This window comes from Podarcis melisellensis, assembly GCF_964234715.1.
Source record: "Podarcis melisellensis genome assembly, chromosome: 7".
NCBI lineage: Eukaryota > Metazoa > Chordata > Lepidosauria > Squamata > Lacertidae > Podarcis > Podarcis melisellensis.
In genome coordinates this window covers 86,610,956-86,755,134 of record NC_138539.1, presented here as the reverse complement: position 1 = coordinate 86,755,134, position 144,179 = coordinate 86,610,956, and the positions used below count along the sequence as shown (strand labels likewise).

Sequence of the window (144,179 nt, the reverse complement as noted above, 5' to 3'; positions counted from 1 at the left end):
CACAATTATATGGTTAGTAAAGGTAAAAATTATTTCTGTTACACAACAAAGCAATATTTTAACTGTAAGGAGTTAAACTAAGAAGGTAAACAGGAGTTTAACTATAAGCAGCTAGTAAGAAGGAAATGACATAATCAGAAGGAAATGACATAATCAGATTCTGATGCATAACTTAATAAAACCAAGGTATTTGTATTTAAACTGAAACAAACTAAAAGACTGTAGCCCAGCATATGCTTTGTGTGCAAAAGATTTCAAGTATAATCCATAGAATTTCCAGAAAAGCTTGGAAAGTCTCGTCTCTGAAGAAACCCTGGAGAAACCCACAGTATCTCAGGCAATGTTAGCTGTTTGCAGGTGAAGTGGGAATCTTTTGACTCTCATTCCCTGATCAGCCTTGAAGGGAGTTATTTTTGTCAACTTGTTCCAAATTAAGCAAGTCATTTTCTTAAGCATCTAGACCAGGGATAGTCAACCTTTTTATACCTACCGCGCACTAGTGCATCTTTCTTGATGGTAAACTTTCCTTACCTCCCACCAGTGCTCAATGGAAGGAAGATTCACCTTGTGCCGTAGAACACCCTATGGCCCACCTAGAATCCTGAAACACCCACTAGTGGGCAGTAGGGACCAGGTTGACAACCCCTGATCTAGATAATTAGATATGACCAGCAGATCCAGTGAAGGTGGAAATCAAAAACACACAAAGCATTAAGAATTGCTTATCTAACCCAGCCTTCCAGTGACTTGTGGGGACCTCAGATGAGTGGCACTCTTGGACAATATTTGGGCTCATTCACACACACCCCTCAAAAAAAACTTACAGGCAGATGGCCCTGGCGGAATCTTCCCAGCACACCTTGAATGTGCATAGGCAAGAAACAGCAAACTTCTTCAGTTGATCAGAGGTCAGGTGTGCCAACTTGAATAAAATACTGTGAGGGTTCAGGTAGGCCCTGCCCCGCATAATTGATCACATGATGCAGAACCCCCACATTTGAATGGGAATGCCCATCAACTTTGTGGGGGTCCAGCCCCCTCCAGCATTTCCCCCATAGTGGCTGGAGTTTGCCCTTCTAGGTGTGTGACATCATACTGGGTTCATAAGGAAAGGGTTAACTAATTGTAAAATGACTAACCTATAGGAACCCAAGGAGAGGAGTTAGAGTTGTTAAGAAGTCAGTCTGGAGTCAGAGAAGAGAGAGGGAGGATTAGTCTGTGGGTTGGGCTAGTCTGATGTGAGAGAGTGAGAGAAACTGTTAAGTTGAGATAATCAGTCAGAAGGTATTAGGAAGGTATAGGCCGGTAAAGAAGCTAAGGATAAGAAACTGACAAGAAAATTAACTGAAAAACCATACTTGTTAATGTTTACAAAATAAACTTGTTTATTTGATTTAATTTTAACAACTGTCTGGACTCAGTGTGTACCTGAGAGTAACGGGTTGGTGGCAGCGGGGAAGCGGGCACAGTGGTGGCACTTGGATCAATAGATCGTCAAACGTCCGGGGACCCTGTGTGATTGCCACAGCGGGGTATTATTATTATTATTATTATTATTATTATTATTATTTTATTGTGGGGGGCCAAAGGCCTGTAGGAGTTGGCTCCTGTGACCAGAGTCAAGGTAAGGTTGTCCGACCAAGGTAGGTAGCAGAAAATTCTTTTCCAGCTCCTACAGTTGCAGACTGTAAGGGAGGCTGTCAGTTAAGTAGTTAACCATGTTGCACATAAACTCTTTTACTTAGTGAAATTGTGGCCGAAATTGTGGCCCTACTTCAATCTTCATTTTGTTGTCCTCCTGGTATGCTCATTCTAGATATGGAAGCAAAATCTTTTAAATTCAAGTCCTTTAGTCTAACTGGGTAGAGGTTTTAAAGACAAGATGGCAATAAAATCAGATACATTTCTAATTTCTAGAAGTTATTTGTGGTAAGAAATGAAAAAATATATAAATATGGCTTCTAAAATGTCTAAACTAAAGTAGTGAATAGGCCAGGAATGAAATGATCAGGTAGGGTGCCTGGTTTTACTGAAATAATGTTATAAGTTACACACAATGAAATGGTATATTTGGAATGTTACTTTAATATACAGTACAATCCTATATATGGTTACTCGCAAGTAAATTTCCAATGTGATTTATTCCCAGGTAAGTTTGTGTAGGATTGCAGCCTTAATGTCCTGTTAGCTACAGTGATCCTTTACTGGAGCAAAGCAAAGAAACAAAGCAAAGAAAATCTCATTAAATACAACATTAAATATGCGTTGGTAATATTATTGGTAAAAGTTATCTACACATGCAGGAAGTAAACTGCTTAATCGTGTCAGCTAGGCTGTCTTTGCCTTTTGTATGACTTTAGCCATTGCAGTTTTTGGTTGAGACTCTGGGCGCCGCTGTTTACCAATGAGAAAGCAAACTGAAATGAAAGATGCAGGGTAAGTTCTTGCACATTGCTAGAAAGGCAGCTAAATTGGCACACGTCCTCTCTCTCAGTGAAACAGTATAGATTAACAAAAGGATTTTCTGGTTCTTTGCTACAAGATCCTCTGCCACGAGAAAGAGAAATAGGTAGATGCTCCAAAGGTAATTCTTTGAAATGGCAGCCGCCCTGAGACTCCGACAAGACAGTGGCTCCTTCTGGTTTGCTTTTATTGCCATTTGGCAGACAAATTATGGGCAGCTCCACTACTCGGTTCCTGAGGAAGTCCCAAAAGGCTCTTTCGTTGGGAATATAGCAGAGGACCTGGGACTGGGTTCCAATAAATTGTCAGACAACAGAGTTCGCATCATCTCTGAAGGTATGCTTCAATATTTTACTTTGAATTCTAAGAATGGCCAGTTATATGTCTCCGAAAGGATAGACAGAGAAGAAATATGCAGGTGGGAAGAGAAGTGTGTTTTAAGTCTTGAAGTCCTTGTTGAGGATAAAATGAAACTGTTCACCGTAGAAATTGAAATCACAGATATAAATGACAATGCTCCAACTTTCACCCAGGAACGCTTAGATCTTAAAATAAGTGAAACGGCCATTGTAGGGACTCGTATTGCCTTGCAAGAAGCTCAGGATTCTGACATTGGAGATTATTCCCTTCAGAACTACCATCTGAGCAGCAGCAGGTATTTCTCCCTGAAACTACAGAGCAGATCTGATAAGGACAAATTTCCTGAACTGGTGCTAGAGAAATCTTTGGACAGAGAAGCGGAAGCATTTTACTCACTCATCCTAACGGCCACTGATGGTGGGTATCCCGTGAGGTCTGGCACTCTGCAGATCTATGTAACGGTTCTTGATGCAAATGATAACGCACCCATTTTCAACCAACCTCTCTATAAAGTGAGTGTTTTGGAAAGTGTTTCCATAGGCTCTCTGCTGCTTACTGTAAATGCTACAGATGCCGATGAAGAAACAAATTCTGAGGTGATTTACTCATTTCTAAAAATAAAGGAGACAGCATCGCAACTCTTTCAAATAAATTCTAGAAGTGGGGAGATATCAACAACAGGGAAGTTGGACTATGAAGAAGATGCATTACATGAAATGGAAGTTCAAGCAAAGGACAATGGAGGTCTCTCCGACAGGGCTAAAGTCTTGATCATCCTTATTGACGTTAATGACAATATCCCCAAGATAACTATCACTACCTTCTTCAGTTCAATCAGTGAAGGAAGCTCTCCAGGAACTGTGGTTGCTCTACTAAACATACAAGACAGAGATAAGGGTGAGAATGGAGAAATCTTGTGCTCAGTTCCTAAAACTCTTCCTTTCCACTTAGAGAAATCCTTTGATAACTATTACCATTTGATGACTGACAGAGTTCTCGACAGAGAAGAAACATCAAATTATAGTATAACTATCATGGCTACAGACAAAGGGAACCCTCCATTATCAACCACTACGGTGTTCTTTGTAGAAATTTCAGATGTAAATGACAATGCCCCAATCTTCAATAACATACAATATACTTCTTATGTAACTGAGAATAACATCAGAGGAGCATCTGTTTACTACATGAAAGCAAGTGATCCTGACTGCATGGAAAATGCTACAGTCACTTTTTCAATTATTGATCAAAGTGTTGGTGATTCTACTCTTTCATCCTACCTTTCTATTAACTCTGAAACGGGGGTTGTTTATGCCCTGATCTCTTTTGATTATGAAGAGATTAAAGAGATTAATTTCCTGGTCAAGGCTCAAGACGGAGGCTCTCCACCACTCAGCTCCAACGTCTCAGTGACTCTCTTCATCCTGGACCAGAATGACAATGCTCCCCAAATCCTGTACCCCTCCCCTCCCACTGATGGCTCCACAGGGATAGAGCTGGCCCCTCGCTCCTCTGAGCCAGGCTACCTGGTCACTAAGGTGGTGGCTGTGGATGCGGACTCTGGCCAGAATGCCTGGCTCTCCTACCAGCTGATCAAGGCCACCGAGCCAGGGCTCTTCACTCTGGGGCTCCACACAGGAGAGATCAGGACGGCCCGCTTCTTTCTGGAGAAAGATACCCTCAAGCAAAGCCTGGTGGTTTTAGTCAAGGACAATGGGCAGCCTCCAATGTCGGCGTCAGTCACTGTCACTGTGGTCTTGGCAGACAGCATCCCTGACATGCTGACTGATCTGAGCAGCGTCCCAGTATCTGAAGACCCACAGTCAGATCTCACCTTCTACTTGGTGACTGCGGTGGCTTTTGTCTCCTGCTTGTTCCTTGCCTTCCTCCTTGTGTTACTGGCACTCAAACTTCGCAGGTGGAAAAATTCTCAGCTGTCTGATAATGCAAGTTTGAATTTCAGTGGTGCACCAGTTTCACAGTTTGTGGGGATTGACGGAGTCCGGGCATTTCTTCAGTCTTATTGTCACGAGGTTTCACTAACTTCAGGCTCTCGGAAAAGTCAGATTCTTTTTCCAATTGGAAGCTGTACCAATACTCTGACACCACAACAGGCTCCTGATAAGCCAGGCCCTGTGTTACTCATAGGTGATCCTAACACAGTTACGGAGGAGGCAGCAACCTGTCAAGTGAGTACATGAATTTCAGTACTTCCGTTTATTTTAAAGTTCAGAAAGTCAGTTCTTTTATTTGTCCTTATTCAATAGGTTTCATTTTATATAATTTAATTAACTTTCTTAAATAACAAAGCTTAATTTATTTTTGAAACAAATTTTGGTGTCATTTCCTTTTTTTAACAGATGAAGCAACTACTTCATTAATTTAAAGAAATATTGCATTTTATCAAGGTAGTGTTTTAAGGATTCCCCTGAGTGTAAAATTTTCCATTGATGGGAATAGCAAAGCCAGATCATGTATAGCATCAAAGTAATCTTACTTGCAGAATTTCCATAAGATGGTTGTAAGAAGCCTCTCGGGGTGTCATCAAGGGATTTGGAGGGCAGTGTCAATGACACTTAGATGACACTCAGGTCCATTTTTTTGCATATCATCAGAAGCAAGAGAAGCCGTTCAGGTCCTGAATCCCCATCTGCAGGTAGTATTGAGCTAGATATGGGTCATTAAGTTGAAGCTAAATTCTGAAAAGATGCAGGCATGGTAGGTTGGCAGTTTCCAGATCTGAGGACTAGGTTGATGACCTGTTCTGGAAGAGGTAACAATTCTCTTTAAAAGAACCACATTGTAGCCTGGGGCTGTTGTTGAATTCTACATTGTCACTGGAGTCTGAAGTGACATATCTGGTGAAGAATGCCTATTACCTGCTTTGACAGGTTCTTCAGCTACAGTTGTTCTGCTACTATGACCCAGGCTCAGGTAATCCCCTGAACAGATTACTATACAGTAATGAACTCTACATGGAGCTATCCCTGTAGATGGCTCAGAAGATACAGCTAAGCACAGTATGCACCTCCCAGATTGCTGAATGGTACAGCCAGTCTTGTCCAAACAGCACTGGTCCTCAAGAACTGATTCTGAGTGTCTGTACATTTCTGACCCCAATTCAAGGAAGGAATATCTGATTCTGTATGAAACTGTCCAGTTTGGTGTCTCTCTGTGTGTGCATTCTCATTGTTCGCCTATCTAATGAAGTGGAGGGGGAAGCATGCAGGAAAAAACCTTCTTTATTTGAGAACTTCACTTTCATCCCTTATCTTAGTGCGCTTTCTGTGCCACTTAAGGACAAACCTCTTTGCTCAGGCTTTTGGAGAGGGGTTGGTACTGTGGCCAGTAGCTGTTAGGGTATCACCTGCATTTTTTAGAATTATTATGTATGTTCTGAATGTTTTGAATTGTGTTTTATGTTTTATGGTATTTGACCTGCTTGGCTCATGTCTATATTTTGTTGTAACTCCCCCTGGGATCAATGATGAGGGGTGGCTTTACAAACAGAAGGAAAGACTCTCCTGTTCCAGAAGACACTACTTTTAAGTAACTTGGTTTCCTAATGGGACTGTGATCAGTAATGAAAAGACCAGTGTGTCATGGTACCAACACATATGTTTGCAATAGTGATTGGCTTCACAAGCTGTGTGCCATAATGTCAGGGTGCAGTAATAGCCATTTCACTGCATCCAATATTGAAAAATGGGTGGAGAGGAGGTTGGTTAAAGTGGAAAAGAAAGGTAAAGGCAAAATACCCCCGGACAGTTAAGTCCAGTCAATGGTGAATATGGGGTGCAGTGCTCATCTTACTTCAGGGCAAGACAGCTGGTGTTTGTCCTCTGACGGCTTTCCAGATCATGTGGCCAGCATGTCTAAACTGCTTCTGGTGCAACAGGACACCATGACGAGTGCCAGAGCACATGGAAATGCCGTTTTCATTTTCATCATATATAATTTTTGCATCGTATGTGAGACTGCTACTGAACAGATTCATTATTCAGTTCCCAAGGAAATGGCAAAAGGTTCCTTTGTGGGGAATATTGCAAAGGATCTTTGGTGGAGATGAATTGTTTCTTAGTCAAAACATGAGATCAGCTCTGTGGTTTCTGTGGCCAATCAAAAATTTGCTTAGAAGCTTGTTCCACCTTCTTAACAGCCCTGAACTTGCATATCAGAATATAACTGATCTGCAGAAAGGACTTTATGATCTGAAAATAAAGACAATGTACACACTTTCGTAGCCCGATATAATCTTTAATAATCTTTAATAAAAACAATTAAAAAGTGTGTGTGTGTGTGAGAGAGAGAGAGAGAGAGAGAAAATCAGCTAGTTCTGGCCAGTGAGAGAAATGAACCAACTTAAGGATGTATTTTCAAACTGAAACAGGGAATTGCTGTCTATTTAGGGTTCACTGTGGTGGTGTGAATTTCCAGGCACTCTAGACGGCACCTTTGAGCTACATTGGAATATAGAACTATATCACAGGTACAAATAAAAAATGTGTTGTGTGAGGGGCGCTGGCATTGTATTAGTTACCAGTTATCAATACAGACCTTTTGGAATCATTATGAATTGCCACTTGAAATGGTCAGGTAAGTGTACTGCAGTTGTCAATCAGAAATCAGAACATAGCAAGAGCATAATACAAAAGCTGTTATAAAGGTCCAACCATGCTTCGAGAAAATTGTGCTGTTCCTGATCATGCTTAAAAAGAATATAGCACAACTCAAAAGAAGTAAAGAAAAGGTCAATGAAAACTATCAAGAAAGACAAGTCTTCCATATGAGGTAAGTTTAAAAGATTAATGCTGATCCTAAGCCACACTGCATACCTGCAGGGGAGCAAAGAAGTGGAAGTGCTATGGAGAGGCTATAGGGCATTTTTTTTCCTTGTTCACACTGGGATCACCATGCTCAATAGCCATTTCCAACCATTTTACACAATGCTAAAACAAACTCAGATTCAATACACCAGCAAATAACAACAACATATGCAATAAGCTATGCAATACAGTACCAGATTCCATTCAGTTGTTTTTTTAATGTCACCTTTAATGTATGTCTCGGTGTTACATATAACAGAAATTTTGACACGGAATATTTTTTTAGAACATATGGAATACACATAAGGTTGCTGTGCTACCAGAATGACTGTGTGGAACTGTAATCCTGTTACCTGGATAACAGCTATACAAGTGGGGCTTCGTTATATTTAGGAAATATAATAATTAGCACACTGATCATTAAAAGTGTATGTGAGATGTTTGGGTAGGTGGGAATCATCCATAAAATAATCCTGTCATAATATAAAGCACCATGCAAAACACCTAGGACACAGCATACCTATATAAAAAGCTACAGTTTGCTGCAGTGTAATCCACATTTCTTTTGAATCAATAACTGAAATGTTTGGGTCATGCACCTGACTGCCCCGTGTCCATTGCTTGCTATGGGGTGGGAGGAGAGAAGAAGACAATTATAATTTGTAAATCTCAAGCAACATCACTAGCATATATGAGCATGTACCTAAACGCATTGCAATAGGAACATGCTGGACAATTTCTGCATTGTTATTGTAAATAAAGCAAGATCCTCTGAGTTGTTTTACTTTGGAGCTTCTCCCAGGAGGATCCTTTGCTTGGAATGATAGATATTCCTATATCAGAATGAAAGTACAAAAGGCATACACCCCATCTGAAAAATTCTTGTAACATGCTGGTGCAGTTTTTGGTTGAGACTCTGGGTGTCGCTGCTCCCTAATCAGGCAGAGAAATGCACTGAGAGATGCTGCCATCTCAGTGCTGCTGCTCCACCTAGATAAAGAAAGCAAGGGAACAGAAACAAAGAAGAGCTAGGAAGATCTAGATCCATTGGATTTGCTATTTTATTTTATTTTATTTTTGCTAAGATATTGGACCACCCAGGTTTAAGGGACTGAAAGTAAGAAGATAACATCTGGAAATGGCTATTGCAACACATTTCTGTCTTAGGTTCTACAAGGACACAGCTTTCATTTCCATCATATTTTTTTGCATCGCATGTGAGACTGCTACTGAACAGATTCATTATTCAGTTCCTGAGGAAATGCCAAAAGGTTCCTTTGTGGGGAATATTGCAAAGGATCTTAGACTGGATATAAAGGATTTCTCACATTATGGAGTCAGCTTTGTTTGCAGAGGTAAGATGGAATATTTTGCTTTAAACAATAAGAATGGCCATTTATACATTAAGGAAAGACTGGACAGAGAGCAGACCTGTCCCCAGATACAAAGATGTCTCTTTAATTGTGAAGTTATTATAGAAGATGCAATGAAGATTTATACAATTGAAGTAGAAATAATTGATGTCAACGACAATGCTCCAAGCTTCAAATCAGCTCAACTCCAGATAAAAATCAGTGAGGTGACTGAACGTGGGACACGATTCCGTCTGGATGATGCCCAGGATCCAGATTTAGGGATGAATTCTGTCCAGAATTATAAACTCAGTGCAAACAAACACTTTTCTCTAGATGTGCAAACTGGATTGGATAGTGCAATATATGCAGAGATTGTACTGGAAACATCACTGGACCGAGAAGAACAAAATGTGCATGATCTTATTCTCACCGCCTTTGATGGAGGGGATCCACCCAAATCTGGCACAACCCAAATCCATATTATTGTCCTTGATGCAAATGACAATGCACCCATTTTTAGCCAACCTGTATACAAAGTGACTGTTGCAGAAAATGTGCCCACAGGCTATACAGTAGTCACAGTAAAAGCCACTGACCTGGATGAAGGAATCAACAGAGAAATAACATACTCCTTCAGAAAAATATCTGACAAAGCTTCTCAGAACTTCCACATGAACTCAGAGACAGGTGAAATTATTCTTGTGGGGAAGCTGGATTATGAAGAATCTACATTGTATGAAATAGAGATTCAGGCCATTGATGGGGGAGGACTATTTAATATATCAAAAGCTGTGATTTTTGTAAGTGATGTTAATGACAACGCACCTGAAATAACTGTCAGGTCACTTGCCAATTCAGTTCCTGAGGATTCTCAAGCAGGAACTGCCATTGCCTTGATAAACGTGCACGATGAAGATTCAGGAGAGAATGGGAAAGTCATATGCTCTATTCCGAGTAATATCCCTTTCCAATTAACAAAAGCAAATGCTAACTATTACACTATGGTCATTGCTAGACCGCTGGACAGGGAGCAAGTAGCAGCCTACAACATCACCATCACAGCCTCAGATCACGGGATGCCACCTCTTTCATCCAGCACCTTAATCCTCCTTCAGGTTTTAGACAAGAATGACAATGCTCCATACTTTATGCAACCAGAATACACTTTTTACCTTGTAGAGAACAACCAGAGAGGGGACTCTATATTTTCTCTGAAAACAGAGGATCCAGACTGGGGGGAAAATGCAAAAACAACCTATTCCATCATTGAAAGTCAAATGTTTGATTCCTCACTCTCCTCCTACCTTTCCATTAATTCAGAAACAGGGGTTGGCTATGCCTTGAGAACGTTTGATTATGAAGAGTTTCGGGAGATTAGGTTCCATGTAAGGGCTCAGGATGGAGGTTCTCCACCACTCAGCTCCAACATCTCAGTGACTCTCTTCATCCTGGACCAGAATGACAATGCTCCCCAAATCCTGTACCCCTCTCCTCCCACCGACGACTCCATAGGGATAGAGCTGGCCCCTCGCTCCTCTGAGCCAGGCTACCTGGTCACTAAGGTGGTGGCCGTGGATGCGGACTTTGGCCAGAATGCCTGGCTCTCCTACCAGCTGATCAAGGCCACCGAGCCAGGGCTCTTCACTCTGGGGCTCCACACGGGAGAGATCAGGACGGCCCGCTTCTTTCTGGAGAAAGATGCCCTTAAGCAAAGCCTGGTGGTTTTAGTCAAGGACAATGGGCAGCCTCCAATGTCGGCGTCAGTCACTGTCACTGTGGTCTTGGCTGACAGCATCCCTGACATGCTGACTGATCTGAGCAGTGTTCCAGTATCTGAAGACTCACAGTCAGATCTCACCTTCTACTTGGTGACTGCAGTGGCTTTTGTCTCCTGCTTGTTCCTTGCCTTCCTCCTTGTGTTATTGGCACTCAAACTTCGCAGGTGGAAACATTCTCAGCTGTCTGATAATGCAAGTTTGAATTTCAGTGGTGCACCAGTTTCACAGTTTGTGGGGATTGATGGAGTTCGGGCATTTCTTCAGTCTTATTGCCATGAGGTTTCACTGACTTCAGGATCAAGGAAAAGTCAGATTCTTTTTCCAATCGGAAGCTGTACCAATACTCTGACACCACAACAGGCTCCTGATACGCCAGGCCCTGTGTTACTCATAGGTGATTCTAACACAGGTACGGAGGAGGCAGCAATCCATCATGTGAGTAAATAAATTTCAATACTTTGGCCCTCATTATTCAATAGGTTTTATTTTATGAAATGTAAAAGAATTTCTAAAATAACAAATCCTGGAAAAATCTTTTTATGCTTTCTGATGTAAAGAGAGATGGTGTTTCATTAAATGATGAAGCACTTACTTTATTGAATCTAATAAATAATGTATTTTGATCTATGTCATATTTTAAACAAATTTTCTAAGGATAACGGAAAGCTGGATCAGATTTTGTTTTGATAGGAAACTTGTGTACTATTCCTAAAGACCTTTATTGTGCATAACCTATATTGAAATCCACCTTCTGACCAGGTTAGAAACAGTCACAGGAAGGCCAATAGTCTTTGTTCTATCACAGAAGTGTTTAGGAGGCTGGCAGTGATCCTTGGCTTTTCCACTTGCCTGCCACAATGCAGGAGGTTGCTGGAGAGGGGAAAGGAGCAATACTAAGGTCTGGTCAGCTGCATACAATCTGAACGATATTTAAGTCAATAGAGAGGCACATACATCAGCACAGCTTTGTGATCTAGTATTTCTTTTTAACCTTTTATAATACGGTTGTCAGTGATGGATGGTCTGCAAGAACAGACATTTGTCTCTTTTCTGTGAAGCTACTCAGGTTTGTAGCCAAACCACACAGTGATCCTACAGCAGAACGCTCGCCCACAGTTATCTTTTCAGCAGATAAGAGGGTGTGCAAATGATAGAACAGCCTTCACACGACTGATAAAGTTTTGTTTAGGAATGTACAACTTTTGCTAATGAAACTCAATAAAGTTATTTTGGAGTTCCTTGAAATGGTTGGCTCATTGCAATGCAAGAAGATAATGTTGTTATAATGATGTAGCCACCAATATCATGCAGTTTGGATTACTTCCACCATAAAAAGTTATAGCATGACTGAAAAAAGTGTGGAGAAGGACAATAACGATTTTCAGTGATGAAAATGCATCCTTATGAGGAGAGTTCAAATCATTCATGCATAGCTTCAGGCAGCAGTGGACACAGCATGGTGGGCAGCCTGGCCTCCTGGCAGGTGAGTCGCTGCCCTTTACCACGTGGGGGCAATGCAGCAGTGAGGTTGGCACACTGCAGATGCAATCCAGAAAAAGAGCATGGTATTAAAATCAGTAAGTGTATAAAACAGACATAAACTTGATTGATTTAATCTTTCTCTGGATTATGGTCCTGAGCTTAGAAGTACAATTACTATAGTTCTAAAAAATCATTTTTGCTTTAATCTGTTCCTCCTTTTTAGTGGTCATGGTTCTAGGGATTTCATAAGGTGAATCAAAACTGGTACATGCCAAGCTTCTGTATTTAGATCACATAGCAGTAATTAATTTCATGATCTTAATCTATGTTGGTGTGTGACAGGTGAATCTAAGAAAGCATTCACTGAAGGATTCTCTAGTGGTCCAGGCTCCAACACTAAACAGCAATGAAGGTTCAAACACTCACTTCATCAGGTCCTATTAAATTACCCACTTGAAAAGGCTAGGTTGAAATTCAGATAAGATCCTGTACATGATGAAATAAAGAGCTGAGCTGAATGAGCTTTCAAAATGAACTTTTTACTATGGAAATCGGGACATTATGGTGCTAAGGAGGACAAATGTTGAGAAATGTTGAGGGTGGGTGTGCATATACAGCCAGTTTAGCTGGTTCTACAAGCAGTGGCAGCAATGGGACACAATGTTCCTATGTAATGCTTCAGTTATGTGACATTAAGAAGCCCTTCCAGAGGCCTTGTGTGCTCTGGTGAAGAATGTGGTGGTCCCTCACTGGCAGAGAACATGTGCTCAGCTGCTTCCACTTCCCATAGATTGGGGCCTCTAGATGCACAAAAAGCTCCAGTCATCTACTACAAGTTGGAAGGCCCTGGAACCAGCCACAGAGGGATATGTGTGGTGGTGCCAGCCTTGCATCCTTGTACTAATGTCTCAATAACGTACTTACTATTTACTATTATTGCTTGAAGCGAGCTTTGATGGCAAAGGAAACTGCATTACCTGAATTCAAATAATAATAATAATAATAATAATAATAATAATAATAATAATAATAATAATAATTTATTTATACCCCGCCCATCTGGCTGTGCTTCCCCAGCCACTCTGGGCGGCTTCCAACAAAATATTAAAAATGCTGTAATGCATCAAACATTAAAAGCTTCCCTTAACAGGGCTGCCTTCAGATGTCTTCTAAAAGTCTGGTAGTTGTTGTTCTCTTTGACATCTGGTGGGAGGGCGTTCCACAGGGCGGGCGCCACTACCAAGAAGGCCCTCTGCCTTCTGCATTCATTCAGTGTGGTATTGTCTACCACATTTAGTCTTCTAAATCTTTAGACTATCTATGGTCATATTCTCGAAAAGGTTTCCTTTAAAATGGAAAATAAACATGTGTCTTAACTGAACATTTCCCATAAATATTTTAGAACAAAATGTTAAGAGATGATTATTGAAAGCAAATGCAACTCATTTATGAAATTCCACTGTGCTTTTCTGTGCAAAAGAAATTTATTCAGAGTGTCTGGAGGGACTCACAGACCCTCCAAGTATCCCTGTTTTCCAGGGACAGCCCCGGATTTACAGAAGCCATCCTGGTTTCTGATTTGATCCTGCAATGTCCCACTTTTCCTTAGGATGTTCCTATTTTCATCAAAGAAATGTTGGAGGGTATGTCCGTATTTTCATCGGAGAAATGTTGGAGGGACATGGAATGGGATGGCCAAGGGGCTTTTTTTCAGCCAGAACTCACCAGAACTCAGTTCCAGCACCTCTCAGGTGGGCACCATTGCCATTGCAAGAGAACAAGGGAGGCATTCATGGTGAGTTTCAGAACCTCTTTTCTTGGAAAATAACATGGGACGTCCCTTTTTTCATCAGAGAAATGCTGGAGGGTATGGTCTCACAGTCACAGCAAATGCAGAGAAACATCAAATGATAAATTGACATGTACTAGGTTTTTACATAAACAGCACAATTTACATAAATGACACAAAATGAAAAAATAGTGCCACTCCTTCCTTGGTTGCCATCAGAGCCTTGGCCTGGCTACTGGCCACAGTGGGAGGAAGACTGCCTCTGTCCACTGGCTTCAGCTCCACAGCCACCTTCCCAAAAGGCTGTCAACACCAACAACTCAGGGAAATGAAAGGAACAAGTCCTTTATAAAGTTAAAGAACCAAAGCCGACAGGGAATTACACTTTTTGGAACTGTGTAGTTTGTTTTGAATGTTTAAATCAAACCTCAGTCCTGATCTGCAGTTAAGGGCTCAGGGCCTTACACAGATGGCCAAACTTCAACCTCACTGGCTGAGGTAAGTGATCTCCCTTTCTTACAAAGGAATAACTGCCTGTGATGGTGGCTGCTCCTAGCTTCCGCTCTCTTACAGGGCATGTGTATATCCTCCCTCCAGAAGTCTTAAAGGACGATTCACAAGCACAAATAAGTATAGATTTATTTGTATTGAAGCCTTATTAGAGTTCACCAATTGGGTCTGCGTTGCTCCGTGACAGGAGGAAGGAAGTCAAAATGACACCGAGTTGGTTCAAAGAAAGAGTTTATTCTGCTCTCCGGATAGCAGAAGGCACTTGCATGATCAAGTCCACAGCAAGTCCAAAGAAATGACAGGTTTCATGCAGTTTATATATCCTCCAGGCACCCTCTCACTCCTCCCCTAGGAGCCCAACCACGTTGGCCTACGTACACAGGTTGACATCATATATGTTCCTGCTCTGGTACTCTCAACCATAAAAGGATCTTCCTTCCTGTACTTCTGACCATAAAAGGATCTTCCTCTTCCTACTCTTATCTGGGACGCAGAGGTCACCATTTCCAAGAACACACTCTGGCATTATTCCCAGACGTGGGTCTGCGCATCTTTGTGGTCAGCACATAAGATAAAGTTCCGGCCTTTTTTTCGTTTTTCCCCTGGGGGAAAATGCAGTTGTGTCCTTATTATGGTTTTGCTCAACAGTTCAAGTTTTATGCATTTAAAAGTGCTCTCTTTTGAAAGAACAAAAGGGGGGGGGTTGAGTCAGTTTTTAAACTTACTACACAGAAACCCATTCCTTCAGTATAGCTTGGAACACAAACTTCTTCCTTCCACCATGGACATAACTATTTCTACACTGAAAGGGTTTAAGCATAACTACCGTAACTACATTTACATAGGCTAAGGAAGAAAAGACCCACATCTAATTCTACACATTTTAAAGTAACCTTTATTTCTTTGTACAGAAATAAATTTGCTACAGACTGGGCAAATCTGATGGAAACATCAGATCAGTGACAAAAATTCTATATGCTTTAATAGATAGTAATTCCATCTAGTGAACTATGATAGAAGGATATTCTAATGTGGAGCATCAGAATAAATAGCTCTCAAGGCTCTGATGCCTGGCTTTTGAAGATTGAAGCCAATGAATTAAGATAGGTGTTCATGCATGGAATTTAGTCCTATTTTATTAAAATAAGTGAATAATCTCTTATACACACTATTTTATGCAGAGTCGTCAATAAATGCCTAAAACACCAGTCTAGTTTTTTAAAAAAATGTAATAGCCAACAACAACCACCAGTACAAATTTATCTGAAGTCTAAATGTTTGATGTTGTGTCTTTAGGGCAATTTTTTACTTATAAAAAATTATACTCGTGTTATGCCCATTCTTAAAGCAAAATATTTGTTTTATAATGGCAAATACAGGACTACCAATGTAGGAAGAATAATCTCCAGTTTTCAGTTGAGCCTCTGAGTGTCGCTGTTCACTAATCTGGCACAGGAAGACAGATATTCAGCTAACCCAGCTGCAGTATTCTTAAACACAAGCACAAAATATCTGATGCATCAAACTTGCACAGATATTGTAGGCACTGTTAACAGAGACTTCTATTTTTTTATTTTTTAAAAACCACTAATTTAAAACCCAGAAGCTCCTGAGTCCTAGAATTGATAGTGTTGCAAGATAATGGAAGAAAATCAGAGGCTGTGGATCTGCAAAGAAAGGGTCTTACGATGCCTCATAATTGTGCTTGCTTGGAAGATAGTTTCTGGGAAGATTCATTATTCCATTCCTGAGGAGATGCAGAAAGGCTCTTTTGTGGGGAATATTGCAAAGGATCTAGGAGTGGATGGAAATCATCTTTCAGACCATGGACTACGGATTGTTACCAGGACAGGTACGAGTCAGTATTTTGCTTTGAATTACAACAGTGGCCATTTACAAACCTCTCAGAGAATAGACAGAGAGGAAGTCTGTGGAAGGGCAGAAAGGTGTGTTTTAAGTTTTGATGTTATAGTTGAGAGCAAAATAGAGATCTATGGGGTTCAAGTGGAAATTATTGATATAAATGATAATGCTCCCCAGTTCTCATCGGGGAAACAGGAACTGAAAATCAGTGAGGCATCTACTGCCGGATCCCGGTTCCCTCTGCCTGAAGCTCAGGATCCAGACCTAGGGATAAATTCTATACAGACCTACCAACTCACAGGCAGTAGCCATTTTTCTCTGGAGGTGCAAGTTGAAGAAAATGGTGCCAAATCTGCTGAGCTGGTGTTGGGGAAAAATCTGGACCGGGAAGAGCAATCTGTTTTCAATCTGATCCTCACAGCTACTGATGGAGGCGATCCAGTCAGGTCCAGCACTGCTAACATCCAAGTCATTGTTTTAGATGCAAATGACAATGCACCTGTTTTCAGCAAACCAATCTATAAAATGAGCATCAAGGAGAACATTCTGAACGGGTCCAGCATTGCTACAGTTAGTGCTACTGATCTGGATGAAGGACAAAACGGAGAGATAAAATATTCATTCAAAAAAATCACAAAGAAGGATTCCAAAATGTTTATTTTAAACTCAACAACTGGTACAATTACCTTAATGGGAAACCTTGATTATGAGGAATCATCCTCCTATGACTTTGAGGTGAAGGCTGAGGATGGAGGAGGGCTGAGTGACTGGTCAAAAGTTGTGATAATTGTTACGGATGTTAATGACAATGCACCTGAACTATCAATAACCTTTTTCATCAATACCATTTCTGAGAATTCACCAATAGGAACAGTTATTGCCCTTCTAAATGTTCAAGATGAAGATTCAGGGGTCAATGGGGAGGTCACATGTTCAATTCCCAGTAAGCTCCCTTTCCAATTAAAACAGTCTTTTGATAACTTTTATAGTTTGGTGACACACAGTAACCTTGACAGAGAGAGCACAGCGGACTACAACATCACTATCACAGCTACTGACCATGGAATTCCACCACTTTCTGTATCAACTTTTATCCTACTTCAAATCCAAGACACAAATGACAACCCTCCTGTTTTTGCAGAACCATCTTACTTGGCTTATTTTACAGAGAACAATCCAAGAGGAGCTCAAGTATTTTCCTTAAAAGCAAATGATCCAGACTGGGAGGAAAATGCCAGAATAAGTTATTCCATAATTGAAGGGAACATGGACAAATTCCTTATTAGCTCCCACCTCTCCATTAACTCTGAGACAGGGGTCATCTATACTCTGAGTTCTTTTGACTATGAAGAGATCAGGGACATGAAGTTCCTGGTCAAGGCTCAGGATGGAGGTTCTCCACCACTCAGCTCCAACGTCTCAGTGACTCTCTTCATCCTGGACCAGAATGACAATGCTCCCCAAATCCTGTACCCCTCTCCTCCCACTGACGGCTCCACGGGGATAGAGCTGGCCCCTCGCTCCTCTGAGCCAGGCTACCTGGTCACTAAGGTGGTGGCCGTGGATGCAGACTCTGGCCAGAATGCCTGGCTCTCCTACCAGCTGATCAAGGCCACTGAGCCAGGGCTCTTCACTCTGGGGCTCCACACGGGAGAGATCAGGACGGCCCGCTTCTTCCTGGAGAAAGATGCCCTCAAGCAAAGCCTGGTGGTTTTAGTCAAGGACAATGGGCAGCCTCCAATGTCAGCTTCAGTCACTGTCACTGTGGTCTTGGCTGACAGCATCCCTGACATGCTGACTGATCTGAGCAGTGTCCCAGTATCTGAAGACCCTCAGTCAGATCTCACCTTCTACTTGGTGACTGCAGTGGCTTTTGTCTCCTGCTTGTTCCTCGCCTTCCTCCTTGTGTTGTTGGCACTCAAACTTCGCAGGTGGAAAAATTCTCAGTTGTGTGACAATGGAAGTGTGCATTTTGATGGTGCTCCCATCTCCCAGTTTGTGGGGATTGACGGAGTCCGGGCATTTCTTCAGTCTTATTGCCATGAGGTTTCACTGACTTCAGGCTCTCGGAAAAGTCAGATTCTTTTTCCAATTGGAAGCTGTACCAATACTCTGACACCACAGCAGGCTTCTGATAAGCCAGGCCCTGTGTTACTCATAGGTGAGTCTAACACAGTTACGGAGGAGGCAGCAACCCATCAGGTGAGCACATAAATGTCAAGACTTCCTATTTGATCTCCCAGTATTCTAAAATGCATAGGAAACTTTCCTGAGTATAAAGATTTCCTGACTGCTGCTACTGCCATTGTTTAACAATGTATAATGATCCTAGAACAAATAGGTTGTCTTTCTTACTCTATGTCTTGGTGGTAGGTCTTGTAGTGCTGATGGCAGGTGAAGTCATCTTGCATATTCTGTAGTGCGTTTCTACTATGTGCACAATGAACTTTGCCTTTTGAAAACGTTCCGTTGTTGACCTTCTGAATGCCTGTAGGTGCAATGCTCCCTTTTTGTCAACAATTTTATGTGGGATTATAAATTTATGCTCCCCTTTTCATCAAATACATTCAGGCTTCAGTTCTTTGCACCATGGTGCTGGTCAATGTAAATGCTATATTTATCTTGTTTTTGTTTTTTATTTGAAGAAGTTTGTATTATCTATCTATCTATCTATTTATCATCTATCTATCTATCATCTATCATCTATCTATCTATCTCTATCTATCTATCATCTATCTATCTATCATCTATCTATCTATCTATCTATCTATCTATCTATCTATCTATCTATCTATCTATCATCTATCTATCTATCATCTATCTATCTATCTATCATCTATCTATCATCTATCTATCTATCTATCTATCTATCTATCTATCTATCTATCATCTATCTATCATCTATCTATGAGAAAGAACACACATATATATGAAATAACATTAGTAAAACAAATCAGCAATAGCTCTATATCCAAAAATTGTTGTAACAGGGAAAATAAAATGTGTAGTTTTTACTTTCATTAATTGTTAATGATATCCAGTGCTTTTTTTCAGCTGGAGTGCGCTGTAGTGAAGTTCTGGCACCTCTCAGGTGGGCGCCATTGTGGGTTGGAGCTCTCCCCCCCCCACTTCATGCCTTTACATATTTCTGAGAAGCACCCAAACTAACATTTCAAGTCAAAATGGAAGCTGCCCAGTGGGTCTACACTTTTTAAAGATCTATGATTCCAACCAGCTCCTAGCTGCTCTTAGCCATGATTGGTCAAGGTTAGGACTTGACTACACGACTAATTCGTACTTCCTTTTCTTCAATCCGTCTGCTGTGTAGCGGCAGTGGGCTTTAAGCTGTCCCGCCAGCCTTCTACCATTGCATGAGTGTGCATTTGTGCAAGGGCCCTTCTGAGCTGCCCTAGCCATCCTCCTGTATCTAAGAGAGCAAGGGAGGCAGGGGCACATTTATCTTTAATCCTATCAATATTCTGTGCCTAACACTAAGGCTAAATTCTGGGACATTTGGTACTAGATTTGGGAATATGGAGCATAAATACTATTATAGACTAATGGCATTGTTATCTCATTGTCTAAACTAATACTATCCTTCAGGCAAATAAAGGTATAGTGAAAAAATCTAGATATAATACTACTACTGCTGCTGCTGCTGCTACTACTACTACTACTACTACTACTATATTATTTATACCCTGCCCATCTGACTGGCTTTCCCCAGCCACTCTGGGTGGCTCCCAACTGAATATTAAAAACACAATACAACATCAAACATTAAAAACTTCCCTAAAAAGAGCTGCCTTCAGATGTCTTTTAAAAGTAAGATAGTCGCTTATTGCCTTGACATCCGATGGGAGGGCGTTCCACAGGGCAGGGGCCACTACCAAGAAGGCCCTCTGCCTGGTTCCCTGTAACCTCACTTCTCGCAGTGAGGGAACCGCCAGAAGGCCCTTGGCGCTGGACCTCAGTGTTCAGGCAGAATGATGGAGGTGGGGACGAAGTTCCAAAATTATGGGTCAGACTACACATCTAGTAAAGAAAATGAAATGATAACAAAATCCTATGTCCTGGAAACAAAGGAGAATTAATTATATATATTTTAAAATACTTCTAATTTCAGTGAGTTACTAAAGGCAGTTACCAACCCTTACACACACACAAAATTAATAAGAATTCAGAAACCTGGTCCTAATGAACTCCATGTTGATTTGGTAAAGTTGCATTATTAAAGGAATGTGTAACCAGGGTTCTCTTTCCCTTCTCTCCTAACAATTCTAATTCAATACTTAAATAATATACAAATTTAATTAATTTTGGGGCAGGGAAGAGAAGCAGGAATTAAAAGTAATACAATGGAAGAGATTCAGGCCAAAGGTATCAAGAATACTAAAATATTATAGATAGCATGCATCACAACTTCTAGTCTTGACTAATTGGCTAAACTAATTGGGGAAATGCTGTAAAACACAACATTTTCAGTGACAATGGTTGCTGAAAACAAGCCTCCCTGGTTGCATTCTCATTCATGGAAAGATAGGGGGAGAAAATCAGTTTGGAAATTTTTGAATGAACAAATGGTAGGAATGAAAAAACAATAGCAAACACTAATCTTCCCTTTATTAAAGCCCATATACACAATGAGCTGCTCCTGCTCTTGATGATGATGATTCCCAACAAGATTAAAAGTTATCTCTCTACCTACTTAATTGCACCATGTGGTGCTGCACTTGCAGGATGTGACAACACAACCAACCCTTCCTCAGAACACCATTGTGTGGGTGGGTGCTGTGAAGTGACATGAGCAGAAAGATATGAATTGCTATGTGGCTCCAAGCCAAGGACGGCCACCTGAGAAAAGGTGAAAAGTGGGTGTAGAATGACAATCTCTCCTTTTAGAAATTGCCATTCTCAATTTCAGGCAAATCTCAAGTATTGGAATGTGCCGTTCAGGTAGGAATGAGTGTCAAGACTGAGTTCATTGTTCACTTCCTCCTTCTGCCTTGAAGAGATGATAGTTGCTCATCACTTCTTCCCATAAAGTATCATCTGATTTCCTGATTTCCTCCCCATCGTGCCTTTAGAGTTGTGAATGGTAGCAGCATTCGAGAGTTTAATATTCTGTAGATTTGTGAAAGAAGTATTTTACCGAATGGATTATAAGAGGACATAGTGTGGGAGTAACGCATGTATTTGGATCATTTGTAGTGTCAGTTTTTTGCTGACTCTCAGGTGTTGTAAGGGGTTGCTGACCTGTATAAAAATCTTTGAGCCAAAAAAGCCACACCTGTTCCCACTGTCCAAATATTGTTATTCTATCTTCATTAAAAAAATAATGGATGGTAGATTAAAAGCATCATAACTGATATCGGAGTGGCAAATTTTGAGAACCATTATTTCCAGATCCTATGGTTAGAGAACAAGAAAAGATTAGGTAAGTCATCTAGGACTTGTTAAGTGGAAAGATAACCAACACATAGACTCTTGACTCGGTGTATGTTCCATAGTGGTCCACGACACCCTTTCCAAGCCCTGAATCAGCAGCAAAACATTGTGACTTTATAAGAACATAATATGATTTCATAAGAAGAACCTGCTGGATGAGGCCAATGGCCCATGCAGTTCAGCATCCTGGCTGAGTGGTCAACCAGATACCCGTGGGAAGCCTACAAATAGGACCTGAGCTCAAAAGCACCATCCCACCCCGTGGATTCCAGCAACTGGTATTCAAAAGCATTACTATATCCAACTGTGGAGGCAGAGCATAACCATGATGGGCAATAGCCTTCAATAGCCTTTTCCTCCATGAATTTGTCTAATCCTCTTTTAAAGCCATCCGATTTATCATCACTGCGTCCTGTAGGCTTGCGTTCCTTCATTTAACTATGCACTGCTTGAAGACTTAGTTCCTTTTATCTGTTCTGAATCTCCCAACGTTCAGCTTCACTGGATGTCCCTGCATTCTAGTGTTTTGCATAATTGTATACACTTCTGTCATGTTACCTCTTACCCACCTATTCTCTAAACTACAAATTCCCAAGAGCTGCAAGTTTTCTTCATAGAAGGGGTTACTTGTACTGCTTGATAATTTTGCTTATTCTTTTTTGAACAGATCTCAGTGATCCACCAGGTGTATATAGGGACAGGAGTTCTTTCAGAAAACAAGGTCCTGAGTTGTTCAGGGCTTTGTTTCCTATATATTTAAATAATTTACCATGAAGTTCTCAAACCTCTTAAATGCTCTTGAGATACTGAGGGAGACTGAAACCGCTGTGCCTTCTGATGTCTTCCTTTACCAACACACACACACATACATTATTTTATTTGTATGCCTCCTTTCCACAGTTCAAACCATGCTCAAGGTAAAAAACATAAAAAATAACTACAACATAACAAAAGTAGTCATAAACAATAAATAAAACATGGAACTGATAATAAAACATGAAACACAACCAAACTGAACAGTTTCTACATAAATCACAAGATCTAAAATAAAGATACAAAAAACCAACAGCAACAATAGCAGCAAACCCTCTTCACCCCCCAAAAGCTACACCCCAGCCCCAATCGTCTCACCCACCATCCTTTCCACTTTAAAATTCACTCACCAGAGCATAGAACGGGGCTGCTGGGTGCCTGAGGCCACGGTCCTACACAGTGCAGTTATCTTATGAATAAGCACATGCACTGTTCAAACATTTAAAGCAGTCTGTCTGAGTGAGCACCTTGCTACCCTAAGAGCAGATAAGCCTGGGATGTTTTATAAAACATGCAATAAAACCCTACTTACATGACTATATTCATAATGAATGCAAACCTCCTAATGCAATTAACACCCCATATATTAATACACATTACAAGGACAGGAAAAAAGCATCAGCTTTTTAAAGTACTCCAGATGAAGACAATGAGATTGCCTCGCCATATCACTTGGGTCTATTAAACAGGATGTGGAACTTTCAGTCCATCACATCCCTGACTCAGATAGTTTAGGCAAATATGAAAGTAAGATTATGTTAAAATGAGCTATAGTTTTCAGTTGAGCCTCTGGGTGTCGCTGTTCACCAACTTGCCTACAGAACACACTGGGAGTTCCCTAAATTCTCTAATGTATAAACAGAAAATATCTGCATGACCATACTTGCACAGACATTGCAGGGAGTGTAATAGGAGCAACTTTAAATAAAAAACAACAGCATTTATTTCATACTCAAAAACGTCTGAGCCAGAATAAGTGGCATTTATCCTGTTGCAAGAAAATGGGAGAAAATCAGAAGCAATGGAGCTGTAAAGAGACAATCTTGTTGCAATGCCTCATATTGGTGTTCATTTTGAAGACAGTTTCTGCACAACTTCATTATTCCATTCCAGAGGAGATGCAGAAAGGCTCTTTTGTGGGAAATATTGCAAAGGATCTAGGAATGGATGGAAATAATCTTTCAAACCGTGAGCTCCGGATTCTTACCAGAACAGGTATGATTCAGTATTTTGCTTTGAACTACAACAGTGGTCATTTACAAACCACTGAGAGAATTGACAGAGAAGAAATTTGTGCATGGGCAGAGAAGTGCAAATTAAATTTTCAGGTTATTGTTGAGAGTAAAAGAAAACTTTATGGAGTTGAAGTGGAAATTACTGATATAAACGATAATGCTCCCCACTTTCCTCCAGGACAACTGGAGGTGAAAATTAATGAAATATCTATAAAAGGTTCTCGGTTTCCTCTGCCTGATGCTACTGATCCAGATCTGGGGATAAATTCTGTTCAGAATTACCAACTCACAGGTAGCGTGCATTTTTCTCTGGATGTTCAAACAGGAGAAAATGGTCCCAAGCATGCTGAGCTGGTGCTGGAAAAATCTTTGGACAGAGAGGAACAGCCAGTTTATGATCTAATTCTTATGGCTATGGATGGGGGTGATCCTGTCAGGACTGGCACTGCTCAAATTCAAGTCATTGTTTTAGATGTAAATGACAACGCACCAATTTTTAGCCAACCAGTCTATGAAATCAGCATTGAGGAGAACATTCCCAAAGGGTCCATAGTCTGTGCAGTCAAAGCCACTGATCTGGATGAAGGAATCAACGGAGAGGTGAAATACTCCTTCAAAAAAACCACAAAAAAGGATTCACAAATGTTTCTTTTAAATTCAACAACTGGCATAATAACCCTCATGGGAAACTTGGACTTTGAGACGTCATCCTTCTATGAATTTGAGGTGCAAGCTGAAGACTTTGGAGGACTGTTTGACAGAGCAAAGGTTGAGATCATGGTCACAGATCTGAATGACAATGCGCCAGAATTAACTGTGACCTTTCTGACCAACTCCATTCATGAGAACTCATCAACCGGAACAGTTATTGCTATTATAAATGTAGAAGATCAAGATTCTGGAATCAATAGTGAGGTCACATGCACAATTCCCAGAAACCTCCCGTTTCAGCTAAAACAATCCATAGACAACTTTTATAGTTTGGTGACAGATGGCCCCCTGGACAGAGAACAAGTGGCAAACTATAACATCACCATCACAGTAACTGATCATGGAATGCCTTCTCTTTCTACAGCCACCAACATAGCTGTGCACATTTTAGACACAAATGATAACCCACCTCAGTTTGCAAGATCAGATTACAAGTCATTTTTCATGGAAAATAATCAGAGAGGAGCATCCATCTTTTCTTTAAATGCAAATGATCCAGACTGGGAAGAGAATTCCAGAATAACTTATTCCATCATAGAAAGTCAAGTGACTGGCTCCCCTCTCTCCTCCTACCTCTCCATTAACTCTGAAACAGGGGTCATTTATGCTCTGTGTTCTTTTGACTATGAAGAGATCAGAGAGATGAGGTTCCTGGTCAAGGCCCAGGATGGAGGTTCTCCACCACTCAGCTCCAACGTCTCAGTGACTCTATTCATCTTCGACCAGAATGACAACGCTCCCCAAATCCTTTACCCTTCCCCTCCTACTGATGGCTCCACGGGGATAGAGCTGGCCCCTCGCTCCTCTGAGCCAGGCTACCTGGTCACTAAGGTGGTGGCTGTGGATGCAGACTCTGGCCAGAATGCCTGGCTCTCCTACCAGCTGATCAAGGCCACTGAGCCAGGGCTCTTCACTCTGGGGCTCCACACGGGAGAGATCAGGACGGCCCGCTTCTTTCTAGAGAAAGATACCCTCAAGCAAAGCCTGGTGGTTTTAGTCAAGGACAATGGGCAGCCTCCAATGTCGGCATCAGTCACTGTCACTGTGGTCTTGGCTGACAGCATCCCTGACATGCTGACTGATCTGAGCAGCGTCCCAGTATCTGAAGACCCACAGTCAGATCTCACCTTCTACTTGGTGACTGCAGTGGCTTTTGTCTCCTGCTTGTTCCTTGCCTTCCTCCTTGTGTTACTGGCACTCAAACTTCGCAGGTGGAAAAATTCTCAGCTGTGTGATAATGCAAGTTTGAATTTCAGTGGTGCACCAGTTTCACAGTTTGTGGGGATTGACGGAGTCCGGGCATTTCTTCAGTCTTATTGCCATGAGGTTTCACTGACTTCAGGCTCTCGGAAAAGTCAGATTCTTTTTCCAATCGGAAGCTGTACCAATACTCTGACACCACAGCAGGCTTCTGATAAGCCAGGCCCTGTGTTACTCATAGGTGATTCTAACACGGTTACGGAGGAGGCAGCAATCCATCAGGTGAGCACATAAATTTCAGTACTTTCCGTTTGATCTCCCAGTATTCTAAAATGCATAGGAAACTTTCCTGAGTACAAACGGTTTCCTGGCTCAGGCAATCACCATCCAGGAATGGGAGACTAAGAAGAACCACAGCATGGTGTAGATTGCACATCTCTTCCCGAGGCCTCTCCTTTGCATGTTTAGTTAAAGCTAAGGATGCATTCCTGAAGGCTGCTAGTGCCATTGTTTAATAATGATTAACAAGGTCTCTAGAACGGGTAGGTTTACCAGAACATTTGGTATAAGGGCTCTCTCTCCATGGCTGTAGGACAGAGGTGGATAACCACTGGGCTGCATGCACCTTCCACTTCTGTCAGTGCAGTCCCCCAAACTGCCTATACCTTCCTGATCCTGCCAAAGAGAAACACCACTACCAGAGACAGGGTGGGGTGGGGAATCAGCCATATCTCATCTACCTGGTGACTGCAGTGGCTCTTGTTTCCTGCTTGTTCATCACTTTCCTCATGTTAGTGGTCATCAGGTTGCACAGATGGAGAAAACTGCAGCTGTTGGAGTCAAGGAGTGTGAATTTCAGTGGTGCTCCTATCTCACAGTTTGTGGCTATTGATGGAATCCAAACATTTGTTTACTCTTATGGTGATGATCTTTCTCTTAACACTGCCTTTAGGAAAAACAAGTTTAACACTTCCAAGGCAAATTATTTCCATACTACAACCAATGATCAGGGCTAGGAGGTAAAGGATCCTATTTTTGCTAATGGGGATTTAGACTGGAACAATGGAAATGAAATCAGAGACCAGGTGTGCTAACTTTTTCTTCTAATTGTAAATGTAGTTACAAATCTTGACAGATAAATTTCCCATTTATCTCTTTTCTTGACCCTCTTCAAAGCAATGAGACATGTTGGTAATTATTTTATTTCACTCATAGCTAGTATCTTATTTTACTAGTGGGGAAATCTTTATTGGTTTCAATCTGTTTTTTTCTTAAACCACTGGGGTTACGTGACAGTAAGGATTTTATATTTGAAATTTATTGTGGTTTGGCTCTGTGCAGGATATTTGACAAACTACCTACACAAACCAGCCTGCCCACTGTATTTATTTATCATCATAGGCCTTGCTCTGTGTTCTTTCGGGTTGCCATATGTCCAGAATTTCCCAGACATATCCAGAATTTGTCAGCATCATCTGGGCAGAAATCAGGAAAATGTTGTGGGAAATCCGGACATATGGCAGCCCATGTTGGCAGTTGCGATCTTGCCCAACAACTTTTCTGTCCGGATTTTCACTGTTTGAAACATGGCAATTGAAGGTCTGATTGCCTGAGACACAAGCCAGAAGGCACAGTGGGTGGTCTTCTTACTTTGGTGAGTGGCAAGGATGGAAAAAGAGGGGGAAAGAAGGTAGCAGAAAGAGGAGAAAAAGGGGTGGCCTATTTTTTTGTCTTGGCCCTTCCCCCCAACTGTGCCCACATTTGGCTTCAGCCCTGTACATCACTGGCTTTTGTCTTGCCCAGCATCTGCATACGGCCCCTGGCAGATTACCTCTGGCCCCCTGTTCTTTCTGTTCTGTTGTGGAATGTCTCCCCCCTGGGAAGTCCGATTGCTCCCCTCATTAAATGACAGACTGTGAATACCTCTATGTTCAATTACACTGTCAATTACTTATTCTACCTCCCGGTTGGTTGGTTGGTTGGTTGGTTGGTTGGTTGGTTGGTTGGTTGATTGTTTTCATTCAAGTTGTGATTTGCTTTGGAAGTCCCTGGACTAAAAGCTGAGATTAACCTATTTTGAACAAATAAATACATTTTCCTGTGGTAACATGATCTTCTGGTTCTCTTTGCCGACCACTATTCTTAAATAGGTGTAACTTGTGCCTAGTTATGTGCAAATAATAATTGCTGACAGTAGGCATAAAGTACCTCTAAGCCTGGAAGGAAAGGTGGTGTTGCTATATGCACTTTGAGTGCTGGTGGGAATTGCATGCTGAAATACCTGCCCTATCCTGCCTGCATTACAGTTCCCAATACCATACCAGGAGCCATGTGCTAGAACAAGCCCTCCAAATGTTTTTGGGACTAAAATTCCCATCATCCCTGACCACTGGTCCTGCTAGCTAGGGATGATGGGAGTTGTAGTCCCAAAACATCTGGAGGGCCGAGTTTGGGGATGCCTGTGCTAGAAGGAGGCACCCATCCTCTAATCTACCTTGCTGGACTGGTCAAATAATCCTTGCTGGATTAGTCAAATATAGATTCATTTTGCTATGTGTATGCATTGTGTTTTAGTCTATGCATTTGGCTAATCTTTCTTCACTGAACAATGGTGTTACTATTCACTGATAACTCCACGTTTTCAGGTAATAAGAATTTAACCTATCAAATTAATATCAACAATAAGACCGATAAAATGATAGAAAATCATTCCGAATCTATGATTGCATTCAAGTCAAGAGAGGATACAAGCAGTTCTGGATATATCTTAGACCCCTTAAAGAAAGTTTCTTATCACTCAAATCCTCTCCGCTGAATGGCTCTGCACTGATACAATAATGGCAGAAAGAAAGTTCTCAGTTCAAAACAACTACTGTTACTACTACTACTACGATTAATTATTACATTTCAGTTTACAGTCTGACAAACTGAAATTCTGGCAGAGTAGTGCACACTTTGAGTGCACTTGTGTAAAGCTTTTTCTTCATGTCATAAACATTCCTGATTAATTACAATAAACTTCCACATGTGCCAAAGCAATCAAAAAATGAAATACATCTAACAAATCTTTTATCTTCAGATATAAGTCTCATTGAGTTTATACTCAGGTAAGTTGGTATAGGATTGCAATGTAAAAACTGTAATAAAATCTTACTAGCAAAGGTTGAATAGAATTAAGTACCAATACTATGAAAACAGAAATGAAAAACCAATTATTCAAAAGGATCATATGGGTCTTCTTGGGAAATACCATTGAAAAGCATCCAAAAAAGTCAAAGGGAGAATATTGAATAATTCACCACCTAAGGAATTAGGAATCATCACACAGAATCGTAAGGAAAGATGTATCACCCAAAACTTCCTCTAGTGCAGCAGTGGCCAGCAAGATGCCACAGGGAAGATTGCAAACAGATGCGAAAAATGTCAAATGAATATGCATAAGACTAAAGAATGAAAGAGTTATCCTGTGCTAAAGTGAATTTTCAGCATTTTATTATGGCCAATAGAACAGAAATAAAGCACACAATGCACCAAAATCTTTAAGACAGAACAAAATACAAAATTTAAATTTTCTAAACAAGTTCATAATTAAATAAAGGCCAAATCAACAGAATTCTGGCAGGGATAGGGTTGCCAGGGCATCCCACAATTGTTTTTAGGAAAACCTGAAACTTGTTGAGCTTTTTCTAGACCAAAACACCCCTAAAACCATGATTGGAAGCGCCAACTCTTGGAAATTCCCCCAAGATGTCAATTCCGCCTTTGAAATCCTAGTAACATCCAGGGAAATCCGAACGTATGGCAGCCCTAGGCAGGGATGTAGGCTTCCTGAATTATTGCATGGTTTTCTTCTGCTGGCAACTGCTTGTGTTTATGCTCCATCAAAAAAACCCTAAAGTGTCATTATCATCTACCAGGAAAAGCAATAAAAATATTAAAATAACAGTTTGTATGCAATGAAAAACAAATCTGAATTAAGCTTATGTGACTTCTAATCAAGTGATACTAAAGTACATTTGGACAACCAGTGAAAGAATTTTTAGTCATTCACAATTTTCCATAGATATCAGGGGGAAATAGGAATATAGAATTATAAACATGAATATAAGCAAATTCAGTTCCCCATGTGGACTCTGAGTGTCACTGTTGGACAACATGGGAGCAGCCATGGCTCAGCATTTCTGAGACTCTTGGAGTAGTCTCGCTCTCTTAACATTTCAGCCGAGCAGAAAGGAAAAGCTTTTATTTTAAAAGCTGCTCAAGAAAGGGAGGCTCTCAGTTTCTGTTATCTCAAATAAGTATACTGGGAGTCTTGAAAACTGTACTGAAAGCAGGAAGAAATCAGGAAAGGCAATGGATGTGATGGAAGTAAAGCAGGCAGAGAGAACAAGGAAGATCATCAGGAGGCAAGTACTGTTTCTATTCATATTTTGGTCTGTGTTCTTCTGCCAGGTGGGGTCTGAGCAGGTTCAGTATTCAGTTCCAGAGGAAGCAGAGCAGGGCTCCTTTGTGGGGAACCTTGCTAAAGATCTGGGGTTAGATCTCAGAGAGCTGTCAAAGCGCAAGCTTGGTATTTCTTCAGAAAAGCAATTCTTTGATCTGAATGAACAAAATGGCAACCTGTATGTGAATGAGAGGATAGACCGGGAAGAGATTTGTGGGGAATCATCCACTTGTATCCTCGAACTGGAAGTTGTGGCACACAATCCTTTGAATATTTTCCACATAAATATTTTTATCCAGGACATTAATGACAATGCCCCACATTTCCGGAATGAAAATATTGAGCTTAAATTGAGTGAGTCTACTCTGCCAGGAACTCGATTTGCTCTAGGAAATGCTGAAGATAAGGATATTGGAACAAATTCCCTGCAGAATTATCGATTGAGCTCAACTCCATATTTCAAGTTGGAAATTCAAAATAGCAATGATGGCGGCAAATATGCAGAATTAGTATTGCAGAAACAACTGGACAGGGAAAAGGAACACACGCACCACATGGTCCTTACAGCCATGGATGGTGGAGAACCTCCAAAAACCGGAACAGCCAACATATTGGTAACAGTTATTGATATTAATGACAATGCCCCTGTTTTCACCCAGACAACATATAAAGTAAGCCTGAAGGAGAGTGCACCCAAAGGAACCTCTGTGCTTCAAGTCAAAGCATCTGACAGTGATGAAGGGTCAAATGCTGAGATCACTTATACTTTCAGTGACATCGCAGAAACAGCTGAGCAGAGGTTTCATCTGGATCCCAGAGAAGGAACAATTACACTTATAGAAAGTGTTGATTTTGAGGACAGACAAAAATATGTGATGATAATTCAGGCAAGTGATGGAGGAGGATTGGTGGCACATTGCAATGTGGAGATTGAGGTTCTTGATGAGAATGACAATGCTCCAGATGTGATCCTTACATCCGTGTCCAGCCCAGTTCCAGAAGATGTCACATCTGGAGCTGTGATTGCTCTCATTAAAGTTCAGGACAGGGATTCTGGGGAGAATGGAGAAGTCACCTGTCACCTGAAAGAACTTGTACCTTTTCTGATAGTCTCATCTTCGAGTAATTACTTCAAGCTCCTCATAGATGGTGCCCTTGACAGAGAAAGGACTCCCGAGTATAATATTACAATCACAGCCACAGACAAAGGCACACCTCCACTCTCCACACACAAAACCATATCAATACAGATCTCAGATATCAATGATAACCCACCAGCCTTTGACAAATCTTCCTACACTGCCTACGTTCCAGAGAACAACCCATCTGGAGCTTCAATTTTCCACATCAAGGCCTCTGACCCAGATCTGGATCGCAATGCCAGAATCACTTACTCCATCCTTAACAGCAACATCAAGGACCTGCCTCTCTCCTCCTATGTCTCCATTAACTCTGAGACCGGGATCATCTATGCCCAGCGCTCCTTTGACTATGAGCAATTCAGGGAGTTTCAGATTCAAGTGAAGGCCCAAGATGGAGGTTCTCCACCACTCAATAGCAGTGCCACAGTGACAGTATGTGTTTTGGATCGAAATGATAACGCTCCGCAGATCCTGTACCCCTCACAATCAACAGAGGGCTCACCTTTCTTTGAGATGGTGCCTCGGTCAGCTGAGTCGGGTTATCTGGTGACAAAGGTGGTGGCCGTGGACTCTGATTCGGGACACAATGCCTGGCTCTCCTTCCATCTCCTGCAGGCCACAGAGCCCTCACTCTTCAGCATTGGCTCCCACACAGGAGAGGTGCAAACAGTCCGAGCATTACTTGAGAGAGATGCTGTGAAGCAGAGGCTGGTCATCCTGGTGAAGGACAATGGGCATCCTCCTCTCTCAGCCACCACAACTTTGAGCCTGGTGTTTGCTGAGAACTTCCAGGAGGCTCTTCCAGAAATGAACTCCCAACCAAATGACTCAGAATATCAGTCTGATCTACAGTTTTATTTGGTATTGGCCTTGACCTTGGTGTCCTTCCTGTTCCTGGTGACGGTGATTCTGACCATTCTGATGAAGCTTCGAAGCTCAAGGAACCCCACTTTCCTTCAGTGCTTTGTTCCTGACCCTCATTCAAAGGCTGGTGCCATATTCCCACCCAATTATGAGGACGGAACTTTGCCTTATTCCTACCAGGTCTGTCTGTCCTCTGAATCCCGGAGAAATGAGCTGACATTCCTGCAGCCGACTGTCCAAATAGCAGAGAACATCCTTTGCAATGGCAACTCTGACATTTCTTTGATGGTCAGTGGAGGTAATTTAATTTCTGAAAAGGAAAATGACAGCACGGTGAGTTATATTGCATGTTCCTTATAGGGAATTTGGTGTTATCACTTGTTTGAGAGTTTAATTGTAAACAGTGGATGTTATCAAACTGGCACCCCAGAGAATTCAGACCATGTCATCAGGGAAGTAGGTAGTGAGTAGTATTGAGCTGCTACTGCTGTAGAACAAACTAATTGGACCTTCCAGCAGCTATTGAGGGGCAGCATAGCAGGGTGGCGGAGGCTCTGTCAGAATTGTCCAGGTACACATCTGCATGGTAACTCGGTGTCGTGCTAAGATCACAGAGTGGTGCAGCATGGCTGAGTGGAGAGAATGATATTTTCTTATTATTATTATCTTTGCAGTACAAATGCAATTGAATATGTAGCTATTTTCACATTCTGTCCTTTAAAAAATTTACAAGAAGAAATACCAAAAAGTCTTTCATAGAATATTCTTTAAATAAGTTGGTAAATTTCTTAGTAATTGGTAAAGTTTTCAACTGAATTTTAGGAAGTGTTTGTGGAGCTTTTTATGGGTTGGATTATTTAATGAGAGTGAAGGATTAATTAATCATTAAACGTTTTAGAATAACTTGATTTGGTTCTCATATATACAAATAATCTTACATAGCATTTGGATATTGTGTTCCTGTCACAGAGACAGCTTGGGATCTGGGTCTGATGAGAATAGCACAACATATTAAGTGGTGGAGCTCTGATGGAAGCTATCAGTTGTACAAGCATTTCTTAGGTCCTGTGACTGCATGCTGTTTGTAGAATGAAAAATGCTCATGTACAACCTGTGTAAAAGAGTGACATCAAAAGGGAGTTTCTCTTGGCATGATTTCTAGAGATGTTGTATACCACTCTTTGTGCGGGGGGTAGTGGTGGTGGGGACTATAGAATTATTTTAAATAAAAAATTAAATAATATGCACATATCCCCCCGCTTCCAAGATATGTATATACTGGAAATGGTCCCTGAATTGACAAATACCCTAAACCAAACATGACCGTATCATGAACCCGAAACTATCCCCTGCCCCCCCCCCCGGCTCTGGCCAGGTCCTGTATTCTCTTATACAGTAATACCTCGGGTTACATACGCTTCAGGTTACATACGCTTCAGGTTACACACTCCGCTAACCCAGAAACAGTGCTTCAGGTTTAGAACTTTGCTTCAGGATAAGAACAGAAATCGGGCTCCAGTGGCGTGGCAGCAGCAGGAGGCCCCATTAGCTAAAGTGGTGCTTCAGGTTAAGAACGGACCTCCGGAACGAATTAAGTACTTAACCTGAGGTACCACTGTATATTACTGATGTCCAGTGTGGATGCAATCCCAAAGTACTGGCATTCCTTTCCTTGGCATTTGCATTAGAGATTATGACAAATTGTAACAGTTGTAGTGAACACTTTGTATGTAAGGATGTGTGGATGTGGAGCGTGTGGTTAGTATTTCTACTTATACCATCTCCAGTCATGCTTCCATACTCTAGAAATATAGGGGACAAATGACTATTGACTGACAGCTACCAATGGTAGATGCCCTTTTAACTCTTTGGCATGGAATGTTTTCTTATGGAGAGTCAATCTGGCCAAGACATACATCTGCACATCCTGTAATTGCTGTACTTTAAAGCTGGGTCATGTTCACCACCAGTGTATATTCCATTAAGAAAGATGAAGACTAATGTTAAAATAACATTTGTTGGCATTATCTAGTGGATAATTCAGTGTCTTGTCCCTCCTGCTAATGGCCAAATTGAGTTTTAGCAGTTTAATCTTGTAGAACAAGAAGCACAACAACTCTATGATTCTATGATTCTATAAGCTCTCCAACGAAGATGGCTGAAAACCACCTACCTCTGCTGTTTAACAAGCCCTTTTAATAAAGCTCTCTTCTGAGTTTGACATCCAGTTTTCACATGTGTGCTTCTAAGCTACCATTGAATGTTATCCATCCACAGTAGTGATGTTTGTGATAAGCTGGAGCTGTGGATGAGGCAGCGGTGTGGCTGGGTCTGTATGCTTCTGTCAGCAACCAATCTAGCATTCCTGCTGGTGCACCTGCATGGCCCTAACCTTGCCGTGGCTGAAGCCCAGCCCTTTCCAGATAAGCAGTGGCAATAAATTACAGAGAATGTGGCCATTTTACTTCTTTGCTCTGTGCAGTAATACCTAGTGTTAGAGTGTTCAAGGCGCTTCACATATAGTGCTGTGTGACTCTTACAATAATCCAGAAAAGTAGATCAATGTTGTGATATTGGGGTAGGGGGAGAGGCTGCATTCAAATTTGTGGGGAATATTGTATTAGTTATTTTCTCTCCATTTAATGGCAGCATTTCTGTCCAGTTCTTTTCACTGTGGTACCTGCTCTGCTAAGGAACTGTGGTTTTTGACTGATATACCAGCAAGTTCTGCTGAATTTCATGCACACCAGTGTATTTGGTATCACACAACAATGAATGTCATTGGCTAATACCGCAACTCTGTCAGCCTTTCTGCACATGGATGCTTCTGTTTCCCCATGAAAACAGCAGGAAAGAACTGTGTGTCAGCATATCAGTTTCCTCACTTTACAACTACAAACATTACACTGACACCAAGAAAATAAGAAGTACCAGAGGCTTACTATTCTTTTTTCTGCATCCAAAATGAATCTTTTGAATATCCAGCAAAGAACATTGCTGAGAAAGTTCCATATTTCAGAATTCAATTCATTCCAGAATTTCCAGTAATGGGGTAGGGCAAGAACCCTAAACACACTTGTCTTTCCTGCTCCATTTCAGTTTGTTTACAACAACAAACGTTGTCACTCTTCTTTATCCTTAGTGGGTAAATTTGAAGGAAAAACATAAAGAATATAGAAAAATATACATAGTTATCCTAGCTATATCTTCATTTATAATATTTATAATATTATAATATAATAGTACAGTGAAATGGTGTTTATTTAATTTTCAAAAGTGAAGTTTTTGCAGTTTGGGCTTGAGCCTCTGGGTGTCACTGTTCACCAGAACGGTGCAGAAATGTGAAATCCTGCCCATTTGAAGTTGCCTTTCCGTTAAACACAAACGCAAAATATCTGAAGGAACAAGCTGCTTCTCAGTGCAAAGAAGAAATGGAAGTGCATTTTCCTTAGAAAAAAATTGGATACAGCATCTTTTGAACCAGAATCTAAGGGCCTTTAACCTGCTGCAAGGATGGAAGGAATTCAGAGGCTGTGGAATTGCAGAAAGGGAATCTTCCAGTGCCTTTTCATGATGTTTTCTTGGAAGGCAGTTTCTGGGCAGATCCACTACTCCATTCCAGAAGAGATGCACAAAGGCTCTTCCGTGGGGAATGTTGCAAAGGACCTGGGAATGGATGGCAAGCTGCTCCCAAACCATGGACTGCGCATTGTTTACCCTGTAGGTATGATTCAATACTTTTCTTTGAATGCCAACAATGGCCATTTGCAGATATCTGAGAGAATAGATAGAGAGGAAATCTGCAGAGAGGCAGAGAAATGTTTGTTGAAGTTTCAGGTTCTTGTTGAAAGCAAACTGAAGCTTTATGGAATTGAAGTGGAAATTACAGATATAAATGATAATGCTCCCCACTTCCCTCTATGGGAACAGGAGCTGGAAATCAGTGAGGCATCTACACCTGGATTCCAGGTTCCTCTTCCCGAAGCTCAAGATCCAGATTGGGGGATAAATTCGGTGCAGACCTACCAACTCTCAGGCAGTAGCCATTTTGCTTTGCATGTGCAAACAGAAGAAAATGGTGCCAGACTTGCTGAACTTGTGTTGGAAAAGTCACTGGACAGAGAGGAACAATCAGCTTACGATTTGCTTCTCACAGCTACTGATGGAGGTGATCCTATCAGGTCTGGCACATTACAAATCCACATTGTTGTCCTTGATGCAAATGACAATGCACCAGTTTTCAGCCAACCTCTCTATGAAGTGAGTATCAATGAGAATATTCCCAAGGGGTCCATACTTTTGACAGCGAGAGCGACTGATCTGGATGAAGGAATCAACGGAGACATTAAATACTTTTTCCAAAAAATCACAAAGAGAGACTCCCAAATGTTTGTCTTAAATTCCACAACAGGTGAAATCATCCTTATTGGGAATCTTGATTATGAGGAATCATCTTTATATGCATTTGAGATACAAGCCAAAGATGGAGGAGGCCTGAGTGACAGATCAAAAGTTGTGATATCTGTTACAGATCTGAATGACAATGCACCTGAATTATCAGTTAACTTTGCCACCAACACCATACTTGAAAGTTCACCATCCCAAACGGTAATTGCCATTTTAAATGTCCAAGACCGAGATTCAGGAATCAATGGGGAAATCACATGTTCAATCCCTAGCAACCTCCCTTTTCAGCTAAAGAAGTCCATGGATAACTTTTACAGTTTGGTGACTGATGGTGCCCTTGACAGGGAACAGGTGTCGGTCTTCAATATTACTGTCACTGTTACTGACCATGGAGTCCCCCATCTTTCTGCAGTCACAGTTATCACACTTCATGTTTTAGACACAAATGACAACCCACCCCTCTTTGAAAAAACAGACTATACTTTCTATTTTGTTGAGAATAACCAAAGAGGAGCCATGGTCTCTTCCTTAAGAGCAAGTGATCCAGACTGGGAAGAGAATTCCAGAATAACATATTCCATCACTGATGACCAAAGAGGTGACTCCCGCCTCTCCTCCTACCTCTCCATTAACTCTGAGACGGGGGTTATATATGCTCTGACCTCCTTTGATTATGAAGAGTTTCGAGACATTCGGTTCCATGTAAAGGCCCAGGACGGAGGCTCTCCATCACTCAGCTCCAACGTCTCGGTGACTCTCTTCATCCTGGACCAGAATGACAATGCTCCCCAAATCCTTTACCCTTCCCCTCCCACTGACGGCTCCACAGGGATAGAGCTGGCCCCTCGCTCCTCTGAGCCAGGCTACCTGGTCACTAAGGTGGTGGCCGTGGATGCGGACTCTGGCCAGAATGCCTGGCTCTCCTACCAGCTGATCAAGGCCACCGAGCCAGGGCTCTTCACTCTGGGGCTCCACACGGGAGAGATCAGGACGGCCCGCTTCTTTCTGGAGAAAGATGCCCTCAAGCAAAGCCTGGTGGTTTTAGTGAAGGACAATGGGCAGCCACCTCTCTCTGCTTCAGCCACTCTGACTGTGGTGCTGGCTGACACCATCCCTGCAATCCTCTCAGACCTGAGCAGCATCTCAGCTCCTGTAGAGCCTCCGTCTGACCTCACCTTCTACCTGGTCCTTGCAGTGGCTTTTGTCTCCTGCTTGTTCTTTATCTTCCTCTTCGTGTTACTGGCCATCAAGTTGCACAGATGGAGAAATCCTCAGCTGCTTGAGACGGGGAGTGTGAATTTCAGTGGCGCTCCCATCTCACAGTTTGTGGGGATTGATGGAGTCCGAGCATTTCTGCACTCCTACTGCCAGGAGGTTTCTCTCACTACAGACTCTAGGAAGGCAAATTATTCCAATACTCTGAACAATAAAGAAGCTTGTGAGGCAAAGGATCCTATCCTACCTGGTGAAGATTTAAACTTGAACAATGAAGGCTTAATCATAGTCCAGGTGAGCAAACAATACTGGAGGTTATTATTATACATACCATTTTATTTGATATTTATTAGTAACACCACAGTTGTTTTTTCAGTATTTGTGTTTCATGCTATAACACAGACAAATTATTTTACTCAATTACATTTCTTATCTTTGCTGTTATATTGCCCAGCAGTAAAATGACTCTCTGATCCTCATTGCCAAGTATATACTGTATTAACGTGTGCATAGTAAGAATAATCATGCGTTATACTTATACACTTGTTTGACTGATATTCTAGCATCTGCTGAATCGAGAAAAATGAAAATAACATACTAACTGAATATTAACTAAGATAGATTATTTAGTGCATTTGTGCAATTAGTTTTAGGCTGAATCTTCTGGCTTTTCCATTAGTAAATGTCATGTGGATTCTCATGTTCTCTGCCGGGATGGGTAGGGCAGAAGGAAAATCAAAGATGTAAACTGGCAGAAGAAAACACTCCCATATGCAAGGATTAAAGTGAATCATCTGTATTATGGACCATGAGTGCCTCTACCACTTTCCAAACCTCTAAAAGGATAAGATCAAAGACAGGGAGGTGTGTGGATAGGAAAGACTCTCACATAAGACTTGGCAGAGACAGAGCTGTTTCTTGTAATGGCTTTGAAAGGCCAAGCACCAGGGCCGGCCCACCCATGAGGGAAGGTGTGGTGACCACCTTAGGCGGCAGAGTCCTTCAGGGCAGCAGATCCTGATGTCAGTTCCTGACGTAGATCTTCACTCACCCCATCTTCCCTGGTGGGGAGGGGGTGCCATTCTGGGGTCTGTCTCAGGTGCCAAAATGTACTGGGCCGGCCTTGCCAAGCACTGCTTGGCTTTTTGCTACATACAAAACTATTCCTGGAGAAAATATACCAGAACTTTCTTGTCACTAAATATGGTAATTAATTATCTTCTGACAGATAAACCTTAATCTCTGCTGTTGAGCCTCTTCCAGAAAATGCACATTCACTCTTTTTGATCTCCTGTGTTTATCTGTGGCAGCTTTATGTTTTAGAAGTGCTGGCAGCGCTCCTCCCCCATTCTTCTGAGGAAAATTTTATCTTTTCTGAATACCGGTACTTTTTCTACTGCACTCACAATTAAGCAAGCACCTTCAATCCCTTACTAGGCCTCATATTAAACCTTGCTAAAAAAAATTAAAAACTCCAGTATATATGCAATGCTGGAGGGCACAGTCCTGATTATATGATTTTTAAAAAGTTCTTAAATGCCATGAATATGAGCTGTTTGTTCCTAAAAACTGGGATGCGTCGTTCCTGTGGTGTGTTTGTCTGAGATGAAGTAATCCCTAGAAGTTATTTTCTCTAGATATTACTACACAGTAAATGTGGATGGATGTTAAAAACTCACCCAAAGGCAAATGTGAACACTTTGCAAAGAGGCTTAGACATATCTTATGCTGTGAAAGAGCTAAAGACCTGCCAATCATTAAGAATTCACTGTATAGTTAACTTACAGTATAATGGTATACATACCTACTCAGACGTGCTTAATGGAAACAGGATGGCAGATGAGGCTTTGGTTTAGGGTTGGCATTGGGGGAAAACAGGTTCTTGTGCCTTTAACAGATGTATGGCAGACAAAAATTCAAGAGGTTGAGCCTTTCCTAGTATGGAAATACAATTATGGGAAAAGTTTCACCATGACTGTGCTCACTCTAATTTTGTGGTATGCCGTGCTCCCCACAGCAGCCATTTTGTATTATGCCATGCACCCATGGCAGCCATTTTGTGACTTGCACCCACAGCACTCTCTCAGAATTAAAAATGTGCCCACTGGTCCAGAAAGACCGATGGCGCCTGGTGTAATTGCATAGCAGGCAAACTGTCAGGTTTCTGAGGTGGCAGCAACTAGAGTGAGGAAAGGTGAAGAGCAGGCCTTCAGCCTGGCAGAACCACCTCCCCCACTTCCTTGCTGAGGAGAAATGAGCAGGCCTTGGGAATGAGGCTTTATAAAATGGCGTGAAGCTGTACTGGTTCCCTGACCACCTGAATTTATATTTTTGCCTAGATGGGGAAACTACAATACTTCTGGTGGACATGCTGCCATGTGCCTCCCTGCCACAGGGGACATATATCTGAGATATATTTGGCAGGTATTCATGGAAGGGACGTGGAACTCCCTGCCCTGGAAAGTCCTCTGGGCCTCCTTCCTGATGGAATTTCACTGCCTGTTGCAGGACTTTTTATTCCAATAGGCATTAATCCTTCCTTGAAGCTGGATATTCTTGACTGTATCCCAAATATAGACTTTTTTTTTAAAAAAAAATCCATACTGACTCCATGGCAGGATTGTTGAAGTGACTATTATTTTATCTGCAAAGTCTGAGGTAAATTACCATAGTGTACAGAATCCAGATTTATTCTTCCAAAAGAACTCTGCCAAATTCTTCTTTATATATTTGGGGGCAAATGATAAAAAAGAAGACAATTTATTTACTGCTGCTGCAATACTATCACTCCAAATTCTAGGGTGGTTTGAGGGGAGCACCACATGTTCGAAACAAAGGGAAACAGAGGTGTGAGTGACATTTATTCCTTCCTGTATAATATGCAAAGCAGGGCTAGGCACAAGGATCATGGAATGATGGGTGATTCTAGCAGGTGAAATTCTTGCATTTTATCATAGTGGAGACACGTGTTCTCACTTCAAATATTAGAATTATAGAGTTGAAAGTGACCTCAGTAATCATCTAGTCCAACCATCTGCCAATGCAGGAAATTCACCATTGCTGATAATCTCTGTTTAGAACTTCTAATGAAGAAGAGTACACAACTTAATGGATGCAGTCTGATCCACTTTCAAGCAGCTCATGCCTGCAAAAGGTTCTTCCTAATAGTCTAAATACTTTTTCTTGCAATTTGAATTCTTTTTTTGTTTCCCCTTTTTGGACACATTAGTTTGACAATATTCTTCTTAAACTGTGGTGCATGGAAATGGGCACAGTACTCTGGGTGAGGTTGTCTGACCAAAGCAGGATATAAATATACCATTACTTCTCACAAACTGGACACAGTATTTATGTTGATGTGAACTAGAACTGCATTAGCCTTTTTAGCTGTTGTGTCGCACTGCTGGCTCATATTTACCTTGTGGTCTACTAAAGCCCTAGTTCCTTTTCACATGTACAACTGTCAAGCCAGGTATCACCCATCCTAGATTTGTGCACCTGATTCTTCCTACCTAACACAGAGATTTAAATTTATCTCTATTGAAAATTGTTTTGTTAAAAATGTCCCCTTTCTGCATCCAGTCATGATCCAAGTATTATTAGCTATTATTAGCCATGAGGGAACTGCTTTCTATGAGTAGACCCTATGCAGTTGGGATCTAAGTGAGAAGCCATGTAGGTTGAGTTTATGCAAGAGGAGCGTGTTCAGTTTATGTGGGTAGGACCTGCGTGATCAGCTCACTCATTACGCCCCAGCTGCATAGAGACTGTTTGGAGGAAAGCAGCTCCTAAGCAAGAGGCATGCTATTTAGAAGACTTCTGAGTCACTCGGTTTTCTTGTGCTTCGCCAGCTTTCACCACAACTCAAATGGCATCCATCTAGGCTTCTGTTTCTGATGTTTCAGGTCTCCACTTCAGCAGGAAGCAGAAGAGACACTGGTGTTTATTATCTTACCTTCTACATGGTGCCTACTTAAAAGCATACCTCATAGAGGCCATCTGAATACATGTAGCCACATTTCTAGATATGGGTTACCACATTTCTAGATATGGGTGCTTATGGAATCACGGGTGGGATTTCAGATAGTTGTAGTCACACCTCCCAGTGGCCATGATGTGAGATATGTTCATTTGAGAATATTGTTGGTTAGCTATAAATCAAAGAAGTGACTGAGTTGATGGCCAAAGTCAAATTGAGTTGACTTCAGAGAACAACCAAGCCTCCAAAAGAAGAGCTGTCAGTGATAAAGTCATAAGAAGATAATGTAATACAACAGCAAACTGGAAGTATCTGGGATAGATTATTGAAATTGTTTCCCCACTTCAATGGAGACTTAAAAAATTCAAATCTGCTACCTCAGAATGTAATGGTGTGAAAACAAAAGCGCCTTCTTGATACCCTCGATACAGCTCTTGTTTCAAAACACCAGTTTCAGATTATTATGGTACTAGAATGAATAGCTATCCTCATGATGGGAAGGGTGCAAGTCTTAGTTCTTGGACATTTTAGTTCCATTAATCTTGTTCTGATTATTGGCTTTCACTGAAAAAAGCTCTGCAGTTCTACTTACTGGATTTAATGGAAACTTCTCATCTTAAAGTTAGTCAGCCTAAGAGCCTGAGGAATTATCAAATGGGAACTGAAGAAAGAGAAGCTGGACACATGGGATTACTGAAGGCAGAGAAAGATGGAGAGGAAAGAGGGTGCATGATTGCTTTTCAAGCAGCCCTGTGGAAGCAGACTTTCTGTGATGCAATCCCCTGCATCTAAGAGCTACCTGTGAAAGACAAAACCACGTGGACAGGGAAGTCCATGAATTTTGCACACACAATATGCAAACATGGTTCTATCAATCATAGGCAGCCCCCAAGCAAGTCATATCATGGGGAAAAATCACACAGATGTAACTGCATGTGAAGGCCACTATTGAGAGAGCTGGCTTTGTGGTCAAAAAACACAGTCAAATAAAGAATTGAAGCGCTCAGAAAATATAGGGTTGGAGAAGGAAATGGTTGGGAAAGGGAGGGAAGAATGAGTAGAAAGGTGCTCATGACAGACCAGCATACATAGATGAGCAGAGCTGGATTGTATATATCATAGTATAATCACCTGCCAGATCCTTGGTTATATGCCTATAATATTCAGTATTCAGGTACAACTAAGACTGGGAGTAAACTTGAAAACACCTGAGGAAAAAGTACCTATTGTGGGGTTTTTAAGGACAAAACTGGCTTTTATGAGCTATATATCTATTAATGTGTTGAACAAAATGACCAGTCAATTGAAATATCCTGATAATACCATAAAGAATAGAAGGAGTTATGGAAGAAAATGTATAGTATTTAGGATTCCAAAATAAGGCTTCTGCAGTTTTGTATTGAGCCTCATGATGTCGCTGTTCACCAATAAGGAAAAAAAATTAAAGATCTAGCCTCACAACCTTAGCTATTACAGTGCAGCACACAATAACTGACGCGAGGCTGAACATGACAGTACAGAAAGCAAAACTGAAGTAAGTTTTGCTTAGAAACAATTTGACTATTTTGAACTGGAACTAGGAGCAGAACAAAGGGAACACCAGAAACCAATATTACAGCTTTTGAACAGAACCAGCATTTTTTATCCTGGTACAAAATCATGGAAGAAACCCAGAGACTCGGGAGTTGCAGAAAAGGAATCCTTCAATGCCTTGTCATGGTGACTATCTGGAAGGCAGTTTCAGGGCAGATCTGCTATTCCATTCCTGAGGAGATGCAGAAAGGTTCTTTTGTGGGGAATGTTGCAAAGGACCTGGGAATGGATGGGAAGCAGCTTTCAGACCATGGACTCCGCATTGTTTCCAGTGTAGGTATGGTTCAGTATTTTGCTTTGAATGTCAACAATGGCCATTTACAGATTTCTGAGAGAATAGATAGAGAGGAAATCTGTGGAGAGGCAGACAAATGCATATTGAAGTTGCAGGTTTTTATTGAAAGTAAATTAAAACTTTATGGTATTGAAGTGGAAATTACAGATATAAATGACAATGCACCTTGGTTTCTACCAAAGGAATGGAAAATGAAAATCAGTGAGACATCAACACTCAGAGACAGGTTTCTTCTACCCAAAGCTCAGGATCCAGATCTAGGGATAAATTCTATACAAGATTATCAACTTGCAGGCAGTAGCCATTTTTCTCTGCATGTGCAGACAGGAGAAAATGGGGCAAGGCATGCTGAGCTGGTGCTGGAGAAACTTCTGGACAGGGAAGAGCAACCAGTTTATGATCTCATCTTCACAGCTACTGATGGGGGTGATCCAGTGAGATCTGGTACTGCTCAAATCCATGTGATTGTTCTAGATGCAAATGACAACGCACCGATTTTCACGCAACAGATCTTTGAAGCAAGCATGAATGAAAATATTCCTAAAGGGTCGATAGTGTGCACAGTGAGAGCCACCGATATAGATGAAGGAACCAATGGAGAGGTAAAATACTCCTTTGAAAAAAACACAGAGAAAAATTCTAAAATGTTTCTACTGAATTCAACAACAGGAGACATTACCCTTGCAGGAAGACTTGATTTTGAAATATCATCTTTATATGAATTTGAGGTACAAGCCATTGATGGTGGTGGTCTAAGTAACAGATCAAAGGTTGTTATCTATGTAAAAGACTTAAATGATAACGCACCTGAAATAGCAATAACCTTTGTACTCAACTCTGTGTCTGAGAACACACCAACTGGAGCTGTCATTGCCATTTTAAATGTCCAAGACAGAGATTCAGGAGTCAATGGGGAGGTTATATGCTCAATTCCCAATAGCCTTCCTTTCCAACTAAAGAAAACAATGGACAACTTTTACACTTTAGTGACAGACAGAGCCCTTGACAGGGAACAAGTGGCGACCTATGACATCACTATTACAGCAACTGATAATGGGACTCCGACATTATCAACCTCTGCAATTATTTCACTGCAGCTGTTAGACACAAATGACAACCCCCCATTCTTTTTACAGTCAGCCTACACCTCTTATCTTCTAGAAAATAATCCAAGAGGAGCCTCAGTCTTTTCCCTGAAAGCAAGTGATCCAGACTGGGAAGAAAATGCCAGAATAACATATTCCATCACTGATGACCAAAGAAGTGACTCCCACCTCTCCTCCTACCTCTCCATTAACTCTGAGACGGGGGTTATATATGCTCTGACCTCCTTTGATTATGAAGAGTTTCGAGACATTCGGTTCCGTGTAAAGGCCCAGGACGGAGGCTCTCCATCACTCAGCTCCAACGTCTCAGTGACTCTCTTCATCCTGGACCAGAATGACAATGCTCCCCAAATCCTGTACCCCTCCCCTCCCACTGATGGCTCCACAGGGATAGAGCTGGCCCCTCGCTCCTCTGAGCCAGGCTACCTGGTCACTAAGGTGGTGGCTGTGGATGCGGACTCTGGCCAGAATGCCTGGCTCTCCTACCAGCTGATCAAGGCCACCGAGCCAGGGCTCTTCACCCTGGGGCTCCACACGGGAGAGATCAGGACGGCCCGCTTCTTTCTGGAGAAAGATGCCCTCAAGCAAAGCCTGGTGGTTTTAGTCAAGGACAATGGGCAGCCACCTCTCTCTGCTTCAGCCACTCTGACTGTGGTGCTGGCTGACACCATCCCTGCAATCCTCTCAGACCTGAGCAGCATCTCAGCTCCTGTAGAGCCTCCGTCTGACCTCACCTTCTACCTGGTCCTTGCAGTGGCTTTTGTCTCCTGCTTGTTCTTTATCTTCCTCTTCGTGTTACTGGCCATCAAGTTGCACAGGTGGAGAAATTCTCAGCTGCTTGAGTCGGGGAGTGTGAATTTCAGTGGCGCTCCTATCTCACAGTTTGTGGGGATTGACGGAGTCCGAGCATTTCTGCACTCCTACTGCCAGGAGGTTTCTCTCACTACAGACTCTAGGAAGGCAAATTATTCCAATACTCTGAACAATAAAGAAGCTTGTGAGGCAAAGGATCCTATCCTACCTGGTGAAGATTTAAACTTGAACAATGAAGGCTTAATCGTAGTCCAGGTGAGCAAACAATACTGGAGGGTATTATTATACATACCATTTTATTTGCTATTTATTAGTAACACCACAGTTGTTTTTTCAGTATTTGTGTTTCATGCTATAACAGACAAATTATTTTACTCAATTACATTTCTTATCTTTGCTGTTATATTGCCCAGCAGTAAAATGACTCTCTGATCCTCATTGCCACGTATATACTGTATTATGGTATGTAAAAATATAAGTGATGCTATGCAGCATTTTAACGAACATCAATATTATGGGCACCATCCATGGGAGAGATAAGCACATGCTTAAGTTCCTTCTCCAGAAATCACTAGGTCTCAGAAATGCTTTTCTTTGGCCGAAATGTACCATATAGTTGTAGGATATTTTGGAATGTGTGCGTGGTAAGAATAATCATGCGTTATACTTATACACTTGTTTGACTGATATTCTAGCATCTGCTGAATCGAGAAAAATGAAAATAACATACTAACTGAATATTAACTAAGATAGATTATTTAGTGCATTTGTGCAATTAGTTTTAGGCTGAATCTTCTGGCTTTTCCATTAGTAAATGTCATGTGGATTCTCATGTTCTCTGCTGGGATGGGTAGGGCAGAAGGAAAATCAAAGATGTAAACTGGCAGAAGAAAACACTCCCATATGCAATGATTAAATCAAATCTTCCATATGATGGACCCCTACCACTTTCCAAACCTCTAAAAGGAATTAGATCAAAGACAGGGAGGTAGGTGTGTGCATAGGGGAGACTCTCACATAAGACTAGGCAGAGACAGAGCTGTTTCTTGTAATGGCTTTGAAAGGCCAAGCGCCAGGGCTGGCTCACCCACGAGGGAAGGTGTGGTGACCACCTTAGGCGGCAGAGTCCTCCAGGGCAGCAGATCCTGATGTCAGTTCCTGACGTAGATCTTCACTCACCCCATGTTCCCTGGTGGGGAGGGGGTGCCATTCTGGGGTCTGTCTTAGGTGCCAAAATGTACTGGGCTGGCCTTGCCAAGCGCTGCTTGGCTTTTTGCTACATACAAAACTATTCCTGGAGAAAATATACCAGAACTTTCCTGTCACTAAATATGGTAATTAATTATCTTCTGACAGATAAACCTTAATCTCTGCTGTTGAGCCTCTTCCAGAAAATGCATATTCACTCTTTTTGATCTCCTGTGTTTATCTGTGGCAGCTTTATGTTTTAGAAGTGCTGGCAGCGCTCTTCCCCCATTCTTCTGAGGAAAATTTTATCTTTTCTGAACACCGGTACTTTTTCTACTGCACTCACAATTAAGCAAGCACCTTCAATCCCTTACTAGGCCTCATATTAAACCTTGCTAAAAAATAGTAATAAAAAATCCAGTATATATGCAATGCTGGAGCACAGAGTCCTGATTTTTGTTCCTAGAAACTGGGATGCATCATTCCTGTGGTGGGTTTGTCTGAGATAAAGTAATCCCTAGAAGTTATTTTCTCTAGATATTACTACACAGTAAATGTGGATGGATGTTAAAAACTCACCCAAAGGCAAATGTGAACACTTTGCAAAGAGGCTTAGACATATCTTATTCTGTGAAAGAGCTAAAGACCTGCCAATCATTAAGAATTCACTGTATAGTTAACTTACAGTATAATGGTATACATACCTACTCAGACGTGCTTAATGGAAACAGGATGGCAGATGAGGCTTTGGTTTAGGGTTGGCATTGGGGGGAAACAGGTTCTTGTGCCTTTAACAGATGTATGGCAGACAAAAATTCAAGAGGTTGAGCCTTTCCTAATATGGAAATACAATTATGGGAAAAGTTTCACCATGACTGTGCTCACTCTAATTTTGTGGTATACCCTGCTCCCCACAGCAGCCATTTTGTATTATGCCATGCACCCATGGCAGCCATTTTGTGACTTGCACCCACAGCACTCTCTCAGAATTAAAAATGTTCCCACTGGTCCAAAAAGACCGATGGCGCCTGGTGTAATTGCAAAACAGGCAAACTGTCAGGTTTCTGAGGTGGCAGCAGCTAGAGTGAGGAAAGGTGAAGAGCAGGCCTTCAGCCTGGCAGAACCACCTCCCCCACTTCCTTGCTGAGGAAAAATGAGCAGGCCTTGGGACTGAGGCTTTATAAAACGGCGTGAAGCTGTACTGGTTCCCTGACCACCTGAATTTATATTTTTGCCTAGATGGGGCAACTACAATACTTCTGGTGGACATGCTGCCATGTGCCTCCCTGCCACAGGGGACATATATCTGAGATATATTTGGCAGGTATTCATGGAAGGGACGTGGAACTCCCTGCCCTGGAAAGTCCTCTGGGCCTCCTTCCTGATGGAATTTCACTGCCTGTTGCAGGACTTTTTATTCCAATAGGCATTACTCCTTCCTTGAAGCTGGATATTCTTGACTGTATCCCAAATATAGACATAAAAAAATACTGACTCCATGGCAGGATTGTTGAAGTGAGTATTATTTTATCTGCAAAGTCTGAGGTAAATTACCATAGTGTACAGACTCCAGATTTATTCTTCCAAAAGAACTCTGCCAAATTCTTCTTTACATATTTGGGGGCAAATGATAGAAAAAGAAGACAATTTATTTACTGCTGCTGCAATACTATCCCTCCAAATTCTAGGATGGATTGAGGGGAGCATCGCATGTTCGAAACAAAAGGAAACTGAGGTGTGAGTGACATTTATTCCTTCCTGTATAATATGGAAAGCAGGGCTAGGCGCCAGGATCATGGAATGATGGGTGATTCTAGCAGGTGAAATTCTTGCATTTTATCATAGTGGAGACACATGTATTCTCACTTCACATATTAGAATTATAGAGTTCAAAGCGACCTCAATAATCATCTATTCCAACCATCTGCCAATGCAGGAAATTCACCATTGCTGATAATCTCTGTTTAGAACTTCTAATGAAGAAGAGTACACGACTTAATGGATGCAGTCTGATCCACTTTCAAGCAGCTCATGCCTGCAAAAGGTTCTTCCTAATAGTCTAAATACTTTTTCTTGCAATTTGAATTTTTTTTTTGTTTCCCCATTTTGGACACATTCCAGTTTGCCAATATTCTTCTTAAACTGTGGTGCATGGAAATGGGCACAGTACTCCGGGTGAGGTTGTCTGACCAAAGCAGGATATAAATATACCATTACTTTTCACAAACTGGACGCAGTATTTATGTTGATGTGAACTAGAACTGCATTAGCCTTTTTAGCTGTTGTGTCGCACTGCTGGCTCATGTTTACCTTGTTATCTGCTAAAACCCTAGAATCTTTTCACATGTACAGCTGTAAAGCCAGGTATCACCCATCCTAGATTTGTGCACCTGATTCTTCCTAACTAACGCAGAGATTTAAATTTATCTCTATTGAAAATTGTTTTGTTAAAAACGTCCCCTTTCTGCATCCAGTCATGATCCAAGTATTATTAGCTATTATTAGGCATGAGGGGGCTGCTTTCTATGAGTAGACCCTATGCAGTTGGGACCTAAGTGAGAAGCCATGTAGGTTGAGTTTATGCAGGAGGAGTGTGTTCAGTTTATGTGGGTAGGACCTGCGTGATCAGCTCACTCATTACGCCCCAGCTGCATGGAGACTGTTTGGAGGAAAGCAGCTCCTAAGCAAGAGGCATGCTATTTAGAAGACTTCTGAGTCACTCGGTTTTCTTGTGCTTCGCCAGCTTTCACCACAACTCAAATGGCATCCATCTAGGCTTCTGTTTCTGATGTTTCAGGTCTCCACTTCAGCAGGAAGCAGAAGAGACACTGGTGTTTATTATCTTACCTTCTACATGGTGCCTACTTAAAAGCATACCTCATAGAGGCCATCTGAATACATGTAGCCACATTTCTAGATATGGGTTACCACATTTCTAGATATGGGTGCTTATGGAATCACGGGTGGGATTTCAGATCGTTGTAGTCACACCTCCCAGTGGCCATGATGTTTGATATGTTCATTTGAGAATATTGTTGGTTAGCTATAAATCAAAGAAGTGACTGAGTTGATGGCCAAAGTCAAATTGAGTTGACTTCAGAGAACAACCAAGCCTCCAAAAGAAGAGCTGTCAGTGATAAAGTCATAAGAAGATAATGTAATACAACAGCAAACTGGAAGTATCTGGGATAGATTATTGAAATTGTTTCCCCACTTCAATGGAGACTTAAAAAATTCAAATCTGCTACCTCAGAATGTAATGGTGTGAAAACAAAAGCGCCTTCTTGATACCCTCAATACAGCTCTTGTTTCAAAACGCCAGTTTCAGATTATTATGGTACTAGAATGAATAGCTATCCTCATGATGGGCAGGGTGCAAGTCTTGGTTCTTGGACACTTTAGTTCCATTAATCTTGTTCTGATTATTGGCTTTCAATGAAAACGCTCTGCAGTTCTACTTACTGGATGTAATGCAAACTTCTCATCTCAAAGTTAGCCAGCGTAAGAGCCTGAGGAACTATCAGATGAGAACTGAAGAAAGAGAAACTGGGCACATGGGATTACTGAAGGAGGGAAAGATGGAGAGGAAAGAGGATGCATGATTATTTTTCAAGCACAGCCCTGTGGAAGCTGACTTTCCATTATGCAATCCCCTGCATCTAAGAGCTGCCTGTGAAAGACAGAACCACTTGGACAGGGTTGGGGGGGAAATCACACAAATGTAACTGCATGTGAAGGTCAAATAAAGAATTAACTCTGAGAAGGAAATGGGAGCGGGAGGGAAGAATGATTAGAAAACTGCACATGATAGATCAGCATACATAGATGAGCAGGACTGAATTGCACATATCGTAGTATAATCACCTGCCAGATCCTGGTTATACAGTGGTACCTTTAGTTACAAACGCCTCATGTTGAAAACGCTTCAGGTTACAAACTCCGCTAACCTGGAAGAGTTACCTCGAGTTGAGAACTTTGCCCCAGGATGAGAACGGAAATCGTGTCCTGGCGGCGCAGCAGCAGCAAGAGGCCCCATTAGTGAAAGCACACTTCTAGTTAAGAACAGTTTCAGGTTAAGAATGGACCTCCGGAACAAATTAAGTTTGTAACTAGAGGTACCACTGTATGCTTATAATATTCAATATTCAACTAAGACTGGGAGTAAACATGAGAACACCTGAGAAAAAGTACCTATTGTGATTTTTTTTTAAAGGACAAAACTGGCTTATATGAGTTATATATCTATTAATGAGTTGAACAAAAAGATCAGTCAACTGAAATTTCCTGATAATACCATAAAGAATAGAAGCAGTTATGGAAGAAAATGTATATTTAGGATTCCAAAATAAGGCTTCTGCAGTTTTGTATTGAGCCTCATGGTGTCGCTGTTCACCAATAAGGAAAAAAAGTAAAAGATCTAGCCTCACAACCTTAGCTATTAGAGTGCAGCACACAATAACTGAGGCAAGGCTGAACATGACAGTACAGAAAGCAAAACTGAAGGAAGTTTTGCTTAGAAACAATTTGGCTATTTTGAACTGGAACTAGGAGCAGAACAAAGGGAACACCAGAAACCAATCATTAGAGCTTTTGAACAGAACCAGCATTTTTTATCCTGGTACAAAATCATGGAAGAAACCCAGAGACTCGGGAGTTGCAGAAAAGGAATCCTTCAATGCCTTGTCATGGTGACTATCTGGAAGCTAATTTCTGGGCAGATCCGCTATTCCATTCCTGAGGAGATGCAGAAAGGCTCTTTTGTGGGGAATGTTGCAAAGGACCTGGGAATGGATGGGAAGCAGCTTTCAGACCATGGACTCCGCATTGTTTCCAGTGTAGGTATGGTTCAGTATTTTGCTTTGAATGTCAACAATGGCCATTTACAGATTTCTGAGAGAATAGATAGAGAGGAAATCTGTGGAGAGGCAGACAAATGCATATTGAAGTTGCAGGTTTTTATTGAAAGTAAATTAAAACTTTATGGTATTGAAGTGGAAATTACAGATATAAATGACAATGCACCCTGGTTTCTACCAAAGGAATGGAAAATGAAAATCAGTGAGACATCAACACTCAGAGACAGGTTTATTTTACCCATAGCTCAGGATCCAGATCTAGGGATAAATTCTATACAAGATTATCAACTTGCAGGCAGTAGCCATTTTTCTCTGCATGTGCAGACAGGAGAAAACGGGGCAAAACATGCTGAGCTGGTGCTGGAGAAACTTCTGGACAGGGAAGAGCAACCAGATTATGATCTAATCCTCACAGCTACTGATGGGGGTGATCCAGTGAGATCTGGTACTGCTCAAATCCATGTGATTGTTCTAGATGCAAATGACAATGCACCGGTTTTCACACAACAGATCTTTGAAGCAACCATAAAGGAAAATATTCCTAAAGGGTTTATAGTTTGCACAGTGAGAGCCACCGATACAGATGAAGGAATCAATGGAGAGGTAAAATACTTCTTTGGAAAAAACACAGAGAAGATTTCTAAAATGTTTCTACTGAATTCAACAACAGGAGACATTACCCTTGCAGGAAGCCTTGACTTTGAAATATCATCCTTATATGAATTTGAGGTACAAGCCATTGATGGTGGTGGTCTAAGTAACAGATCAAAGGTTGTTATCTTTGTAAAAGACTTAAATGACAATGCACCTGAAATAGCAATAACCTTTGTACTCAACGCTGTGTCTGAGAACACACCAACTGGAACTGTCATTGCCATTTTAAATGTCCAAGACAGAGATTCAGGAGTCAATGGGGAGGTTATATGCTCAATTTCCAACAGTCTTCCTTTCCAACTTAAAAAAACAATGGACAATTTTTACACTTTAGTGACAGACAGAGCCCTTGATAGGGAACAAGTGGCAACCTATGACATCGCTATTACAGCAACTGATAATGGGACTCCAACATTATCAACCTCTGCAATTATTTCACTGCAGCTGTTAGACACAAATGACAACCCCCCACTCTTTGTACAGTCAGCCTACACCTCTTATCTCCTAGAAAATAATCCAAGAGGAGCCTCAGTCTTTTCCCTGAAAGCAAGTGATCCAGACTGGGAAGAAAATGCCAGAATAACATATTCCATCACTGATGACCAAAGAAGTGACTCCCGCCTCTCCTCCTACCTCTCCATTAACTCTGAGACGGGGGTTATATATGCTCTGACCTCCTTTGATTATGAAGAGTTTCGAGACATTCGGTTCCGTGTAAAGGCCCAGGACGGAGGCTCTCCATCACTCAGCTCCACCGTCTCAGTGACTCTCTTCATCCTGGACCAGAATGACAATGCTCCCCAAATCCTGTACCCCTCCCCTCCCACCGATGGCTCCACGGGGATAGAGCTGGCCCCTCGCTCCTCAGAGCCAGGCTACCTGGTCACTAAGGTGGTGGCCGTGGATGGAGACTCTGGCCAGAATGCCTGGCTCTCCTACCAGCTGATCAAGGCCACCGAGCCAGGGCTCTTCACTCTGGGGCTCCACACGGGAGAGATCAGGACGGCCCGCTTCTTTCTGGAGAAAGATGCCCTCAAGCAAAGCCTGGTGGTTTTAGTGAAGGACAATGGGCAGCCACCTCTCTCTGCTTCAGCCACTCTGACTGTGGTGCTGGCTGACACCATCCCTGCAATCCTGTCAGATCTGAGCAGCATCTCAGCTCCTGTGGAGCCTCCATCTGACCTCACCTTCTACCTGGTCCTTGCGGTGGCTTTTGTTTCCTGCTTGTTCTTCATCTTCCTCCTCGTGTTACTGGCCATCAAGTTGCACAGGTGGAGAAATTCTCAACTGCTTGAGTCGGGGAGTGCGAATTTCAGTGGCGCTCCTATCTCACAGTTTGTGGGGATTGACGGAGTCCGAGCATTTCTGCACTCCTACTGCCAGGAGGTTTCTCTCACTACAGACTCTAGCAAGGCAAATTATTCCAATACTCTGAACAATAAAGAAGCTTGTGAGGCAAAGGATCCAATCCTACCTGGTGAAGATTTAAACTTGAACAATGAAGGCCTAATCGTAGTCCAGGTGAGCAAACAATTTTTGATAAACAATGTTTTTGTTTTGTTAATATCAGAATATATATCCCACCAGCCTCTGCTTTCTCATTATATTCAGAGCTATGCCAGTCTTCTTTTTATTCCTTTCAGCCCCCCCCCTTCTTTTAGTCATCACTGGATATGTGATCCTTCTGTGAAGGATCTTCTTTCATCAAATCTTTATCTTGATGCGTCAGATGACCAATCTTTGCCTCATTCGTGCTACTTCGGACTGCTGGTGGGGGCTCATAAAACAGAATGCTCCTCTATAAGAAAACATAGTTCCCTACATGTTGCAAACAATCATGCCTGGGAGACAGTTATTAGCCTGATTCCTCTCACCTAGTTTTTATGTGGAAGTGTATTTCCTGACCAGTATTGATCAAGACTTCAGTATGTGGGTTCCAGTTTAATTTACGGATGGATTTGGTGCATTCTTAATTGTTTTAGATTTGACTGTTGTATTTTGTTTTTATATCATTTCTGCATGACATTTCCAAACGTTGGGATGGATGGATAGACAGCTGGTATATGAATAAATGAGTATATAAATGTAAACAGCCACCTATCTTGGTACTGGCAAGACATAGGTTTACTGCCTCGGTGAGCACTAGAAACTAGGGGCCTATGAGAAGTCAGTGTCCACTCCAGTCATTCAGGCAGACAAGCTCTTAAACGGGAAGCAAACTGATTCATTTTTCTTTTTTTTTTCAAGCAGCTTGTACACTACAAATACCTACTGTGGTCTGCATGGACAGATAGGTTAGTCAAACATCTAGTCAGCAAGTAACTTTGGTGGACTTGTTTGCATGTCCATGGTACTTCATAGGGATGTCTCTGATAGTAAGTAACCCCTTTCCACTACACTCCCTCCAGAAAGCTGATATGTATTGATATTCCCATTGCCAAAAGGCTTGTTATGTCATTTTCCAAAAGCAGTTACGGTTTTACTTAACCTTTTATTGACTGAGATATTATTGATGTTTGTACATTTTAGAATGATAAGATAAGGAGACTTAATTGGGGAGGGGACTGTGGGAATAAAAAAGAAAAAATGCGAGCAATTGTATGTAAGATTGGTTGCATTATGCTCCTTATAACTTGGAACTTTCACCCTGTGTCAGAAAACAACAGCAACTTTTTTTTTGGGGGGGGGGGTGTTTCTACCCCAATGAGATTTCCAATGTAAGGTGAGGGTAGAATTTTGAATCCAGGAAATATATGTGCCTGTGGTGTCAGAAGAAGAGTGCTTGACAATGTCCAAACATCCCAAGCTGGACAACACTTATTTGTGGGATGTGTTTCTGACCCCATTAAGAAACTCACAAGAAAACGGTCCTGGGATAGAGAGATGTCCCCAAACAACATCATATGGCTTGTGCCAAGTTATTCACACAGCTGTAAGTGGTAGGGGCTGAACTTTGGAGATATTGTAGGGGTGACCATTTGTGACAATGTCCTGGAAGTCCATTAATTGCCTAATGAAAACTACACTGGAGCGGGGAGGGGATGCTTTGATTCACACAGAATTGTATGAGAGAAACCGGAAATGATTTATTACTTAGGAACATTGTGGGGGGAAATGGTGCTTGGAATAGTTGCATTGCATTATTGTAAATACAAGTGGTAAAATATTTTGATCACATTAATCAAATGCACATTGGTTAGTTTGGTCTTTCAGTATTTTATTTCTTTACAGAAACTTTTTAAACAGAATAATGCAAAAGTATAGAGATATTAATGCTATGTTTAAACTGGATGAAAGACAGATAGCAAATAACATAATAATGTATTACATGTTATCTATTTTATAAAGAGTGCAGCTAGCTTTAGTCCAGGTCCTATGGGAAGATTTTAAATATAAGTTCTCCCATCTTTTTTAATCACTTTAATTCAGCGAGGACCCAGTTTTCTTCAAATTAATTTCAAGCATAAAATGGGGTTCATCAGTACCGTTAGCTAAACCTCCCTGCCATTTCTTCCCCTTTTCAAGTAAAAAAAAGCCCTTTTGTGTGGGGTGATGGTAGTAACTGTCAATGGGCAGAGGTAGGAAAGTCCTAACCTTGAACCAGAAATGATGTTCCTGAGTATGCACAGAAGTGGAATTTCCTGCCAGAGAGCATGTCAAGTGTATTTCCCTCTGCCTCCTGATCCAATAAAGGAGACATTGACAAACCCTGTGTACCCTGATAAGGAATTACACTCCTTAAATGATCTAGAATACCACAATTTCTTTAGACGGCTCTGGAAACAAACCTTCTATTTATGATGAGCCCTCCTCACCAACAGGCATCCCCTCTCTACTATTCCTATGGTTTTCTTGGTTTTTTTTTTCATTTCTTTTTAAAGAAAGAAAATAAAGCAATGATGCTGAATGGTGAGGGACTGGGAAGCGAAGAGGATGCACACAAGTGATGGAGAAGAAATTTGTTTCTGATTGCAGTTAAAGGTGAACTTGTATTACAAGCAATTCCCTACCTTAGAGAAAAATTCCATGAAGAATTACAGAAATAGCAAAAGCAGTTCCCCGTGTGGACTCAGAGTGTCACTGTTGGACAGCCTGGGAGCAGCCATGGCTCAGCATTTCTGAGAGTCTTGGAGGAGTTTCTCTTAACATTTCAACTGAGCAGAAAGGAAAAGCTTTTATTTTAAAAGCCGCTCGAGAAAGGAAAGTTCTCAGCTTCCCAAAGATCAAATCAAAAGAACAATATTTCTGTTATATCACAAATAAGTGTACTGGAAGTCTTGAAAACTGAAGTGAAAGGAGGAGGAAATCAGGAAAGGCAATGGATGGGATGGAAGTAAAGCAGGCAGAGAGAACAAGGAAGATCACCAGGAGGCAAGTACTGTTTCTGTTCATATTCTGGTCTGTGTTCTTCTGCCAGGTGGGGGCTGAGCAGGTTCAGTATTCAGTTCCAGAGGAAGCAGAGCAGGGCTCCTTTGTGGGGAACCTTGCTAAAGATCTGGGGTTGGATCTCAGAGAGCTGTCAAAGCGCAAGCTTGGTATTTCTTCAGAAAAGCAATTCTTTGATCTAAATGAACAAAATGGCAACCTGTATGTGAATGAGAGGATAGACCGGGAAGAGATTTGTGGGGAATCATCTACTTGTGTCCTTAAATTAGAAGTTGTGGCACACAATCCTTTGAATATTTTCCACGTAAATATTTTTATCCAGGACATCAATGATAATGCCCCACATTTCCAGAATGAAAATATTGATCTCAAATTGAGTGAATCTACTCTGCCGGGAAATCGATTCGCTCTTGGAAATGCTGAAGATGATGATATCGGAATGAACTCCCTCCAGAATTATCAGTTGAGCTCAACTCCATATTTCAAACTGGAAATTCAAGCTGGCAATGATGGCGGAAAATATGCAGAATTAGTACTGCAGAAACAACTGGACAGGGAAAAAGAACAGATGCATCACATGGTCCTTACAGCCATGGATGGTGGAGAACCTCCAAAAACCGGAACAGCCAAAATATTGGTAACAGTTATTGATATTAATGACAATGCCCCTGTTTTCACCCAGGCAACATATAAAGTGAGCCTGAAGGAGAGTGCACCCAAAGGAACCTCTGTGCTTCAAGTCAAAGCATCTGACAGTGATGAAGGGTCATATGCTGAGATCACTTATACATTCAGTGACATCCCAAAAACAGCCAAGCAGAGGTTTCATCTGGATCCCAGAGATGGAACAATTACACTCATAGAAAGTGTTGATTTTGAGGACAGACAAAAATATGTGATGAAAATTCAGGCAAGTGATGGAGGAGGCTTGGTGGCACATTGCAATGTGGAGATTGAGGTTCTTGATGAGAACGACAATGCTCCAGATGTGATCCTTACATCCGTGTCCAGCCCCGTTCCTGAAGATGTCGCATCTGGAGCTGTGATTGCTCTCATTAAAGTTCAGGACAGGGATTCTGGGGATAATGGAGAAGTCACCTGTCACCTGAAGGAACTTGTACCTTTCCTGATAGTCTCATCTTCGGATAATTATTTCAAGCTCCTCATAGATGGTGCCCTTGACAGAGAAAGAATTCCCGAGTATAATATTACAATCACAGCCACAGACAAAGGCACACCTCCACTCTCCACACACAAATCCATATCAATACAGATCTCAGATATCAATGATAACCCACCAGCCTTTGAAAAATCTTCCTACACTGCCTACGTTCCAGAGAATAACCCATCTGGAGCTTCAATTTTCCACATCAAGGCCTCTGACCCAGATCTGGATCGCAATGCCAGAATCACTTACTCCATCCTTAACAGCAACATCAAGGACCTGCCTCTCTCCTCCTATGTCTCCATTAACTCTGAGACCGGGATCATCTATGCCCAACGCTCCTTTGACTATGAGCAATTCAGGGAGTTTCAGATTCAAGTGAAGGCCCAAGATGGAGGTTCTCCACCACTCAATAGCAGTGCCACAGTGACAGTATGTGTTTTGGATCGAAATGATAACGCTCCGCAGATCCTGTACCCCTCACAGTCAACAGTGGACTCACCTTTCTTTGAGATGGTGCCTCGGTCAGCTGAGTCGGGTTATCTGGTGACGAAGGTGGTGGCCGTGGACTCTGATTCGGGACACAATGCCTGGCTCTCCTTCCATCTCCTGCAGGCCACAGAGCCCTCACTCTTCAGCATTGGCTCCCACACAGGAGAGGTGCAAACAGTCCGAGCATTACTTGAGAGAGATGCAGTGAAGCAGAGGCTGGTCATCCTGGTGAAGGACAATGGGCATCCTCCTCTCTCAGCCACCACAACTTTGAGCCTGGTGTTTGCTGAGAACTTCCAGGAGGCTCTTCCAGAAATGAACTCCCAACCAAATGACTCAGAATATCAGTCTGATCTACAGTTTTATTTGGTATTGGCCTTGACCTTGGTGTCTTTTCTGTTCCTGGTGACGGTGATTCTGACCATTCTGATGAAGCTTCGAAGGTCAAGGAACCCCACTTTCCTTCAGTGCTTTATTCCTGACCCCCATTCAAAGGCTGGTGCCATATTCCCACCCAATTATGAGGACGGAACTTTGCCTTATTCCTACCAGGTCTGTCTGTCCTCTGAATCCAGGAGAAATGAGTTGACTTTCCTGCAGCCCACTGTCCAAATAGCAGAGAACCTCCTTTGCAATGGCAACTCTGACATTTCTTTGATGGTCAGTGGAGGCAATTTAATTTCTGAACAGGAAAATGACAGCACGGTGAGTTATATTTCATGTTCTTTATAGGGAATTTGGTGTTATCACTTCTTTGAGAGTTTAATTGTAAACAGTGGATGCTATCAAACTGGCACCCAGACAATTCAGGCCATGTTATCAGGGAAGTAGGTAGGGAGTAGTACTGAGCTACTACTGCTGCAGATCAAGCTAATGGAATGGGCCATCTAGCAGTTGTTGAAGGGCAAAATTGCAAGTTGGGGGGAGCCTCTGTCAGAATTATCCAGATGCACATTTGCATGCTGACTTAGGGTGACAATCTCACAGGATTGCATAGCATGTTTGAGTAGAGACAGTGCTTTTCCTTCCTTCCTTCCTTCCTTCCTTCCTTCCTTCCTTCCTTCCTTCCTTCCTTCCTTCGTAGTATGACGAAAATTGAATTTTAATGTTTTAATGTTCTGTCTTAAAAAAACAGAAAAACAGACATAAAAATATATTACATTGTATATTCTTCAAGAAGTTTGAAAAATTTCTATTTATTGGCCAACTTCTCATTATTAAACTAAATATTAGGAAGTTTGTGGGGAGCTTTTTATGTGTTGTGGGGAAGGAAATAGCGGATTGAACATCTTTTGTTGGCGGTCTGCCAACAGAGATAATTACATGGTGATTGAGGATAGCCAGACATAAGTCTTGGTTCCCAAATTCATTTGGAAAAAAGAGTGAACAAGAGGTTAATCTCTGGTGTTTTGAAAAAGCTGTTTCTGTTGTCAAGAGACCAAGAAGCAGTCAGCTCCTAGGAACTCGGATGGGGGTTAAGTGACTTGAGAGCTGAGGAATTTACATCTTGCCCCAAAGCCATGAAAGAGCTGTGATGGGTATGGGATCTGCAACAGCCTCCCTTTCTTAATTATGTTTGGAACGGTTATAATTTATAACTGAGGGAGATTTGTCCATCAGCTGGTGATAAATTACTTTCAGTGCGTGAGCTGCTTTTTGGCTTCAAGAAGAAGGGAAGGGAAATTGAACATTAAAGGGTTGAAGGAAGAACTAAAAGCCTGTTTTGTGGTTTGAGACAAGGAAGTTTTAAACGAACAATGGAGATCTGTGTTTTTGTATTTTTCATATTGAGAGTATAGAAATGTTCTACATTATTAAACTTTTATATTGTTAAAAATTATTTTAAAAAGTAATATTTTTTAAATGGCAACCATACTTTAAAGCACACAGAAAGTTAAAATCACAACAGAATAGATTAAAACAAATTAAAGCTCATACAAAGTTGGGTCTGATTGGAAAAGCACAATGTATGATATGGTGAAGTATTGGTGAAAGCTGTCAATAGTACAAGCAACCCCTCAGGTCCTGTGACTGCATGCTGGTTGCGGAATGAAAAGAGCTCGTGTACAGCCTGTATCTGATCAATGAGTGGTGCAATTAGACTTTCTCTCATGGAGTCATAGAGTTGCAAGGGACCCAAGGGTCATCGGGTCCAACCCCCTGCAATGCAGGAATCTCAGCTAGAGCATCCATGGCAGGTGGCCATCCAACCTCTGCTAAAAAAACCTCCAAGGAAGGGGAGTCCACAACCTCCCAAAGGAAACTGTCCCAATATGTCACAAAAAGATTAATGAAGCACTCCTAAATTCTCCAATATTCTACCTCATCCTTTCTAAAACAACTTAGCACAAGATTGTTCTAGATAATGATTGTTCTCATATCAATTCAACTGTTCACCAAGATCTTCAGTGGAGGCATTCCTGGTGGTCTCATTACCTGCATCAGTACAGTATTCCTCCTTTCCTTAACAGTCAGAACAGCTAAGAGCATTTGCAATGTATGATTAGAAATTATGTCCAGTTGGAACAGTTGTGGTCAACAGTATGTATGTATGTGAGTGTGCATGTGGCTAGTATTTCCACCTATACCATCTCCAGTCATGCTTCCATGCTGTAGTAACATAGGTGACAAATGTCTATTGAGTCATAACAATGTTAGATGCCCTCTCACATCTTTGGCTGGGAATGCTTTCCCATGGAAAGGCAATCTGGCAAGGGCATACAGCTGCACACCCTGTATTTGCTGCTTCATGTACATTAATGCTGGATTGTGCCTAATGTGTCGAAAGGTTCGTTGCCAGTGCATATTTTGTAGTGAAAGATGAAGACTAATTTTGAAAGAAACTTTTATGGCATTGCTTAGTGGATCGGATTCTTGATTTTCTGTCTTCTGGGGGAAAAGGTAAAGGTAAAGGTACGCCTGCCCGTATGGGCCAGTTATGTCCGACTCTAGGGTTGCGTGTTCATCTCGCTCAAGAGGCCGTGAGCCGGCGCCGTCCGAAGACACTTCTGGGTCACGTGGCCAGCGGAAAGCATTCAGCAAATTCAGTATAGCAGTTTTAGTAGTCCTGCTGATTTTGTAGAACAAGAAGCAGAAGGGCATCAAGCTCTCCAAGAAAGATGACTGAAAACCATCTACCTCTGCTTGTCACACATGAGCTCATAAGCTGCCATTGAAAGTTATCCACCTGTAGTAGTGACATGCATGGTGGTGGGCAGCTGGTGAATTCACCCCCACCCCCACGCACTGTTGCCTACCTGGATGGGGCAGCAGTGAGGCTGGAGTCATGTGATTTTAACTGTGGGAACATCTAGCACGGCTGCTGGTGCACCTGCACAGCCCCAACCACACAGTTGTGTCAGCCCAGCCCTGACCAGGTAAGCCCCAGCAACAACGCTAGTGTTGGAGGGTCACTCCACAGCTCCACCCCATTGCGTGTGCCACCAATCTCTTCCTGTTTCTTTTTATCTCTGTAATGTGAAGTGGTGTGGTAATAATAATTGGCTTTAATAGCATTCGTCTTGGCTTTATTTTCTTCTAGGCACAATATGAGCAATAAATTAAGGAGGACATGGCCTTCTTTGCACTGTACAGTCCATACTTGGTGTTTATAGAGCACTTTAGTGTAGAAAATGGTTGATATAGATTCCCTTGTAACTCTTCAATAATCCAGAAAGATAGATCAGCATTATTTCCCTCATGTTGTGGATGAGATGGAGAGAGGATGCATTTAGATGTGGCAAATATTGCATTAGTTTTCCTGACTAGAACACTAGTGCTTCTGTTCTGTTTTCCAATCATCCATTCACATGGCCTATTTTGACCAGTATATCAGCATATCAATATATGAACAATATATCATGTTCCACTAAATTTCATTCACACCAGTGTGTGTGGTGTGACACAACAATGAACATCATTGGATAACATTGCCACTATTCCACCCATAGCTGTGCATGTATTCATTCTCCCATGTATACAGCCCTAAATTTCATCACTTTACTCCTGCGATTTTCTGGTTTAAGGGAGCAGCAAATGGATTTTTTCCTGCAATTAAATAACATGGAATCGAAGTGGATTTTATGCCATGTGAAAACTTGAATATAATGCAGAAATTAATAGTTAGGGAAACATCAGGGAAATGGAGGAAACTGCTGTGTGAACTCAACCAGAGAGAGAGGAGGAAGGGAGTCTTGCCCAAGGACAACTAATGAACTCATGGTTGAAGTTTGGTTTGAACTGGGGCATTCATGATGTGCATCTCCTACCCAGTACAGCCTTATTTGAACCATCTCCTCAAGGGTAAGCAAAGAAAACATGATGGTGAGCTCCCCACCTCACACCTTGGTCCTCAAATTCATGGAGTTATCTAGATTGTGTACAGATGAAATGCTGGACAGGAAGGGACTAAGAAGCACTCCATATTTCTCCTCAGGTGTTTGTTCATGTACGGACAGTGTATGCCCAAGTAGGGCTTATGTAACACATATACCTAAAAAATAAAAATTCAGTTTGAAGATGAACAGCCTAGAGATGTGAATGAACAAATAGGAGCTGCGAGGAGTGAAGTGCCAGAGGTCAAAAGGATGTACTGGTGGTTTACTAGTGTTGTTTCTCCATCAAGAAAAAATCTATTGAATATTCCCTTAGAAAAGCCAGCCGAAAACATTACTGAGAAAGATCCATAACATTTATTCCAGAATTTCTAGTAATGGGGTAGGGCAGGAACCCTAAACACACTTGTCTTTCCTGCTCCTTTTCAATATGATTACAGCAACAAAAGTCGTCACTCCTATTTATCCTTAGTGGGTAAATTCTAAGGAAAAAGAATAAAGTTATCCTAGCTATATCTGCATATAATAGCAATAGTACAGTGAAATGGTGTTTATTTAATTTTCAAAAGAGAAGTTTTTGCACTTTGGGCTTGATCCTCTGGGTGTCACTGTTCACCAGAACAGAGGAGAAATGAGAAATCCTGCCCAATTGAAGTTGCCTTTCCGTTAAACACAAACACAAAATATCTGAAGGAACAAGCTGCTTGTCAGTGCAAAGAAGAAATGGAAGTGCATTTTCCTTAGAAAAGAGTTGGAGACATTATCATTTGAACGAAAATCTAAGGGTGTTTAACCTGCTGCAAGGATGGAAGGAATTCAGAGGCTGTGGAATTGCAGAAAGGGAATCTTCCAGTGCCTTTTCATGATGTTTTCTTGGAAGGCAGTTTCTGGGCAGATCCACTACTCCATTCCGGAAGAGATGCACAAAGGCTCTTCCGTGGGGAATATTGCAAAGGACCTGGGAATGGATGGCAAGCAGCTCCCAGACCATGGACTGCGCATTGTTTTCCCCGTAGGTATGATTCAATACTTTTCTTTGAATGCCAACAATGGCCATTTGCAGATATCTGAGAGAATAGATAGAGAGGAAATTTGTGGAGAGGCAGAGAAATGTATGTTGAAGTTTCAGGTTCTTGTTGAAAGCAAATTGAAGCTTTATGGAATTGAAGTGGAAATTACGGATATAAATGATAATGCTCCCCACTTCCCTCTATGGGAACAGGAGCTGGAAATCAATGAGGCATCTACACCTGGATTCCAGATCCCTCTACCCAAAGCTCAAGATCCAGATTGGGGGATAAATTCAGTGCAGAGCTACCAACTCACAGGCAGCAGCCATTTTGCTTTGCATGTGCAAACAGAAGAAAATGGTGCCAGACTTGCTGAACTTATGTTGGAAAAGTCACTGGACAGAGAGGAACAATCAGCTTATGATTTGCTTCTCACAGCTACTGATGGAGGTGATCCTATCAGGTCTGGCACATTACAAATCCACATTGTTGTTATTGATGCAAATGACAATGCACCAGTTTTCAGCCAACCTCTCTATGAAGTGACTATCAGTGAGAATATTCCCAAGTGGTCCACAGTTTTGACAGCGAGAGCCACTGATATGGATGAAGGAATCAATGGAGACATTAAATACTCTTTCCAACAAATCACAAAGCGAGACTCCCAAATGTTTCTGTTAAATTCCACAACAGGTGAAATCATCCTTATTGGGAATCTTGATTATGAGGAATCATCTTTATATGCATTTGAGATACAAGCCAAAGATGGAGGAGGCCTGAGTGACAGATCAAAAGTTGTGATATCTGTTACGGATCTGAATGACAATGCACCTGAATTATCAGTTAACTTTGCCACCAACACCATACTTGAAAGTTCACCATCCCAAACGGTAATTGCCATATTAAATGTCCAAGACAGAGATTCAGGAATCAATGGGGAAATCACATGTTCAATCCCTAGCAATCTCCCTTTCCAGCTAAAGAAGTCCATGGATAACTTTTACAGTTTGGTGACTGATGGTGCCCTTGACAGGGAACAGGTGTCAGTCTTCAATATTACTGTCACTGTTACTGACCATGGAGTCCCCCCTCTTTCTGCAGTCACAGTTATCACACTTCATGTTTTAGACACAAATGACAACCCACCCCTCTTTGAAAAAACAGACTATACTTTCTATTTTGTTGAGAATAACCAAAGAGGAGCCATGGTCTCTTCCTTAAGAGCAAATGATCTTGACTGGGAAGAAAATGCCAGAATAACATATTCCATCACTGATGACCAAAGAAGTGACTCCCGCCTCTCCTCCTACCTCTCCATTAACTCTGAGACGGGGGTTATATATGCTCTGACCTCCTTTGATTATGAAGAGTTTCGAGACATTCGGTTCCGTGTAAAGGCCCAGGACGGAGGTTCTCCACCACTCAGCTCCAATGTCTCAGTGACTCTCTTCATCCTGGACCAGAATGACAATGCTCCCCAAATTCTTTACCCCTCCCCTCCCACTGACGGCTCCACAGGGATAGAGCTGGCCCCTCGCTCCTCTGAGCCAGGCTACCTGATCACTAAGGTGGTGGCCGTGGATGCAGACTCTGGCCAGAATGCCTGGCTCTCCTACCAGCTGATCAAGGCCACCGAGCCAGGGCTCTTCACTCTGGGGCTCCACACGGGAGAGATCAGGACGGCCCGCTTCTTTCTGGAGAAAGATGCCCTCAAGCAAAGCCTGGTGGTTTTAGTCAAGGACAATGGGCAGCCACCTCTCTCTGCTTCAGCCACTCTGACTGTGGTGCTGGCTGACACCATCCCTGCAATCCTGTCAGATCTGAGCAGCATCTCAGTTCCTGTAGAGCCTCCGTCTGATCTCACCTTCTACCTGGTCCTTGCAGTGGCTTTTGTCTCCTGCTTGTTCCTCATCTTCCTCCTTGTGTTATTGGCCATCAGGTTGCACAGGTGGAGAAATTCTCAGCTGCTTGAGTCGGGGAGTGTGAATTTCAGTGGCGCTCCTATCTCACAGTTTGTGGGGATTGACGGAGTCCGAGCATTTCTGCACTCCTACTGCCAGGAGGTTTCTCTCACTACAGACTCTAGAAAGGCAAATTATTCCAATACTCTGAGCAATAAAGAAGCTTGTGAAGCGAAGGATCCAATCCTACCTGGTGAAGATTTAAACTTGAACAATGAAGGCTTAATCGTAGTCCAGGTGAGCAAATAATTTTAGATTAACATGATTTTTGGTTTTCTTAATATTAGAATATATTTCCTGTCTGCCTCTGCTTTCTCATTATATTCAGAACTATGTCAGTCTTCTTTCTATTACTTTCAGCTCCCCCTTCTTTTAGTTATTACTTTATACGTGATCCTTCTGTGAAGTATCTTCTTTCATCAAATCTTTATCTTGATGCATCAGATGATCTGTCTTTGTCTCTTACTTTGGACTGCTGGTGGAGGCTCACAGAATCTTGTGCACATCTATAAAAAAAAACATAGTTCACTACATATTGAAACTATCATGTAAAGGAGATAGGGAGAAGGCTAGGCTCATCCTATTTTCATGTGCAGCAGGTGAGTTCCTGATTTAATGCATTCTTAATTGTTTTAACTTAGTATGTTGTATTTGGCTTTTATTTCATATTTTTATTACACTTCCAAATAGTGGGTGGTTTAAGAAACCTCTATCAATAAATAAGTATATAAATGTGAGCTCTCACCTGCCTTGCTACTGGTAAGTTGTTGTCTGCCTCCGTGAAAACTAGGGCCAAGTATCCTATGACAAATAAGTGTTCATTCCCATCTTTCCACCAATAACCTCTTTCCACTACATACACAACCGCCCACCAGTAAGCTGATACTGATATTCTCATTGCTACAAGACTTCTTTTTTTAAAAGTAATAATGAATTTACTTAACCCTTTTATTGGCTGAGTTATTTTGGCTGTTGGTATATTTTAGCATGATAAAATGAGGAGATTCAATGGTGAGGGGACTCTGGGAAGAAATTTACAAGCAATTGTAAGATTGGTTGCATAATGCTCGTTGTAATTTGCAACCTTCATCCGCTATTGAACTACAGCAGCAACACACAAACGGCGTTGGGGGGTATTTTCTATTTTAATGAGATTTCCAGTGTAAGGTAGGAGTAGAATTTTGAACCCCAGAGAAGGTGTCGTATGTTGCCTTCTCCCTGTAATATGAATGAAAACAGTTTCAGCCGAAGGTGTGTTCTTCTAGGTAATTCCACACTGCTACAATGGGTGTATCACTGGAAATGTGACTGCAAGTTTATTTACTCCTCTGTCACGTGACTATAAGCTGTTTTGATTCCAGTGCTCTTTGGTGACATGTCGCTTGTATTTTTCTATTAAAAATATGCTGTCATGGTTGGAGTTGTAAACACACTACAGTGGCAAGAATTGATGCATTTGGGGGACATTTTATGAGGCATGTGGGGTTTTTTTGTTCCCGTAAAGAAAACAATGAATGGTAACTTGCTGAAATTTGGGGAAGTTGTCTGGGTGACCATTTCTGACAATGTCCTAGAAGGACTATCCTGAGGTTCTACTAATGTGTGAATTGGACAATGAAAAGTATGCTGGGAGGATGTGGGTCAACCCAGCTGAACCTCTGATGGGAATATGTATTAAATATTCACGGTGATACTTTTTAAATATCGTTTAGATTTTTTTTAATGCACATTAGACATGGAAGAAAGAAATTTGGAGCTCTGGTCTCATTGACCTGCATACAGAAAAGAGTCCTTAATGGAGTGAATAACTATAAGGTCTGATCAATAATCCATTGAGGGGGGTACAACCTGAAAACAATGGTTAAGGGATAAATTAAAAGCAGTTCTCTACATTAGAAATTATATACTATGTACCATTATTGAAATGGGAAATACAGTTCCCCATGTGAACTCAGAGTGTCACTGTTGGACAACGTGGGAGCAGCCATGGCTCAGCATTTCTGAGACTCTTGGAGCAGTCTCTCTCTCTTCAGATGAGCAGAAAGGAAAAGCTTTTCTTTTAAAAGCTGCTCAAGAAAGGAAAGCTCTCAGTTTCCCAAGAATCAGCTCAAAAGAACGTTATTGGTACTATCTCACTTAAGTGTACTGGGAGTCTTGCAAACTATACTGAAAGAAGGAAGAAATCAGGAAATGCAATGGATGTGATGGAAGAAAAGCAGGCAGAGAGAACAAGGAAGATCACCAAGAGGCAAGTACTGTTTCTGTTCATATTCTGCTCTGTGTTCTGCTGCCAGGTAGTGTCTGAGAAGGTTCAGTATTCTGTTCCAGAGGAAGCAGAGCAGGGCTCCTTTGTGGGGAACCTTGCTAAAGATCTGGGGTTGAATGTCAGAGAGCTGTCAAAGCGCAAGCTTGGTATTTCTTCAGAAAAGAAATTCTTTGATCTGAATGAACAAAATGGCAACCTGTATGTGAATGAGAGGATAGATCGGGAAGAGATTTGTGGCAAATCATCTACTTGTGTCCTCAAATTAGAAGTTGTAGCACAAAATCCTTTGAATATTTTCCACGTAAATATTTTTATCCAGGACATTAATGACAATGCCCCATATTTCCGGAATGAAAATGTTGAGCTTAAATTTAGTGAATCTACTCTGCCAGGAACTCGATTTGCTCTTGGAAATGCTGAAGATGATGATATTGGAATAAACTCCCTCCAGAATTATCAATTGAGCTCAACTCCATATTTCAAACTAGAAATTCAAAACAGCAATGATGGTGGCAAATATGCAGAGTTAATATTGCAGAAACAACTGGACAGGGAAAAGGAACACACGCACTACATGGTCCTTACAGCTATGGATGGTGGAGAACCTCCAAAAACCGGAACCGCCAAAATATTGGTAACAGTTATTGATATTAATGACAATGCCCCTGTTTTCACCCAGACAATCTATAAAGTGAGCCTGAAGGAGAATGCACCCAAAGGATCCTCTGTGCTTCAAGTCAAAGCATCTGACAGTGATGAAGGGTCCAATGCTGAGATCACTTATACATTCAGTGACATCTCAAAAACAGCTGAGCAGAAATTTCATCTGGATCCCAGAGATGGAACCATTGCACTCATAGAAAGCGTTGATTTTGAAGAGAGTCAATATTATGTGATGATAATTCAGGCAAGTGATGGAGGAGGATTGGCAGCACATTGCAAAGTGGAGGTTGAGGTTCTTGATGAAAATGACAATGCTCCAGATGTGATCCTTACATCCGTGTCCAGCCCCGTTCCTGAAGATGTCGCATCTGGAGCTGTGATTGCTCTCATTAAAGTTCAGGACAGGGATTCTGGGGATAATGGAGAAGTCACCTGTCACCTGAAGGAACTTGTACCTTTCCTGATAGTCTCATCCTCGGACAATTATTTCAAGCTCCTCATAGATGGTGCCCTTGACAGAGAAAGGACTCCCGAGTATAATATTACAATCATAGCCACAGACAAAGGTTCACCTCCACTCTCCACACACAAAACCATATCAATACAGATCTCAGATATCAATGATAACCCACCAGCCTTTGAAAAAACTTCCTACGCTGCCTATGTCCGAGAGAACAATCCATCTGGAGCTTCAATTTTCCACATCAAGGCCTCTGACCCAGATCTGGATCGCAATGCCAGAATCACTTACTCCATCCTTAACAGCAACATAAAGGATCTGCCTCTCTCCTCCTATGTCTCCATTAACTCTGAGACCGGGATCATCTATGCCCAACGCTCCTTTGACTATGAGCAATTCAGGGAGTTTCAGATTCAAGTGAAGGCCCAAGATGGAGGTTCTCCACCACTCAATAGCAGTGCCACAGTGACAGTATGTGTTTTGGATCGAAATGATAACGCTCCGCAGATCCTGTACCCCTCACAATCAACAGAGGGCTCACCTTTCTTTGAGATGGTGCCTCGGTCAGCTGAGTCGGGTTATCTGGTGACGAAGGTGGTGGCCGTGGACTCTGATTCGGGACACAATGCCTGGCTCTCCTTCCATCTCCTGCAGGCCACAGAGCCCTCACTCTTCAGCATTGGCTCCCACACAGGAGAGGTGCAAACAGTCCGAGCATTACTTGAGAGAGATGCTGTGAAGCAGAGGCTGGTCATCCTGGTGAAGGACAATGGGCATCCTCCTCTCTCAGCCACCACAACTTTGAGCCTGGTGTTTGCTGAGAACTTCCAGGAGGCTCTTCCAGAAATGAACTCCCAACCAAATGACTCAGAATATCAGTCTGATCTACAGTTTTATTTGGTATTGGCCTTGACCTTGGTGTCTTTTCTGTTCCTGGTGACGGTGATTCTGACCATTCTGATGAAGCTTCGAAGGTCAAGGAACCCCACTTTCCTTCAGTGCTTTATTCCTGACCCCCACTCAAAGGCTGGTGCCATATTCCCACCCAATTATGAGGACGGAACTTTGCCTTATTCCTATCAGGTCTGTCTGTCCTCTGAATCCAGGAGGAATGAGCTGACATTCCTGCAGCCCACTGTCCAAATAGCAGAGAACATCCTTTACAATGGCAACTCTGACATTTCTTTGATGGTCGGTGGAGGCAATTTAATTTCTGAAAAGGAAAATGACAGCACGGTGAGTTATATTTCATGTTCCTTATAGGGAATTTGGTGTTATCACTTTTTTGAGAGTTTATTTGTAAACAGTGGATGTTATCAAACTGGCACTCCAGACAATTCATGCCATGTTACCAGGAACGTAGGTAGAGAGTAATACTGAGCTGCTACTGCTGCAGAGCAACCTAATGGGATGGATTTTTCAGCAGTTGTTGAGGGAGAAAACTGCAAATTATGGAAGCCTCAGTCTGAATTATCTAGATGCCTATCTTCATGCTGACTTAGGGTGATGATCTGGGACCATAGTATAGTATGTTTGAGTGGAGACAGTGCTAAATTGTTTTCTTTCTTTCTTTCTTTCTTTCTTTCTTTCTTTTTTCTTTCTTTGCAGCATGACTAAATTTGAATATGTAGCTATTTTAATGTTCTCTTTTTAAGAAGATACAGTATATGCAAGAACAAACACAAAAACATCCTACATAGTATATGCTTCAAGAAGTTTGCAAATTTTTTAGTTATTGGCAAAATTCTCCTTATTATCAAACTAAATATTAGGAAGTTTGTGGAGAGTTTTTTATGTGTTATGGGGAAGGAAATAGAGGATTGAACATCTTTTGTTGACAGTCTGCCAGCAGGGATAATTACATGGTGATTGATGATAGCCAGACATAAGTCTCTTGGCTCCCATATTCATTTTGGGGAAAAGAGTGAACGAGAGAATAATCCCTGGTGCTTTGAAAAGGCTGTTTTCTGTTGTCAATTGACCAAGAAGCAGTCAGCTCCTAGGAACTCGGATGGGGGTTAAGTGACTTGAGAGCTGTGGAATTTACATCTTGCCCTAAAGCCATGTAAGAGCCGAGATGGGTATGGGATCTGTAAAAGTCTCCCTTTCTTAATTATTTTTGGGGCAGTTATAATTTAAAACTGATGGAGATTTGTCCAGTTTTAACAATGAAAATCTGTATATTTGTATTTTTTAGATTGAGAGTATATAAATGTTCTACATTGTTAAACTTTTATATTATTAAAAATAATATTTTAAAAATGACAACCATAATTTAAAGCACACAGAAAGTTAAAATCACAACAGAATACAGTGGTACCTTGGGTTAAGTACTTAATTCATTCCGGAGGTCCGTTCTTAACCTGAAACTGTTCTTAACCTGAAGCAATACTTCAGCTAATGGGGCTTCCTGCTGCCGCCACGCCGCCAGAGCACGATTTTTGTTCTCATCCTGAAGCAAAGTTCTTAACCTGAGGTACTATTTCTGGGTTAGCAGAGTCTGTAACCTGAAACGTATGTAACCTGAAGCGTATGTAACCCGAGGTACCACTGTAGATTAATACAAGTTAAAGCAAATTTAAAATGAAGGCAATCGAATGTAAGATTGATTGCATTATACTCCTTATAACTTGGAACCTTCACCCTGTGTCAGAAAACAACAGCAACACACCAACTTTTTTTGGGGGGGTGTTTCTACCCCAATGCGATTTCCAATATAAGATGAGGGTAGAATTTTGAATCCCAGAAAATATATGTGTCTGTGGTGTCAGAAGAAGAGTGCTTGACAATGTCCAAACATTCCAAGCCGGAGAACACTTATTTGTGGGATGTGTTTCTGACCCTATTAAGAAACTCACAAGAAAACTGTCCTGGGATAGAAAGATGTCCCCAAACAACATTATATGGTTTGTGCCAAGTTATTGACACAGCTGTAGCTGGTAGGGTCTGAGCTTTGAAGATATTGTAGGGGTGACCATTTGTGACAATGTCCTGGAAGTACGTTCATTGCAGAATCAAAACTGCATTGGAGCGGGTGGGTTGGGAATGCTTTGATTCACACAAAATTGTATGACGGTTAAAGAGAAACTGGAAATGATTTAATATTGGGAACACCTGGGGTGAAATGGTGCTAGAAACAGTTGCATTACATTATTGTAAATACATGTGGTAAAATATTTTGATCACATTAATCAAATGCACAATGGTTAGTTTGGTCTTTCAGTATTTTATTCCTTTACAGAAACTTTTTAAATGGAATTATGCAAAAGTATAGAGATATTAATGCTATGTTTAAACTGGATGAAAGACAGCAAATAACATAATAATGTATTACATGTTATCTATTTTATAAAGAGTGCAGCTAGCTTTAGTCCAGGTCCTATGGGAAGATTTTAAATATAAGTTCTCCCATCTTTTTTAATCACTTTAGTTCAGCGAGGACCCAGTTTTCTTTGAATTAATTTCAAGCATAAAATGGGGTTCATCAATACCGTTAGCTAAACCTCCCTGCCATTTCTTCCCCTTTTCAAGTAAAAAAAAAATCAGCTTTGAAAAGGTGTGAGGTGCTGGTGGGAACTGTCAATTGACAGAGGTAATACAGTCCTAACCTTGAACCAGAAATGATGTTCCTGAGTATGCACAGAAGTGGAATTTCCTGCCAGAGAGCATGTAGTTCCCTCTGCCTCCTGATCCAATGAAGGAGACATTGACAAACCTTGTATACCCTGACAAGGAATTACACTCCTTAAATGACCTAGAAGAACACAATTTCTTTAGAAGCCTCTGGAAACAAACCTTCTATATCTGATGAGCCCTACTCTCCAAAAAGCATCCCCTCTCTACTATTCCTATGGTTTTCTTGTGTTTTTTCCCACTTCTTTTTAAAGAAAGAAAATAAAGCAATGATGCTGAATGGTGAGGGACTGGGAAGCGAGGATGCACACAAGTGATGGAGAAGAAATTTGTTTCTGATTGCATTTAAAGGTGTACTTATATTACAAACAATTCCCTACTTAAGAGATAAAATTCCATGTAGAATTATAGAAATAGTAAAAGCAGTTCACCGTATGGGCTCAGAGTGTCACTGTTGGACAACATGGGAGCAGCCATGGCTCAGCATTTCCGAGACTCTTAGAGCAGTCTCTCTCTCTTAACACTTCAGCTGAGCAGAAAGGAAATGCTTTTATTTTAAAAGCTGCTCAAGAAAGGAAAGCTCTCAGTTTCCCAAAGATCAGCTCAAAAGAACAATATTTCTATTATTTCAAATAAGTGTACTGGGAGTCTTGAAAACTGAAGTGAAAGAGGAGGAGAAATCAGGAAAGGCAATGGATGTGATGGAAGTAAAGCAGGCAGAGAGAACAAGGAAGATCATCAGGAGGCAAGTACTGTTTCTGTTCATATTCTGGTCGGTGTTCTTCTGCCAGGTGGGGTCTGAGCAGGTTCAGTATTCAGTTCCAGAGGAAGCAGAGCAGGGCTCCTTTGTGGGGAACCTTGCTAAAGATCTGGGGTTGGATCTCAGAGAGCTGTCAAAGCGCAAGCTGGGTATTTCTTCAGAAAAGCAATTCTTTGATTTGAATAAACAAAATGGCAACCTGTATGTGAATGAGAGGATAGACCGAGAAGAGATCTGTGGGGAATCATCCACTTGTGTCCTCGAATTAGAAGTTGTGGCACACGATCCTTTGAATATTTTCCACATAAATATTTTTATCCAGGACATTAATGATAATGCCCCACATTTCCAAAATGAAAATATTGAGCTTAAATTGAGTGAGTCTACTCTGCCGGGAACTCGATTTGCTCTTGGAAATGCTGAAGATGATGATATTGGAATGAACTCCCTTCAGAATTATCAATTGAGCTCAACTCCATATTTCAAACTAGAAATTCAAGCTGGCAATGATGGTGGCAAATATGCAGAATTAATATTGCAGAAACAACTGGACAGGGAAAAAGAACAGATGCATCACATGGTCCTTACAGCCATGGATGGTGGAGAACCTCCAAAAACCGGAACAGCCAAAATATTGGTGGCAGTTATTGATATCAATGACAATGCCCCTGTTTTCACCCAGAAAATCTATAAAGTGAGCCTGAAGGAGAATGCACCCAAAGGAACCTCTGTGCTTCAAGTCAAAGCATCTGACAGTGATGAAGGGTCCAATGCTGAGATCACTTACACTTTCAGTGACATCCCAAAAACAGCCAAGCAGAAGTTTTATCTCGATCCCAGAGATGGAACAATTACACTTATAGAAAGTGTTGATTTTGAGGACAGACAAAAATATCTGATGATAATTAAGGCAAGTGATGGAGGAGGCTTAGCGGCACATTGCAATGTGGAGATTGAGGTTCTTGATGAGAATGACAATGCTCCAGATGTGATCCTTACATCCGTGTCCAGCCCAGTTCCTGAAGATGTCACTTCTGGAGCTGTGATTGCTCTCATTAAAGTTCAGGACAGGGATTCTGGGGATAACGGAGAAGTCACCTGTCACCTGAAGGAACTTGGACCTTTCCTGATAGTCTCATCTTCGAGTAATTACTTCAAGCTCCTCATAGATGGTGCCCTTGACAGAGAAAGGACTACCGAGTATAATATTACAATCATAGCCACAGACAAAGGCACACCTCCACTCTCCACACACAAATCCATATCAATACTGATCTCAGATATCAATGATAACCCACCAGCCTTTGAGAAATCTTCCTACACTGCCTATGTTCCAGAGAACAACCCATCTGGAGCTTCAATTTTCCACATCAAGGCCTCTGACCCAGATCTGGATCGCAATGCCAGAATCACTTACTCCATCCTTCACAGCAACATCAAGGACTTGCCTCTCTCCTCCTATGTCTCCATTAACTCTGAGACTGGGATCATCTATGCCCAACGCTCCTTTGACTATGAGCAATTCAGGGAGTTTCAGATTCAAGTGAAGGCCCAAGATGGAGGTTCTCCACCACTTAATAGCAGTGCCACAGTGACAGTATGTGTTTTGGATCGAAATGATAACGCCCCCCAGATCCTGTACCCCTCACAGTCAACAGAGGGCTCACCTTTCTTTGAGATGGTGCCTCGGTCAGCTGAGTCGGGTTATCTGGTGACGAAGGTGGTGGCGGTGGACTCTGATTCGGGACACAATGCCTGGCTCTCCTTCCATCTCCTGCAGGCCACAGAGCCCTCACTCTTCAGCATTGGCTCCCACACAGGAGAGGTGCAAACAGTCCGAGCATTACTTGAGAGAGATGCTGTGAAGCAGAGGCTGGTCATCCTGGTGAAGGACAATGGGCATCCTCCTCTCTCAGCCACCACAACTTTGAGCCTGGTGTTTGCTGAGAACTTCCAGGAGGCTCTTCCAGAAATGAACTCCCAACCAAATGACTCAGAATATCAGTCTGATCTACAGTTTTATTTGGTATTGGCCTTGACCTTGGTGTCTTTTCTGTTCCTGGTGACGGTGATTCTGACCATTCTGATGAAGCTTCGAAGGTCAAGGAACCCCACTTTCCTTCAGTGCTTTATTCCTGACCCCCATTCAAAGGCTGGTGCCATATTCCCACCCAATTATGAGGACGGAACTTTGCCTTATTCCTACCAGGTCTGTCTGTCCTCTGAATCCCGGAGGAATGAGCTGACATTCCTGCAGCCCACTGTCCAAATAGCAGAGAACATGCTTTGCAATGGCAGCTCTGACATTTCTTTGATGGTCAGTGGAGGTAATTTAATTTCAGAAAAGGAAAATGACAGCACGGTGAGTTATATTGCATTATTTGTGGGGGGGGGTTTAGGTGTGATATCACTTGTTTGAGGGTTTAGTTATTAACAGTGGATGTTATCAAAGTGGCTTCCTAGACAATAGAATGGCCTTTCCAGCTAATAAATGGCCTTTCCAGCAATTGTTGAGGGGCACCATTTCAGTTTGGAGGAGGCTCTGTCAAAATTATCTAGATGCCTATTGTCATGCTGACTTAGGGTGATGATATGGGACCACACCATAGCATGTTTGTTTGTTTTTTTAATATAATTTTTTAATTAATTTTTCAACATATCATTTTAACAGTAATTTAGCATACTTTCATTTCTTACACCATTTTTTTTTACTTCTATCAATCACATCTGAAAATTTTCCAATCTATTCACTTAATATTCACTTACTTCCACTATTACATTTAACTCTCAAAACTAATATCTCTATTCTTTCTCTACTTTGCAATATTTCATATATTTCTCCTTACAAAACTTCCTACTAGCATAATTTGTTGATTACAGTTCCTCTTCAAATAGTTTTTATATTTCTTCCAATCTTCTGTGAATCTCTGGTCACACAGGTTTCAAATCCTTCCTGTCATTTTTCTCTAATTCTGCGTAGTCCATTAATTTTGTCTGCCATTCTTCATACACAGCATAGCATGTTTGAGTGGAGACAATGCTAATTTATTTATTTATTTATTTATTTATTTATTTATTTATTTATTTAGCAGCATGGCTAATTTCGAATATGTAGCTGTTTTAATGTTCTCTCTTTAAAAATATATATGGAAGAACAAACACCCAAACATATTCCTGTATATGTTTGCAATTTTTTTAGTTATTGGCAAAATTTTCCTTATTATTAAACTATTAAACTAAATATTAGGAAGTTTTTATGTGTTGTGGGCAAGGAAATGGCTTTTTTATGTGTTGTGGGGAAGGAAATAGCAGAACGAACATATTTTGTTGGATTTCTGCCAACAGAGATAATTACATGGTGATTGATAATAGCCAGATATAAGTCTTGGTTCCCGTATTCATTTTGGAAAAATGAGTGAACAAGAGATTAATTTCTGGTGCTTTGAAAAAGCTGTTTTCTGTGTCAAGAGACCAAGAAGCAGTCAGCTCCCAGGAACTTGGATGGGGGTTAAGCTTGAGAGCTGAGGAATTTACATCTTGCCCCAAAGCCATGTTAAGAGCCGTGACGGGTATGGGATCTGCAAAAGTCTACCTTTCCTAATTATTTTTTGGACAGTTATAATTTATAACTGAGGGAGATTTGTCCAGTTTTAACAATGGAGATCTATATTTTTGTATTTTTCAGATTGAGAGTATAGAAATGTTCTACATTGTTAAACTTTTATATTAGTAAAAATGAATAAAATAATATTTTTAAATGACAACCATAATTTAAAGCACACAGAAAGTTAAAATCACAACAGAATAGATTAAAACAAATTAAAGCTCATACAAAGTTGGGTCTGATTGGAAAAGCACAGTGTATGATATGTTGAAGTATTGGTGGAAGCTGTCAATAGTACAAGAACCCCTCAGGTCCAGTGACTGCATGCTGGTTGCAGAATGAAAAGAGCTCGTACACAGCCTGTATCTCATCAATGAGTGGTGCAATTAGACTTTCTGTCATGGAGTCATAGAGTTGCAAGGGACCCAAGGGTCGTCTGGTCCAACCCCCTGCAATGCAGGAATCTCAGTTAGAGCATCAATGGCAGATGGCCATACAACCTCTGCTAAAAAAAACCTCCAAGGAAGGGGAGTCCACAACCTCCCAAAGGAAACTGTCCTGATATATCACAAAAGATTAATGAAGCACTCCTAAATTCTCTACATTTTTCCACATCCTTTCTAAAAAAAACTTAACACAAGTTTATTCAAGATAATGATTGTTCTCATATCATTTCATCTGTCCACCAAGATCTTCAGTGGAGACATTCCTGGTCGTCTTATTACCTGCATCAGTACATGTTCTGGCAACCATGAGGATGGCCTACTCTGTGGTGGAACAGTCTTCCCTTTTGAATTCAATAATAATGTACGGTGCAGTACATTACAACATTTAAAGACGTATCTATGTGACCAAGTATTTGCTGGCCATCGGTGTTCAACTCCACTAAGTTCCTGACAACAGTATTATATACTGTACTTTATTATGCATTTTATTGCATTGAACTAGTGCTTATATGGTCTTAAATTAATATTATACACAACCTAGGTACTCTTTGAGTGTGGGACAGGGACTATATAATTATTTTAAATAAATATATAAAATGCATCAATTCCCCACCTCCAAAAACCATATACTAGAAAGACAAAACACAGGCAATGAGCAATAGGGAAAAACAGTGGTCCCTGTATTGTCCGATATGCCGACCCAAATATGTGTGCATCATGAATCCAAAATCTCTTTCTCTTTCCTCCTTTCCTTAACAGTCAGAACAGCTAAGAGCATTTGCAATGTATGATTAGAAATTATGACCACTTGGAACAGTTGTGGCCAACAGTATGTATGTAGGTGAGTGTGCATGTGGCTAGTATTTCTATCTATACCATCGCCAGTCACTCTTCCATGCTGTAGTAACATAGGTGACTAATGATTATTGAGTCATAACAATGTTAGATGCCCTCTCACTTCTTTGGCTTGGAATGCTTTCACATGGAAAGTCAATCTTTCAAGGACATACAAGCTGCACACCCCTGTGTTTGCTGCTTCATATACATTAATGCTGGATCATGCCTAATGTGTTGAAATGTTTGTTGCCAGTGCATATTCTGTAGTGAGAGATGAAGACTAATTTTGAAAGAAACTTTTATGGCATTGCTTAGTGGATCGGATGCTTGATTTTCTGTCTTCTGGGGGAAAGCATTCAGCAAATTCAGTATAGCAGTTTTAGTAGTCCTGCTGATTTTGTGCAACAAGAAGCAGAAGAGGATCAAGATCTCCAAGAAAGATGACTGGAGGTTTAACAGGTCATCACCGGCTAGTTTTTAATAATGCTGGCTCTGAGCTTGACAACTGATTGTCATACATGAGCTCATAAGCTGACATTGAAAGTTATCCACCTGTAGTAGTGACATGCATGGTGGTGGGCAGCTGGTGAATCCACCCCTCACCCCCATACACTGTTGCCTACCTGGATGGGGCAGCAGTGAGGCTGGAGTCATGTGATTTTAACTGTGGGAACATCTAGCACGGCTGCTGGTGCACCTGCACAGCCCCAACCACACAGTTGTGTCAGCCCAGCCCTGACCAGGTAAGCCCCATCAACAACACTAGTGTTGGAGGGTCACTCCACAGCTCCACCCCATTGCGTGTGCCACCAATCTCTTCCTGCTTCTTTTTATCTCTGTAATGTGATGTGGTGTAGTAATAATAATTGGCTTTAATAGCATTCATCTTGGCTTTATTTTCTTCTAGGCACAATGTGAGCAATAAATTAAGGAGGACATGGCCTTCTTTTCACTGTACAGTCATCCTTGGTGTTTATAGAGCACTTTAGTGTAGAAAATGGTTGATATACATTCCCTTGTAACTCTTCAATAACCCAGAAAGATAGATCAGCATTATTTCCCTCATGTTGTGGATGAGATGGAGAGAGCATGCATTTAGATGTGGCAAGTATTGCATTAGTTTTCCTGACTAGAACACTAGTGCTTCTGTTCTGTTTTCCAATGATCCTTTCACACTGCAGTACCAGTTGTGTTATGTGTATATTTTTTACCAATATATCAGCATATCAATATATGAGCAATATATCATGTTCCACTAAATTTCATTCACACCAGTGTGTGTGGTGTGACGCAACAATGAACATCATTGGATAACATTGCCACTATTCCACCCATAGCTGTGCATGTATTCATTCCCCCATGTATACAGCCCCAAATTTCATCACTTTACTCCTGCGATTTTCCAGTTTAAGGGAGCAGCAAATGGATTTTTTCCTGCAATTAAATAACATGGAAATGAAGTGGATTTCATGCCATGTTAAAACTTGAATATAATGCAGAAGTTAATAGTTAGGGAAACATCAGGGAAATGGAGGAAACTGTTGTGTGAACTCAACCAGAGAGAGGAGGAAGGAAGTCTTGCCCAAGGACTTGAAGTTTGATTTGAACTGGGGCATTCATGATGTACATCTCCTACCCAGTACAGCCCTATTTGAACCATCTCCTCAAGTGCAAGCAAAGAAAACATGATGGTGCAAAGTTCTAAATCATGTGTGGGGCCCCTACAAGTAGCTCCCCACCTCAAACCTCAAATTCATGGAAGGATCTAGATTGTGTACAGATGAAATGCAGGACAGGAAAGGACTAAGAAGCACTCCATATTTCTCCTCAGGTATGGACAGTGTATGCCCAAATAGGGCTTATGTAACACGTACCTAAAAATAAAAATTCAGTTTGAAGATGAACAGCCTAGAGATGTGAATGAACAAATAGGAGCTGAGAGGGGTGAAGTGCCAGAGGTAACAAAGATGTACTGGTGGTTATTAGTGTTGTTTATCCCTCAAGAAAAAAATCTATTGGATATTCCCTTAGAAAAGCCAGCAGAAAACATTGCTGAGAAAGATCCATAACATTAATTCCAGAATTTCCAGTAACGGGGTAGGGCAGGAATTCTAAACATACTTGTCTTTCCTGCTCCTTTTGAATTTGATTACAGCAACAAAAGTTGTCACTCTTATTTATCCTTAGTGGGTAAATTCTAAGGAAAAAGAATAGTAATCCTAGCTATATCTGAAGGTTTTGCAGTTTGGGCTTGATCCTCTGGGTGTCACTGTTGACCAGAATGGAGCAAAAATGTGAAATCCTGCCCAATTGAAGTTGCCTTTCCATTAAACACAAGCACAAAATATCTGAAGGAACAAGCTGTTTATCAGTGCAAAGAAGAAATGGAAGTGCATTTTCCTTAGAAAAAAATTAGATACAGCATCTTTTGAACCAGAATCTAAGGGTCTTTAACCTGCTGCAAGGATGGAAGGAATTCAGAGGCTGTGGAACTGCAGAAAGGGAATCTTCCAGTGCCTTTTCATGATGTTTTCTTGGAAGGCAGTTTCTGGGCAGATCCACTACTCCATTCCCGAAGAGATGCACAAAGGCTCTTCCGTGGGGAATATTGCAAAAGACCTGGGAATGGATGGCAAACAGCTCCCAAACCATGGACTCCGCATTGTTTCTCCTGTAGGTATGATTCAGTACTTTTCTTTGAATGCCAACAATGGCCATTTGCAGATATCTGAGAGAATAGATAGAGAGGAAATCTGCAGAGAGGCAGAGAAATGTATGTTGAAGTTTCAGGTTCTTGTTGAAAGCAAACTGAAGCTTTATGGAATTGAAGTGGAAATTACGGATATAAATGATAATGCTCCCCACTTCCCTCTATGGGAACAGGAGCTGGAAATCAGTGAGGCATCTATGCCTGGATTCCAGATCCCTCTACCCAAAGCTCAAGATCCAGATTGGGGGATAAATTCGGTGCAGACCTACCAACTCACAGGCAGTAGCCATTTTGCTTTGCATGTGCAAACAGAAGAAAATGGTGCCAGACTTGTTGAGCTTGTGTTGGAAAAGTCACTGGACAGAGAGGAACAATCAGCTTACAATTTGCTTCTCACAGCTACTGATGGAGGTGATCCTATCAGGTCTGGCACATTACAAATCCACATTGTTGTTATTGATGCAAATGACAATGCACCAGTTTTCAGCCAACCTCTCTATGAAGTGACTATCAGTGAGAATATTCCCAAGTGGTCCACAGTTTTGACAGCGAGAGCCACTGATATGGATGAAGGAATCAATGGAGACATTAAATACTCTTTCCAAGAAATTACAAAGCGAGACACCCAAATGTTTCTGTTAAATTCCACAACAGGTGAAATCATCCTTATTGGGAATCTTGATTATGAGGAATCATCTTTATATGCATTTGAGATACAAGCAAAAGATGGAGGAGGCCTGAGTGACAGATCAAAGGTTGTGATATCAGTTACGGATCTGAATGACAATGCACCTCAATTATCAGTTACCTTTGCCACCAACACCGTACTTGAAAGTTCACCAGCCCAAACGGTAATTGCTATTTTAAATGTCCAAGACCGAGATTCAGGAATCAATGGGGAAATCACATGTTCAATCCCCAGCAACCTCCCTTTCCAGCTAAAGAAGTCCATGGATAACTTTTACAGTTTGATGACTGATGGTGCCCTTGACAGGGAACAGGTGTCAGTCTTCAATATTACTGTCACTGTTACTGACCATGGAGTCCCCCCTCTTTCTACAGTCACAGTTATCACACTTCATGTTTTAGACACAAATGACAACCCACCCCTCTTTGAAAAAACAGACTATACTTTCTATTTTCTTGAGAATAACCAAAGAGGAGCCATGGTCTCTTCCATAAGAGCAAATGATCTTGACTGGGAAGAAAATGCCAGAATAACATATTCCATCACTGATGACCAAAGAAGTGACTCCCGCCTCTCCTCCTACCTCTCCATTAACTCTGAGACGGGGGTTATATATGCTCTGACCTCCTTTGATTATGAAGCGTTTCGAGACATTCGGTTCTATGTAATGGCTCAGGATGGAGGTTCTCCACCACTCAGCTCCAACGTCTCAGTGACTCTCTTCATCCTGGACCAGAATGACAATGCTCCCCAAATCCTGTACCCCTCCCCTCCCACTGATGGCTCCACAGGGATAGAGCTGGCCCCTCACTCCTCTGAGCCAGGCTACCTGGTCACTAAGGTGGTGGCCGTGGATGCAGACTCTGGCCAGAATGCCTGGCTCTCCTACCAGCTGATCAAGGCCACCGAGCCAGGGCTCTTCACTCTGGGGCTCCACACGGGAGAGATCAGGACAGCCCGCTTCTTTCTGGAGAAAGATGCCCTCAAGCAAAGCCTGGTGGTTTTAGTCAAGGACAATGGGCAGCCACCTCTCTCTGCTTCAGCCACTCTGACTGTGGTGCTGGCTGACACCATCCCTGCAATCCTCTCAGACCTGAGCAGCATCTCAGCTCCTGTAGAGCCTCCATCTGACCTCACCTTCTACCTGGTCCTTGCAGTGGCTTTTGTCTCCTGCTTGTTCCTCATCTTCCTCCTTGTGTTGCTGGCCATCAAGTTGCACAGGTGGAGAAATTCTCAGCTGCTTGAGACGGGGAGTGTGAATTTCAGTGGCGCTCCCATCTCACAGTTTGTGGGGATTGATGGAGTCCGAGCATTTCTGCACTCCTACTGCCAGGAGGTTTCTCTCACTACAGACTCTAGAAAGGCAAATTATTCCAATACTCTGAGCAATAAAGAAGCTTGTGAGGCAAAGGATCCGATCCTACCTGGTGAAGATTTAAACTTGAACAATGAAGGCTTAATCGTAGTCCAGGTGAGCAAATAATTTTAGATTAACATGATTTTTGGTTTTCTTAATATTAGAATATATTTCCTGTCTGCCTCTGCTTTCTCATTATATTCAGAACTATGTCAGTCTTCTTTCTATTATTTTCAGCTCCCCCTTCTTTTAATTATTACTTTATATGAGATCCTTCTGTGAAGTAACTTCTTTCAACAAATCTTCATATTGATGCATCAGATTATCTGTCTTTGTCTCTTACTTTGGACTGCTGGTGGAGGCTCACAAAACCTTGTGGACATCTATAAAAAACATAGTTCCCTACATATTGAAACCATCATGTATAGGAGATGTATAGGAGAAAGCTAGGCTCATCCTATTTTCATGTGCATCAGGTGAGTTCCTGTGAGATTGATTCTAAATTGTTTTAGCTTTGAATGTTGTATTTGGCTTTTATTTCATATTTTTATTACACTTCCAAATATTGGGTGGTTTAAAAAACCTCTATCAATAAATAAGTATATAAATGGGAGCCCTCACCTGCCTTGCTACTGATAAGTTTTAGTCATGCCGCCTCAATGAAAATTAGGGCCTAGTATTCTCTGACAAGTTCTCATTCCCATCTTTCCACCAATAACTTCTTTCCACTACATACCCAACTGCCCACCAATAAGCTGATACTGATATTCTCATTGCCACAAGACATATTTTTTTTAAGAAAAGTAATAATGAATTTACTTAACTCTTTTATTGGCTGAGATATTTTGGCTGTTTGTATATTTTAGTATGATAAAATGAGGAGATTCAATGGTGAGGGGACTCTGGAAATATATTTACAAGCAATTGTATTGTAAGATTGGTTGCATAATGCTCCTTTGTAACTTGCAACCTTCACCCGCTATTGAACTACAGCAGCAACAAACAAATGGTTTGGGGGGGGGGGTTGTATTTTCTACTCTATTGAGATTTCTAGTGTAAGGTAGAGTTGGAATTTTGAACCCCAGAGAAGGTGTCATGTGTTGCCTTCTCTCTGTAAAATGAATGAAAACAGCTTCAGCCGACAGTGTGTTCTTCTAGGTAGTTCCACACTCCTACAATGGGTACATCAATGGAAATGTGACTGCAAGTTTATTTACTCCTTTGTAATGTAACTGTAAGCTGGTTTGATTCCAGAGCTCTTTGGTGAAATTTTGCTGGCATTTTTGTATTTTAAAAAATGCTGTAATTGCTGGAGTTGTAAACACCCTACAATGGCAAAAATTGGTGCAGTTTATGAGGCATGTGGGGTTTTTTTTGTTCCTGTAAGGAAACAATGAATGGTAACGTGCTGAAATTTGGGGGAGTTGTTTGGGTGACCATATCTGGCAATGTCCTTGAAGGACTATCCTGAAGCTCTACTAATGTGTGAATTGGACAATGCAAAGTATACTGGGAGGATGCTTGGATTCCCACAAAATTGTTTGATGTTTAAGAGAAAGTGGGAATTATTTAGGGATTACAGTATTTGAACACCAGACAAAAATAGTGCTAAAAAAAGTTGCTTTCCCTTATTGTAAATACAAGTGGCAAATCCTCTTGATCACATTAATGAAATGCACACATCACTGTGTGGGTCAACCTAAAATTATCACAAGCTGAACCTCTGACGGGAATACATATTAAAAATTCACTTGTGATAATTTCCTAATATTATTTAGATTGTTTTAATGCACATTAAACATGTAAGAAAGAACTTTGGAACTCTGGTCTCATTGACCTGCATACTGAAAAGAGTTCTTAATGGAGTGAATAACTATGAGGTCTGATCAACAATCCATTGGGAGGGGGGGTACAACTTAGAAAGCAATGGTAAAGGGTAAATTAAAAGCAGTTCTATTAGAAATTATATACTATGTACCATTATTGAAATGGCAAATACAGTTCCCCATGTGGACTCAGAGTGTCACTGTTGGACAACTTGGGAGCAGCCATGGCTCAGCATTTCTGAGACTCTTGGAGCAGTCTCTCTCTCTTAACACATCAGTGGAGCAGAAAGGAAAAGCTTTTATTTTAAAAGCTGTGCAAGAAAGGAAAGCTCTCAGTTTCCCAAGAATCAGCTCAAAAGAACAATATTGGTATTATCTCACATTAGTGTACTGTGAGTCTTGCAAACTATACTGAAAGAAGGAAGAACTCAGGAAATGCAATGGATGTGATGGAAGAAAAGCAGGCACAGAGAACAAGGGAGATCACCAAGAGGCAAGTACTGTTTCTGTTCATATTCTGGTCTGTGTTCTGCTGCCAGGTAGTGTCTGAGAAGGTTCAGTATTCGGTTTCAGAGGAAGCAGAGCAGGGCTCCTTTGTGGGGAACCTTGTTAAAGATCTGGGGTTGGATGTCAGAGAGCTGTCAAAGCGCAAGCTTGGTATTTCTTCAGAAAAGCAATTCTTTGATTTGAATGAACAAAATGGCAACCTGTATGTGAATGAGAGGATAGATCGGGAAGAGATTTGTGGCAAATCATCTACTTGTGTCCTCAAATTAGAAGTTGTGGCACACAATCCTTTGAATATTTTCCACGTAAATATTTTTATCCAGGACATTAATGATAATGCTCCACATTTTCAGAATGAAAATATTGAGCTTAAATTTAGTGAATCTACTCTGCCAGGAACTCGATTTGCTCTTGGAAATGCTGAAGATGATGATATTGGAATGAACTCCCTCCAGAATTATCAGCTGAGCTCAACTCCATATTTCAAACTAGAAGTTAAAGCTGGCAATGATGGTGGCAAATATGCAGACTTAATATTGCAGAAACAACTGGACAGGGAAAAGGAACAGATGCATCACATGGTCCTTACAGCCATGGATGGTGGAGAACCTCCAAAAACCGGAACAGCCAAAATATTGGTGACAGTTATTGATATTAATGACAATGCCCCTGTTTTCACCCAGGCAACATATAAAGTGAGCCTGAAGGAGAGTGCACCCAAAGGAACCTCTGTGCTTCAAGTCAAAGCATCTGACAGTGATGAAGGGTCAAATGCTGAGATCACTTACACTTTCAGTGACATCCCAAAAACAGCCAAACAGAAGTTTCATCTGGATCCCAGAGACGGAACAATTACACTTATAGAAAGTGTGGATTTTGAAGAAAGTCAATATTATGTGATGATAATTCAGGCAAGTGATGGAGGAGGCTTGGCGGCACATTGCAATGTGGAGATTGAGGTTCTTGATGAGAATGACAATGCTCCAGATGTGATCCTTACATCCGTGTCCAGTCCAGTTCCTGAAGATGTCACTTCTGGAGCTGTGATTGCTCTCATTAAAGTTCAGGACAGGGATTCTGGGGATAACGGAGAAGTCACCTGTCACCTGAAGGAACTTGTACCTTTCCTGATAGTCTCATCTTCAGATAATTACTTCAAGCTCCTCATAGATGGTGCCCTTGACAGAGAAAGGACTCCCGAGTATAATATTACAATCACAGCCACAGACAAAGGCACACCTCCACTCTCCACACACAAAACCATATCCATACAGATCTCAGATATCAATGATAACCCACCAGCCTTTGCAAAATCTTCCTACACTGCCTACATTCCAGAGAACAACCCATCTGGAGCTTCAATTTTCCACGTCAAGGCCTCTGACCCAGATCTGGATCGCAATGCCAGAATCACTTACTCCATCCTTAACAGCAACATCAAGGACCTGCCTCTCTCCTCCTATGTCTCCATTAACTCTGAGACCGGGATCATCTATGCCCAACACTCCTTTGACTATGAGCAATTCAGGGAGTTTCAGATTCAAGTGAAGGCCCAAGATGGAGGTTCTCCACCACTCAATAGCAGTGCCACAGTGACAATATGTGTTTTGGATCGAAATGATAACGCTCCGCAGATCCTGTACCCCTCACAATCAACAGAGGGCTCACCTTTCTTTGAGATGGTGCCTCGGTCAGCTGAGTCGGGTTATCTGGTGACAAAGGTGGTGGCCGTGGACTCTGATTCGGGACACAATGCCTGGCTCTCCTTCCATCTCCTGCAGGCCACAGAGCCCTCACTCTTCAGCATTGGCTCCCACACAGGAGAGGTGCAAACAGTCCGAGCATTACTTGAGAGAGATGCTGTGAAGCAGAGGCTGGTCATCCTGGTGAAGGACAATGGGCATCCTCCTCTCTCAGCCACCACAACTTTGAGCCTGGTGTTTGCTGAGAACTTCCAGGAGGCTCTTCCAGAAATGAACTCCCAACCAAATGACTCAGAATATCAGTCTGATCTACAGTTTTATTTGGTATTGGCCTTGACCTTGGTGTCCTTCCTGTTCCTGGTGACGGTGATTCTGACCATTCTGGTGAAGCTTCGAAGGTCAAGGAACCCCACTTTCCTTCAGTGCTTTGTTCCTGACCCCCACTCAAAGGCTGGTGCGATATTCCCACCCAATTATGAGGACGGAACTTTGCCTTATTCCTACCAGGTCTGTCTGTCCTCTGAATCCAGGAGGAATGAGCTGACATTCCTGCAGCCCACTGTCCAAATAGCAGAGAACATCCTTTGCAATGGCAACTCTGACATTTCTTTGATGGTCAGTGGAGGTAATTTAATTTCTGAAAAGGAAAATGCTGACATGGTGAGTTCTTTTTTCTGCACTATATAGTAAGCTGACCTATCCAATAAGTTTATTTTATTAAATAAAATAACTTGCTGTTATTGCGAGTTTAAGAATATTATATTTCAAGCAAGCATCATTCTATAATAACAGATGCTGTCAAATCACAGTATGACTTAGAGTGTCATACACCTGTGGGGTGTTTTTTTGTTGTTGAGTTTTTCTATTCACGTCTGTTGGTTTACTCTGCTCTGTTTGAGTAGCCTTTTGTGGCTCATATATTTAGAAGAAGTAAAGGTGAGTGATTACCAGATAACAGAATGAATATTCTTTATTTAGAAAATATAGTGTTTACATATCCTTTTTATATTTAATATTTAATATTTATATTTAATATATGCTGTAAGTGGTACATATGTTCATATGAATTCACTTCCAATAGAAATAATTCAAATTTTAATTATCATTGTGGGCCCTGTCACACAGAACATGTAGGAATGATTATTTTTTCCTACACTGTGCACAGAGCATCTCTGGCAGGTCTCCAACTGCACAAGGGGATCTTTGGCAGTGGACCTCCCTCTCTGCCAACCCAGAAAGTTTCACAGAATCCTAAAGCTCCTCAACCTCCCTCCTAGGGGAGCATAAGATTGTCCTCTTAGTTACTGTTTGGCCACATGCTGTGATTTAATGTACTATGATGCGGTTGGTATTGTGAGCAGTTTTAAAGCCAGGCAGCAGTCAATCTCTCAATAACTTCTAACTTGAGGAATGGGGTGTGTGTGTGTGGTGAAACTATTTCATTAAAATGAAGAAATTTCAGGCTGACTGTATTTATAGAAAATATAAATTATTTTCTCTTTTTATATAGTGCTATCTATGTTTTTGTGAACTGCTTAGAAATTTTCACAATTAAGTGGTATATAAATCCTGCAAAATAAGAATAAATGTAAAACATGTGTATGACACTTTACAAACAAAAGGTATGACAGGTGCCATATGGAAAACTCAATAAAATCAGGTACCAATATCAGATAAAAGGATTGCATTTTATGTAAGCAATAGGCTTGTAAAGTTGAAAACGAAACCTAATTTGAAATAAGAAAAGTGGGCAATTAACTTTCATTGTTCCATCAAACTGGAGGACAGAATTTAACACACTTCTGAAGTAGACACATTTGAATACTTGTGAATTGATTCTGCAGTGTAAGATGGAATGAATCTAACCAGTGCTATTCACGCAAGTCTTGACAGTTTTTGATGTCTTCCTTTAGATATGTATCATTTAATTTTTTGTTCTGTGGATTGTGAATGGGTCTAATGCACTCTGTTCTATATATTTTAATTTATTTTGTAAGAGCATGGGTAGTTCTGCCCATCCAAAGGAGGTTTGGATCAGTGCTTCTGATGCACCCCGTCACTCACATGACAAGCTTTCTTTTTTTAAAAAAACCTGATAGGAGTATCATAAACAGTTTATGATATGGCATGAGCAAGAGGTGGGGTAGACATGGACTGGAATGACCGTTCAGCTAAAAAAAGGTCAAACTTTCTGTTGGATGTGCCTTTGGAAACACTTAAAATTGCTCTTAGAATTGTAGCCAAGATGCATGCCCACTGATGACAATTTGTTATATATAAAGGCAGTTCTTTTTTTCTGGGGATACTCAAGTGTATGCAGCACCGGCACCTTTTTATTGTCAAATGTTAAAAGTGTGGCACTTATTGTAACAACTTCATGGTGAGTACCAACACCTTTCCCCCCATAATAACTTATAATGACTAGATTATTATATGTTTTTAACTTCTTGCTTGAGATCTGCCGTTAACACCGTTTGGAGTTTGGGCCTCCCAACAGCCACTCTGAGGAGGTCAAACTTAAAGCTCAAGAAAATGCTCAGCCAACTTCAGTTTGTTTTTGGAATGCGGCTTTGAGAAGCACCCTAAATAAATGAAAGATTATTCACACTAACCTAGGAGCAAGGCCCGTTGAATTCCCCCTCTTGCTGAAGGGAAGGGCATCTTTGCCCACATGTAAATGAAGATGAGACGGTTTAGACTAGGCCCAAGCTCTGTCTTGTGGGGAAGCCTTCTTTGGATCTGGCTGAAGTAGGCTGTTGGACCGACTTCCTCCCTGTCCCATCAGAGACTCCATCCACCTAGGATTAGCTGGTAAGTGTTTTGGGTGGCCAGGAGGCAGGTCCCTATTTTCATTGGAGAAATGTTGGAAGGTACGTAATCGTTTGATCAGATTGATTGTAGTGGAAGGATTTTGTTACCTGCATGGCACTGCCTTAATGGTGGGGCAGATGCTTGGTAGTGTGGTATACTGAACTGATTATAACGAGTTCTAATATGCAACTACAGGATAAGGGAGGGAAGAAACTGAAGTGTTCCATGAAAGAAAGCTTACTGGAGACACTCACTAAGGAAATGGAGGAACCGTGGGCCCTGAGGGGAGGGGGTATTGATCCCAGATGTTTAATGGCCTGTGACAACCAATGGCAAGAGGAGCCTCTTCTGGTCCACAAATGGGCAGCAAATGGATCAGCCTTAGGACCAAACCAAAGATCCAAGTTGGAGTGGAGCTGCCTAAAGGAGGCAGACAAGGCAAGATGGACTCTCCTTTCAGTTTAGAAGAAGGTACCTACACTGCTGGGATGAATGTGACATACAGTTGTGGCCTTTCTTTAAATCGACATTTGATTCTTTACATTTACTTTCTTGGTTGAAGAGGGACAACTTAAATTGGTTAATGAATATCAGCTGTCAGTAATAAGACACAACAATTCCACTTCTCTGAAAATAATGAAGACACTTCAGTGTGAAGACTTAAGAACCTGGGGCACCAAATGGGAATGCAGAGGTATCCGAGAAACAGACGCAAGTTGGAGAGAGAAAGGAGTCTAGAGGAATCCTATATGATCCTACCTGAGCACTGATATCTGCTTCTGAGGCTCGCCTCTGGATGCCCTCATCTTCAGAGAACAGGTGAGCTGTGACAGAAGAGAAAGGCTTTTAGGAGAGGCACAAATCTTTGAAGACTTGCTTATATATATAATGCCAAATTAAGTCTTAATTTTATGAAGCTTTTTCTTTAACTGCTCACCACTTTTAATTACTGCAACGCCCCCACCCAAGAAAAAGAAAAATTGCTCTTGTTTAGGTAGAGGGAATGGAAATTTCACCAAAGTGTTTAGGGGAGTTTTCATTTACATTACTTTACTTTATGAGGTGCTTGAAGGTTCTTGCCCCCTTTTTTCTTGCTTTTTCACATTTTTTTTTTTTAAATTGCACACCGCTAGCAGTAGTGCAAGGCTCTCTTTGCCACTTCCCATCAGCTGCATTTCCTGGGATGCCTTGGGGAGGTCATGCTACATCATGTCATGTATCACCTATGGCACTGCAGGAAGTATGGCCGGAGGGAATTGTCACAATGCACTCTCCCGTTTCTTGTAGGAGGCACTTCTTGGAATGCCTTGGGAATGGCACAACGCATTCCATCACTCCCAAAAAGTGCAGCCGCTGAGAACCTGTGGAGAGAGAGCCTCAACACTGCTGTGCCCAGTGTGGGGTTGTTGTTTTAAGTTCAAAAACAAGAATAAAAAGAGAAAACCCTAGGCCTCCTAAGTGTAAGATAATCAGCAATCCCCTTCCCCCATTAAAAAATGCAAACAATTTCCCCCCATTTTTAATATAGGAACAGACACTAATTTGTTAGTGCGCTATAATGTTGGCAACATCTGAGGACACCTGAACCTTAAAAACAACATCACCATTTATATATATGGATCATAGCTATATTACTGTACACCTTGCACACAGAGCTGTTTGTACTGGAAAATAATGGTAATTGAATAGCAGCGATATAGTCCTGTAATGTTGAATCAAATAACCTCTGCATAAGCAGCAGGAAAAAAAATCATGATGAAAAGCAGAATGATTGCAACTCTAGTGTGAAGCACCTGCATTTTGTCACTGTGACTCTGGGTGTCGCTGTTCACCAATCCAGCAGACTAACACATGGAGTGATCCAGCCTGCCCATTCTTGCAGATAGGCTGGAATGGAACTGACAGTTCAGGGAACAAAATGATGCAGGTTTTGCTTTAAAAATAAAAAAGGACAGATAAAAGCTATTTGAACAAGAACTAGTAATATTCCTTTTCGTGGAAGGAAATGGAAGGAAAACAGAGGCCTTGGAGTTACAAAGAAATAATCATACAATGCCTTGTAATTGTGAATATTTGGAAGGCAGTTTCTGGACAGATCCACTACTCCATTCCAGAGGAGATGCAGAAAAGCTCATTTGTGGGGAATATTGCAAAGGACCTGGGGATAGATCGGAAGCAGCTTTTGGACCATGGACTCCGCATTGTAACTAGTACAGGTATGATTCAGTATTTTGAACTGAATTTCAATACTGGCCATTTACAAACCTCTGAGAGAATAGACAGAGAGAAAATCTGTGGAAGGGCAGAAATGTGCATCTTAAAGTTTCAAGTTATTGCTGAGAGCAACTTAAAGCTTTATGTTGTTGAAGTAGAAATCATGGATATAAATGATAATGCTCCCTTCTTTCTGCTGAAGGGATGGGAACTAAAAATCAGTGAAATGTCTACACCTGGATCACACTTCCCTCTTCCTGAAGCTCAGGATCCAGATCTGGGGATAAATTCTATACAGAGCTACCAACTCACAGGCAGTAGCCATTTTTCTCTGGATGTGCAAACAGGAGAAAATGGGGCAAGACATGCAGAGCTGGTATTGGAAAAGCCTCTGGACAGGGAAGAGCAACCAGATTATGATCTACTCCTCACAGCTTCTGATGGAGGTGATCCCATCAGGTCTGGCACAGTACAAATACATATCATTGTTCTTGATGCAAATGACAATGCACCTGTTTTCAGTCAACCTCTTTATGAAGTGAGTGTTAATGAGAATATTCCCAAGGGGTCCACACTTTCTACAGTGAGAGCAACTGATATGGATGAAGGAATCAATGGAGACATAAAATACTCTATCCAAAAAATCACAAAAAAGGACTCCCAAATGTTTCTGTTAAATTCCACAACTGGCGAAATCATACTTATTGGGAATCTTGATTTTGAGGAATCATCCTTGTATGAATTTGAGGTGCAAGCCATGGATGGGGGTGGTCTAAGTGGCAGATCAAAGGTTGTGATATTTGTTACAGACTTGAATGACAATGCACCTGAAATAACAATAACTTTTGAACTCAACTCTGTCCTTGAGAATTCACGAACTGGAACTGTCATTGCCATTTTAAATGTCCAAGACAGAGATTCAGGAGTCAATGGGGAGGTTATGTGCTCAATTCCCAATAGCCTTCCTTTCCAACTAAAGAAAACAATGGACAACTTTTACACTTTAGTGACAGACAGAGCCCTTGACAGGGAACAAGTGGCGACCTATGATATCACTATTACAGCAATTGATAATGGGACTCCAACATTATCAACCTCTGCAATTATTTCACTGCAGCTGTTAGACACAAATGACAACCCCCCACTCTTTGTACAGTCAGCCTACACCTCTTATCTCCTAGAAAATAATCCAAGAGGAGCCTCAGTCTTTTCTCTGAAAGCAAGTGATCCAGACTGGGAAGAGAATTCCAGAATAGTATATTCCATCACTGAAAGTAAGATCAGTACACCCCCTCTCTCCTCATATCTCTCCATTAACTCTGAAACGGGGGTTGTTTATGCCTTGAGCTCCTTTGATTATGAAGAGTTTCAGGAAATTAAGTTCCTAGTCAAGGCCCAGGATGGAGGCTCTCCACCACTCAGCTCCAACGTCTCAGTGACGCTCTTCATCCTGGACCAGAATGACAACGCTCCCCAAATCCTTTACCCTTCCCCTCCCACTGACGGCTCCACAGGGATAGAGCTGGCCCCTCGCTCCTCTGAGCCAGGCTACCTGGTCACTAAGGTGGTGGCCGTGGATGCAGACTCTGGCCAGAATGCCTGGCTCTCCTACCAGCTGATCAAGGCCACTGAGCCAGGGCTCTTCACTCTCGGGCTCCACACGGGAGAGATCAGGACGGCCCGCTTCTTTCTGGAGAAAGATGCCCTCAAGCAAAGCCTGGTGGTTTTAGTCAAGGACAATGGGCAGCCTCCAATGTCGGCATCAGTCACTGTCACTGTGGTCTTGGCTGACAGCATCCCTGACATGCTGACTGATCTGAGCAGTGTCCCAGTATCTGAAGACCCACAGTCAGATCTCACCTTCTACTTGGTGACTGCAGTGGCCTTTGTCTCCTGCTTATTCCTTGCCTTCCTCCTTGTGTTATTGGCACTCAAACTTCGCAGGTGGAAAAATTCTCAGCTGTGTGATAATGGAAGTGTGCATTTTGATGGTGCTCCCATCTCTCAGTTTGTGGGGATTGACGGTGTCCGGGCATTTCTTCAGTCTTATTGCCATGAGGTTTCACTGACTTCAGGCTCTCGGAAAAGTCAGATTCTTTTTCCAATCGGAAGTTGTACCAATACTCTGACACCACAACAGGCTCCTAATAAGCCAGGCCCTTTGTTAGTTATAGGTGATTCTAACACAGTTACGGAGGAGGCAGCAATTCATCAGGTGAGTACAAGACTTTGTCAAGACTTTGGATTCCTTTATTCCATATTCAATATTCTATTATTGCATGACAAAACCTAGAGAAAGCCTGTTTATCCTTTTTATAACAAATATTGAAAGAGATATGGTATTTTGGGGTCCATACATAATGAAGTAATTACTTTATTGTTTCAAATAAATACTGTATTTAAATCTAGGACATATTTTAAATAAATCATCTTAGGATAAGACTACTGGCAACCACCTCTCTCTGTTTCAGCCACTGTGACTATGTTGCTGGCTGACACTATCCCTGCCACCCTTTCAGATCTGAGCAGCACCTTAGCTCCTTCTGATCCTTATCCTACCTGGTTATTGGAATGGGCTTTGTTTCATGTTCTTAACTTTCCTCTTGTGTTATTTGCACTCAAGGTTCACATCTGCAGAAATTCCTAATAACTGTTACTGTCTCATAATAATAATAATAATAATAATAATAATAATAATAATAATAATAATTTATTTATTTATTTATTTATTTATAGATACATACATACATACATACCCCGCCCATCTGGCTGGGTTTTCCCAGCCACTCTGGGCGGCTTCCAATAAAGATTAAAAATCCATGCCTTTCTTCAGTCTGATTTGCTTGTACAAAGCTTACGTGGAGGTCATACAATGTCTAGGGTTGGGCGTTACCAGCTTTTCAATATAGCAATGTATCACCAACCAGACATTGCAATATAGTGATACATTGCAATGTTCAAAAAGCGGAGCGAGGAACGAGCTGCATTAGGTCTAGCCATGTGAGGCACTGAGGTGAAACTGCCTCCGTATATATGGTGAAGGTGCCATATATACCACTAGGTGAAGGTACCTTTGTGCTCTGGCTCTCAAACCTGTCCTGGGCGATGTATCAATACATTGGCCATGCCTAACAATGTCTCTTTATTGAGCATCTGATTTTGCATTTAGGTTTCTTACCTTTTGTGATGGCTCTGTTAGTACTAGTTACAGTTAGGTAGCTGTGTTGGTCCGCCGTAGTCAAAACAAAATAAAAAAAATCCTTCCAGTAGCACCTTAGAGACCAACTAAGTTTGTTATTGGTATGAGCTTTCGTGTGCATGCACACACTTCTTCAGATATTCTGTTAGTACTGTTTTAGTTCTATGGGTGTGGGTGTTATCTGACTAATTTTTCTGGGAGTGAAGGAGTGGTGACATGTGATTAATTAAGGGCCCCCTTTCCTTTCAGATTTTGAACATTGACTGAGGAGGTGGTTTTTAATCTTTTTAAGACTATCAAAACTAGATGGAATAGGGAAGATGCATACCAGCCTCCCATGCAATAGTCCTGCCTTGTTTCATTCCTCTCCAATCCTAAACTCTACTGTAAAACTCTGGCTTTGTCTTTTAAATCTGAGTTGAGGGCGCGGAGGTGCCCACCCAATTGCCGTCTAGCCCACAGCTTTTGCTTTCTTAACGGCCCACTGTTGTTCCTTCGTTCTCTCTTAATGGCTCATCTCCCAGGTGATTTCTTCATAAGGAAGCTCACCTGTCTTACATTTTAACCTGTGTTGGGTCCAGAAATTTAGGGGAGTCTGGCACCCACAAACTCATAACAATATATTTGGCGGGGGGACTGCTGCTTTTTGTTGGCGCCTGTGTCATCTAATTGTACATTAACAGTAGCAGTAGTAACAATGCTGGGGCATGTTCAGCTTCTCTGCTGTTATCTTCAAATCTTACAACTCTTCACAAAATAGTTGCTTCATCTTTCTTTACCTCTGGGCTCTATAAGCCCTATGAAGCATTATTATGTGACCATGCAATGTAGGGACATTTAGACGTTCAATGCCATGAGACCAAAAGATCTTCAGAATAAAACAAGAGTTCTGTAATTAGGGAGATACCAGGGTAATGTGATTTGCCCTTCCCCTTACTATATTTTTGTTGTTGTCTTAGGTGGAGGAGAGATGTTCTAAGAAAAATGTGGCTGTAAAGATGAGAAAGCGTATCCAAATTTGTTTTTGGAAGTTTTATAGACAGTGCCAATGTGCATCAAAACTTTACTTTAGACAACTAGGAAATGTTGGTGGGAGACATTGTGTAGAATAAAGGGTATGATGAAAGTGCATGTACCACCCTCCACAGTGACATGTAGTTCTTCCATATAAGCAGGAAACTTCTTGCATACAAACAGGAAAAACATACGGTCCTTATTTTACCACATTATTATGTGATTTCTAGTCTTCATTTGATCTGCTTCTAATCAAATTGTGTCATCTTCATATTTCACTATGGAAACACATTTACACTTCCAGGTCTTGTTTATTCTTTTATTCAGTCGTTGAGTATATTTATTGCATTTGTAGTCCATCTCAGAACTTTGATGCAAGGGTTGGATGCAAGATTCATTGCTTTCATATAAAACAACAAATATGCATGCATGGATTTGACTGAAATCACAATCATTTGCATCTAAAACATTAGTTGAATGGGCACATATGTTATATAGTTTTCATGTGAATTAAAAACACACAACAACAATAGGAGTGTTAATACAATACTGAGCACACAGGTCAACGTTGCCAGGTTTTAAAGTGACAAACATCTTGTACTATTTGTTTCATCTGTTCAGAAGATAGTTGAGGAGATATCTTAGATTGCAAACTGCCCTAGGCAGTCCCCTGTTTTGCGTCCCATTGATCCAGACCTAAAATATACATATCTACATAATATGCTGCTTTGCACATCATGCTAAGCCATAGTTTGTTTTAAATCATGGCTTTCTCCCGCCGCTGTGGGCACTATGTGCAGCACAAGCAAGCCATAGTAAGACTTGTTGTGTGAAGCCAACATATCTTCTAGATTTGTTATTGTCTTACCACTCATGGCTTCTGTGAAACAAGCAAACCATGATCCATAGAATCATATAATTGTTGAGTTGGAAGGGACCATGAGGGTCATCTAGTCCAACCACCTGCAATGCAGGTTTTTTTGCCCAATGTGGGGCTCAAATCCATGACCCTAAGATTAAGAGTCTTAGGCTCTACTAACTGAGCTATCCCAGATCCATACAACACAACATGCCACAGAATGGCTTCTTTGTGCCATGTGTGCCACCTGCAAGGACATGGGAAAACTGCAGTAGAGCTAGGAGGCATGTTCATTTGTTTTATTTATTTAATTTACAGATTTGTAAACACTGTCCCAGCCTGACGCCATTGAACTGGTATTTTAAAAAAGGAAAGAAAAAAACACAAAGTTTAAGAGACTCCAAAAACAATAGTCAAAAGATTTCTACACTTGTACAATTAATATTGAATAAAACCACTAGGTCACACTTCAGGGGGTGCCTTGTTCAGTTAACTTAAAATAAACTATGGCTTATATTGGTATGCAATCCAAATCAAAATCTCTATTCATTCACATTAACTGGGACTGCATCTCATGCAGTTCTCTGTCTAAACCTCGTAGTGTCACTGTTAGCCAATCTAGATGCAGATCCACAGATACTTCCTATACTGTGATACCTCAAAGCAACTGCACAGATAATGGAAACAGCAGAGCACAAAGGAAGGACAGTCTAGCTGAGAAGCTGAAAATACTACTGGTTTAAATACACTAAGAAAAAGCGAGATTATTCTATCTAACGGGTTTGTCTCTTGTTCTGCTGAGAAACCTGTTCAAAACAAGCTGGAATAGTATTTTATCAGAAAACAGAATGGACAGAAGGCAGAAAGAAGATGGAATGGCACTCAGAAGGCAAGTACTGCTTCTCTTATTTTTGCCTTTCTCCTGCTGGGCTGCCTCAGAACAGATTCGCTATTCTATCCCTGAGGAGATGGCAAAGGGTTCGATTGTGGGGAATCTCGCCAAGGATTTGGGACTGAATGCCAGAGATCTAGGAAGGCGCAATCTGCATGCTGTCTCTGTGAATAAAATGCAGTATTTCAATATCAATGCAGAAAATGGAAACCTCTATGTAAATGATAGGATTGATAGAGAGGAAATATGTGGCACAACTCCACTCTGCCTGGTTAATTTTGAGGTGGTGATTGAAAATCCCTTAAATGTTTTCCATATAACTGTGGAAATTCAGGATATTAATGACAATACGCCACATTTTTTGAAAATTAATATCAACTTAGAGATTGTGGAATCCACTTTGCCAGGCACCAGATTTCTTCTTGGGAAAGCTGAAGATCCTGACATAGGGATGAATTCACTCCAGAATTACCAGCTGAGCTCTAATAAATATTTGACTTTGGATGTTAAGGAGACTTATGATGGAAATAAATTTGCAGATTTAGTGCTGCAGAAACCATTAGATCGAGAGACCGAACAGACCCTTCACTTGATCCTCACAGCGTTGGATGGGGGTGAACCTAGAAAAACTGGGACTGCCCAGATATGGATTAATGTCACAGATGCCAATGACAACCCACCTGTTTTCACTCAAGAGGTGTACAAGGTCAGTTTGAGGGAAAGTGTTGCAGTTGGATCAGTTGTGCTCCAGGTTACAGCTTCTGATAATGATGAAGGTTCAAATGCCCAAATCAGGTATCATTTTAGCAATATACCACTGAATGCCAACAAGAAATTCAGTCTAGATCCTTTGAATGGCTCAATCCTACTTATAGGGCTACTGGATTTTGAAGAAACCAAAGAATACACTTTGACAGTTGCAGCAAAAGATGGGGGTGGGTTAGAGACACATTGTAAAGTTGAAATAAGAGTTATTGATGAGAATGACAATTACCCCGAGGTAACCCTGGTTTCCTTGTTTAGCCCAGTCTCTGAAGATTCTCTGCCTGGTACCTTAATAGCTCTGATCAATTTGAATGACAAAGATAATGGAGATAATGGAAAGGTCACTTGCTATTTACAGGATGATCTGCCCTTCAGAATTCTTCCCTCATCTAACAATTACTACAAGCTCCTGACAGATAGTCTCCTGGACAGAGAAATAGCTCTAGAGTACAATATCTCAGTAACAGCCTCTGACAATGGTACTCCCCCTCTCTCCTCACATAAATCTATCACACTTTTGATTGCTGATATCAATGATAATGCCCCTACCTTTCAGAAGCCATCCTACAACAGCTACGTGCCAGAAAACAATCCTTCAGGTGCCTCCATTTTCACCATCAAAGCTTCTGATCCCGACATGGACCAGAACTCACGGATCACATACTCCATCCTCAGCAGCAACATCGAGGAGCTTCCCATCTCCTCCTATATCTCCATAAATTCTGAGACCGGCACCATCTATGCCCAGAGATCCTTTGACTATGAACAATTCAGAGAGTTCCGGCTGCAAGTGAAGGCCCAAGATGGGGGTTCTCCCCCTCTCAGCAGCAATGTGACCGTCAGGGTGTTTGTTCTCAATAGGAATGATAACAGCCCTCGTATCCTGTCCCCCTCACAAGAAGCCAAGGGCTCAGCCTTGTTTGAGATGGTGCCTCGTTCGGCCGAGGCAGATTATCTTGTCACCAAGGTGGTGGCCGTGGATGCAGATTCTGGACACAACGCCTGGCTCTCCTACCACCTGACTCAGGCCACTGAGCCGGCACTCTTCACGGTTGGTTCTCATACTGGAGAGATCAGGACAGCCAGGGCCTTTGTGGAGAGAGACGCTGTGAAACAGAGACTGGTCATTATGGTGAAGGATAACGGGCAGCCGTCTCTCTCAGCCACCATGACTCTGAACCTGGTGTTTGCTGAGAACTTTCAGGAGGCCCTTCCGGAAATGAAGAGCCAACCCAGCAGCTCGGAGTATCAGTCTGACCTGCAGTTCTACTTAGTGCTGGCCTTAGCTGTGATCTCCTTCTTGTTCCTCTTGACTGTGATTCTGGCCGTTACAATGAAGCTCCGTCAATCAGGGCATCCCAGGTTCCTACAGTGCTTTGGTCCTGTTCCCCATTCCAAGAATGGTGCCATCTTCCCACCCAACTTTGAAGATGGGACTTTGCCCTATTCCTACCAGCTGTGTCTATCTTCTGAGACCAGGAAGAATGAGTTTGCCTTCCTGACACCCAATGTTCAGATTGCAGACAATATTCTTGGCAGTGGGAATCCTGCTGTGCCATTTACAGGCAACCGAGAAAATAATTGTCAAGCTGAGATGAATAAAGATGAAGAGGTAAGAATTGTTATCCAGAATTATTTGTGTAAGCCATGGTGTTTTTCAATGAGCAAAATCCAGACAGAATGCCTCCATACTTTTGTGGAAATTGCCATAGTTTGTCTTCTTTTTACTCAGCATTCACACAATACTGTTACAAAATCAGTAACACCTTTTCCACCTTTTCTTATGGATGGAAGGCTAACAATTCTTTTTTAGAAAAATAGCACAAGCTCCATGGCAATTCTTCTCTCTCTCTCTCCTGTTTTGTGTGTGTGTGTGTGTGTGTGTGTGTGTGTGTGTGTGTGTACAGGGAAATAGAGATGGTAAATTGGCCTTTATTTGTATCAGTTCTCTCCTTTTTAATTGATGTATATAATATTACTTAGAGCAGGAGTCTTTAGTCAGTCTCTCTCTCTCTCTCTCTCTCTCTCTCTCTCTCTCTCTCTCTCACACACACACACACACACAGCTTGTGGTGACCAGCTGAATTATTCTTGTGTCTCTGAAGTGAAGCTTCAGAAATAAAGTGTATGAGTCATGTGTTTTTAAGACTATGATGATAATATCAGTGAGAAGCAATTTGACTGGCAGTAACCAACTCCTCTCTTTGGAAGCATATTTTTGGAATTTTGTTGTGAAACCATCTGGGCCTGGGGCTTTATGTATTTTTTGTTTTTGAGGACAGTCTCTATTTCCACTGGGATGATAGGACTGTCCAATGAACTCTTGTTCGTCTTCTGTTATGGTTTCATGGGCAGTCCTGTCAGGTGGTTCTTGATTCCGGGTTGGGTTGTGGGAAGTGTATAGGTTGGAGTAGAATTCAGCGAATTCTGACTCCAGTCCTATGCACACTTTATCTAAATGTGCCCCAGGCTGTGGTGTGCCTAGATGTCAACATTTCTGTAGGAAGCTAAGGTAAAGGTAAAGGGACCCCTGACCATTAGGTCCAGTGGCAGATGACTCTGGGGTTGCAGTGCTCATCTTGCTTTATTGGCCGAAGGAGCCGGCATACAGCTTCTGGGTCATGTGGCCAGCATGACTAAGCCGCTTCTGGTGAACCAGAGCAGCACACGGAAACGCCGTTTACCTTCCCACCAGAGTGGTACCTATTTATCTACTGGCACTTTTACGTGCTTTCGAACTGCTAGGTTGGCAGGAGCAGGGACCTAGCAATGGGAGCTCATCCCGTCGTGGGGATTCAAACTGCTGACCTTCTGATCAGCAAGCCCTAGGCTCTGTGATTTAACCCAGTGCTACCCATGGAAAGCTAAGGGCTTTCCCAAATATGAGCATTGCTTTTGTGTCTGCATTAATCTTTCCTCTATATAAGGAGCTATTTAAGAGAATTGTAGAATTGTAGAGTTGGAAGGGTCAATTATGAATCCAGCCCAGTGTTCTCAAGCCTGACTAGGAGAGGCTGTCCAAGCTCTGTTACTATCTGATGGCTTTTACATATTATTTGTGTGTGGTGCTGGTTTACTTTTAGGATACATGCAAGCAAAGCAGCTTGTAGAATTCTGCATACTAGGGGTGGGGGGAAATGCCAAGGTGATTATTTTATGAACTAAAAAGTTACTATTTGGATGAACTTTAACTGAACTATTTTGTAAAATTACAAACTTCTTTGGACAGTATGAACTAGAACTACTTCCTTTTAAAAATTAACTGTTGACCCCCCACATAGTATTTGCTTTTTCTAAACATGTAGATTGTCTTGGGGCAGGGTATGATGTCTTGACAATTACTACTTCAATATCGCCCTACAGCACTCCACAGAATTAGATTTCATCCTTGATCCCCCTTTAAAATACTGACAAGTGCAATTTCATAAGCTGAATAGACAATGGTCAGAATGCTAAACTGTGGAGTTCCAAATAGACAAAATTGTTGTAAAGTGGAAAGCTCAGTAAATGGAGTTCCTTATAGACAAACTTGTTGTAAAGTGGAAAGCTCAGTAAATGGATATTTATGAGCTTTTTGAAGACTATGTTCTACTCAGACTACACAAACGGTAAATATTGGTAGTAAGTTAGTCATACTTCAATTTCAAGGCAGATGTCAGATTTGAGCTGCAAATTTCTGTGAAGCGCACTTTATCAGCAAATCCAGGTTTTCTACTCTTAATGTGTAACTATTCTAGGAACATAAAAAAATAAAATTCTAGGCACATTTTTTTACTACACAAATGGTAACATTTCTCAAGGAGATGAGAAAGTTACAGATTTCAATTTGAAAATGCGGTGAATGCTACAATTCTTTTATTCTCCCCATTTATATCCTACCTGATCTTTCTTAAAAAAGTAAAGAAAATGGGGGGAGGAGGTGGGATAAATTCCACATTAAGGGTGTGTGTGGTGGGGGTGTGAGTGAGTGTAGTGTATTGTTGCTGGTTATTTTCTACTACTACTTTTTGGATGCCGGTGAGTTGTGGCCTATCCTACAGATAAAACACATCAACAAATTTGTAAAGCTATGTTATTTACCCAAATATTCCTGAAAATGGATACACATCAATATGTAAATGACAAAACAAATCTCTTCCATGTTATCTGTGACAAAACCTCTTGCAGTTCCACATCTGAGACTCAGAGTGCCGCTGTTGGCCAACATAGTTCTCACAGTGGAGCTGAAAATCCAGTGATTTTCTGCTTCTGCAATGTGATTGTTCAGTCACACAGAGCTGGGAAACAGCAGAACACAGGGACTTCCAAAGTGTTTTGCTGAGAAACAAAAACCACTGCAAAATACAGAAATTCGGCAGCAACCAGTAGCTTTGTTCTATCATCTTTTATTGAGCACTTCTGCATCCAAATGGGAATGTGAAACTCCTCATCAGCTCAGCTGATTACAGAAAACAAGAATAAAGCACATATCCCTGCAGGAGGAATGGAAGATAGGCAGAAGGAAAACAGCAGATCCCTCAGAAGGCAAGTACCTCTCCTCCTATTATTCTCTCTGTGTGGTCAGATTGTCTCAGAGCACATTCATTATTCCATCCCTGAAGAAATGGAAAAGGGATCCATTGTAGGAAACCTAGCCAAAGACCTGAGATTGAATAATGGAGAAATAGGAAATGGCAATCTGCATATCCTTTCCCTAGGTAAAAAACAATATTTCACTCTCAGTGCAGAAAATGGGAATTTGTATGTAAGGGAGAGGATTGATAGAGAGGAATTATGTGGTCAAACTGCAATCTGCTCCATCAATTTTGAAGTGGTGCTTGACAGCCCTATGAATATTTTTCATATAACTGTAGAGATCCAAGACATTAACGATAATGCACCATATTTTGTAAAAGGGGATATAAAGCTGGAGATAAGTGAATCCTCTTTAAAAGGCACCACATTTCTCCTTGGACAAGCTGAAGATCCTGATCTTGGGGTGAATTCTCTCCAGAATTACCACCTTAGCTCAAATCAGTATTTTATTCTGGAAGTGAGAGAAATAGAAGATGGAAAGAAATATGCAGAATTAGTATTGAATAAACAGTTGGATCGGGAAAGTGAAAGCAATTTCCAATTAACCCTAACGGCGCTGGATGGAGGGAAGCCTGCCAAAACTGGAACAGCCAAAATATGGATCACCGTCATTGATGCAAATGACAACCCACCAGTCTTCACTCAAAAAGTATACTCAGTCAAGCTGAAAGAAAATGCCCCCAAAGGGTCTTCAGTGGTCCAGGTGAAAGCCACAGATAGAGATGACGGTTCTTATGCTCACATCAACTATAATTTTAGTAACATCCCTGAAATTGCTCACCAGAAATTCTACTTGGATCCACAAGAAGGGACAATAACACTTAAGGAGGCTCTGGACTTTGAGGAAACAGAAGGATATGTGATGGCAGTAGAAGCAAGAGATGGAGGTGGATTAGTGGCTCACTGTAAAGTTGAAATTTCACTCCTAGATGAGAATGACAATGCCCCAGAAGTGATTCTGGCGTCTTTATCCAGCCCAATCCCTGAAGACTCTGCAGTAGGAACCCTGGTAGCCCTTATCAATGTAAATGATAGAGACTCTGGAGACAATGGGAAGATTGCTTGTGATTTACAACACAATTTGCCATTCAAGATGGTATCAGCCTCCAATAATTATTATAAGCTTCTTACAGACGCCCCCTTGGACAGAGAAAGAACTCCAGAGTACAATATCACAGTCACAGCCACAGACAAAGGCAACCCCCCTCTTTCCACATACAAAACCATCACACTGCAGATCTCTGACATCAATGACAACTGCCCTGCCTTTGAGAAACCCTATTATACTGCCTATGTCCCAGAGAACAATCCTTCAGGCTCCTCCATTTTCAGGGTCAGAGCCTCCGACCCAGATGTGGACCAGAATGCTCAAATCACCTACTCCATTCGCAACAGCATCACTGAGGGGCTGCCTCTCTCATCCTTCCTCTCCATTAATTCTGAGACTGGCACTATCTATGCTCAGCGCTCCTTTGACTATGAGCAAGTCAGGGAGTTTCAAGTGGAGGTGAGGGCCGAAGATGGAGGCTCCCCCCGCCTCAGCAGCAATGCCACCGTGAGACTGTGTATTCTGGATCAGAATGACCAAAGCCCTCAGATTCTTTACCCTTCTCAAGGAGTAGAGGGCTCCTCCTTGTTTGAGATGGTGCCTCGCTCAGCAGAGGAGGGTTATCTGGTGACCAAGGTGGTGGCTGTAGATGCTGACTCTGGACACAACGCTTGGCTCTCCTACTATCTGCTCCAGGCAACAGAACCTGGGCTGTTCTCAATTGGTTCCCATACTGGGGAGATCAGGACCTCACGGGCTTTTCTGGAAAGAGATGCCGTGAAGCAGAAGCTCATCATCTTAGTCAAGGATAATGGGCAGCTACCACTATCTGCTACCGTGAGTCTCAACCTGGTGTTTGCTGAGAACTTCCAGGAGGCACTTCCAGAAATTAGCCACCAGCCCAGTGACTCTGAGTATCAATCGGATCTACAATTCTTCTTGGTGCTGGCCTTAGCTTTGATCTCCTTCTTATTCCTCCTGACAGTGATTCTGGCCATTCTCATGAAGATTCGGCGATCAGGAAACCCCAAATTCCTGCAGTGTTTTGCTCCTGTTCCCCATTCAAACAACACAGTCATTTTCCCACCAAACTATGAAGAAGGAACATTGCCGTATTCCTATCAGCTGTGCTTATCTTCTGAGTCCAGGGTACAGGAGTTCACCTTTCCAACACCCAATCTTCAAACTGCAGGGAATGTTTCATGCAACACTCAGTCTGATGCACCTTTGACTGCCAATGGAGGCAATATCCTAATTTCTGAGATGGATAGAGCTGATATGGTGAGTTGTTTTTTTCAACAGAACATGGTGAACAGATTCTGCATTCCCTGCATATCAATAGAGTACTAATATATTTTAAGCTCACTCATCTCAGAGAGTTTTCTTTTGAGCAGTATTTGCTGCTACACAATTGGTGCAATTTTTTTTTACTGAGATTGAATATTTGAAAGTATATTATAATAATCTGTTTACTCTTTCATCTTCGTATATATACAGGTAATATAGTTTAATTAATTATTTCATTCCCTCTGATTCCCTTTTGGATATTTGTATTCCCTTTACCCTCTTTTCCTAATCTTGATCTTCATGAATTCAGCTGAATGTCCCTATAGAACCAACACAATGCTGCAAATGGTGGGGTCTCTTGGCATATGTAAGGGACGAGGTGTATGCAATTTGTAAGTTTGCAAACTTGCTTCAGAACTTTAGCTGAAATTTTGGAGGTCTTTACTGAATATTTTTTGTGCTTTTAATGTTACAGAGTAACAAGTGGGGTCTGGTTTCAGCGAGCTTTTTCCATAATATCCCATTCCTTCTCCTCCCCTGTTTTATATTTTTCTGCTCCAACAGGCACTGAGCATTGTGTTTCTACTGAGCATGCTTTGCTGTCTTTGGTCAGTTTGGGTTTTGCCTTCTTTTTTTTTTGTACTTCTGTAAAACTGGAGGTTCCCTCGAGACTACTGACCCTCTTGGTCCATCAAGCTCAGTACTGTCCACACTAACTAGCAACAGCTCTCCAGGTCTTCAAACAGAAGACCTTCGCTTTCCTACCTCAAGATTCTGAGGATTGAACTTTGAACCTTTTGAAGGAAAAGCAGATTCTCTACCACTGAGCTATGACCTTTCTGCTTTTTGAACTGGAACATCACTAGTCCTAAGCTCACTCCTTGGCCTGTCATGAATGAATGCATTGTTATAGTCACAGACCATGGCAATGTATTGAGAGTAATGAAAGGAAACTTTTAATATAAGGAAAGGCAAAGTGAATTACCACTTCCATATAAAATCCACATAGCCCAAGTTGACATAGGAAATGGTACAAAACAATAAGGAAATTTAAATAATCTTAAACATAAGACATACCAGTACAACAAAATTAATCATACAAGATTAATAATCTAGAGCATTGGACTATAAATTAAAATCCAGTCAGTCAAATAAGTGTAATTATTCCCTTTTCCAACTAATGTCTTCTTTTGTGCCGTACAGTGGTACCTCAGGTTGAGAACATAATTCGTTCCGGAGGTCTGTTCCTAACCTGAAACTGTTCTTAACCTGAAGCACCACTTTAGCTAATAGGGCATCCTGCTGCCGTGTGCCGCCGCTGCAAGATTTCTGTTCTCATCCTGAAGCAAGGTTCTTAACCCGAAGTAATATTTCTGGGTTAGCAGAGTCTGTAACCTGAAGCGTATGTAACCTGAAGCATCTGTAACCTGAGGTACCACTGTAATTTCTACAGCTGGTATAAATGTGACATGCTTTTTGAAGTTCAGGGGACTCAATCACAGATAAAGACAAAAACCAAAGAATGTTGGGACTGATAGATCTATCTTTGATGAATCAAGAATTATCCCCACTATTTACTCATTTTGGGGTACAAATCCTGGGATTAGTTCAGTATTATTTCTTCCGAAATAGTTGTGCAATAGGTGCAATTCTTGATATGTCCTTTATAGCAAATTTGCTTCCCATAGGATCTACATAATTCTCTGTTTAACATGGTGTAGCATATAGATTTTGTATAATATGTGGAATTGAATAATGTAGATACTATTTAGCTCTACTTGGGTCTAGAGCACTGGATACCACCCATGGTATCTAGTGTTTGAGAAGGGGAAACCTTTGTAGCGCACAGTAAGTGAATCTAATATTGCCCATGAAATAATGCTACGGGGGATCATTAAATCCTGGAAATGATGTCAAGAAGGCACACTGATTTGTTCTTATCCATAAAATATAGGTGGGGGGGGGAACTAATGTGCTCTGGTGTTGGGATGGAGTAGGGAAAGGGGAGGAGGAATGCTGACTGAGGGATACATACCTATCTTTCAAAGATTTGCTTTAGGATAACATTGTAAATGCTAGTTGACTTGAATATCACAAGGAGCCACAATGTCAGACCACAATGTCAGAAGTGACGATACAAGTACTCTTGAACAAAACAGATTATCTTGACCCATTTCAATCTGCTTTCAGGCCTTGGTTATGGGTCTGAATTGACCTTTGTAACTCTGATGGGTGATATTTACTAGGAGAAGTACAGAGGAAGTATGATCCTGTTAACCTTACCTGATTTCTCAGTGGCTTTTGACACAATTACCTTTATATCTTTCTGAACTGACTTAATGGGATGGGTACTGGAGACACTGTTTAACAATGGTTAAACAGAGTTGGTTTCTGAAAACAGCCTTGGGTGATTGTCTTTGAGCCCTCTGGCAGTTGTGCTGGTGGGTGCCACGGGGTACCATTTTGTCTTCAGTGCTGTTTGACATCTATATATGAAGCCTCTGGAGACAGTCATTGAGAAATTTGGGGCAATGCGTCATCAGCATGCTGATGATGCTGAGCTCTACTTCTCTGTAACTTCTGAATCAGAAGCGGTTGTGCAAGCCCTGGACTAGTGCCTAGGCTTAGTGTTCACCTGAATGATGGCCAACAAAACTCTGAATCCTGGCAAGACAGAGGAGCTTTGAGTGGCTGTCCCTGAGGCTGGATAACTAGGGTCCTCCTGAAAGAGCAGGTTCATAGTCTGGGGGTGCTACTATATCAATATTTGTCACTAGAGGCCCAGGTGACCAGAATTCCACAGTCAAGGAATCCTCCTGTCACCTGCTAACACCTTTTCTTTCTCAAAGCCAATGTTGTTTTTTAGGAGGAAGGAAGAAACTAACAAGAATAGGAGAGCAAAAGCTCTGGTTTCTAATCAAACACTAAAAAACCCTATCTGTGTTTGTTTTGTTTTCGTTTGACACACTTTGGTTTATGTTTGTGTTCTATAGGACAGCTGAGATCACTGTCAACTCATAGGTTTATTCTGAATTATTTGGGGGAAATATCCCTTCTAATAAAACTGAAAAAAAGCAAGAGATCTGTGGTTGGGTAAAATTATCTGTTACATTTTGAGATTATATCTTTGGCATCAAAGCAGAAATCATAGATATCAGTGTTTCTATCAGGGAAATGCAAAATAAGATCATTGGTACATCAATGCTGGGATATCAGTGCCGTAGTTCTGGTTTCCATTCTATGAAGCTTATTCAAGTTTCTCTTTTAGTACAAATTATTTCCAGACAAAACAGTGCAACAGTCACTGTAGTAAAACCCCTTAAAGTAAAAGCCGCTGAAGAGGTAATTCAAAAAGAGAAAGGAAAAAAGAAATGCTGGAGCATAAATTGTGGAAGCAGATCCTTGTATGCCAGGAAAATCGCACTTGGAGAAACACAGAATCATATCAGAGGAGATTCCCACCCCAGTGCCAAGCCCTGCAGGAAAGAGAGAATCCCCAATATATGACTGTCCAGGCTCTGCTTGAATAACTGCAGCAAAGCAGCTCCATTGCTGAACAGCTCTTAGCACTGGGATGTTTCTCCTTCACATTCCAAAATCTAATACCCAAACTGCTGTTCTATTTTCAACTACAGTAAATGAGAACAAAAGCCCTTGTAGTTCTCCATCTGAGCCTCAGGGTGTCACTGTTGACCAGTGTGGCAGCCAGACTGATAAGAGAAAAGTGTTTCCTAAGGAGCAACTGTTTAATCATTGCTGTGTAAGTTGGACAAGCAGCACATCACAAAGACAGAGCAATCCTGCTAGAAAGGAAAAGAAAATTCAGCTACTTTCTATAAAGATTAAGAAGAAAGGCAGCTTATTTTTCCTTATGGTGATCCTGCACCTTGATGGGCCTTTGATCTGATTTGCAAAAGGAAGCAGCTAATTTGTTGTAAAGCCAGATGGACAGAAGACACGACGACAATGGCAGAGCACTCAGAAGGCAAGTACTGCTTCTCTTACTTTTGTCGCCTTCCTGCTGGGCTGCCTCAGAGCAGATTCGTTATTCTATCCCTGAAGAGATGGCAAAGGGTTCGATTGTGGGGAATCTGGCCAAGGATTTGGGACTGAATACAAGAGATCTTGCAAAGCGCAATCTGCATGCTGTCTTTGTGAACAAAATGCAGTTTTTCAGTATTAATGCAGAGAATGGAAACCTCTATGTAAGTGACAGAATAGATAGGGAGCAGCTATGTGACATAACTCCCATTTGCGTAGTAAATTTTGAAGTGGTAGTTGAAAATCCCCTCAATATCTTCCATTTAACTATAGCAATTCAGGACATTAATGATAATGCACCACTGTTTCCCAATGGCAACATCAACTTGGAGACAAGTGAACTTACTGTACCAGGCGCACGATTTCTCCTTGGGAAAGCTGAAGATCCTGACATTGGGATGAATTCCCTCCAGAATTACCAGTTGAGCACCAATCGGTACTTCACTTTGGAAGTTAGAGAAATGGAAGATGGAAGTAAAAATGCAGAACTGGTGTTGCAGAAATCTTTGGATCGGGAAAGTGAGCACGCTCTTCACTTGTCCCTTACAGCCTTGGATGGGGGGGAACCCAGAAAAACGGGGACTGCCCAGATATGGATTAATGTCACAGATGCCAATGACAACCCACCAGTCTTCACTCAAGAGGTGTACAAGGTCAGTGTGCATGAAGAAGCTCCTGTTGGGTCCTTTGTGCTCCAAGTTGTAGCCTCTGACAAAGATGATGGTTTAAACGCCCAGATCAGATATGAATTCAGCAACATTCCAGTGAATGGACAAAAGAAATTTGGCCTGGATCCAGTTGATGGCATAATCTCCCTTCTGCAGATGTTGGATTTTGAGGAAACAAGAAGATATACTATGACAGCAGCAGCAAAGGATGGAGGTGGATTGGTGACACACTGCAACATTGAAATAAATGTTCTTGATGGGAATGATAATGCCCCAGAAGTGACGTTAGCCTCCATGTTCAGCCCAGTTCCTGAGGATTCTCTGCCAGGAACTGTCATTGCTCTGATCAATGTAAATGACAAAGATAGTGGTGATAATGGAAAGGTTACTTGCTACTTACAAGATGGTTTACCCTTCAAAATTCTTCCCTCATCTAATAATTACTTCAAACTCCAGACAGACAGTCCATTGGACAGAGAAATAGTTCCTGCATATAATATTACAATCACAGCCACTGACAGAGGAACTCCGCCTCTTTCCACACACAAAACAATCTCTCTCCAGATCTCAGATATCAATGATAATGCCCCTACCTTTCAGAAGCCATCCTACAACATCTATGTGCCAGAAAACAATCCTTCAGGTGCCTCCATTTTCACCATCAAAGCCTCTGATCCCGACATGGACCAGAACTCACGGATCACATACTCCATACTCAACAGCAACATCGAGGAGCTTCCCATCTCCTCCTATATCTCCATTAATTCAGAGACCGGCACCATCTATGCCCAGAGATCCTTTGACTATGAACAATTCAGAGAGTTTCGGGTGCAAGTGAAGGCCCAAGATGGGGGTTCTCCCCCTCTCAGCAGCAATGTGAGCGTCAGGGTGTTTGTTCTTGACAGGAATGATAACAGCCCTCGTATCCTGTCCCCCTCACAAGAAGCCAAGGGCTCAGCCTTGTTTGAGATGGTGCCTCGTTCGGCCGAGGCAGATTATCTTGTCACCAAGGTGGTGGCCGTGGATGCAGATTCTGGACACAACGCCTGGCTCTCCTACCACCTGACTCAGGCCACTGAGCCGGCACTCTTCACGGTTGGTTCTCATACTGGAGAGATCAGGACAGCCAGGGCCTTTGTGGAGAAAGATGCTGTGAAACAGAGACTGGTCATTATGGTGAAGGATAACGGGCAGCCGTCTCTCTCGGCCACCATGACTCTGAACCTGGTGTTTGCTGAGAACTTTCAGGAGGCCCTTCCGGAAATGAAGAGCCAAGCCAACAGCTCGGAGTATCAGTCTGACCTGCAGTTCTACTTGGTGCTGGCCTTAGCTGTGATCTCCTTCTTGTTCCTCTTGACTGTGATTCTGGCCGTTACAATGAAGCTCCGTCAATCAGGGCATCCCAGGTTCCTACAGTGCTTTGGCCCTGTTCCCCATTCCAAGAATGGTGCCATCTTCCCACCCAACTTTGAAGATGGGACTTTGCCCTATTCCTACCAGCTGTGTCTGTCTTCTGAGACCAGGAAGAATGAGTTTGCCTTCCTGACACCCAGTGTTCAGATGGTAGACAATATTATTGGCAGTGAAAAACCTGCTGCGCCATTTACAGGCAACAGTGGAAACGATTTTCTGTCTGAAAAGGCTAAGGATGAAGAGGTAAGCTTTATGGTTAGGAATACTTTGTATTGCACCTTTGATACTCTTCCCCACATTTCTGCAGAATTTTTTATTCTATTTTTAGCAGTTATGGAATAAGAGGAGATTGGTAAGTGGAGAGTAGGAATAAAGTGACGATTCTCCTTATGGAAAGATGTAGAAGGCATGATCCTCCAAGAATCAGTATTGAGCTTTTAAACTTGTTCATAAATGATCTAAAATTAGGAGCGAGCCATGATGTAGCCAAGTTTGCTAATCCCAAATAGTTCAGAGTGGTTAAAACAAGAAGGGGTTGCAAAGAGCTCGCAAAGGATCTCTCCAAACCATGCCGAGTGAATGGGCAGTAAAATGGCAAATGCAATTTAATGTGAACAAGTGTAAAGTGGGCTAAAAGAACTGTTGTTTCATTTATATGCTTATGGGGATTAAACAGGAATGAGATCTTGGGGTCATAGCAAACAGTTTGATGAAGATGTTGACATAGCATGAGACAGCTGTGGAAAAAAAGAAAATAAATTTTGGAATACTGTGTATAGTTCTGGTCAACTTACCTAAAAACAGGTAAGGTGGAGCTGGAAAATATGAACCCAAATTGGCAAGGGGATGGAGCCATTCACCCTTTTAGTTTACTTAGATACAGCTTACAGAAAAGGCAAGTAAGTGAAGACACGGTATTGGTGTATATAATTATGCGTTGTATGGAAAGTGTGGATGGATAAGTGCCCCCTTCCCCACATAACACTAAAACTAAGACACATCCAATGAAACTGAATGTTGGAAGATTCAGGACAGACAGCAGAAAATACTTCTTCACACAGCACTGAGTTAAACTGTGGAGTTTGTTCCCATGAGAGGTAGTGATGCCCACTAACCTGGTTTTAAAAGAGAAATGGACACATTCATGTACAACATTATTTCATGGCCTGCTAGCAATGGTGTCTAGGTTCTATCTCCATAGTTAGAGATAGTATGTCTCTGAATACCAGTTGTGGGGAATCAGAAGTGAGGAGAGTGCTGTTGCACTCAGGCCCCACTTTTGGGCTTCCTGTAGGCAACCAGTTGACTGCAAGGAAAATAATATTCTGAGCTAAATAGGACACTGGCCTGATCCAACATGCTCTTTTTATATTTTTATGTTAATCATGTGCTTCTAATTTATTCTATCTACAGAAGTTCTGTTAGCAAATGAAGAGACTGTGGATTTGTCTGAATTTTATGTCATAGCTATGTTTTGTGTAGATGTCAAGTTACTGAGGCTAATAGTTTGGGGCTGAATTCAGCCAAGGAGGTGTGCCAAATGCAGGAGGTCTGAAATGAATGTGCACACACAGAAATGTTGAGGATGGCACTTGTGTGTGCACCTGCACACACAAGCATGCACATTTATCGTCCCAAACACCTGTGATTTTGGTGAAGACTAGGAGCTGTTCCAAAATAGTTACTTTTGTGTTTAATCTTTCTTCCAGTGTAGAAGTAGCTGCATTATATTGCTCAGCTCTCTATCCTGAGAAAGCTTTTAAATGAAGGTCCCATTCACTGAATGAAGCAATATGCGCATGCACTGTAAAGGTTCTACTTCTGAAGAAGACACACACACTTGAACTATGTCACCATATTGTTCAGAATTTCATCAAAAGAATACAATACTGATCTGGAAGTTCAGAAAATAAACACGGATCTTCTAGTCCTCCTCTGAGTGTACCAATTTACAATGCAAGGGATTAAAACATATATTGCATGCTTTCCTCTTCTACTCATAATAATGTGTTCACATTGGAGCCAAATCTTCTAGACTACATTTTCCTTCTCTCTACATCATGGGAAGAGTATAGTAAGTGATTTTATGAGACATGTAGGTAGCCATAGCAGTGCTAGATGATGCCTTGTCAAGTGCTGCTTTAGTATTCCACAACGTAATCTAGCATTCCACTGTTTAGCATTCTAACCGTGATATTTTATTGATGTGACTCTTACCTTTGTACAATAGACCACATTTCAACCATGCAAAATTCAGAGGTTTTAATATCTCCACTTCTATAGATCTTTGACTCCTCCAGCCAGGCAAGCAGCAATATCCTAGTTCAAGGACACATTGCAGCCAGTAAGGCTCCTGAAGAGGGCAATGAAAAAGGCCAGTGAGGGGTTGAGGGGTGTGATCTGGGAAGGGAGGGAAGCCTACGGAAAGCCTGAGGGGTGGGGAGAGAGGACTCAAGTTCCCAAGAAAAACTGTAGCATGATCTTGAGTAAGCATTGTACTTTTAGTGCTGTTCTCATTGTATGACTGAGTTGCATAAGTCAAGTAATGCCTTAAGAGAAGAAAAAGAACTTGCCAAACATTAGGAATTTATCCAGGTATCCCAAATCACTGTCAACTAACACAGCTACATACATAACTGATTAAGTGCATCAACTGGCAAGTAGGTGAGGAGACGATTGCCCGCAAGACAGTTGGTACAATAGAAAGTAGAACTGTGTTACTTTAGAGGGGAAATTTTGTGTGACACAAAGATTCCAAAGGCCTTATTGCACATTTTGGGAAAATAACTTTTAAACTCAGAATTCATTAGGTCTGAGAACCACTTCCTGTGATTAAATATGTTGACACGTACCTATATGGATGAACAGTTTCTAACTGTCAGAAAAATATGATTGCAGAACTGTACTATCAGACAGGGACACTAATCAGTCAGTTCAGTTTCTCTGAAGTGCACCCCCATGAGCAATGCCAAATGTGCTGCTACGAAAGTGAGTTGTTGCTTATCCTAATGTAAAACACAGGGACCAAACTCTAATTTTTTTACCATACCACAAAAGATTCTCTACCTGAGAATTATTGTACGTAAGATTGAAAATGGCAAGAAATCCCTTGTATGTTATTTACTTAAAAGAGAAGAGACGTCTTGCAGTTCCCCATCTAAGACTCAGAGTGTCACTGTTGGCCAATATAGTTCTCATGGAGGAGTGGAGAATCCACTACCAGATGCTTTTGCAATTTGATTGCTCATGAACAAACTACAGAGCTGGGAAACAGCAGAACACAGGAACAAAACCACTGCAAAGTATAGAAATCCAGCAGCAGCTACTGACTTCGTTCATGATTCTTTATTGAACACTTCTACAGAGTGAATGGGATTTAACACTACTCAATTTAACTAATCACAGAAAGAAAGGATAAAGCACATTTCTCTGCAAGAGGGATGGCCGGCAGACAGAAAGATAGCAGCAGATCCCTAAGAAGGCAAGTACCTCTCCTCTTACTATTTTCTCTGTGTGGTCAGATTGCCTCAGAGAACATTCATTATTCCATCCCTGAGGAAATGGAAAAGGGCTCCATTGTGGGAAACCTAGCTAAAGACCTGAGCCTGAATAATGGAGAAATAGGAAATTACAATCTGCATATCCTTTCCCTAGGTAAAAAGCAATACTTTACTCTCAGTGCAGAAAATGGAAATCTGTATGTAAGGGAAAGGATTGATAGAGAGGAATTATGTGGTCAAACTGCATTCTGCTCCATCAATTTTGAAGTGGTGGTTGGAAGTCCTATGAATATTTTTCATATAACTGTAGAGATTCAAGACATAAATGATCATGCACCACGTTTTGTAAATGGGGATATAAAACTGGGAATAATTGAATCCTCCTTACCAGGCACCACATTTCTTATTGGAGAAGCTGAAGATCCTGATCTTGGGGTGAATTCTCTCCAGGATTACAACCTTAGCACAAATCCATACTTTATTCTGGAAGTGAGAGAAATAGAAGGCGGAAAGAAATATGCAGAATTAGTGTTGAATAAACAGTTGGATCGGGAAAGTGAGAGCAGTTTCCAATTAATCCTAACGGCGCTGGATGGAGGGAAGCCTGCCAAAACTGGAACAGCCAAAATATGGATCACCGTCATTGATGCAAATGACAACCCACCAGTCTTCACACAAAAAGTATACACAGTCAATCTGAAAGAAAATACCCCCAAAGGATCATCAGTGGTCCAGGTGAAAGCCACAGATAGAGATGATGGTTCAAATGCCCAGATCAACTATAGTTTTAGTAACATCCCTGAAATTGCTCGCCAGAAATTCTACCTGGGTTCACAAGATGGAACAATTATAGTTAAGGAGGTTCTGGACTTTGAGGAAACAGAAGGATATGTGATGGCAGTGGAAGCAAGAGATGGAGGTGGATTGGTGGCTCACTGTAAAGTTCAAATAACACTCCTAGATGAGAATGACAATGCGCCAGAAGTGATTCTGGCCTCTTTGTCCAGCCCAATCCCTGAAGACTCTGCAGTAGGAACCCTGGTAGCCCTTATCAATGTAAATGATAGAGACTCTGGAGATAATGGGAAGATTACTTGCGACATACAACACACTTTGCCATTCAAAATGGTATCAGCCTCCAATAATTATTATAAGCTTCTCACAGATGCCCCCTTGGACAGAGAAAGAACTCCAGAGTACAATATCACAGTCACAGCCACAGACAAAGGCAACCCCCCTCTTTCCACATACAAAACCATCACACTGCAGATCTCTGACATCAATGACAACTGCCCTGCCTTTGAGAAACCCTATTATACTGCCTATGTCCCAGAGAACAATCCTTCAGGCTCCTCCATTTTCAGGGTCAAAGCCTCCGACCCAGATGTGGACCAGAATGCTCAAATCACCTACTCCATTCGCAGCAGCATCACTGAGGGGCTGCCTCTCTCGTCCTTCCTCTCCATTAATTCTGAGACTGGCACTATCTATGCTCAGCGCTCCTTTGACTATGAGCAAGTCAGGGAGTTTCAAGTGGAGGTGAGGGCCGAAGATGGAGGCTCCCCCCGCCTCAGCAGCAATGCCACCGTGAGAGTGTGTATTCTGGACCAGAATGACCAAAGCCCTCAGATTCTTTACCCTTCTCAAGGAGTAGAGGGCTCCTCCTTGTTTGAGATGGTGCCTCGCTCAGCAGAGGAGGGTTATCTGGTGACCAAGGTGGTGGCTGTGGATGCTGACTCTGGACACAACGCTTGGCTCTCCTACTATCTGCTCCAGGCAACAGAACCTGGGCTGTTCTCAATTGGCTCCCATACTGGGGAGATCAGGACCTCACGGGCTTTTCTGGAAAGAGATGCTGTGAAGCAGAAGCTCATCATCTTAGTCAAGGATAATGGGCAGCCACCACTGTCTGCTACCGTGAGTCTCAACCTGGTGTTTGCTGAGAACTTCCAGGAGGCACTTCCGGAAATTAGCCACCAGCCCAGTGACTCCAAGTATCAATCGGATCTACAATTCTTCTTGGTGCTGGCCTTAGCTTTGATCTCCTTCTTATTCCTCCTGACAGTAATTCTGGCCATTCTCATGAAGATTCGGCGATCAGGGAACCCCAAATTCCTGCAGTGTTTTGCTCCTGTTCCCCATTCAAACAACACAGTCATTTTCCCACCAAACTATGAAGAAGGAACATTGCCATATTCGTATCAGCTGTGCTTATCTTCTGAGTCCAGGGTACAGGAGTTCACCTTTCCAACACCCAATGTTCAAATCGCAGATAAGTCTAATGTGACTTTGACTGCCAATGGAGGCAATATCCTAAATTCTGAGATGGATAATGCTGATATGGTGAGTTTATTTTCAGCGGTACATGGTTAACATTTTAAGCATTCTCTTTATGTCTATAGGCAACTAGTATATTTTAAGCTGATTTATCTGAGTTTTTTCATATAAACATTCAGTTCACATGAAGATGGGGCAGCTACCCCCTCTGCTTGAACCTCACAGGTGTACTTGAAGCTGAATGTCTGTACAGAACATGCTGTACAGGTGTTCTCAAATAGGCCTTTTCTTTGTCATCAGAAATCTTGCAAATGGAAGGGTCTATTGGTATGTGTACAGGCCTATTTGTAGATGTTCAGATCTTCAACTGAAATTGTGGAGATGAGTATGATCTTTCTTCATCCCCTCAACACACTCATCGGATGTGGATGTGGCATAAAGAAAATGCTATGTATGCCATCTAACCTTTATCTAATTTATCATTACTTCATTTTACTGATGAACTTCTGTTCTTCCACTTCATACCTTTAATGAAAAATGTGTTTGATAGAGATAAGCAGTGGGATGAGAGAGGGGAAGGAATGGGAGGGGGAGAGAGAGAGACAGAGAGAGAGATGTACCTTATACCATCAGAAAGCTGTATATTTTGTTCTGCTTTAGGGCAGTGAAAATTAGAGGGAAGGGTCCGAACTACATGGCTTTATTTTAGAATGAAATGTTTCAGGAAATACCTAAAATGATTCACCAAAGGTAGAACCTGCTTTAATAGTACTTTTATGTTTCTAAAGGTAAAGGGACCCCTGACCATTAGGTCCAGTTGCAGATGACTCGGGGATTGTGGCGCTCATCTCACTTTATTGGCCGAGGGAGCTGGCGTACAGCTTCCGGGTCATGTGGCCAGCGTGACTAAGCTGCTTCTGGCAAAGCAGAGCAGCACACCGAAACACCATTTACCTTCTCGCCTATTTATCTACTTGCACTTTGATGTGCTTTTGAACTGCTAGGTTGGCAGGAGCAGGGACTGAACAATGGGAGCTCACCCCGTCGTGGGGATTCAAACCGCCGCCCTTCTGATCAGGAAGCCCTGGGCTCTGTGGTTTAACCCACAGCACCACCCGCGTCCCTATGTTTCTAGTTCATTTTAAATGTGAAAAATGCATCACAAACGTTTTAATAGTAACTCAGTATTATTTCCCCTTGCTTCTGAATACCCCCCAAGGTACTTCCTCATATAATCACTATATCTCAGATTGTGATTGGAGAAATAACGGTAGCAAATATGGCTGAGGTTGCATTTGAGGTGTTTAAACAAATGTATTTTGTCAGCCAAATGAGGGCCAGATTAGTACTGCCAACTTGCACACACTTGTCTCACTGCCTATGCCACCCACCACCTGGCTCTTGTTGGGCTTTCTGGAGCAACCACCCCATCACCATGCCTCCCTATGAGGAAGGTGAACTGCCTCACTCTGAGCAAGATAGCCCGGGAATATACCTGAATCACTACTTCTTTTAAACTTTTAACTAAATCTAGTGAAGGTAAAGGGACCCATGACCATTAGGTCCAGTCGTGACCGACTCTGGGGTTGTGGCGCTCATCTCACTTTACTGGCCAAGGGAGCAGGCGTACAGCTTCCGGGTCATGTGGCCAGCATGACTAAGCCGCTTCTGGTGAACCAGAGCAGCGCACGGAAACGCCGTTTACCTTCCCGCAGGAGCAGTACCTATTTATCTACTTACACTTTGATGTGCTTTTGAACTGCTAGGTGGGCAGGAGCAGGGACCGAGCAACGGGAGCTCACCCCATCGCAGGGATTCGAACAGCCGGCCTTCTGATCGGCAAGTCCTAGGCTCTGTGGTTTAACCCACAGCGCCACCCGTGTCCCTTAACTAAATCTAGAAGATAACAATTAGCCATTGCAGTAAAGCAGAGGCAGTCCATCACTCACTTGGGTCTCCTCCAAGGAAAGACACCCCCACTACCTTTGAAGCAATAGGTTCTCCTGCTACCTTCTCAAAATCCACCTTACTGCACACTGGGCCCTCAGAAGCCTGGTTTTATTCCTTTCTGGACAAAAGCTTCACAGCAAATTCCAAAATTGATTGTATGTAGGAAGGTGGCATCTCTGAACAGCCTTTCCTTTCCTATACCAAGTGTAGCTCTGCACATAACTGTCAACCTTCCCTTTTTTTGTGGGGAAATTCCCTTATTCCAGTGCCGTTTCCCACTGCTTCCCGCTGCTATCCCGGATTGTTAGATATCCCATAGACTGTCCCTGGGACAGTCTGCTGGTGATCCCGTATTTTTGGGGCTGCTGATCCCTTATTTTCAAATCTGAAAGTTGACAGCTATGGCTCTGCAGTTCATAGCAGGATGGCGGCAGGTCCAGGTTTGTCCTTTGTGGAGAGCAGTAGTCACTCTTCAGTTAACATGTTTAAAGTTAGTCTCTTGAGTAATGGACCCATATCCTCAGGAGCACCCTACTGAAATGTTGGCTTGATGGCATTGCATTGCCCAAGCTGTGAGCTGTGCAAATGACTTGAGGTGTCCTATTTCCATCAGGAAGGCTTCCAGGAGCTTCCTTGCTTTTGTTGCAAAGTGAACCACACTGAAGCAATTTTTTAAAAATCATAGTCAACATAGGTGTGTCTCCCAGGCTCTTGAACTAGCAGCCTGCAAACAAGCTCACTGCCACCTAGTACAGCCTTTTCCTGCATAAGGAGAGCAGTAGATAAATGAAATGTTTGAGTGCCATTGAACATCGAAAAGAAGAAGAAAACATTTGAATTTTTGCACTTGTTTCATTGGAACAAATATATTGATTTGGGGTGGGAAGTCATTTGCCTTCGGATAAGATTATTCTGATATCTTAGAAAGGCTATTTGTGTAACATAGAAAGAAGCAGTGGTGAGTGGGAGATTTATGAGTAGGTAAAAATTACTGGAAATGTTTTGAAATTGCATCTGGGATCCAAGTGAAATTGAAGCCATTTTGATAAGACATAAGTAAAAATGTGCATGTTATTGTTACGTTTCCGAGCACAATTCAAAGTGTGGTGCTGACCTTTAAAGCCCTAAAGCTTTGGCCCTGCATACCTGAAGTAGCGTCTCCACCCCTATCATTCAGTCGAGACATAGATACAGCTCCAAGGGCCTTCTGGCAGTTCCCTTGCTGCAAGAAATGGAATTACAGGGAACTAGGCAGAAGTCCTTCTCGGTAGTTATGCCTGCCCTGTGGAATGCCCTCCCATCAGATGTCAAACAAATAAACAACTTTTAGAAGACATCTGGAGGTAGCCCTGTATAGGGAATGTTTTAATGTTTGATGTCTTACTGTGTTTTAACTTGTTAGAAGTCACCCAGAGTGGCTGGGGCAACCTAGTCAAGTGAGTGGAATAATAATAATAATAATAATCTTCTTTCTTCTTCTTCTTCTTCTTCTTCTTCTTCTTCTTCTTCTTCTTCTTCTTCTTCTTCTTCTTTGGCGATCACTCGTAGCTGAGTTAGATTGTCTTCCAAAACATAGTTTTAGCAGTGAGTCCGTAGGTCACTGTGGAGGCCAATTCTGGATCCACACATCCTTCCACAGTGGGGACACAGGTTTCTGGGTGGGAGTTGATCATGGTGAGGGTTTGCCAAGTATGCCTTCCTCTTAGCTCATTTCTCCTTTTCGCCCTGTGTTCAAGTGTCTTCAAAGCCCATGACACCTTTGGTAAAGGCTGTTCTCCAATTGAAGCACTCGCAGGCCAGTGTTTCCTATTGGTGCTTATACTACATTTTTAAATATTTACCTTGAGAGAGTCTTTAAACCTTATTTGTTGAAATAATCATAATCATAATTCAAAATAAAAAAGTGGGATGATAATGCTTGCATTCTGATTTCTGCTCTGCCAAGCTCAGGATTTTGTTTGGCTGCCAGTACTAACAGCAATATCACAGTCATTATTTTAGTCCATGAAAACGTGTGCCACATTTGCTTTAAGACACCACAAGACAATTCTGTTTTTATTTTGAAAGTTGATAACATGGATAAAAGGATGTTGACATGCAGCTGTAATTTGACAACATAAACGGTGGAGGACCAAAGACAACTCTCCTGGATGCTTCCAATTTGTGGTCGTCCTGGATACTCCAAAATATGAACACACCCAGGTTGCTTTTCAATTATAAGTTGAATAAGAAAGAATCCCTTGCAGTTCTCTGTCTGAGCCTCACGATGTCAGTGTCAGCCAGTGTGGAACCCACAGAGAAAATGCAGGAGACCCCTGGATAGTTTTCTAGAAAGGGATTGTTTCACCATTTCTGTACAGTAACAGCAGATCACAACAACCAAGCAATCTTGCTGGAAAGGACAGTAAAAATTTAAGAAGGAACTGATTTACCTAGGCAGAAATCCAGCTTAGTTTTTGTTGTGGAGATTCCTTGTGATCAGATGACAATCTGATCATTACAAGCTGAAAAAAGGAGACAGCTGTTTCTCAGGGATCTGTATGGATAGAAGAAACAAAAACAATGGAATGGCACTCAGAAGGCAAGTACTGCTTCTCTTATTTTTGCCTTTCTCCGGCTGGGCTGCCTCAGAGCAGATTCGTTATTCTATCCTTGAGGAGAAGCCAAAGGGTTCAATTGTGGGGAATCTTGCTGAGGATTTGGGACTGAATGCCAGAGATCTAGGAAGGCGCAATCTGCATGCTGTCTCTGTGAACAAAATGCAGTATTTCAGTATCAATGCAGAAAATGGAAATCTCTATGTAAATGACAGGATTGACAGAGAGGAAATATGTGGCACAACTCCACTCTGTCTTGTTAATTTTGAGGTGGTAATGGAAAATCCCCTTAATATTTTTCATGTGACTATTACAATTCAAGATATAAATGACAATGCGCCATTCTTTCTCAGTGGCAATATCAACTTAGAAACAAGTGAACTAACTTTGTTAGGAACACGGTTTTTCCTTGGGAAAGCTGAAGATCCTGACATTGGGATGAATGCTCTCCAGAATTACCACCTTAGCTCGAATCAGTATTTTACTCTGGATGTTAAAGAGACTCATGATGGAAATAAATTTGCAGATTTAGTGCTGCAGAAAGCACTAGACCGAGAGACCGAACAGACCCTTCACTTGATTCTCACAGCGTTGGATGGGGGTGAACCTAGAAAAACTGGGACTGCCCAGATATGGATTAATGTCACAGATGCCAATGACAACCCCCCAGTTTTCACACAAGAGGTTTACAAGGTCAGTTTGAGGGAAAGTGTTGCAGTTGGATCGCTTGTGCTCCAGGTTACAGCATCTGATAATGATGAAGGTTCATACGCCCAAATCAGGTATTATTTTAGTAATATACCACAGAATGCCAACAAGAAATTCAGTCTAGATCCATTGAATGGCTCAATCCTACTTATAGGGTTATTGGACTTTGAGGATATCAGTGAATATACTATATCAGTAGCAGCCAAAGATGGTGGTGGATTAGTGACACATTGCAAAGTTGAAATAAGCGTTCGTGATGAGAATGATAATGCCCCAGAGGTTACTTTAGCCTCCATGTTTAGCCCAGTTCCGGAAGATTCTATGTCAGGAACAGTCATTGCTCTGATCAATGTAAATGACAGAGATAGTGGAGATAATGGAAAGGTTACTTGCTACCTACAAGATGATTTACCCTTCAAAGTTCTTCCGTCATCTAACAATTACTTCAAGCTCCAGACAGACAGTCTCCTGGACAGAGAAAGAACTCCTGCATATAATATTACAATCACAGCAATTGATAAAGGAACTCCACCTCTTTCCACACACAAAACAATCTCTCTACAGATCTCAGATATCAATGATAATGCCCCTACATTTCAGAAACCATCCTACAACATCTACGTGCCAGAAAACAATCCTTCAGGTGCCTCCATTTTCACCATCAAAGCTTCTGATCCAGATACGGATCAGAACTCACGGATCACATACTCCATCCTCAACAGCAACATCGAGGAGCTTCCCATCTCCTCCTATATCTCCATTAATTCTGAGACTGGCACCATCTATGCCCAGAGATCCTTTGACTATGAACAATTCAGAGAGTTTCGGGTGCAAGTGAAGGCCCAAGATGGGGGTTCTCCCCCTCTCAGCAGCAATGTGAGCGTCAGGGTGTTTGTTCTTGACAGGAATGATAACAGCCCTCGTATCCTGTCCCCCTCACAAGAAGCCAAGGGCTCAGCCTTGTTTGAGATGGTGCCTCGTTCGGCCGAGGCAGATTATCTTGTCACCAAGGTGGTGGCCGTGGATGCAGATTCTGGACACAACGCCTGGCTCTCCTACCACCTGACTCAGGCCACTGAGCCGGCACTCTTCATGGTTGGTTCTCATACTGGAGAGATCAGGACCGCCAGGGCCTTTGTGGAGAGAGACGCTGTGAAACAGAGACTGGTCATTATGGTGAAGGATAACGGGCAGCCGTCTCTCTCGGCCACCATGACTCTGAACCTGGTGTTTGCTGAGAACTTTCAGGAGGCCCTTCCGGAAATGAAGAGCCAAGCCAACAGCTCGGAGTATCAGTCTGACCTGCAGTTCTACTTGGTGCTGGCCTTAGCTGTGATCTCCTTCTTGTTCCTCTTGACTGTGATTCTGGCCGTTACAATGAAGCTCCGTCAGTCAGGGCATCCCAGGTTCCTACAGTGCTTTGGTCCTGTTCCCCATTCCAAGAATGGTGCCATCTTCCCACCCAACTTTGAAGATGGGACTTTGCCCTATTCCTACCAGCTGTGTCTATCTTCTGAGACCAGGAAGAATGAGTTTGCCTTCCTGACACCCAATGTTCAGATTGCAGACAATATTCTTGGCAGTGGGAATCCTGCTGTGCCATTTACAGGCAACCGAGAAAATAATTGTCAAGCTGAGATGAATAAAGATGAAGAGGTAAGAATTGTTATCCAGAATTATTTGTGTAAGCCATGGTGTTTTTCAATGAGCAAAATCCAGACAGAATGCCTCCATACTTTTGTGGAAATTGCCATAGTTTGTCTTCTTTTTACTCAGCATTCACACAATACTGTTACAAAATCAGTAACACCTTTTCCACCTTTTCTTATGGATGGAAGGCTAACAATTCTTTTTTAGAAAAATAGCACAAGCTCCATGGCAATTCTTCTTCTTCTTCTTCTTCTTCTCTCTCTCTCTCTCTCTCTCTCTCTCTCTCTCTCTCTCTCTCTCTCGTGTGTGTGTGTGTGTGTGTGTACAGGGAAATAGAGATCGTAAATTGGCCTTTATTTGTATCAGTTCTCTCCGTTTTAATTGATGTATATAATATTACTTAGAGCAGGAGTCTTTAGTCTCTCTCTCTCTCTCTCTCTCTCTCTCTCTCTCTCTCTCTCACACACACACACACACACACACACACAGCTTGTGGTGACCAGCTGAATTATTCTTGTGTCTCTGAAGTGAAGCTTCAGAAATAAAGTGTATGAGTCATGTGTTTTTAGGACTATGATGATAATATCAGTGAGAAGCAATTAGACTGTCAGTAACCAACTCCTCTCTTTGGAAGCATAATTTTGGAATTTTGTTGTGAAACCATCTGGGCCTGGGGCTTTATGTATTTTTTGTTTTTGAGGACAGTCTCTATTTCCACTGGGATGATAGGACTGTCCAATGAACTCTTGTTCGTCTTCTGTTATGGTTTCATGGGCAGTCCTGTCAGGTGGTTCTTGATTCCCTGCTGGGTTGGGTTGTGGGAAGTGTATAGGTTGGAGTAGAATTCAGCAAATTCTGACTCCAGTCCTATGCACACTTTATCTAAATGTGCCCCAGACTGTGGTGTGCCTGGATGTCAACATATCTGTAGGAAGCTAAGGTAAAGGTAAAGGGACCCCTGACCATTAGGTCCAGTCGCGGATGACTCTGGGGTTGTGGTGCTCATCTCGCTTTATTGGCCGAAGGAGCCGGCGTACAGTTGTGGCCAGCATGACTAAGCCGCTTCTGGCGAACCAGAGCAGCGCACAGTAATGCTGTTTACTTTCCCACCAGAGCAGTACCTATTTATCAACTGGCACGTTGATGTGCTTTTGAACTGCTAGGTTGGCAGGAGCAGGGACCGAGCAACGGGAGCTCACCCCGTCGCGGGGATCTGAACTGCCGACCTTCTGATCAGCAAGCCCTAGGCTCTGTGGTTTAACCCACAGCACCACCCGTGGAAAGCTAAGGGCTTTCCCAAATGTGAGCATTGCTTTTGTGTCTGCATTATTCTTTCCTCTATATAAGGAGCTATTTAAGAGAACTGTAGAATTGTAGAGTTGGAAGGGTCAATTATGAATCCAGCCCAGTGTTCTCAAGCCTGACTAGGAGAGGCTGTCCAAGCTCTGTTGCTATCTGATGGCTTTTACATATTATTTGTGTGTGGTGCTGGTTTACTTTTAGGATACACGCAAGCAAAGCAGCTTGTAGAATTCTGCATGCTAGGGGTGGAGGGAAATGCCAAGCTGATTATTTTATGAACTAAAAAGTTACTATTTGGATGAACTTGAACTGAACTCTTTTGTAAAATTACAAACTTCTTTGGACAGGATGAACTAGAACTACTTCCTTTTAAAAATGAACTGTTGATCCCTACATAGTATTTGCTTTTTCTAAACATGTAGATTGTCATAGTGGCAGGGTATGATGTCTTGACAATTACTACTTCAATATCACCCTACTTTATCCAGCACTCCACAGTTTAGCATTCTGACCATTGTCTATTCAACTTATGAAGTTGCACTTATTAGTATTTTAAAGGGGGATCAAGGGTGAAATCTAATTCTTTCAGTGATATGTTTTCTGATTAAACTAAATGTAAAATACCAGAAAACATATCACTGAAAGAATTAGATTTCATCCTTGATCCCCTTTTAAAATACTGAAAACTGCAATTTCATAAGCTGAATAGACAATGGTCAGAATGCTAAACTGTGGAGTTCCTGATAGACAAACTTGTTGTAAAGTGGAAAGCACCGTAAATGGACATTTATGAGGTTTATGAAGATTATGTTCTACTCAGACTACACAAATTGTAAATAATGGTCATAAATTAGTCATATTTCAATTTCAAGGCAGATGTCAGATTTGAGCTGCAAATTTCTGTGAAGTGCACTTTATCATCAAATGCAGGTTTTCTACTCTTAATGTGTAACTATTCTAGGAACATAAAAAATAAATTTCTAGACACATGTTTTTATTACACAAATGGTATCATTTCTCAAGGAGATGAGAAAGTTACAGATTTCACTTTGAAAATGTGGTGAGTGCTGTAATTCTTTTATTCTCTCCATTTATATCCTACCTGATCTTTCTAAAAAAATAAAATAAAATGGGGGGTGGAGGTGGGATAAATTCCACATTTTGGGGAGGGTGTAGTGTAGTGTTGCTTATTTTCTACTACTTTTTGGATGGCAGTGAGTTGTAGCCTATGCTACAGATAAAACCCAAATATTCCTGAAAATGGATACACATCAATATGTAAATGACAAAACAAATCTCTTCCATGTTATCTGTGACCAAACCTCTTGCAGTTCCTCATCTGAGACTCAGAGTGCCACTGTTGACCAACATAGTTCTCACAGTGGAGCTGAAAATCCAGTGATTTGCTGCTTCTGCAGTGTGATTGTTCAGTCACACAGAGCTGGGAAACAGCAGAACACAGGGACTTCCAAAGTGTTTTGCTGAGAAACAAAAACCGCTGCAAAGTACAGAAATTCAACAGCAACCAGTAGCCTTGTTTATCATCCCTCATTGAGCTCTTCTGCATCCTAATGGGAATGTGAAACTCCTCATCAGCTCAACGGATCACAGAAAACAAGGATAAAGCACATATCCCTGCAAGAGGAATGGAAGATAGGCAGAAGAAAAACAGCAGATCAGTAAGAAGGCAAGTACCTCTCCTCTTACTATTCTCTCTGTGTGGTCAGATTGCCTCAGAGCACATTCATTATTCCATCCCTGAAGAAATGGAAAAGGGATCCATTGTGGGAAACCTAGCCAAAGACCTGAGATTGAATAACAGAGAAATAGGAAATGGCAATATGCATATCCTTTCCCTAGGTAAAAAGCAATACTTTACTCTCAGTGCAGAAAATGGGAATTTGTATGTAAGGGAGAGGATTGATAGAGAGGAATTATGTGGTCAAACTGCATTCTGCTCCATCAATTTTGAAGTGGTGCTTGACAGCCCTATGAATATTTTTCATATAACTGTAGAGATCCAAGACATAAATGATCATGCACCACATTTTGTAAACGGGGATATCAAGCTGGAGACAAGTGAATTGTCTTTAAAAGGCACCACATTTCTCCTTGGACAAGCTGAAGATCCTGATCTTGGGGTGAATTCTCTCCAGGATTACAACCTTAGCACAAATCCATACTTTATTCTGGAAGTGAGAGAAAGAAAGGATGGAAAGAAATATGCAGAATTAGTATTGAATAAACAGTTGGATCGGGAAAGTGAAGGCAGTTTCCAATTAATCCTTACGGCGCTGGATGGAGGGAAGCCTGCCAAAACTGGAACAGCCAAAATATGGATCACTGTCATTGATGCAAATGACAACCCACCAGTCTTCACGCAAAAAGTATACACAGTCAAGCTGAAAGAAAATACCCCCAAAGGGTCTTCAGTGGTCCAGGTGAAAGCCACAGATAGAGATGATGGTTCAAATGCCCAGATAAACTATAGTTTTAGTAACAACCCTGAAAGTGCTCGCCAGAAATTCTACCTGGATCCACAAGATGGGACAATAACACTTAAAGAGGCTCTGGACTTTGAGGAAATAGAAGAATATGCAATTGCAGTGGAAGCAAGAGATGGGGGAGGATTAGCCGCTCACTGCAATGTTGAAATAACACTCCTAGATGAGAATGACAATGCTCCAGAAGTGATTCTTGCCTCTTTATCCAGCCCCATCCCTGAAGACTCTGCAGTAGGAACCCTGGTAGCCCTTATCAATGTAAATGATAGAGACTCTGGAGATAATGGGAAGATTGCTTGTGACATACAACACACTTTGCCATTCAAAATGGTATCAGCCTCCAATAATTATTATAAGCTTCTCACAGACGCCCCCTTGGACAGAGAAAGAACTCCAGAGTACAATATCACAGTCACAGCCACAGACAAAGGCAACCCCCCTCTTTCCACATACAAAACCATCACACTGCAGATCTCTGACATCAATGACAACTGCCCTGCCTTTGAGAAACCCTATTATACTGCCTATGTCCCAGAGAACAATCCTTCAGGCTCCTCCATTTTTAGGGTCAAAGCCTCCGACCCAGATGTGGACCAGAATGCTCAAATCACCTACTCCATTCGCAGCAGCATCACTGAGGGGCTGCCTCTCTCGTCCTTCCTCTCCATTAATTCTGAGACTGGCACTATCTATGCTCAGCGCTCCTTTGACTATGAGCAAGTCAGGGAGTTTCAAGTGGAGGTGAGGGCCGAAGATGGAGGCTCCCCCCGCCTCAGCAGCAATGCCACCGTGAGACTGTGTATTCTGGACCAGAATGACCAAAGCCCTCAGATTCTTTATCCTTCTCAAGGAGTAGAGGGCTCCTCCTTGTTTGAGATGGTGCCTCGCTCAGCAGAGGAGGGTTATCTGGTGACCAAGGTGGTGGCTGTGGATGCTGACTCTGGACACAACGCTTGGCTCTCCTACTATCTGCTCCAGGCAACAGAACCTGGGCTGTTCTCAATTGGTTCCCATACTGGGGAGATCAGGACCTCACGGGCTTTTCTGGAAAGAGATGCTGTGAAGCAGAAGCTCATCATCTTAGTCAAGGATAATGGGCAGCCACCACTATCTGCTACCGTGAGTCTCAACCTGGTGTTTGCTGAGAACTTCCAGGAGGCACTTCCAGAAATTAGCCACCAGCCCAGTGACTCCGAGTATCAATCGGATCTACAGTTCTTCTTGGTGCTGGCCTTAGCTTTGATCTCCTTCTTATTCCTCCTGACAGTGATTCTGGCCATTCTCATGAAGATTCGGCGATCAGGGAATCCCAAATTCCTGCAGTGTTTTGCTCCTGTTCCCCATTCAAACAACACAGTCATTTTCCCACCAAACTATGAAGAAGGAACATTGCCGTATTCCTATCAGCTGTGCTTATCTTCTGAGTCCAGGGTACAGGAGTTCACCTTTCCAACACCCAATGTTCAAACCGCAGAGAATATTTCAAGCAACACTGATACACCTTTGACTGCCAATGGAGGCAATATCCTAATTTTTGAGATGGATAGAGCTGATATGGTGAGTTGTTTTTTTCAACAGAACATGGTGAACAGATTCTGCATTCCCTGCATATCAATAGAGTACTAATATATTTTAAGCTCACTCATCTCAGAGAGTTTTCTTTTGAGCAGTATTTGCTACTACACAATTGGTGCAATTTTTTTTACTGAGATTGAATATTTGAAAGTATATTATAATAATCTGTTTACTCTTTCATCTTCGTATATATACAGGTAATATAGTTTAATTAATTATTTCATTCCCTCTGATTCCCTTTTGGATATTTGTATTCCCTTTACCCTCTTTTCCTAATCTTGATCTTCATGAATTCAGCTGAATGTCCCTATAGAACCAACACAATGCTGCAAATTGTGGGGTCTCTTGGCATATGTAAGGGACGAGGTGTATGCAATTTGTAAGTTTGCAAACTTGCTTCAGAACTTTAGCTGAAATTTTGGAGCTCTTTACTGAATATTTTTTGTGCTTTTAATGTTACAGAGTAACAAGTGGGGTCTGGTTTCAGCGAGCTTTTTCCATAATATCCCATTCCTCCTCCTCCCCTGTTTTATATTTTTCTGCTCCAACAGGCACTGAGCATTGTGTTTCTACTGAGCATGCTTTGCTGTCTTTGGTCAGTTTGGGTTTTGCCTTCTTTTGTTTTTTTGTACTTCTGTAAAACTGGAGGTTCCCTCGAGATTACTGACACTCTTGGTCCATCAAGCTCAGTACTGTCCACACTAACTAGCAACAGCTCTCCAGGTCTTCAAACAGAAGACCTTCGCTTTCCTACCTCAAGATTCTGAGGATTGAACTTTGAACCTTTTGAAGGAAAAGCAGATTCTCTACCACTGAGCTATGACCTTTCTGCTTTTTGAACTGGAACATCACTAGTCCTAAGCTCACTCCTTGGCCTGTCATGAATGAATGCATTGTTATAGTCACAGACCATGGCAATGTATTGAGAGTAATGAAAGGAAACTTTTAATATAAGGAAAGGCAAAGTGAATTACCACTTCCATATAAAATCCACATAGCCCAAGTTGACATAGGAAATGGTACAAAACAATAAGGAAATTTAAATAATCTTAAACATAAGACATACCAGTACAACAAAATTAATCATACAAGATTAATAATCTAGAGCATTGGACTATAAATTAAAATCCAGTCAGTCAAATAAGTGTAATTATTCCCTTTTCCAACTAATGTCTTCTTTTGTGCCGTACAGTGGTACCTCAGGTTGAGAACATAATTCGTTCCGGAGGTCTGTTCCTAACCTGAAACTGTTCTTAACCTGAAGCACCACTTTAGCTAATAGGGCATCCTGCTGCCGTGTGCCGCCGCTGCAAGATTTCTGTTCTCATCCTGAAGCAAGGTTCTTAACCCGAAGTAATATTTCTGGGTTAGCAGAGTCTGTAACCTGAAGTGTATGTAACCTGAAGCATCTGTAACCTGAGGTACCACTGTAATTTCTACAGCTGGTATAAATGTGACATGCTTTTTGAAGTTCAGGGGACTCAATCACAGATAAAGACAAAAACCAAAGAATGTCGGGACTGATAGATCTATCTTTGATGAATCAAGAATTATCCCCACTATTTACTCATTTTGGGGTACAAATCCTGGGATTAGTTCAGTATTATTTCTTCCGAAATAGTTGTGCAATAGGTGCAATTTTGATATGTCCTTTATAGCAAATTTGCTTCCCATAGGATCTACATAATTCTCTGTTTAACATGGTGTAGCATATAGATTTTGTATAATATGTGGAATTGAATAATGTAGATACTATTTAGCTCTACTTGGGTCTAGAGCACTGGATACCACCCATGGTATCTAGTGTTTGAGAAGGGGAAACCTTTGTAGCGCACAGTAAGTGAATCTAATATTGCCCATGAAATAATGCTACGGGGGATCATTAAATCCTGGAAATGATGTCAAGAAGGCACACTGATTTGTTCTTATCCATAAAATATAGGTGGGGGGGGGACTAATGTGCTTTGGTGTTGGGATGGAGTAGGGAAAGGGGAGGAGGAATGCTGACTGAGGGATACATACCTATCTTTCAAAGATTTGCTTTAGGATAACATTGTAAATGCTAGTTGACTTGAATATCACAAGGAGCCACAATGTCAGAAGTGACGATACAGTACAAGTACTCTTGAACAAAACAGATCATCTTGACCCATTTCAATCTGCTTTCAGGCCTTGGTTGTGGGTCTGAATTGACCTTTGTCACTCTGATGGGTGATCTTTACTAGGGGAAGTACAGAGGAAATATGATCCTGTTAACCTTACCTGATTTCTCAGTGGCTTTTGACACAATTACCTTTATATCTTTCTGAACTGACTTAATGGGATGGGTACTGGAGACACTGTTTAACAATGGTTAAACAGAGTTGGTTTCTGAAAACAGCCTTGGGTGATTGTCTTTGAGCCCGCTGGCAGTTGAGCTGGTGGGTGCCACAGGGTACCATTTTGTCTTCAGTGCTGTTTGACATCTATATATGAAGCCTCTGGAGACAGTCATTGAGAAATTTGGGGCAATGTGTCATCAGCATGCTGATGATGCTAAGCTCTACTTCTCTGTAACTTCTAAATCAGAAGCGGTTGTGCAAGCCCTAGACTAGTGCCTAGGCTTAGTGTTCACCTGAATGATGGCCAACAAAACTCTGAATCCTGGCAAGACAGAGGAGCTTTGAGTGGCTGTCCCTGAGGCTGGATAACTGGGGTCCTCCTGAAAGAGCAGGTTCATAGTCTGGGGGTGCTACTATATCAATATTTGTCACTAGAGGCCCAGGTGACCAGAATTCCACAGTCAAGGAATCCTCCTGTCACCTGCTAACACCTTTTCTTTCTCAAAGCCAATGTTGTTTTTTAGGAGGAAGGAAGAAACTAACAAGAATAGGAGAGCAAAAGCTCTGGTTTCTAATCAAACACTAAAAAACCCTATCTGTGTTTGTTTTGTTTTCGTTTGACACACTTTGGTTTATGTTTGTGTTCTATAGGACAGCTGAGATCACTGTCAACTCATAGGTTTATTCTGAATTATTTGGGGGAAATATCCCTTCTAATAAAACTGAAAAAAGCAAGAGATCTGTGGTTGGGTAAAATTATCTGTTACATTTTGAGATTATATCTTTGGCATCAAAGCAGAAATCACAGATATCAGTGTTTCTATCAGGGAAATGCAAAATAAGATCAGTGGTACATCAATGCTGGGATATCAGTGCCGTAGTTCTGGTTTCCATTCTATGAAGCTTATTCAAGTTTCTCTTTTAGTACAAATTATTTCCAGACAAAACAGTGCAACAGTCACTGTAGTAAAACCCCTTAAAGTAAAAGCCGCTGAAGAGGTAATTCAAAAAGAGAAAGGAAAAAAGAAATGCTGGAGCATAAATTGTGGAAGCAGATCCTTGTATACCAGGAAAATCGCACTTGGAGAAACACAGAATCATATCAGAGGAGATTCCCACCCCAGTGCCAAGCCCTGCAGGAAAGAGAGAATCCCCAATATATGACTGTCCAGGCTCTGCTTGAATAACTGCAGCAAAGCAGCTCCATTGCTGAACAGCTCTTAGCACTGGGATGTTTCTCCTTCACATTCCAAAATCTAATACCCAAACTGCTGTTCTATTTTCAACTACAGTAAATGAGAACAAAAGCCCTTGTAGTTCTCCATCTGAGCCTCAGGGTGTCACTGTTGGCCAGTGTGGCAGCCAGACTGATAAGAGAAAAGTGTTTCCTAAGGAGCAACTGTTTAATCATTGCTGTGTAAGTTGGACAAGCAGCACATCACAAAGACAGAGCAATCCTGCTAGAAAGGAAAAGAAAATTCAGCTACTTTCTATAAACATTAAGAAGAAAGGCAGCTTATTTTTCCTTATGGTGATCCTGCACCTTGGTGGGCCTTTGATCTGATCTGCAAAAGGAAGCAGCTAATTTGTTGTACAGCCAGATGGACAGAAGGCACAAAGACAATGGCAGAGCGCTCAGAAGGCAAGTACTGCTTCTCTTACTTTTGTCGCCTTCCTGCTGGGCTGCCTCAGAGCAGATTCGTTATTCTATCCCTGAGGAGATGGCAAAGGGTTCGATTGTGGGGAATATTGCCAAGGATTTGGGATTGAATACAAGAGATCTTGCAAAGCGCAATCTGCATGCTGTCTCTTTGAAGAAAATGCAGTATTTCAGTATTAATGCAGAGAATGGAAACCTCTATGTAAGTGACAGAATAGATAGGGAGCAGCTATGTGACATAACTCCCATTTGCGTAGTAAATTTTGAAGTGGTGGTTGAAAATCCCCTAAATATCTTCCATTTAACTATAGCAATTCAGGACATTAATGATAATGCACCACTGTTTCCCAATGATAACATCAACTTGGATATAATTGAATCCACTTTACCTGGGGCCCGCTTTCTCCTTGGGAAAGCTGAAGATCCTGACATTGGAATGAATTCCCTCCAGAATTACCAGTTAAGCTCCAATCAGTACTTCACTTTGGAAGTTAGAGAAATGGAAGATGGAAATAAAAATGCAGAATTGGTGCTGCAGAAATCTTTGGATCGGGAAAGCGAGTACTCTTTTCACTTGATCCTTACAGCCTTGGATGGGGGTGAACCCAGAAAAACTGGGACTGCCCAGATATGGATTAATGTCACAGATGCCAATGACAACCCACCTGTTTTCACTCAAGAGGTGTACAAGGTCAGTGTGCATGAAGAAGCTCCTGTTGGGTCCTTTGTGCTCCAAGTTGTAGCCTCTGACAAAGATGATGGTTTAAACGCCCAGATCAGATATGAATTCAGCAACATTCCCGTGAATGGACAAAAGAAATTTGGCCTGGATCCAGTTGATGGCATAATCTCTCTTCTGCAGATGTTGGATTTTGAGGAAACAAGAAGATATACTATGACAGCAGCAGCAAAGGATGGAGGTGGATTAGTGACACACTGCAACATTGAAATAAATGTTCTTGATGGGAATGATAATGCCCCAGAAGTGACGTTAGCCTCCATGTCCAGCCCTGTTCCTGAGGATTCTCTGCCAGGAACTGTCATTGCTCTGATCAATGTAAATGACAAAGATAGTGGAGATAATGGAAAAGTTACTTGCTACTTACAAGATGATTTACCTTTCAAAGTTCTTCCCTCATCAAACAATTACTTCAAGCTCCAGACAGACAGTCCTTTGGACAGAGAAATAGCTCCTGCATACAATATTACAATCACAGCCACTGACAGAGGAACTCCACCTCTTTCCACACACAAAACAATCTCTCTACAGATCTCAGATATCAATGATAATGCCCCTACATTTCAGAAGCCATCCTACAACATCTACGTGCCAGAAAACAATCCTTCAGGTGCCTCCATTTTCACCATCAAAGCCTCTGATTCCGACATGGACCAGAACTCACGGATCACATACTCCATACTCAACAGCAACATCGAGGAGCTTCCCATCTCCTCCTATATCTCCATTAATTCAGAGACCGGCACCATCTATGCCCAGAGATCCTTTGACTATGAACAATTCAGAGAGTTTCGGGTGCAAGTGAAGGCCCAAGATGGGGGTTCTCCCCCTCTCAGCAGCAATGTGACCGTCAGGGTGTTTGTGTTTGACAGGAATGATAACAGCCCTCGTATCCTGTCCCCCTCACAAGAAGCCAAGGGCTCAGCCTTGTTTGAGATGGTGCCTCGTTCGGCCGAGGCAGATTATCTTGTCACCAAGGTGGTGGCCGTGGATGCAGATTCTGGACACAACGCCTGGCTCTCCTACCACCTGACTCAGGCCACTGAGCCGGCACTCTTCACGGTTGGTTCTCATACTGGAGAGATCAGGACCGCCAGGGCCTTTGTGGAGAGAGACGCTGTGAAACAGAGACTGGTCATTATGGTGAAGGATAACGGGCAGCCGTCTCTCTCGGCCACCATGACTCTGAACCTGGTGTTTGCTGAGAACTTTCAGGAGGCCCTTCCGGAAATGAAGAGCCAAGCCAACAGCTCGGAGTATCAGTCTGACCTGCAGTTCTACTTGGTGCTGGCCTTAGCTGTGATCTCCTTCTTGTTCCTCTTGACTGTGATTCTGGCCGTTACAATGAAGCTCCGTCAGTCAGGGCATCCCAGGTTCCTACAGTGCTTTGGTCCTGTTCCCCATTCCAAGAATGGTGCCATCTTCCCACCCAACTTTGAAGATGGGACTTTGCCCTATTCCTACCAGCTCTGTCTGTCTTCTGAGACCAGGAAGAATGAGTTTGCCTTCCTGACACCCAATGTTCAGATGGTAGACAATATTCTTGGCAGTGAGAAACCTGATGTGCCTTTTACAGGCAACAGTGGAAACAATTTTCAGTCTGAAAAGGCTAAGGATGAAGAGGTAAGCTTTATGGTTAGGAATTCTTTGTATTGCACCTTTGAAACCCTTCCCCACATTTCTGCAGAATTTTTTATTCTATTTTTAGCAGTTATGGAATAAGAGGAGATTGGTAAGTGGAGAGTAGGAATAAAGTGACGATTCTCCTTATGGAAAGATGTAGAAGGCATGATCCTCCAAGAATCAGTATTGAGCTTTTAAACTTGTTCATAAATGATCTAAAATTAGGAGCGAGCCATGATGTAGCCAAGTTTGCTAATCCCAAATAGTTCAGAGTGGTTAAAACAAGAAGGGGTTGCAAAGAGCTCGCAAAGGATCTCTCCAAACCATACCGAGTGAATGGGCAGTAAAATGGCAAATGCAATTTAATGTGAACAAGTGTAAAGTGGGCTAAAAGAACTGTTGTTTCAGTTATATGCTTATGGGGACTAAACAGGAATGAGACCTTGGGGTCATAGCGAACAGTTTGATGAAGATGTTGACATAGCATGAGACAGCTGTGGAAAAAAAGAAAATAAATTTTGGAATACTGTGTATAGTTCTGGTCAACTTACCTAAAAACAGGTAAGGTGGAGCTGGAAAATATGAACCCAAATTGGCAAGGGGATGGAGCCATTCACCCTTTTAGTTTACTTAGATACAGCTTACAGAAAAGGCAAGTAAGTGAAGACACGGTATTGGTGTATATAATTATGCGTTGTATGGAAAGTGTGGATGGATAAGTGTCCCCTTCCCCACATAACACTAAAACTAAGACACATCCAATGAAACTGAATGTTGGAAGATTCAGGACAGACAGCAGAAAATACTTCTTCACACAGCACTGAGTTAAACTGTGGAGTTTGTTCCCATGAGAGGTAGTGATGCCCACTAACCTGGTTTTAAAAGAGAAATGGACACATTCATGTACAACATTATTTCATGGCCTGCTAGCAATGGTGTCTAGGTTCTATCTCCATAGTTAGAGATAGTATGTCTCTGAATACCAGTTGTGGGGAATCAGAAGTGAGGAGAGTGCTGTTGCACTCAGGCCCCACTTTTGGGCTTCCTGTAGGCAACCAGTTGACTGCAAGGAAAATAATATTCTGAGCTAAATAGGACACTGGCCTGATCCAACATGCTCTTTTTATATTTTTATGTTAATCATGTGCTTCTAATTTATTCTATCTACAGAAGTTCTGTTAGCAAATGAAGAGACTGTGGATTTGTCTGAATTTTATGTCATAGCTATGTTTTGTGTAGATGTCAAGTTACTGAGGCTAATAGTTTGGGGCTGAATTCAGCCAAGGAGGTGTGCCAAATGCAGGAGGTCTGAAATGAATGTGCACACACAGAAATGTTGAGGATGGCACTTGTGTGTGCACCTGCACACACAAGCATGCACATTTATCGTCCCAAACACCTGTGATTTTGGTGAAGACTAGGAGCTGTTCCATAATAGTTACTTTTGTGTTTAATCTTTCTTCCAGTGTAGAAGTAGCTGTATTATATTGCTCAGCTCTCTATCCTGAGAAAGCTTTTAAATGAAGGTCCCATTCACTGAACGAAGCAATATGCGCACGCACTGTAAAGGTTCTACTTCTGAAGAAGACACACACACTTGAACTCTGTCACCATATTGTTCAGAATTTCATCAAAAGAATACAATACTGATCTGGAAGTTCAGAAAATAAACACGGATCTTCTAGTCCTCCTCTGAGTGTACCAATTTACAATGCAAGGGATTAAAACATATATTGCATGCTTTCCTCTTCTACTCATAATAATGTGTTCACATTGGAGCCAAATCTTCTAGACTACATTTTCCTTCTCTCTACATCATGGGAAGAGTATAGTAAGTGATTTTATGAGACATGTAGGTAGCCATAGCAGTGCTAGATGATGCCTTGTCAAGTGCTGCTTTAGTATTCCACAACGTAATCTAGCATTCCACTATTTAGCATTCTAACCGTGATATTTTATTGATGTGACTCTTACCTTTGTACAATAGACCACATTTCAACCATGCAAAATTCAGAGGTTTTAATATCTCCACTTCTATAGATCTTTGACTCCTCCAGCCAGGCAAGCAGCAATATCCTAGTTCAAGGACACATTGCAGCCAGTAAGGCTCCTGAAGAGGGCAATGAAAAAGGCCAGTGAGGGGTTGAGGGGTGTGATCTGGGAAGGGAGGGAAGCCTACGGAAAGCCTGAGGGGTGGGGAGAGAGGACTCAAGTTCCCAAGAAAAACTGTAGCATGATCTTGAGTAAGCATTGTACTTTTAGTGCTGTTCTCATTGTATGACTGAGTTGCATAAGTCAAGTAATGCCTTAAGAGAAGAAAAAGAACTTGCCAAACATTAGGAATTTATCCAGGTATCCCAAATCACTGTCAACTAACACAGCTACATACATAACTGATTAAGTGCATCAACTGGCAAGTAGGTGAGGAGACGATTGCCCGCAAGACAGTTGGTACAATAGAAAGTAGAACTGTGTTACTTTAGAGGGGAAATTTTGTGTGACACAAAGATTCCAAAGGCCTTATTGCACATTTTGGGAAAATAACTTTTAAACTCAGAATTCATTAGGTCTGAGAACCACTTCCTGTGATTAAATATGTTGACACGTACCTATATGGATGAACAGTTTCTAACTGTCAGAAAAATATGATTGCAGAACTGTACTATCAGACAGGGACACTAATCAGTCAGTTCAGTTTCTCTGAAGTGCACCCCCATGAGCAATGCCAAATGTGCTGCTACGAAAGTGAGTTGTTGCTTATCCTAATGTAAAACACAGGGACCAAACTCTAATTTTTTTACCATACCACAAAAGATTCTCTACCTGAGAATTATTGTACGTAAGATTGAAAATGGCAAGAAATCCCTTGTATGTTATTTACTTAAAAGAGAAGAGACGTCTTGCAGTTCCCCATCTAAGACTCAGAGTGTCACTGTTGGCCAATATAGTTCTCATGGAGGAGTGGAGAATCCACTACCAGATGCTTTTGCAATTTGATTGCTCATGAACAAACTACAGAGCTGGGAAACAGCAGAACACAGGAACAAAGCCACTGCAAAGTATAGAAATCCAGCAGCAGCTACTGACTTCGTTCATGATTCTTTATTGAACACTTCTACAGAGTGAATGGGATTTAATACGCCTCAATTTAACTAATCACAGAAAGAAAGGATAAAACACATTTCTCTGCAAGAGGGATGGCCGGCAGACAGAAAGATAGCAGCAGATCCCTAAGAAGGCAAGTACCTCTCCTCTTATTATTCTCTCTGTGTGGTCAGATTGGCTCAGAGCACATTCATTATTCCATCCCTGAGGAAATGGAAAAGGGCTCCATTGTGGGAAACCTAGCTAAAGACCTGAGCCTGAATAATGGAGAAATAGGAAATTACAATCTGCATATCCTTTCCCTAGGTAAAAAGCAATACTTTACTCTCAGTGCAGAAAATGGAAATCTGTATGTAAGGGAAAGGATTGATAGAGAGGAATTATGTGGTCAAACTGCAATCTGCTCCATCAATTTTGAAGTGGTGGTTGGAAGTCCTATGAATATTTTTCATATAACTGTAGAGATCCAAGACATTAATGATAATGCACCACTTTTTGTAAATGGGGATATCAAGCTGGAGACAAGTGAATTGTCTTTACAAGGCACCACATTTCTCCTTGGACAAGCTGAAGATCCTGATCTTGGGGTGAATTCTCTCCAGGATTACAACCTTAGCACAAATCCATACTTTATTCTGGAAGTGAGAGAAATAGAAGGCGGAAAGAAATATGCAGAATTAGTGTTGAATAAACAGTTGGATCGGGAAAGTGAAAGCAGTTTCCAATTAATCCTTACGGCACTGGATGGAGGGAAGCCTGCCAAATCTGGAACAGCCAAAATATGGATCACCGTCATTGATGCAAATGACAACCCACCAGTCTTCACTCAAAAAATATACGCGGTCAAGCTGAAAGAAAATGCCCCCAAAGGGTCATTGGTGGTCCAGGTGAAAGCCACAGATAGAGATGATGGTTCAAATGCCCAGATAAACTATAGTTTTAGTAACATCCCTGAAAGTGCTCGTCAAAAGTTCCACTTGGGTTCACAAGATGGAACAATTATAGTTAAGGAGGTTCTGGACTTTGAGGAAACAGAAGGATATGTGATGGCAGTGGAAGCAAGAGATGGAGGTGGATTAGTGGCTCACTGTAAAGTTGAAATAATACTTCTAGATGAGAATGACAATGCCCCAGAAGTGATTCTTGCCTCTTTATCCAGCCCCATCCTTGAAGACTCTGCAGTAGGAACCCTGGTAGCCCTTATCAATGTAAATGATAGAGACTCTGGAGATAATGGGAAGATTGCTTGTGATTTACAACACAATTTGCCATTCAAGATGGTATCAGCCTCCAATAATTATTATAAGCTTCTCACAGATGCCCCCTTGGACAGAGAAAGAACTCCAGAGTACAATATCACAGTCACAGCCACAGACAAAGGCAACCCCCCTCTTTCCACATACAAAGCCATCACACTGCAGATCTCTGACATCAATGACAACCGCCCTGCCTTTGAGAAACCCTATTATACTGCCTATGTCCCAGAGAACAATCCTTCAGGCTCCTCCATTTTCAGGGTCAAAGCCTCTGACCCAGATGTGGATCAGAATGCTCAAATCACCTACTCCATTCGCAGCAGCATCACTGAGGGGCTGCCCCTCTCATCCTTCCTCTCCATTAATTCTGAGACTGGCACTATCTATGCTCAGCGCTCCTTTGACTATGAGCAAGTCAGGGAGTTTCAAGTGGAGGTGAGGGCCGAAGATGGAGGCTCCCCCCGCCTCAGCAGCAATGCCACCGTGAGAGTGTGTATTCTGGACCAGAATGACCAAAGCCCTCAGATTCTTTACCCTTCTCAAGGAGTAGAGGGCTCCTCCTTGTTTGAGATGGTGCCTCGCTCAGCAGAGGAGGGTTATCTGGTGACCAAGGTGGTGGCTGTGGATGCTGACTCTGGACACAACGCTTGGCTCTCCTACTATCTGCTCCAGGCAACAGAACCTGGGCTGTTCTCAATTGGTTCCCATACTGGGGAGATCAGGACCTCACGGGCTTTTCTGGAAAGAGATGCTGTGAAGCAGAAGCTCATCATCTTAGTCAAGGATAATGGGCAGCCACCACTATCCGCTACCGTGAGTCTCAACCTGGTGTTTGCTGAGAACTTCCAGGAGGCACTTCCAGAAATTAGCCACCAGCCCAGTGACTCCGAGTATCAATCGGATCTACAGTTCTTCTTGGTGCTGGCCTTAGCTTTGATCTCCTTCTTATTCCTCCTGACAGTGATTCTGGCCATTCTCATGAAGATTCGGCGATCAGGGAACCCCAAATTCCTGCAGTGTTTTGCTCCTGTTCCCCATTCAAACAACACAGTCATTTTCCCACCAAACTATGAAGAAGGAACATTGCCGTATTCCTATCAGCTGTGCTTATCTTCTGAGTCCAGGGTACAGGAGTTCACCTTTCCAACACCCAATCTTCAAACTGCAGAAAATATTTCAAGCAACACTGATGCACCTTTGACTGCCAATGGAGGCAATATCCTGATTTCTGAGATGGATAGAACTGATATGGTGAGTTTTAATCTGAGCAGTATCTACATTATACATTCTTGCTGCTTAAAGAATGGAAATTTTTTATGAATCTTTGTTGCTGATTCCGTAATCTTTTTTTATACAACTAATATATTTTAATTTATTGTTTTTCAACCTACCTTTAACCAACTAATTGGTTCAACTTGATTGTGTATTCTTTCAAGTCTGATTGGTTCATAAACTGTTGGAATTGGTTCTTTTAATGATTATTTATATATATATATATATATATATATATATATATATATATATATATATATACACACACACACACACACACACACACATATATTTCATTTTACTGGAGAATATCTATGTGTTTTCTGTTTTTGTGTGTTTATGAAAATGTGTTGAGTGGAGGAGACATTTCCCAGGAGAAATCAGGGCAAGGTGTTTTCCTGTAGTTCTTTGGGGCAAAATAAAATGAAAGGGGCTTTGGTAATCTTAAAATTATGAACATGTGGGGCCTTAGAATGAAATCGCTAATTGGATGTTATGAAAGAGAAAACATCTGATATATTTCTCCCATAGTATCAGTAATTTCCAGGGAGTACTTCAAGTATTTAGAACATGTTCACATACATTATCTTAGTCTGTAGTCTGAAATGTATTTAGTTTTAAACATTTTTATCTGCCTTTCAACTGCAAGAGCAAGCCTGTCAAGTGTGGTCCCAAGTTTTGTCAGATGCTGAAAGTCAGAGTTCTAAAGCTGCCTAGTAAATTTGTAACTGAAGAACTAGGAATCTCACAGCTCACACTTCAGCCTCTATATGAATTCTAGTGTATCTTAATTTGGATGGCCATTGGCAAAACCAATTTAGAAAGGACAGGAAAGAATAATTTAAATTAAGAAAAATGTAAAAGTAAAGTAGGGCTACCAACACAAAGGTATATACATCCCATGTCCAGAGAAAACACAATAGTGCAAAACTATTTGCTGTTCTGAAAAGCCTCTGCCTGGTTATTTTATTTATGATTTATGGTTATACCCTCAAAGCAGCTTGCAATTTAAAAGTCTAAAAATGCAAAAAAAAGAGCCCTCAGTGAAATCATATGAATCAGTTCATTAAGATAACAATAATACTGTTAATGTTGTTTTTGATGATGATGATAACGAAGTACAGTATAGCAAAAGCAGAGCCACTGCCGTTTCACCTGTCCATAATGTTCTTAAAAGCTCCTGACACCAGACAATAACGTCCACATCCTATATGCAGTATCCACACATTAAAGGTAAAGGGACCCCTGACCGTTAGGTCCAGTCGTGGCCAACTCTGGGGTTGCGGCGCTGATCTCGCTTTATTGGCCGAGGGAGGCGGCATACAGCTTCTGGGTCATGTGGCCAGCATGACTAAGCCGCTTCTGGTGAACCAGAGCAGTGCACAGAAACGCCATTTACCTTCCCGCTGGAGGAAGGTATTTATCTACTTGCACTTTGACGTGCTTTCAAACTGCTAGGTTGGCAGGAGCAGGGACTGAACAATGGGAGCTCACCCCGTCGTGGGGATTCGAACCGCCGACCTTCTGATCAGCAAGCCCTAGGCTCTGTGGTTTAACCCACAGCGCCACCCGCGTCCATCCACACATTACAAATGAACAAAATGAAAGTGAACAAAATAGATGAATACATGGAAGTTTGTCATATAAAATCTTGACTATAGATTACAGAAACTGAAAGAAACCAAAAACCTTCAATGCGGTAAAACAGTATAATAATTCTCTTTTCTAAGCAATGGCTTCATTTCTTCCTGAAATTAGTTTGAGTCTTATACTTTTTGCAGTGGCTCCTCTCTTTGAACTGTGGATCCCAGAATAAAGGTGCAAGACACATAAATGTGATAAACTAAAGCCACAACATTGTTAGCGACTGATCTGTGTCTTCTGTCCCTATTTAGTTGTCTTACCTTCTGCACCTCCAGTGAGAAGTTCTCTTCCACTTAGATGAGACTTTTACCATCTCCTGCTGCCTCCCTTTGACCTGAAGAGCAAGAGTATAATATGTGTTCTTGGCTTTTTACTGCCCTTATATATTATTATTTTGTTGCTAGTGTCACCCACCTCCAGGCCAGTTAGCAGGCTCACACATGCAACCAGGCCTCAAAATACTCTCAGTCCCAGATCTCCTTTAATCAGTGACCCTTCAATGAATGATTTGGG

At 41.7% G+C, this 144,179-nt stretch overlaps 5 protein-coding genes and 7 pseudogenes across 12 annotated transcripts; all 12 read left to right on the top strand.

The window, feature by feature from the left end:
• Window positions 1-2,356: 2,356 nt before the first annotated feature.
• On the top strand, window positions 2,357-6,065 carry LOC309373505 (protocadherin gamma-A10-like). The gene is made up of 2 exons (XM_081917779.1): window positions 2,357-5,012; window positions 5,715-6,065. The coding sequence occupies exons 1-2, from the start codon at window positions 2,598-2,600 to the stop codon at window positions 5,814-5,816; spliced, it is 2,517 nt and encodes an 838-aa protein (XP_081773905.1). The 5' UTR covers window positions 2,357-2,597; the 3' UTR covers window positions 5,817-6,065.
• A 24,053-nt stretch (window positions 6,066-30,118) lies between these two features.
• On the top strand, window positions 30,119-54,267 carry LOC309374829 (uncharacterized protein; the record flags this gene model as incomplete). The annotated part of the gene is made up of 3 exons (XM_081920003.1): window positions 30,119-32,616; window positions 35,872-38,199; window positions 51,397-54,267. The coding sequence occupies exons 1-3, from the start codon at window positions 30,187-30,189 to the stop codon at window positions 54,265-54,267; spliced, it is 7,629 nt and encodes a 2,542-aa protein (XP_081776129.1). The 5' UTR covers window positions 30,119-30,186.
• LOC309373527 (protocadherin gamma-A6-like) lies at window positions 43,696-45,898 on the top strand. The gene is given in 2 exon segments (XM_081917817.1): window positions 43,696-45,722; window positions 45,725-45,898. Coding segments are annotated over 2 exon segments (2,070 nt in total). The 5' UTR covers window positions 43,696-43,702; the 3' UTR covers window positions 45,775-45,898.
• Window positions 54,268-56,369: 2,102 nt separating the features above from the next.
• LOC309373508 (protocadherin gamma-B1 pseudogene) lies at window positions 56,370-59,164 on the top strand (annotated as a pseudogene). Its single transcript has one exon. The product of its transcript is annotated as a protocadherin gamma-B1 pseudogene (transcript).
• A 3,734-nt stretch (window positions 59,165-62,898) lies between these two features.
• LOC309373520 (protocadherin gamma-A6 pseudogene) lies at window positions 62,899-65,861 on the top strand (annotated as a pseudogene). Its single transcript has one exon. The product of its transcript is annotated as a protocadherin gamma-A6 pseudogene (transcript).
• A 1,639-nt stretch (window positions 65,862-67,500) lies between these two features.
• Window positions 67,501-70,389, top strand: LOC309373509 (protocadherin gamma-B6 pseudogene; annotated as a pseudogene). Its single transcript has one exon. The product of its transcript is annotated as a protocadherin gamma-B6 pseudogene (transcript).
• Window positions 70,390-73,451: 3,062 nt separating this feature from the next.
• On the top strand, window positions 73,452-80,475 carry LOC309374828 (protocadherin gamma-B1 pseudogene; annotated as a pseudogene). Its single transcript has 2 exons — window positions 73,452-75,881; window positions 80,299-80,475. The product of its transcript is annotated as a protocadherin gamma-B1 pseudogene (transcript).
• A 194-nt stretch (window positions 80,476-80,669) lies between these two features.
• On the top strand, window positions 80,670-83,287 carry LOC309373512 (protocadherin gamma-A6 pseudogene; annotated as a pseudogene). Its single transcript has one exon. The product of its transcript is annotated as a protocadherin gamma-A6 pseudogene (transcript).
• A 14,680-nt stretch (window positions 83,288-97,967) lies between these two features.
• On the top strand, window positions 97,968-103,435 carry LOC309373510 (protocadherin gamma-B5-like). Its single transcript, XM_081917785.1, has 2 exons — window positions 97,968-100,563; window positions 103,119-103,435. Exons 1-2 carry the CDS (start codon window positions 98,143-98,145, stop codon window positions 103,128-103,130), a joined length of 2,433 nt encoding a protein of 810 aa, XP_081773911.1. The 5' UTR covers window positions 97,968-98,142; the 3' UTR covers window positions 103,131-103,435.
• A 119-nt stretch (window positions 103,436-103,554) lies between these two features.
• LOC309374827 (protocadherin gamma-B5 pseudogene) lies at window positions 103,555-105,924 on the top strand (annotated as a pseudogene). The gene has a single exon. The product of its transcript is annotated as a protocadherin gamma-B5 pseudogene (transcript).
• A 3,928-nt stretch (window positions 105,925-109,852) lies between these two features.
• Window positions 109,853-112,472, top strand: LOC309373514 (protocadherin gamma-B2 pseudogene; annotated as a pseudogene). Its single transcript has one exon. The product of its transcript is annotated as a protocadherin gamma-B2 pseudogene (transcript).
• Window positions 112,473-115,069: 2,597 nt separating this feature from the next.
• Window positions 115,070-129,859, top strand: LOC309373513 (protocadherin gamma-B5-like). Its single transcript, XM_081917786.1, has 2 exons — window positions 115,070-117,826; window positions 129,739-129,859. Exons 1-2 carry the CDS (start codon window positions 115,424-115,426, stop codon window positions 129,739-129,741), a joined length of 2,406 nt encoding a protein of 801 aa, XP_081773912.1. The 5' UTR covers window positions 115,070-115,423; the 3' UTR covers window positions 129,742-129,859.
• The last annotated feature ends 14,320 nt before the right edge of the window (window positions 129,860-144,179 follow it).

What these genes read in the sequence shown, in the direction of transcription:
- LOC309373513 (XM_081917786.1), top strand. Translation starts at nt 115,424, where the DNA reads ATGGCCGGCAGACAGAAAGATAGCAGCAGATCCCTAAGAAGGCAAGTA.
- LOC309373505 (XM_081917779.1), top strand. Translation starts at nt 2,598, where the DNA reads ATGGCAGCCGCCCTGAGACTCCGACAAGACAGTGGCTCCTTCTGGTTT. An exon ending in AGGAGGCAGCAACCTGTCAA is followed by an intron (nt 5,013 to 5,714) that starts GTGAGTACATGA and finishes CTGCTTTGACAG; the next exon opens with GTTCTTCAGCTACAGTTGTT.
- LOC309373510 (XM_081917785.1), top strand. Translation starts at nt 98,143, where the DNA reads ATGGACAGAAGGCAGAAAGAAGATGGAATGGCACTCAGAAGGCAAGTA.